Genomic DNA, 120,418 nt, shown 5'->3' on the forward strand with positions numbered 1-120,418 from the left:
GAAGGGCTTTCACAGCTGCTATTCAGCATGGTCAGCCAAGAGAAGGCATGGAGTCTTACTGAGTGTCTATTATGGACAGCACGCTTCACAGATAATGTCTTCTTAAAGCCTATCAGCTAAAGCCTACTAGCAATATACACGCAGCCAAAGTTGAGGTTATTAGCTTGTTGCAGCAAGAGAGCACATATGCAAGAGGAATCATGGAACGCGAAAAGGTAAAAGTTAGGAAAGCATACTCACTAAGACTGGGGAGCTGGAGTTAAAGGTTCTTGGCAGGGATTGGTCAGAATCTGGAAACTAGGGAGTTGCTGGGACAGTCAGTAATTTTATCTACAGAACGCAAAAGTTATGAGATGTACACCCATGTTCATAGCCACATTATTCATAATAGCCAAAAGGTAGAACCCATCCAAGTGTCCATTGACAGTTGAATGGATAAATAAAATGTGATATATGCATACTATGGAATATTATTCAGCCTTAAAAAGGAAATTCTGACACATGCTACACATGGATGAACCTTGAAGACATTATGCTAAGTGAAATAAACCAGACACAAAAAAGACAAATTTTGTATTATTCCTCTTATGTGAGGTACCTAGAATAGTCAAACTCATAAAGACAGAAAGTAGAATGGTGATTGCCAGGAGTTTGGAAGAGGGGAGAATGGGGAGTTATGTTTAATGGGTACAGAGTTTCATTTTTGGAAGATGAAAAGTTTTCTGTGGATGGATGGTGGTGGCAGTTGCATAACAATGTGAATGGACTCAGTGCCACTGAACTGTATACTTAAAAATGGTTAAAATGGTAAATTTTATATTATGAATATTTTACCACAATTTTTTTAAAAAGTCATGTGGAATGACTGTTAGATCAGTTTGTGTGATGTCCTCTCTAAAAAATACGGGTCTGCATGTGCTGATTAGAAGAGTTTGAGTTTAGACACTTTCTCCGTATGTTGTGGCTTGGCTCGGTTTAACTGTTTTGCAAGTCACAGAGCAGATTTGCAAGATGTGATTTCTGTTTTAATTCTCAGTTCCCCCATCTCAGACTAGCTGTCAGAAGAGCTGTTTTTTACTTTCTCAATCTCATTTAGTTGTTTGCTTGTTTGTTTATTCGTCTTAACAACTGAAAGCAGTACTAGATTCGAGATTCCAACCCAAAGCTGCCAGAATTCTCACCGCGGACTTTTCTATCATAGGGGTCCCCTAAAGGTTAAAGTGGGTCTTTGAAATGGGCACAATCTGTTTGTTCCTAATACGTAACAGATGTAATTCCACATCAACTATTCCAGGAACCCTAAAGTACTCAGATAAATATGGCATCACCTGATTTCCAGGACCTCACAGACTGAAAGGCAAAACATAAATACATAGTTATGTGTAGGAAATATAATAAATCTAGAAGGTAAATGATCATATGCCCATGTTAAATAGCTACATAATTGTGATACTACTCACTTACATTTGGTTAGAATCCTTTCACAAGGACGAGAATCTTTTTCTAGAGATGAGATGAGATTCAAAATTAAAATGGAACACTACTAGAAAATTTAATACATTCACTTAGATTTCTCTGAAGCATAAACGATGGTGTTAAAAGAGTAGATTTAGATAAAGCAGAGAAAGAAAGCAAAATATTCCTAACAGATGCGTCATAATTTTTTCTGCAAAGGGCCAGAGAGTAAATATTTAAGGCCTTACAGGCCATATGCGGCCAAAGACAATATGTCAACAAATAAGTATGGCTGAATCCCAATAAAACTTTATTTATGAAGCTGAAATTTGAATTTAATGTAATTTTCACAGGTCATAAAATATTCTTCTTCTTTTTTCCAACCATTTAAAAATGTAAAAACCATTATCTCTCAAGCTGTAGAAACACGAGCAGCAGGCTGAATTTGGCCTGCGGCTATAATTTGCCAACCCCTGCTTTCAAGGCTGGCTTCTCCAAGTGTAACCCATAGTCTGGCAGCATCAGCAACACCCAGGAGCTTGTCAGAAATACAGAACCTCATGCCCAGTCCCAGATCCACTGAAGGAGAACCTGCATTTTTAACAACCATCATGTGTTTGTTTATGCAGTTTAAGGTCCACTCAGACTGATACGTGACTGTGGTCAATCCCTGTGCTTCCCAAGGGAGTGACCTTGGGAATGTTCTGAACTGCTCTGTGCCTCAGTTTCCCCATGTACAAGATAAAGATGATAGCATTTTCTCCCTTAAGCCTGGCTGTGAGAGTTCACACATGCATGCGCACGCACACACACACACGCACACACGGCTTAAAACAGTATTTGTCATTACTATAACAAAACCTTCTGTTATTTTCACAGCCACCCTCTGAAATAGGCAATGTTCACCTAATTTGACAGAAGAAACTGTAGTCCAAAGAATACAGAAATTCATCTAGGATTGCAATTTAGTCCTGAGAATGATCAAAGGGACAAAAAGGGGACAAAGGCCCCGGGCTCCCAGGTCTTCAAGCCCATGTTCCCCTCCTGGGGAACACTCTCCATAACCTCTCAGCTCATGCCCCTTAGATGGTCCCTAAAAATACTTCTGCCACACAGGGATCTCCCCATATCTGTACTCCAAGTTATCCATTCCTTGAAATTTATTTTCCATTAAGTTGCATAGTGGTTTTTTTTACAACTTCTCTTTCTAGTTATAGATTGTAAATTTTTCCTTTGCTGAGTCTTGGAGCTGACCGTTTTTTTATTATATTTGTAGGGCTCAGGGAAAAAAAGGCAATTCCTTTATTTGAGAATCCTGACATTTATTAGCATAATAAAACTCTCAAGATGAAATTGCAGTTTTCCAGACAGTAATTTCATTTGCAGGACAACTTACAAGGGATTTATTTTAAAGCCAGGTAAAAAGGTAAAACCTAAAATATATGAGACATGCAGAAATTGCAGGCCCCAAATAAAATGAAATAAATGTGTTAGGGATGGAAAACCCAGCTGTTGTCTCTTACATATTAATTAGGGGTGACAGGAACAACAGCCCAGGGATTCAGGGTCTCAACCCATCTTGGTCTGCTTTCAAAGCTGCTGGTAGTTCTTGGAACAGAAGTTTCTTCCAACACCTTGAAAATCATCACATCATATCCCCTGACACATCATGGGCTAAGCACTAAGTTGTTGTTGTTATTGTGGTTGTTGTTAGAAATACCTTTTTCATTTGGTCAGAGCTTTCATGTTTATCATTTAACTAACCCGCAAAAAAACCTAGTGATGGCCATACAGAAAATTCCCTTTTCAGTCATACCGAGGTTTACTGAAATTAAATGACTTGGACAAAGTCACGTAGTTGGTAAATCAGAGAGCCAAAACTAAAACATCGTTCCTCTGAGTCCATAGAAATAAGGAAATTTTAATGATAATTTTAATGATAATCAATGAAGGCACATTAAGAGTTCAGAAAGCAGGTTCCTTCCATCATTTCACTTTATGCATGTAGTGAGACAGGCAGACCGGCGGAAGCCATGGAGCTGAGTTGCAAAATTGATACCATTGAACACTTCTGTATGATGGGTTCTTATCCTGGATTCCCCAAAAGGCAGAGCCTGTGGCAAAAGCTTATGAGCTGCTACTTCATTCAGAAATGCAATCCCAGAGCAACAGGAGAGAGCACGGCAAGGCAGAGAAGAAAAAAACAGGGGCAGCGGGGTGTCATACTGATCCGGCCACCACTTGGTTTCATCATGACTGGTTGCTCGATCTTGCAGGACTGTCTTCTAAAAGACCATACAAACAGATGCCTCTCAGAATAGTTCCTCCAGGAGGAAGAAGGGGGAAAAAGCGATCTACCAGCCTGTGACTCCCATTCATCCCAGATTCACCACATGGGGCATTCACTTCCTATCTCTTCTGTCTTATGCCTCTGCAGCAACAGGAGATGGGGCATGTGGCAAGCTACCATTGGCTTATGCTCACATGACACTGATCAACACGGGGAGGAAAAGCAGAACCCATGCAAAACTGGTTATAGTGCTGGTGGCTTGTGGTAGAGAAGTGACCAAGAATCTAAGGAATAGGTGAGGCAAGAGAAGAAGTGGGGCACAGATGTTGGATACAGCCATCAAGTAAAGTAAATCGTTCCCTAACATCCCTAGAATCCATTCATTCTTTTCCTCTCACCAAACACAATGCTGCAAGCATTATAATGCTAGTAAGTTCCAGGGTGAGGATATGAACTCAAGTCTTCTTGACTGTAAAGACTGTAATCTTCTCTTCATCATATACACCTCTGTGTATATGACCATAACTGTGGAACACAAGTATGCACCAATAGATACCATCACTGAGAGTTATTGAGGAGTTATTGGGTGAGTCTTCTTGTTAATATAAGGAACATACTGAGATTAAGTTGACAAGGGAATTAAAAGGACAATGAGGACAGAGCTAATCATTGGAGTAACCTGCATAGAGAGGGCCACATCCCAGACAGCAGAGGCCTCATCAGATTTCTAAAAACCATTCTTGCATTTATAAGTCACCCCAGGTCTTGAAGACATCTGTAGGATTACATAAAACCATTGCAAAACGAGGGCCAAAATATGATTCAAAGATAGAGGCGAGTGGCAAAAGAAGAGGTTAAATAAGGAAGGCAGGACAGTGTCAATCAGCTGCCCTGGAAACTGGGGCTCGCCTTAGATAATTCCAATGATAATATCAATGAGGATAATAATGGAGATTATGAAAGATGCAGCATTTATGTCCTCCATAGAAATCCTTCATAATCTTCTATTATTGCCATGATTTTATAGAGTGGTGAGTAGGAAATAATTTACAAGAAACCACTGCTAATTTGTGTTGGAAAACTTTTAGAAGACATGTATTCATTCAATAAGCATTTACTGAATGTCTACCATATGTTAAATTCAGGGGTCGGCACTGAAATTATTTTGGATTATTAAAACATGGTCCACGCACTGTAAGAGCTCAGTTTACGGAAGCCATGACACACAGGCTTTGTCTTCTAAGGTCATAGCTAAGCTCTTCATGAAAGAGTTGCATGAGCTATTAGCAATTTCTGTCCTGATCACTGGGATGAGACCAGTAGCCCTATGCCATAGATGTCATATCCCTTGAGACATATTAATCTACTTTTTCCTCTGGATAGTGGTGGATCTCCCAGAAGGCCATAGGATTTGAGTTGAGAAGTTCTTAAGCTGAGTTCAAAAACAGGATGCCAAAAAGAATCCAATTGATACGAAAAAAAATTATTCAAACAACAAATGGTAGTCTGGTGGGCTGTCCCTCTGTCCACAGGGTTCCTGAAGTAACTCTCCTCCTGAAACAGTGATAATTTCCTCCTAAAAGAGAAAAAAAGGAAAATCCACTTATAATCAAGATAGGGAAATACACATCTATGAGAGAGAGAGCGGTTCAAGACAGAGAAACTAAGAATATGCATTTGTCTCCTCTCATTCAGATTTCTAGAAATGACAGAAAAAAAATCTACCTTTAAAAAGAAATAAATTCATAAAAACTACTGGAAAATAAAAAGGAATGCCATCGACAAAGTGAAACATATTGAAGAATCTTTGAAAAACAAAAGACATGCAGGAGGGGCTTGTCAGAGGAGTCAATGTGGGACACCAGTTACAGCAAATCGAGGAAGAGTTGAGGGACTCCAGTAGGTGTTTGCCTCAAGCAGGTCAGGGAATGAGGAGATGCACACAGTTCCTTGGAAGCCCCAGGAGACCCAAAAAGTTCAGACGGTCCCATGCCCAAAAGATGAGCCACTCACGGTCAACTCCAACCCCTACAGCATGAAGACACTGGATTTGGGAAACAAAACTGTATCCACTCATGATAGACAGAAAATTTAAAGTTGGAAGATCGCTTCATAGTCTAAAATTTATAGGCATTTAAGCAAAATTATAACCATAAAAGAAAGAGGCTGAACTCAACAACAGAAATGATTTCCAGGAAAATATCAAGTCTATAAAGCAAACAGAAGAGGCTTTAAGAGATGTGCATTAATCTCTCCTCAGCAGAATAAGAAATAAGTCATCCATGAAACAAGAATGGGCATTATTAAAAAAAAAAAAAGGAACCACTTAAAGAACCTGGAAACCAAAAGCATGACCATTTAAATTAAAAGGAAAAAATTTCAATAGAAGAACTGAAAAGCAGAATGCTCATAACTAAAGAGCAATTCAGCAGCTGAAAGAAATGTCACATCAAAAAGAAAGAGACATCCTAATAGAAAAATGGACAAAGAATATGAAAGGATGATTCACAGAAGAAATCCAAGTGGCCGTGAAACATGTGAAAAGATCCTCAGCATCAGTGGTACTCAGACAAATGCAAACTAAACCACAGCAGATTCAGTGTCTGCCCATCTGATGGAGAAAAATGAAATGATTGATAGGCCCCAGTGTTGGCAGCAGTGCGGGGAAACAGCCTCATATAGTTTTGGCAGGAGACTGAACTGGCGCCACATTTTTGGAGGGCGATCTGGCAGATCTTTTCTAATTAAAATGTGCATACTCTTCTCTCCAGCAATTCCAGTTCCAGGACCCATCCTAGAGAAATACTGTACATGTATCCATAGTGACACACAGGGAAGTCTCTACAGCACTGTTCAAGATCATGAAAAATCGGAAGCCAGATAAGTGGCCATCAAAAGGAGAATGGGTAATTAAACTGTAATATGCATCCATACCATGGAATTCTACATGGCATTTACAAGGTTTGGTATACAGATTAACATAGGAAGAGCTCATAGATATATCTCAATGACAGCCAGCATGTCCTGAAATTACAAGTGTCAGGTATATTGTTTCAGCACTTCACATGGTGATGTTTCATTAAAACCTTACAGTGACCTGAAGAGTTGAGTGCTACTATTAAGCCCACTTTACTAAGGTGGAAACTAAGGTGCAAAAGCTAAATAGTCGTCCAAAGTCAAACACATAAGTTAGAATTTAAAACTCAGCAGCCTCATTCGAGGGACCATGCTTTTTAAAACTGCATTCAATTATTTAGTAAGCATGTTAAAAAATCAAGTCACTCATTTACATGTAAGGAAATATGCAACTTGGGCTGGGTGTGGTGGTGCGTGCCTGTAGTCCCAGCTACTAGGGACGCTGAGGTGGGAGGATCACTTGAGCCCAGGATCTTGAGGTTACAGTGAGCTATGATCGCACCACTGCACTCCAGCCTAAGCAACAGAGTAAGACCTTGTCTCAAAAAAGACTACCCAACTTATGTGAAAAATAACAAAACTATATATTTCCTTACATACATAAGTTTTTATGTTACTGCTCAGGAGATACTTAGATAAGATACATGGCAAATTGATAATCAAAGTAGAGGACAGAAATAGAGACGTGAAATGAATGAGGCTTTCACTTTGTATTGTATTTGATTTTTCTTAGAATGTAATCATGAACTAATTGTGTAATTAAAATTTTAATTGATAGAAGTTGGCCACCAGATCTCCACATTGGCATAAATGATATGTCTCCTTAGTGTTAGAAATGAAACTGTGAGTCTCAAAGGTTTTGATTTGGAAGAGAATAAAGATCTTCAGAGATCTCTGGTCTAGCCTTTCTCTGGAATCTGTCCTGAGTGAGGGGCATTTATCCTTTGCTTGAAACACTTCCAGGGACAAGGAGCTCATCATTGCTAAAGCAGCTTCTATTATACAGGAAAAGCAAACAATATGGTTTAGTGGAAAAAGTAGATTCTTTAGAGGCAAACAGTCTGAGGCTTAACTCCTGGTCCTAACCATGAAAACTTAGCCCTGGTTTCCTAATCTGTGGAATGGGGTTAAGATGCCTCACTCAGGTGTCTGCCATTGCTGAGGCTTGAGTAGGTAAACAAAGTGGATGGGGAAACCTGAATTGGGTGGAGCCCACCACAGCTCAGCAAGGCCTGCTGCCTCTGTAGACTCCACCTCTGTGGGCAGGGCATAGCTGAACGGCAGCAGAAACTTCTGCACTTAAACATCCCTGTCTGACAGCTCTGAAGAGAGCAGTGGTTCTCCCAGCATGGTGTTTGAGCTCTGAGAACAGACAGACTGCCTCCTCAAGTGGATCCCTGACCCCTGTGTAGCCTAACTGGAAGACACCTCCCAGTAGGGGCCAACTGACACCTCATACAGGCAGGTGCCCCTCTGGGATGAAACTTCGAGAGGAAGGATCAGGCAGCAATATTTGCTGTTCTGCAATATTTGCTGCTCTGCAGCCTCTGCTGGTGATACCCAGGCAAAGAGGGTCTGGAGTGGACCTCCAGCAAACTCCAACAGACCTGCAGCTGAGGGACCTGACTGTTAGAAGGAAAACTAACAAACAGAAAGGAATAGCATCAACATCAACGAAAAGGACATCCACACCAAAACCCCAACTGTAGGTCACCAATATCAAAGACCAAAGGTAGATAAAACCACAAAGATGGGGAGAAACCAGAGCAGAAAAGCTGAAAATTCTAAAAACCGGAGCGCCTCTTCTCATCTAAAGGATCGCAGCTCCTCACCAGCAACAGAACAAAGCTGGAGGAAGAATGACGTTGACAAGCTGACAGAAGTAGGCTTCAGAAGGTCGGTAATAACAAATTTCTCCGAGCTAAAGGAGGATGTTCAAACCCATCGCAAGGAAGCTAAAAACCTTGAAAAAAGATTAGACGAATGGCTAACTAGAATAAACAGTGTAGAGAAAACCTTAAATGACCTGATGGAGCTGAAACCCATGGCATGAGAACTGTGTGATGCATGCACAAGCTTCAATAGCCAATTCGATCAAGTGGAAGAAAGGGTATCAGTGATTAACTATCAAATTAATGAAATAAAGCAAGAAGAGAAATTTAGAGAAAAAAGAGTAAAAAGAAACAAACAAAGCCTCCAAGAAATATGGGACTATGTGAAAAGACCAAATCTACGTCTGATTGGGGTACCTGAAAGTGACAAGGAGAATGGAACCAAGTTGGAAAACACTCTTCAGGATATTATCCAGGAGAACTTCCCCAACCTAGCAAGGCAGGCCAACATTCAAATTCAGGAAATACAGAGAACACCACAAAGATACTCCTCGTGAAGAGCAACCCCAAGACACATAATTGTCAGATTCACCAAGGTTGAAATGAAGGAAAAAAGCTAAAGGAAGCCAGAAAGAAAGGTCAGGTTAACCTCAAAGGGAAGCCCATCAGACTAACAGCTGATCTCTCAGCAGAAACTCTACAAGCCAGAAGAGAGTGGGGGCCAATATTCAACATTCTTAAAGAAAAGAATTTTTAACCCAGAATTGCATATCCAGCCAAACTAAGCTTCATAAGCGAAGGAGAAATAAAATATTTTACACACAAACAAATGCTGAGAGATTTTGTCACCACCAGGCCTGCCCTAAAAGAGCTCCTGAAGGAAGCACTAAACATGGAAAGGAACAATCAGTACCTACCACTGCAAAAACATCGCTAATTGTAAAGATCATCGATGCTAGGAAGAAACTGCATCAACTAACAGGCAAAATAACCAAATAACCAGCAAACATCATAATGACCGGACCAAATTCACACGTAACAATATTAACCTTAAATGTAAATGGGATAAATTCTCCAATTAAAAGACACAGACTGCCAAATTGGATACAGTCAAGACCCATCAGTGTGCTGTATTCAGAAGATCCACCTCACGTGCAGAGACACACATAGGCTCAAAACAAAGGGATGGAGGAAGATCTACCAAGCAAATGGAAAGCAAAAAAAAAAAAAAAAACGCAGGGGTTGCAATCCTAGTCTCTGATAAAACAGACCAACAAAGATCAAAAGAGACAAAGAAGGTCATTACATAATGGTAAAGGGATCAATTCAACAAGAAAAGCTAACTATCCTAAATTTATATGCACCCAATACAGGAGCACCCAGATAAAGCAAGTCCTTAGAGACCTACAAAGAGACTTAGACTCCCACACAATAATAATGGGAGACTTTAACACCCCACTGTCAATATTAGACAGATCAATGAGACAGAAGGTTAACAAGGATATCCAGGACTTGAACTCAGCTCTGCACCAAGCAGACGTAATAGACATCTACAGAACTCTCCACCCCAAATCAACAGAACACACATTCTTCTCAGCACCACATCGCACTTATTCCAAAATTGACCACATAGTTGGAAGTAAAGCACTCCTCAGCAAATGTAAAAGAACAGAAATCACAAGAAACTGTCTCTCAGACCACAGTGCAATCAAATTAGAACTCAAAACTAAGAAACTCACTCAAAACTGCACCACTACATGGAAACTGAACAACCTGCTCCTGAATGACTACTGGGTACATAACGAAATGAAGGCAGAAATAAAGTTGTTCTTTGAAAGCAATGAGAACAAAGACACAACGTACCAGAATCTCTGGGACACATTTAAAGCAGTGTGTAGAGGGAAATTTATAGCACTAAATGCCCACAAGAGAAAGCAGGAAAGATCTCAAACCAACACCCTAACATCACAACTAAAAGAACTAGAGAAGCAAGAGCAAACAAATTCAAAAGCTAGCAGAAGGCAAGAAATAACTAAGATCAGAGCAGAACTGAAGGAGATAGAGACACAAAAAATCAATGAATCCAGGAGCTGGTTTTCTGAAAAGATCAACAAAATTGATAGACCGCTAGCAGGACTAATAAAGAAGAAAAGAGAGAAGAATCAAATAGATGCAATAAAAAATGATAAAGGGGATATCACCATCGATCCAACAGAAATACAAACTACCATCAGAGAATACTATAAACACCTTTACGCAAATGAACTAGAAAATCTAGAAGAAATTGATAAATTCCTAGACACATACACCCTCCCAAGACTAAACCAGGAAGAAGTTGAATCTCTGAATAGACCAATAACAGGCTCTGAAATTGAGGCAATAATTAATAGCCTATCAACCAAAACAAGTCCAGGACCACACTGATTCACAGCTAAATTCTACCAGAGGTACAAAGAGGAGCTGGTTCCATTCCTTCTGAAACTATTCCAATCAACAGAAAAAGAAGGAATCCTCTCTAACTCATTTTATGAGGCCAACGTCATCCTGATACCAAAGCCTTGCAGAGACACAACAAAAAAAGAGAATTTTAGACCAATATCTCTGATGAACATCGAGGGGAAAATCCTCAATAAAATACTGGCAAACCGAATCCAGCAGCACATCAAAAAGCTTATCCACCACGATCAAGTCAGCTTCATCCCTGAAATGTAAGGCTGGTTCAACATATGCAAATCAATAAATGTAATCCATCACATAAACAGAACCAATGACAAAAACCACATGATTATCACAATAGATGCAGAAAAGGCCTTTGACAAAATTCAGAAATTCAGCAGCCCTTCATGCTAAAAACTCTCAATAAACTAGGTACTGATGGAACATATCTCAAAATAATAAGAGCTATTTATGACAAACCTACAGCCAATATCATACTGAATGGGCAAAAACTGGAAGCATTCCCTTCGAAAACTGGCACAAAATAGGGATGCCCTCTCTCACCACTACTATTCAACATAGTGTTGGAAGTTCTGGCCAGGGCAATCAGGCAGGAGAAAGAAATAAAGGGTATTCAATTAGGAAAAGAGGAAGTCAAATTGTTCCTGTTTGCAGATGACATGATTGTATATCTACAAAACCCCATATCTCAGCTCAAAATCTCCTTAAGCTGATAAGCAACTTCAGCAAAGTCTCAGGATACAAAATCAATGTGCATTCCTACACACCAATAACAGACAAAACAGACAGCCAAATCATGAGTGAACTCCCATTCACAATTGCTACAAAGAGAATAAAATACCTAGGAATCCAATTTACAAGGGATGTGAAGGATCTCTTCAAGGAGAACTAAAAACCACTGCTCAACGAAATAAAAGAGGACACAAATGGAAGAATGTTCCATGCTCATGGATAGAAAGAATCAATATCATGAAAATGGCCACACTGCCCAAGGTAATTTATAGATTCAATGCCATCCCCATCAAACTACCAATGACGTTCTTCACAGAATTGGAAAAAACGACTTTAAAGTTCATATGAAACCAAAAAAGAGCCTGCATTGCCAAGTCAATCCTAAGGCAAAAGAACAAAGCTGGAGGCATCACGCTACCTGACTTCAAACTGTACTACAAGGCTACAGTAACCACAACAGCATGGTACTGGTACCAAAACAGAGATATAGACCAATGGAACAGAACAGAGGCCTCAGAAATAACACCACATTATCTACAACCATCTGATCTTTGACAAACCTGACAAAAACAAGAAATGGGGAAAGGATTCCCTATTTAATAAATGGTGCTGGGAAAACTGGTTAGCCATAAGTAGAAAGCTGAAACTGGATCCCTTCCTTATACCTTATACAAAAATTAATTCAAGATGGATTAAAGACTTAAATGTTAGACCTAAAACCATAAAAACTCTGGAAGAAAACCTAGGCAATACCATTCAGGACATAGGCATGGGCAAGGACTTCATGACTAAAACACCAAAAGCAATGGCAACAAAAGCCAAAATAGACAAATGGGATCTAATTGAACTAAAGAGCTTCTGCATAGCAAAAGAAACTACCATCAGAGTGAACAGGCAAGGGAGAAAATTTTTGCAATCTACCCATCTGACAAAGGGCTAATATCCAGAATCTACAGAGAACTTAAACAAATTTACAAGGAAAAAAACAAACAATCCCATCAAAAATTGGGCAAAGGATATGAACAGACATTTCGCAAAAGAAGACATCTATGCAGCCAACAGACACATGAAAAAATGCTCATCATCACTGGTCATCAGAGAAATGCAAATCAAAACCACAATGAGATACCATCTCATGCCAGTTAGAATGGTGATCATTAAAAAGTCATGAAACAACAGATGCTGGAGAGGATGTGGAGAAATAGGAACACTTTTACACTGTTGGTGGGACTGTAAACTAGTTCAACCTTTGTTGAAAACAGTGTGGTGATTCCTCAGGGATCTAGAACTAGAAATACCATTTGACCCAGTGATCCCATTACTGAGTATACACCCAAAGGTTTATAAATCACGCTACTATAAAGACACATGCACACATGTTTATTGCAGCACTATTCACAATAGCAAAGACTTGGAACCAACCAGAATGTCCATCAATGATAGACTAGATTAAGAAAATGTGGCACATATACACCATGGAATACTATGCAGCCATAAAAAAGGATGAGTTCCTGTCCTTTGTAGGGACATGGATGAAGCTGGAAACCATCATTCTCAGCAAACTATCACAAGGACAGAAAACCAAACACCACATGTTCTCACTCATAGGTGGGAAGTGAACAATGAGAACACTTGGACACAGGGCGGGGAACATCACACACCGGGGCCTGTTGTGGGGTGGGAGGCAGGGGGAGGGATAGCATTAGGAGAAATACCTAATGTAAATGATGAGTTAATGGGTGCAGCAAACCAACATGGCACATGTATACCTATGTAACAAATCTGCATGTTGTCCACATGTACCCTAGAACCTAAAGTATAATAAAATAAATAAATAAAAGGATGCCTCCCTCACAGATCTATTGGTAAGATTAGATAAGAGCATGGATGTAGAGCAATAGGTTCAGTGCTTGACACAGAGAACGTGCCAACGTCCTCACATCCTCTCCCTTTCACTTTCCTCTGTTAGAAGGCTCTTCCCAACACATAGAAATCGACCTTGATCCTGGTTAGTCCAGTTTCCAGGCAGTACTCCACATTCAGTGCCCGAGTATCTGTGAATGGGTGATTCTCCATGTGTATTATTCATAAGGTCAAGGGCTGTCCCTGAATTTCTAGGGACCTCCATGAAGAGACAAAGAGAAAGCAATACAAACCTAAGAGTCCCTTTGATAGCAAAACCCAAGTGAGACCGTCAAGTCATTCTGTGAAACCATCTACACCCGCAAAACTTGGTTAGATGTCGGACGCCTGAGCTACCACCACTCTGTCCCTTGGAATCCTTCGTCCTGCCCTTCCAGGTCACTGAGTTCCACCTCTGGCTTTCTCCCAGTTACTAATGATGCCAACCGCTACATGAACATAAACGTTGCTTCTTACTACATACACTGCTTGGAAGACAACATCTTTCCCAATATAGGGTCCATGGCAGGAGGACAAATAACAAAAAGAATGCTGAGAAACAAGACTTTCCAGAAGCACTTCACAGTCACAAAGCACTGCTCCATACTTGACTTCATTTAATGCTCACAGGGTCCGAGCTAAGTATTATTAACATCCATTTGCCTGGCTAGGACGCCGACGCTTGGTGAGACTAAGGTGCTGGCTCAAGGTCGCACATGTACTAAGTGGTTAAGCTGGAGTTCAAATAAGAGACATGGTAACTCCACCACTAGAAAAGCTTCTCTAATCACAGGGTTGCCTACTGCACTTCAGCTAACTCTCAGAAGCTGCTAGAGGCCTGGCTTGGAGGTCCTCATGAGAGACGTTCTTGGGAATGAGTTGGAGATGAGGCCCAGGCTTGGAGAAAGGGATGATCATCCAGTCCTTGTGTTAACAGGAGGGAGCACTCAGGTACCCAAGGTGAGAAGAGGCCTGAGGACCAGGGTGAGAGGTGCCCGCATGCCCCAGAGAGTGAAGCAGAGAGCAGAACAGTGGGCCCTAGGGCCCGGTGTTGACAACCTCTGGTCTCTTCTGCCCTGATGCTCTACATCTCTGAGACCCTCCAGCCCCACTGCCCAGAGCCAGCAGCCTTGCTTCTCTTGCTCTAGCTCTCTCTTCAGCTCGAATTTCCACCAGTTCCCCCTCCCCCCCATTAGTATCCCTGTGAGGGATACCTTATGGAAATCAACGAGATCCGTGAGCGTTGCATGGCGATTGGGGTCCACTCCCAGGAAGCTGTAAAAATCCCCAGAGGCATCCACAAGAAAGTGTTTGAACCCTTTCTGCAGGCGGTAGGAGAGGGTGTAACCCCAGATTTTCTCACTGACCCGGACCAGGAATGCTCCTTCAGTCATGTTCTCCAGGAGATCTTCTGCATCTTCTCGGCTAATAATTCCTGATTTAAAATAGAAAAAAACAAAAACAAAAACACAGCAGGTTCTGCAACTGCCTCCCCCACGATTCTCCACTCCTCCCCGCCCCTCACCCTGTGGCTCAGTGCACATGCCATCCACACAAGTCCAGGGTGCCTGGAAGGAAAGAGCCCCAAGGGCTGGCCAAGCACATGCCTCCTTCCACAGAGAGGGCATCTTGGCCCAGCGCCACCCGCCATGAGCCTGGGGGCAAAGTTTCTACTAGGACCTGAGTTGAGCATGCTTTCCTCCACATTGAGCCATGGTGATTTTGATTAATTGGGTAAGCAAGGAATTAGTAGTGAGCTGTGATTATAGCATTATTGATTATAAATATAAGTCAACAGGCTTGTGAAAAGCCTTAAGAGGCCTGCTTTAAAGACTAGTCCAGAATGGCTGCTGATGACTAACTCACTTATTTCTCTAGTACCATAAACAAGCACCTAAAAATAGGGGTTTCCCTTAAAAAGTAAAAAGACTTCTTCTAAATATCTGTGGACACCAGGAAAAAAGTTTCTTAATAGGGGCATAGAATCAAGCTTCACTTCAGCTCAAAGATCAAAACTTTCTAAGGACTTGCTGTCCTACACAATGCGGTTTCATCACAATTTGGAATTCTGGTTGGCCTTGGAGTCGTTGATATGCTGGTAGCAATCCTCTGAAATGCTCTCAGGGAGCTGCTGTCATCTGGGTGATATAGGAGGGGTGATGTAGAACAGGTTCCAGAGGCAAGTAGGTGGGAAGAGGAGGGAAAGCCAGAAGACCTGGATTACCCCCACCCCCGACCTCTGCCAACCTGGCTATGGAATTTTCAGCTAAGCCCTCAAGGTCTCCAGTGTCCTTTGACATTTAGATGATCATAACCCAAATACTTAAAAGATATGTTATGACTTTCAAGTTGAATAAAGTACTCAAACTCATTTCATACATGGAGAATAGCTGTGGAGATGCTGGATCCTGTTAGCATCTGTTATTCTGGAGGAGAGGTGAATTGCAACACATTGTCCCTTTGCTCACCCATGGACTTACCCTTTCCACACTGTCAGTGATAGGCATGGGGATAGAGTGGCTGGGCTGCCCATCTCCATGACCCTGAGAGGCTCAGCACACCTGTGACTTCTCCCCAATCCCCGAAGCCACTCCCGAGTGAGCCGCAGTCAGGCTCCCCTCCCATCACTCTCCTGCCTCACAGGGCACACTCGAGACTTCCCTTGTGCCCAAGGCAGAGGACACAGAGGCAACCATACTGCCAAATGCTGCACCCCTTAAAGACAACTGGCACAACCAGGGGCCACCTATTTCCTCCTTGCCCAGGATTTACAGCAAAAGGCATCCAAGCCAGCCACCCCTCCCCAGCCAAGCTCTAGAAGCAGAAAAGGAGGAAGAGTAAGATAAGGAAGGAAGTGAGGAGCCCTTTCGCCACAGGGCACCTGAAAAATAAACACTGGCCCATGCAAGACGGAGGATGCACCCCGCTGCTTCCCCCCAGAAGGCCTTGGGGGCTTCATGCAAAAAAGTAGGGACAGACAAAAGAGGACTGGAAGGGAAAGTCCAGGATCCCTCAAAACTTGGTACTGTCTTTCACCTACGTCCCTGACCCAACACCAGAACACCTGGGCCCTAAAAGAGGCTGCAGCAGGGAGATAAGTAAGAGGGGCCAGAGGCAGGGCCAGGGCCTAGGAGGAAGAAGGACCAGAAGATGTCACCCTCATCCCCACTCCAAGCACCTCAAGCTGATATGGTAGCGGGGCTAGGGTTGGAGAGGAGGGGAGTGTTACTAGGGTGGGAGACTACAGTCAAATTAAATACAATTCAACTTTTTTTTTCTTTTAAACAAGTATCTTTATTGTAACATTTATTACTTTTTCATTGATGAATAAAAATTATATATATTTATGGTGTACATGACATTTTGATATATGTATGCACTGTGGGATGGCTAAATCAATCTACTTAAGATTAACATATGCTTTACCTCACATATTTTTTGTGGTGAGAACACTTAAAAATCTACCCTCTTGGCTGGGTACAATAGTTCACACCTGTTATCTCAGCACTTTGGGAGACTGAGGTGGGAGGATCACCTGACCCAGTAGTTCAAGACCAGCCTGGGCAACACAGCCCATGTTGTTGTCTCCACACTTTTTGTGGAGACAACTATCTCCACAAAAAATTTAAAAATAACTTGGCCATGACGATGCTACACCTACTTGGGAGGCCGAGGCAAGAGGATCCTTTGCGCCCAGGAGTTCAAGGCTGCAGTGATCTGTGATCATGCTACCGTACTCTAGCCTGGGTGACAGAGCAAGACCCCGTCTCAAACAAACAAACAAAAACTCTCTTGGCAATTTTCAAGTATATAATATATCATTAATTGTAGTCACCATGCTGTACAATAGATCTCTTAAACTTATTCCTCCTGTCTAAATGAAATTTTATGTCCTTTGACCAACATCTCCCCAGTGCCTGCCTCTCCCAGCCCCTGGTAACCACCATTCCACTTTTCTGCTTCTGGAAGTTCGATGTTTTTAGATTCCACATATAAGTGAGATCATGAGGTATTTGTCTTTCTGTGCCTGACTTATTTCACTTAGCATAATGTCCTCTAGGTTCATCCATGTTGTCAGAAATCACAAGATTTCATTCTTTTTAAAGGCCAAATACTATTCCATTGTGCACATACACCACATCTCTTTATCCATTCAACTGTTAATAGACACTTAGGTTAGGCCTGGTGTGGTGGCTCATGCCTATAATACCAGTACTTTAGGAGGCCAAGGTGGGAGGATCGCTTGAGCCCAGGAGTTCAAAACCAGCCTGGGCAACATAGCAAGGCCCTGAATCTACAAAAATATAAACAATTAGTTGGGCATGGTGGCACATGCCTGTGGTCCCAGCTACTCAGGAGGCTGAGGTGAGAGAATCACATGAGCCCAGGAATTCAAGGCTGCAGTGAGCTATGATCATGCCACTACACTCTAGCCTGGACAACAGAGCAAGGCCCTATTTCAAAAATAAATTAACAAATAAACAAATACTTCCGTTGATTCCCTATCTTGGCTATTGTGAATAATGCTACAATCAACATGGCAGTATAGATATCTCTTCGACATACTGATTTCATATCCTTTGAATAAATACCCAGTAATGGGGTTGCTGAGATTATGGGGTACTTCTATTTTAATTTGTATTTTCATGCTTTAAGAGAATGTGCAAGGGGTCTCTTTCCTCCAACACTTGCCAACACGTTATTTTGTGGACTTGACTTTTAACATGCCAAAACGACCAGTAATACCAAAGTGATGATGTCATGTGTCTCACCCACCTAAAACCCTTGAGCAGCTTCCCCTGACTTCCAGCAGAGCCCAGGCTCACTCAGGCACAGAAGACAGCAGGCTGTATGCCCCGCCTCAACCTACCCCTCTGGGCTCATCTCACTGTTCGGTACTGGCTGCTCCCCACAAGCCGACCTTGGACTGAGGCCACATCCCAGCCCCCTTCACTCCAGCTGACCCTGACTCCTCATTGAAAGCCCCATCCTCTTCTCTCCCCAGAATCATGGGCTATGAGCAGCCTACACTCTACCTTTGTGCAAGTTAGGAAAAGATGACCTGAGTAACTGAATTAGAAAAATGTGCCTCTCTGGGCCAAAACCACAAAGCCTACAGCTTGATTGGGAAAGGCAGTGCCTGCATATCAATCCTCTGTTCACCCCAACTATCCCCACCCCTCAAGTCCCCCAGTTCAGTGTGCAACCTGCTCAGCTGATCAGGAAATCCTTTATCTCCCAGGAGACTGTCTTGGATATCCCACATTTGGGTTTTCACAACATCCTGCCAAAACTCCACAGTAGATTAGTAAATAGGCTGTGAGCCACTCAAGGCTGGGGCCTGTGGCTGCCATGGAAGCAAGCTGCCCAGGCCTCCCTCCAAGACAGAGACCTGCTGCTGGGAGCAGCATCATGCCCTTCAGGATCCTCCATGGGGTCATGTTCTCCCCAGGGTGCTTCCAGTCAAGGGCAGAGCACAGGGGTACTAGAGCCACCATTCCTACCCAAAGCAGGATTCCTCTAACAGGCAGTCTTTGCTCTGGGGCTCTCAATCAGCCTGGCCAAGATTTTTCTCTGAGCTGTACTCCAGGAGCAGGCTCACTTACCAATCATCCTTCTTCCCTCTCTCCCTCCACAGGTGTCAGATATGTACCATGTTCCGAAGACTCTCCTCACCTTCTCCAGCACCCTCCCCCTTTGTCCTTCACAGGCATTTCCTCCAATCAATCTTTCCTCTTCTGCTTCACGGAAGACCTGACAGACACAGACACCTCATTTTTACATCCTCCATGCCTAGGACATTGGCAGGGATTCTGCAGCAGTGATCAAGAGCACGGACACAAATCATAGCCCAGGGACTTGTTCCATGGGTGGCCTTGAGAGCAGGTGACTTCAACCACTCTGAAACCGAGTTTGATGTCCTCATCTATTAAGTGGTAGTGATATTAATAGCTATGTCTTAAGGCTGTTTGAGAATTAATAAGTTAATGCATGAATACGTTTAGCACAGTGCTTAAAAATCACAATAAATATCTAATACAATATAGCTAGCTGCATTGGATGCACTAAGTATTCTACACATGTGTTAGTGCTGCAGACTGCCTGGTGCTGGTAGCTGCAATGGTCACAGGACTGTCAGGCTGTGTCCCTTCCCCACAACCCCTGACACACACACACACTCAATTCTCTCAAACATAGGCTGCTGAAGGTGACTTCCTCCTAAGGGGCCCCAGCCTGCACCATAAACTTAGCTGGGCCATTTCTGGGAGACTGTCCAGGTCTCTGTGAATTCTGCCTCCGTTTTGATATTGCTGATGTAGTTTGGATGTGTGTCCCCTCTAAATCTCATGTTGAATTGTAATCTGCAGTGTTGGAGGTGGGGCTAGTGGGAGGTGATTTCTCATGAATGGTTTAGCACCATCCCCTTGATGCTATCCTCAGGATAGTGAGTGAGTTCTTGTGAGATCTGGTTGTTTAAAAGTCTGTAGGATCTTCCCCCTCACTCTCTCTCTCTTGCACCCCCTCTTGCCATGTGATATGCTGACTTCCCTTTGCCTTCCACCATGGATGGGAAGCTTCCTGAGGCCTCATTGGAAGCCAAGCAGATGCTAGGGCCATATTTCCTGTACAGCCTATAGAAGTGGTAGTCTATTAAACCTCTTTTCTATACATTAGTAAGTTACCCAGTCTTGGGTATTTCTTTTTCTTTTTTTTTTTTTTTGAGATAGAGTCTCGCTCTGTCACCCAGGCTGGGGTGCAGTGGCACGATCTCGGCTCACTGCAACCTCCCAGATTCAAGCAATTCTCCTGCCTCAGGCTCCTGAGTAGCTGGGATTACAGGCATGTGACACCATGCCTGGCTAATTTTTGTATTTTTAGTAGAGACGGGCTTTCACCATGTTGGTCAAGCTGGTCTCAAACTCCTGATCTCATGATCCACCCACCTCAGCCTCCCAAAGTGCTGGGATTACAGGCATAAGCCACCGCGCCCGGCCAGGTATTTCTTTATAGCAATGCAAGAATGGCCTAATACATTTGCCTAGAAATCAAAATTGCAATTTGGCACAAAACCAAGGTAATATAACCTCATAGTTCAGGATAGCAAACAGCATTCCATAGAAAACCCAACCCCTCAAGAGAATTAGTGTAGGAAGCTCACAAGGAGAAGCTATGTTTTCCTTCCCCATTCACTTTGCCCTCTCTGTAAGTCCGTTTTCACGCTCCTGATAAAGATATACTTGAGACTAGGCAATTTAAAAAAGTTTATCAAACTTACAGTTCCACATGGCTGGGGAGGCCTCACAATCACGGCAGAAGGCAAGGAGGAGCAACTCACATCTTACATGGACGGCAGCAGGCAAAGAGAGGAGCTTCTGTGGGGAACCTCCCCCTTATAGTACCATCAGATCTCATGAGACTTATTTGCTATCACGAGAATAGCACAGGAAATAACTGCTTCCATTACTCAGTTACCTCCCACTGGGTCCCTCCCGCATGCATGGGAATTCAAGATGAAATCTGGGTAGGGACACATCAAAACCATATCACCCTCTCATCTGTCTCTTCCCCTGGATTGCCTCTCAGCCAATTGCAGAGTGTCTGGGAATTAAGCATGAATCATCACCCACCTCTGCTTCTTCTGAGCACTCTACAACCTCCTGGCTGAGGTAACAGGGGAAGGCCCTACCTCACCCCTTCCAGCTGGGGAGCTAGCATACTGTTTGAGTCCTTGAAAATTCCTCACTCTGCTAATGACTGGGCCTGGCTAAGGGATGCAGCCTAACTAGCCAATGCTCCAGGGTGACAATTTTAGAATGAATATTGGAGAATGCAACTGAAGATTGATTCTGAGCTAGTTCTCATTCCCAGACAATGGTAAACATTGTTTTTCCTACAGTTTCCAGGAACATTTTCTCTCCCCGCTTCCTTCCTTTTCTTCCTTTTCTCCTTCCTCCCTTTAATAAATATGTATGAAGCACCATCTAGAAGCCGGGCCCCAAACTGGGCACCTGGGAGTCAGCAGTGAATGAGACACAGTTCTTGCCTTCTGGAAGCTCTGACTCTGGACAGAAATGAAGATTGATGGGAATTTTTTAATATAAAAATAAAAGGCTAACTGTGAGCAATGGTGATAAAGGCCACATAAGCTATTGGCTCAGGCACTGTGGCTGCACCTAGGGAAGGCACCCCACCCAGTTCTGGAGCCCAGCAGCAGAAGCGATGGTTAGACTGAGTCCAGAAAGGCACAAGAGGGGGCAAGGCAAGGAGGGAAGATTGCAAAAGTCATTAGCACGTGGCTCTTTGTGGCTGGAGGGAGGGTTAAGGTGGGAGCTGGGCAATGGCCAGAGGTGTACAATAGGCAGCAGTCAAGCTCCAAAGGGCTCTCCATACCATTGAAAGGATTAATTCTGAGGGCAGTGGACAGCCACTGATGTTTCCTATACAGAAGAAAGATACAAGAATGTTCAAGTGTGGAAAATGGATTGAAGGATTACGGTTCAGAGCCAAGGATTTCAGCTCAGTGAGGGCTTCCTCACTTAAGAATTGCTTCATGGCTACATTTCATAGTGTACCATTGATATCTGACTCTCTGACCCCTACCCTCCCAGAAACGGCTTCCATTTTGACGCATAGAGGTTAAACGACACACTGAGGCTCCTGTGAGATGCTTATGTCACAGCCAGCATTAGGCACCATCTGGGGCCTCTGTGACCCTTCTCCTTTGGTCTTCCTACCAACCCTGTTATCACCAGTTTACAACTGAGGACACTGAATGTCAGGAAAAGAAGGGATTCACCCAAAGTCACAGAGCTTAATAGTCACAGAGAATCTATTAAGTAGTGGAGGCAGATCTGAACTCAGGTCTTTGGACTCCAAGTCCGGTGCTCTCTCTGTTCTATACCATGTTGTCTCATGCAAAGGATGGTAAATGCTGTGAAATAAACAAGAAGGAAGAGGTTGAGAAATCAGGGAAGGCTCTGTGGAGGCACTGAATGGGAATGTGAGGTGGGCTTTGAAGGCCGGATAGATTCCATGTAAGCCGTGAGGGGTAGTAATGAGGTGTGAGGGAGAGAACGGAGAAGATGAGTGAAAAGTCAAAGTGAAGACCAGGAATGACACGTCCATGGGGCATTTATATAAATCTAACATGAGAGAAGCTTAATCTAAATCTCAGGAGGTTAAGACACATGGCAGATGGAATGGGAAGTCTAACATATATAGAATCTGAGTCCCACAGGAGAGGAGAGGAGGCAATATTTTAAGAGTGAATAGTTAACAATTATCACAGACACATACTATAAAACTATGCAAAGATATTCAATTCTTCTTTTGTCAACCAGACAGAAAATGCAAATCATTACAAAGAATAAATAATTAGCCTTACAGCGGACTTCTCAGTTGCAACCATAAAAGCCAGAGAACAATGGAATAAAAGTTTCAGTATGCTGAGAGAAAAATAACTGTGTTTAATGAAACTACCTTTCAAGGAAAAGGACAAAATAAAAAATCTTCAGAAAATAATTTGAGCTGGTTGATTTCTAAAGGAAATTCTAAAGGAGGTACTTCAGGAAGAAAAAAAAATTATCCTGGATAGAAAATCTGAGATACCAGAACAAATGATGAGCACAGATACTGTAGGTCAACCTAAAAAAGTTGACTTACAAGACAATAATAATAATGGATAATTCGAGGTTTTGAAAAAGATGGAACTATAATACTAGACAATATCTTAGCAGTAGGGAGTAGGAGTTTCAAAATTCTGTTTAGGGAGAGGGTAAAGATATATAGAGTCAGCCTTCCATGTCTATGGGCTCTGCATCTGCAGATTCAACCAAGTACAGATCAAAAATATTCAAAAACAGGCTGAGCATGGTGGCTCACACCTGTAATCCCAGCACTTTGGGAGGCTGAGGTGGGCAGATCACTTGAGGTCAGGAGATTGAGACCAGCCTGGTCAACATGGTGAAACCCTGTCTTTACAAAAAAAATACAAAAATTAGCCAGGCATAGTGGTGCAGGCCTGTTGTCCCAGCTACTCAGGAGGCTGAGGCAGGAGAATCGCTTGAACCCGGGAGGTAGAGATTGCAGTGAGCTGAGACCACACCACTGCACCCCGGCCTGGGTGACAGAGTGAGACTCTGTCTCAAAAAAAAAAAAAAAAAAAAAAAAATTCAAAACCAAAAATGAATAAAAAACAAGAAAACAATTTTAAAAATACAAATAAAAATAATACATTACTACTATTTACATAGCATTTACATCATATTAGGTATTATAAGTCATCTAGAAATAATTTAAAGTGTAGGAGGATGTGCATATGTTATATGCAAATGTTATGCCGTTTTACATAAAGAACTTAAGCATCTGTGTATCTTGGTATCCACAGGGGTTCCTGGAACCAATCCCCCAAAGAAACCAAGGGACAGCTGCATTAACTTTAGAATCTGCTAAGTGTACATATTAAATCATCTAAAGTAACCACTGGAAGACAGACATTGAGAGTGGTAAAATCTCCAAATAATAGAGGTGGAAAAATGGAATGAGGAAAAAAAATGTTTTCAATGAAGCATGAGAAAAGCAAATAACTGAAAAATAAATACACTGTGACTCCATTTATATTAGGTTGAAAAGCTCACAATGCTAAACATTTGGAATTAATATACAGCAATAAATGAAGCAAAGAAATAATGGACAAAATATTCAGCATAGGGATCACATCTGTTAAAGAGTGGTTACAATGGAGAGAAGCACACAGGTGAGGGCTTTAGGATTTGGTGCTGTTCCCACTTAAGCTTTCTTTATGCCCTTCACATATGTATATACATATTTGGTAAATATTCAATATTTAATATTAAAAATATTTTAATATTGTTGTTCTGCAGCTTCTCACACATTGCTGCTATGGCATTCATTCAAAATTGGTCAATGTCCTTTGGAGGCAGTGCAGATTGCCACCTAGAACAACAGAGTCACTAATCAGTTTTCGATTTCCATGCTGGTTGTCTTGTGTCCCTGAAGTATGGTTCTCAGCCTTGGCTGATGCCCAGGTCCCACTTAGAGCGAGTTTGGTTAATTCATTTGGGTTACATCAAGCAGTGGTATGGTTGAAAATATTCTCAGTTGATTCGAATATGTAGCCAGGTTTGAGACTCTGGGCTAGAAAGTCAGTAGTCTTGCAAGCCAGGAATGGCAGAGATATAAAAAGTGACTCTCACATTCTAGAAACTCCCTCTATATTCAGAGCAATACTTACAGATCTGAACATAGAGTTTTATAGACCTACTCTAGAGGGGATATAGGATAGGTCCTATGAAAGTCCCTGCCAGACAGGAAAGAGAAGGAAAGAGCTTTTTCTAGGCTACAACTGGGAAGAGGCAGAGAAGAACTGGAGGAGCTGTCCTTAATCCCTCTTCTGCAACCCACACCCCAGAAGGTCTGAGAAGGTAGCTGAAAGCAGGATGTCCTATACCCCAGTTTCTGTTGGAGAGTCTAGCAATTACCCTGTGCCTGCATAATGTAGCCACAGCTAAACAGAAATGGTATGTGTAGAGACAGAAGTCTAAAGACGGTGATTCCCAGCCTCACCAAGTTCCAGTGAGGAATGGAGGGGATCCAGGAGTTCTGCCACATTCTAGAGTGGGATTTGGAGTGCACAGGTAGAGCAACCCTCATATATGGCTGGGGGAGTGGAAACTAGATCAGCCTTCCGGAGAGCCATCAGCCCCGCTAGTTAAATAAAGTACACGTGCACCCTCCAGCCCAACAACTCCACTGCTGAAAGACACTGCACAGGTCCATAAGGATCCAGTGCAAGGAACTCAATGATTAATTGTAGACAATCTGGGTTTCCATGACTTGGGGAGTAGATCAGTGAAATTAGGCGGATACACCCAGTGGAGTACTGTGCGGCAGTTGGAAATAATACAACAGAGCCACACACAGCATGCATCTAACGGCATGGTGCTCAGTGAGATAAGAAAACACAAATGATATTTAAAGTACCTCACAATTCATGTAAATATAGGTAAGCACGGGGTAAGGGGAGTAGATTCTGGGAAGATGGCTACAGGGGCAGCAACATCATTTTAAAATCTCTCCAAATCTCCAAATAAGAACAGGCAGTGCAACTAAAGAACAAAACCAGAAGTCCATAGACTAGGTTTACAACAAAATTAGGTCACGAGATATCCCCACAAGCCTTGCTATGGTCCGTGCCCATAAAAATTCATATGTTGACATTTAATCACCAACATAATAGTATTAACAGAAGGGGTCTTTAGGAGATAATTAAGTAGTGAGGATGGAGGGCTCATGGATGGAATTAGGCTCCTTATGAGGCAGCAGGTTCATTCTCTTCTATCTTTATGCTGTGAGGGAACACAGCATTCAAGGTGCCATCTTCAAAGCGAGGACTGAGCCCTCACAGACACCAAACCTGCCTATGCCTTGATCTTGGACTTCCCAGCCTCCAGAACTGTAAGGCAATAAATTTCTGTTCTTTATCAATTATCCAGTTTCGGCCAGGCACGGTGGCTCACGCCTGTAATCCTAGCACTCTGGGAGGCCGAGGCAGGCAGATTGCCTGAGGTCAGGAGTTCGAGACAATCCTGGCCAACATGGCAAAACTCTGTCTCTACTAAAAATACAAAAATGAGCTGGGTGTGGTGGCACATGCCTGTAATCCCAGCTACTCGGGAGGCTGAAGCAGGAGAATTGCTTGAGCCCGGGAGAGGAGGTTGCAGTGAGCTGAGATCATGCCACTGCACTCCAACCTGGGCGACAGAGTGAGACTCCATCTCAATAAATAAATAAATAAGTGAATAAATAAATAAATAAATAAAATTATCCAGTCTCAGGTATTTTGCTATAACAGCTCAAATGGGCTGAGAAAACCCCAAATACAAATGGTGGTAGGAATAAACTACTAACACAAGACCTTCATGATACCAATGTCCATACAGGAGAAAAAAGAAATAAACAACAAGGTTGGCTAATGGATCCAAGAGCAGTCAACAGAATTCACTGGAAAGCAGGAGACCAACTGTGAGTAGCAGCTGAAACTAGGGAGAGTTCTGCCCTCCCCAACCCTGGGTGAGTCCAAGGGGCCCACCATGAGACCCTCCAGGCCACCTGCCACCACTGTGAATGAAATCAAAATTGAGCAAAATACAGGCAAATAGAGGAAAGAAAGAGAAAGTATAGACCCATGGGGAAGGGACAGAGCCTGGAGACTTCAGAAAGCAAGCTGCCCTGTTTGGGAACACTACACAAAAACTACACAAGCAGCAGCTCCGTGGAGTTAGAAATACTTTCCTGGCCCTCGTTTAACTGGAAAAATTCAGGAAAACTAATTTCATGTAAAACTTAGCCACAGAAAATCATCAAGGTCAAATCACATATGACATCATCATGTGAACAAGTAAGTAAGGAGCAGAACAACTTCCCTATAGGTGATATATACACAATGTATATGTAAGAACCCTTTCAACAGACACATGTGAAGCCTATCAGAATGGCTGCTTATTGGAGAGGAAAGGGAATGAAAATGAAGGAGAATAAGTAAATTAATAAGAAATAGCCTGTGTCTTCTGATGATAATAAGCCATGGGGATGGGCAGGGGAGGGATGGCTGATGAACTCAACTCTCAGCACTTAGGACTTCTTAAAAGGTAGAAATAATTAAAAATGGTCCAGCTCCCCAAGTGGCCACAAGAAAAGAGGCAAGATTCAGCTGGGCGCGGTGACTCACACCTGTAATCCCAGCACTTTGGGAGGCTGAGGTGGGAGGATCATGAGGTCAGGAGATTGAGACCAGCCTGACCAACATGGTGAAACTCCATCTCTACTAAAAATACAAAAATCAGCCAGGCTTGGTGGTGCGCACCTGTATTCCCAGCTATATAGCAAAGAGACTCCAGAAAGAGTCAAGGTAGGGCCAGGTCATGTTTAAGGGATGATCAGTGCAGGGAAGGGGACCCTCAGACCCCCGCTGTGCTGGAGATCAGACCATCCTTCCACCAGCTGTGGACCATCAGCAGTAGATGTGCTAAAACAGGACAAGGCCCACAGATGAGCCACTGACCAGGGCCTTTCTTTGGCATCCTCCCAAGGCTGTGAGCTCTCCCTATACCCAGACGACATTTGACTAAGGGAAATGACATTGGAGAGACCCATCAAGCAAGGAGAAGCAGAACTCTGAGCTTAAAATGATTGAATATTTGCTAGAAAATCACAGTTAAACTGAGACTCTTACACAAGAGATAGGATTATCTTTAATGGGAAATTTTAAGTTATTTATTTTTAGTCATCAACAGGAAATGTAGGCCCAAAGTAAGATGAGATCACTTATAAAAACAAGTAAATAAGAAGCTCCATCTGTTGCACTTCCTCCTAGAAAAAATTTAAGTCTGAAGGAGATGTAGATAAAAATATAGACATAGTTTCTCAACACTGCTGACATTTTGCCTGTCCCGGGGGAGGGGGGGGCTGCCTTGTGCGCTGCAGGATGTTTAGCAGCATCTCTGGCCCCTACCCGCTAGATGCCAAAAGCATCTTCTAGTTATGATAATCAAATGTGTCTTCAGATATTGTCAAATGTCCCCTGGTGGCACAGTCACCCTGTTGAGAACCACTTGCATGGACATAGACCATTAATCTCTTAAAAACATTGATAACTGAATAAAAAGTTACAGAACAAGAAAACTGTAGTGTATGGTATAATTTATGCAAGAAACATGGCTTCCATAAGAGTTTATTTAAAAATTATCAAAATTTTGCAAACGTAAGATCTATGAGAACGAGAATTTTGTGGGTTTTCCCCCTACTATATTTTCATGTCTAGAACAGTGTCTGGAACTTAGGCCCTCAATAAAGAGTGTTGAATAAATCACTAAGTAATTAGAATTACAATCCCATAACTAGCATTTATGGAATCCTGGCATTATGTTAACCACTGTGCTGAGAGCTTGATAAGCCCTAGCTCATTCAATCCTTGTAACAGTTCTTTGAGGTAGATACTTTTATTATCCCCATTTTCGTAGAGTGGAAAATCAGGCTAAGAGAGACTGAGTTACTTGCCAAGGTCTCGTAGCTAATAAATGGCAGAGCCGGGATGGGGTGCAGCATTCTTTTAAGTCAGTCGTATTCACAAGGCTTGTACTCTTATTAGACAGTAAGCAACCTGTCTTCCCCAGGTACAGCCCACATCCAGATTCTACATCCAGAGCCTTTGTATTGCTCTGTTCTCGCACTACTATAAAGACTACTTGAGAATGGGTAATTTGTGAAGAAAAGAGGTTTAATTGACTCACAATTCCACAGGTTGTACAGGAAGCATGGCCATTTTCCATGACCTTCATGGCTGGGAGGCCTCAGGAAACTTATAATCATGGCCGAAGGGTGAAGGGGAAGCAAGCACATCTTCACGTGGGGGCAGGAGAGAGTGAAAAGGAAGGTATCACACACTTTTAAACAACCAGATCTCATGAGAATTCACTCATTATCATGAGAACAGCAAGGGGGGAACCGTCCCCATGATCCAATCACCTTCCACCAGGTCCCTCTCCCAACATTGGGAATTACAATTCAACATGAGATTTGGGTGGGAACACAGAGCCCAACCATATCAGCCTTCCATGCATGATGACCTGGAAAATGTGTGGGCAAGGTGTGGATTTGTATAACCTGTTCCTGCCACAAAGCCTACTGAAGTCTCTCAGCAGACTGCTGTATTGGATGAGCCAAGATATCATTTCCAAGCCCTAACCAATTTTAAGGCTGACCACAGTTCAAGAAGCAATGCCCAAAGAACCCTGATGTGGAGGGTAAGGAGTGGCTGCAAACATCTGCAAAACGGAAGTGTGCCCAGACTCCAGGACAGAGTCTTTTCAGTTTGGGTAGATCCATCCCCAAGGACTAAGAGATTAAGTATACTATCCTGTTGAAAGCTGGTGCTAAAGCCAAACAAAGCAATTTCCAATCATCTCTCTGCCACTGTGGCCTGATCTTGAACAAATAAATCTCTCTTAAGTAGTCAGATGGAATTGCATTAGTATCACTCACAGTTATTGGCCATATTAAGTGAAACAATCCAAGGAAGATAATGGATGATAGGACCACAGTGGCTGCTGCAGCCAGGCCTTGGCCTAAGCCAGAGTCCAAGGGTCAGTGGCAGAAGTGAACAGAGTTATAATTAAGGGAACTGAGGCAGAAGCCCAGGATTTAGATTGGGGGCCTTGATGGAGACTTCAGGAGAGACACATTTGGGCCCATCTGCAGGTGTCCAGAGCTCCTCTGGGCCCAAGCACCTGAGGCTGCCATACTGACCATAGCACTCCCGGTTGGGCCTCTGTAGAACAGGACAGGGCTGTGACACAGGGACAGAGATCCTTCAGGGTAGCTACCCTGGTTACAGGCTGCAGTGAGTGAGTGAGTAAAGATGAGAAGGCAGGGAATGCAGAAGAGCAGAGGAACACTGGCCTGACAAACAAGTCCAGGCTTGCTTTCACCCTTCCTGTGCCAGCACTGACTATCACAGACAGGCCACTGCAGCCCCGCTGGCCCCACCTCAGTGGGGCCATCAGTGCCTAACTCCTCTGTTACTACACCCTGAGCACAAATCCCGGTGCATCCTTCCTGACACCTCCCCTATTCGTCTCCCTGAATTCCATACAGATGTTCTCAGATAGCACCAACAACTTCATGTTCACTATTACAATATTTACTCCATGGGCACTAATCAGCTGCACCCCGGGAAAGGAAAGGCATTGTAAGTATACTTTCAGAAGACACTCTGCAATAATAGAGCCATAAATCTGTATGTTAGCAAATCCTCAAACCCAACCCGGAATTCTGTTCCCAGCCCCTCCACCTCCATTCCATTCCCTGAAATTATTAGCTCAGAACTGAACCTGAGTAACCAAATGAGCTCTTTTTATTTCTCGGTTAGGACTTCACCCTCAAAAGAAAGAAACGCAGGCAGGCCAGCCACGACGTTTCACTTTTTATGGATCTCAATTTATCTGACGTGCATATTTCTTAAAGCTTTCACCGCAGCTACGCCTCAATGGCTGACAACACTTCCATTACCACTTAGCTATTTCTCATTCATTTTTGTCACTTTCCTTTCTTACCGCCATACTTTCCAGACAGTATCATTAAGGAGGCTGGAATTATTAAGCTCTTCATTCTCAACAGTATCTCAAAGCATCCTAAAGCCACAGAGATTGTAATGAATGAGCTCAAATGCCTTCATTTTTTTATAACGCCAAATGAAATTTAACCATGGCTAACTGCTCAGACAAGGGTTTCACTGGACGAGTTTCTTGGTCCCAGATATATTTATGCACAAGAGGCAATATCCATGCCTATGAATGTCTGCTCCAAGCTGACCTGCCAGGTTCTAATCACCAATGCTGCTGTTCATTAGAGAGTGGTATCACCCAGTAAAATGACTTCTGAAACTGGCTATGGCAAGATCCTGTATAATACTGACCTCCATTGGATGTATACATTTATGGCATGATTGTTTAATGTCAGTCTCACTGACTAGACTGACAGCTTCGCTAGAGCAGAAGCCAGGTTATTTTTCCCTCAGTGGTGGACACAGATGGGTCTTGCCAGCCCGGTATCATTCAGTGGCTGTCTTCTGGCAAGGGAACTGTGACCTTTTTCGGGAAGCCACGTACTCTCAGTCTATGCAGTTCCAGTAGGGTGTTCTCCACCCACCTACTCTAGGCATGATCATATGACCCAGGGCTAGCTAATCAAGGCAGATCACCCGCCTGACCACAGTGACTGGTCCAGAAGCGAACATGTGACCAACCCAGACCCAACAAAGCAGACTATTGGGACTAATACTGGGGCTGTTGAGAGACAAGCAGTCCCTTTCTTCTGCTGGATTTGAGCCTGGGAGAATGCAGGCATGCAACCTCAGGCTGATGCATTGCTTGGTAATGAAAACAACATAGAAAACAACAGAGCTGAGAGATGGAGAGAGTCTGGTTGCTGAAAAGCCAAAGCTCCCTGGATCAAGCAAAGCCTGAAGCTAGACCTATCTGTGGGTCCTTTAGGTTACATCAGTTTGAATTTTTTGTTGTTGTTTCTCACAAGTGAATGTAAGTTCCATGAGGGTAGGGAAGGCACCAGTTTTGTTCATCACCACACACCCTGTACTTAGCACTCAACACAAACTTGACAGTCATAATCAACAAATGAATTATTTACATGCCCTTACTCAGGGAGTCTGTCTTCTCTTGCCCCTGTCTAGGTAACTCAACAATCTGAAACACACAATTCCCTGTTTTACCCTAATTGCATTAAGGACTTTGCAGACGATATGGGAACCCAGATGGCATTCTTCAGGAATTCTATAGGAGGGTGGCACCGGCCTCAGGAGGAGCAGACACTTTCCTGGTTAGCAGTAAGGCAAGGCAGTGTTGGCTCCACAGCCCAGAGATGGCTGGGCACCTCCTAAAGAAAATGGCCACCTCTCCACCCTCAAGGAGACCACCTGGACTAGAAAGGAACTGATTCCCCAGAGCACCGTATGCCCTGGAGCAGCTACTGAACCTTCCCCTCAGCTGTGAGATGGCAGCAAGGCTGCACTGCATCACAGGTAAGAGCATGGATTCTGAACCCAGATCACCTGGGTTTGAATCCCACCTCCCCCACTTACTAAAAACATAACCATGGGCAACTGACTTCACCTCTCTGTGCCTCAGCTTCTTCATTTGTGAAGTGGGGCTAATGCTAGCAGCAAGTGCATGGTGATGTCACACAGGACTAAATAAATGAACATATGAGAAATGCTTAGAAGAGGGTCCAGCATACTGTAAGCACTATGTACGTAATGGCTACCATTATTACCCAGTCCAGAGAGTTGTTTGGGAAGTAAGTGAAATACTGGATGTTCAAGGTTTACTGGACACAATGCCAGCACAAAGTAAGTGTTCCCAAATTACTAGTTAAAACACAAAAAGCCAGTGTAATCCCACAGGTGAGGCCAACCACCACATCCCATAGATACCAGCCGATGTACATCTGACAAGAAGTAAAAAGTCAGATGTCCTCTGCCCAGGCATGCCACTGATCTAAAAGGTACCTTCGTGCACCAGACAGACACAGCCCCATACAGGATGCGAGGCTTGGAAGCAAAGTGGACATCAGAACTACAGAGAGCTGATAGGAAAGGGTTAAAATTTCGGGAACACCATTACAATCTACGCTTTCCTAAAGCAAAAATAGTCTCTTTCTTCTTTGTAGTCTCTTTTTGAGACTAGATAGCCAGTGCACACTTGAAAAAAACAAGAAGGAAAATATCCCTTTATTTTTCAGTTGGAACCGCTAAAGCAAGAACTTAAGAGGAAAGTGGGTCAACTGACCTACTTCTTTTTCTCCTTTAGAAAGTTTTGCATTTGAGGTCAGAGTTGGTAGAAAATTTCCATTCCAAATTCCACCCAAGAGAAGAAAATTAGCAATCTCGCTTGCCATGATGGATTGTGACATGCTAACCAACCTTCCAAATGGCCCCTGCGTTACACCTAATGACTTTTAAAAAATATTTCAAGATGGGTATCATACTCATAATAGAAGAAAATTCAGACTTGCACTTTTTTTTGGAAGGCTAAATCAGTGTCATCTTTCTTTTGTGCACAGGTCTTTTTCTTTATTTCTGAGTGATAGCAGTGACATAACTCAGTATGCCATAAAGAGATGAACCACCTTGCACGTGCCTCGGTTCCTGATGTGCCACCATGTTTGTCTATTCCATATAACAAACCAAAGCATTTATTGCATGACACCATATTCTAAACACTTTAAAAATGTTGATACATTTAATCCTCACAACACTACTATGTAGTGGGTGTTATTATTTTCTCCACTCCTGGTTTCTTCAGCAATTCCTTGCTAAACATGAATTTTAGTGCCTGGGTCCACACTGCCAAGATCCCAAGAACCCCATCCTAACTGCCCCCTCTCAACAGATCCCAAATCTTCACCAGCATTTCCTGTCTTCCCACTAATCCTGGAAGCCAAGAACAGGGGTTTGGACTGGCACACTCTCTCCCTCTTAGCTCCAGAAATTCTAGTTCCTGGGAGTAATCCCAAAGACCAAACAGGGCATCCCCAGATTTTCCCTCAAGCTGGGTCAGGAAACCAGTGTCAGCTCTGATTGCTGAGGTCAGGAATGAGGAGGGGTGAGATTTAAAATAAAGAACCCAGGCCGAGCCTAAAAGAAGTTCACTGAATATACAGTAAGGGATTGTAAATGAAGAGAGGGCACTTTTCTGTCCCAGTTTCCATCCCTGGATGGCAGTATGTGCAAAGAGACAGCCACAATGGAACAGGTAAAACTAAGAGCCAGAAACCTGGTTTTTCATCCCAGCTCCCCTGACTGCTGGACAAACGTGGGATAGTTTCTCAAGCTCTCTGGTCCTCAGTGGGGTCACCTGTAAAGGGCTAACCATGACCAGCTCTTGCAATAATTGGCAGTGCCATGGGATGCAGGACTGTGTGGCAGCATCAAGCCCGAGGATGGCAAAGGTCAGCAGTAGCCAGCCTGTCCAACCCCTTCCTGCTCCATACAGCTCAGAGAGGTGACTTCCCCCCAGTGCATGCAGTCAGAGGGGCTAAGCCCCAACTCCATTCCCACTCAGCTGCTGCCTCCCAGGGCACAGTTCTTTCCACCTCTCTGGGGGTTTCCTCCCTGCAGGACAGCCAGTGGGTTTGCCCCTCATCCACAGGGCTCCCGGGAGGGTTACCCAGCAGTGGATCACCATTGCTTACACCTCAGTTTCTATACCATCAACACAACATCAACAGAGAAATGAGCAAGGTGAAGTCCGACAGTCAGAGGGTGGAGAACATCCTCAGTCCTCAGCCCACAGACTCCCAGGCACCTACCCTGTGGCCAGCCCCAGGCCCCGGCCAACCTTTCCAACGTTCATGACAACCTGAGCAAACTTCAGCGGCTTGGCAGCGGCAGGGCCCTGGAGCAATATCAGCATTGTTTGCCCTCAGAACCACACTGCATGGCAGAGGTCAGGAGCAGAGGGTGTAAAGGCCCTCCACTCCCCATTCTGGGGGGTTCACTAGCCATCAAGACTGCCCAATAGCAAGCTGCAGCCATCAAAAATGTTCTTTCTTCTACTAAAGTGAAATGTGTTTCTTCAGAATCCCCATCCATCCCCAGGGATATGGTTTGGATATTTGTCCCACCCAAATCTCATGTTGAAATGTGATCCCCAGTGTTGGAGGTACCTGGTGAGAGGTGTTTGGGTCATGGGGGCAGATTCCTCACGGCTTGGTGCTGTCCTCACCACAGTGAGTGAGTTCTCATGAGATCTGGTTGTTTAAGTGTGTGGCACCTGCCACTACCCACCTTCCTCCCACTCTCGCCACGTGACATGCCTGCTCCAGCTTCGCCTTCTGCCATGAGTAAAAGCTCCCTGAGGCCTCCCCGGAAGCCAAGCAGATGCTGGTGCTACTTCCTGTGCAGCCTGCAGAACTGTGAGTCAATTAAACCACTTTTCTTTATAAATTACCCAGCCTCGGGTATTTGTTTACAGCAACACAAAAACAGCCTCACACACCTGGAGCCCAGTTTTGACCTTTTTAGCAATCCCCCTTTCTCAAGACAGAACTCCAGAGACTGAGGGGGTGGTTCTGTTCCTCTACCCATTCCTCCCCACAGCTTCTCCTTTCCAAGATAAACATTCCCGAAGTAATCATTAAAATGACTTCTGTGATTAATATTTCCTCCCCTTCCCTCAAACACAGCAATGTTTTGTTTGTGTGCTGTCATCCAAACAGCAATCCGGAGGAGCCTGAAGATGTGGGGTCCATTCTAGACCCTAGCAGCTCTGTGACCTTCAGTGCTCTTCTCTGAATGTATTCTGAGGTTACAGTGGAAGCAGGTGGGAAGAAGTGTCCATTCTACTTTGGAGGTCTCGCGTCTCACAGGAAAGCTGCCCCTCACTGCTGGGATCCCTGCACTGTCTACATGGCTGGGGAGTGCCTCCTCCCAGGTGGGGTCCCCCCTTTGTGCTTGCTCACGAAGAAGCATGCCAATAACACCCCACAGAGGACAGCCAAAGGCCCACCCAAGCCCAGGTGAGGCCACGCTTGAGATCTACTCCCAGCACCTGAGCAGGGTCGCATGGAGATAATTTACCAATGCCAACGATGTCACCCACCGGGTAGTCCCATTCTGTGCCAAGCCCTAAGGGCAAGCAGCAAGGCAGCCAATGGGTTGTCGCCCAGACAATAAATCATAGACCACATTGTGACTGTTTTTGTAGAAGTAAAGCTCAGGAAAAGGAATGGGTTCTGACTGAGCCAATGTTCAGACAGAGAACATTCTTAATAATTTTAGATACATGTCGAATTTCGAAAATACATTTTTTTCCCCAAAGCCAAGCTTATATATACTAGCATTTCTCACACAAGTAGTTTGATATAACTACAAATCTCTTTCACAATTCCTGGAACATGACAATAAACAAAGGAGAAACAAGGAATTACTATCACTCTTTGTAACCCAGGAGACTCTACCTAGAACCCTATGGTCCCAGAGAAAAGCCTGTTCCCAGTCCCCTCTCACTCTGCACTCTGAGCCCATTTCCCTAAACCTGATTGCCCAAAGGAGCCTCTGGTGGTTGACCCCAGATCCCAGGCAACATCAGGAAACACACTGGCATGGCTTTTTATGGTGGACAAAGCGCTCCTGTTGGCTCAATCTTCATAAGTGTCCTGTGAAGTAGATGTTACAATGCCAGTTTCACAGATGGGGAATTTAAAGGACACATCCAAGGTCTCAGAGCTGCTAAGTTCTAGAATGGACCCCACATCTTCAGATTCTTTGTCTACTTGCTGTTTGGATAACACTGGCACAAATCCACATGTGTTTGAGGAAAGAGAAAGAAATCATTCGAGTAGTCATGTTTAACCTGCATATGAAATCTAACTAAATTAACTAAGACTCTTTTATCTGGGAAAGAAAAGATTTGTATTGGGATTCTGACAGATTACATTATTGGCTCAAATTCTTCTTCCCTCTCTGTTGCCACACCCTTTGACATAGGACTCTGCAGTTCCTCATAAGAAAAAGACGGAATATATTTTCCCATTCCTCAGCTCTGTGAGGTACAAGGCAAAGTGACAAGGTGCTGGCTCTAAGACTAGGGCTCAAGAGCCTGGCATGCTTCCAGTTGCTCTCTGATGTCTGTCCTGTCACCATGAGAAGAGCACACCTGAGCTGGCCCACTGGTCCCAGAAGAGCATAAGAGATCCGTGGTGCAGAGATGCCCCAGCTGAGACACCCAACCAAGCCCAGCGAGAGCCGAGTCCCCTGCCGACCTGCAGCAAAAACTCCTTAACAATTAAATTAGACTGGTGCAGGCCACCTGCCTCAGTAGGAATTGGTACAGAGGAAGTCCTAGCCCCTCCATCAGGGAATTCCTATATTGAAAGAGAAGTGGGAACACACTCACCGTTTCAGACTTTGGGATTTTATGAGTGAGTAAAGTTGGAAAAAAAAAAAAAAAAAGCAGGAGCGGGTGAGGTCCCAGGCTGCTAACTTTTTACTTTTTCAAGCAAAGGCAATATATAAAAATAACCGTGACTTACTATCCCATCAATTCATAAAAGATAGGACATTTTAACACTAAAACTGAGGAAAGGATATAATCTTAGAATATGACACAGTCCTTTCTAAGCAAAGTTACTTGGCCACCCTCCATACGTGAGCCTTTTTCTTTCCTTCTGTCACAGATCAATGAAAATTCTGTCACAAAATAGCTCCAGCCTGTGTGACAGCAACTTTTCTGAATGCTTTATGGTAGAACTGTCAGAAGAACATGAAATTAGCTACATAAATTGTGAGACTTAAATCTTGGTTCTGTTTGTTCTGTGACAATATAAAAGTTACCTTTAAAAAAAAAAAAAGTCAAAAAAGAAAACAAAGCTAAAAATAAATTTGAGCACCTCGGTCGCACCTTCTCCACTGGCTACCAAAGGCAGTCGGAGCACCCGGCGCAGCTGCCCACCCTCACCCATGTGCCACTCCTGAGTTACACTCCGCAGCTCCCTAAGATGCCAGTGCTGCGCTTCCATGACCATAGTAACATCTGAAGAAAAAGCACAGTGGTGATTTAAATGGAAGTTCTACCGGGGATACAGGGACACATAACTGGGACAGAAGAGAGAGGCAGAGAATCCCCAGCACCAGCTCCAGGGACACATGGCTCAGTCAGCCATGAGTGCTGTCTTCTCTCTGAGCCCTAAAGAGCCAGTCCAACCTTCTGCCGGATGTGTGGTGACCTGGGAGAAGAAAGAGGTCTGAAAGTGGATGGTGGTCATAACAGACTAGATTATCCTTCGAAACTATCCACTGTACCATGGACGCCACATTGGCTCTGGCTAACAGAATGTGAGCAACAACTTCACTTGTCAGTTTCCTGCAAAAGCTTTAGGAGCCAATGTGTGGTTCTCCAAGTCTCTCATTTCCCTCTGTCATGAGATCATCAATGTTTTCTTTTTTTTTTTTTGAGACTGAGTCTCGCTCTGGTTGCCCAGGCTAGAGTGCAATGTCGCAATCTCGGCTCTCTGCAACCTCTGCCTCCCAGATTCAAGCAATTCTCCTGCCTCAGCCTCCTGAGTACCTGGGATTACAGGGGCCTGCCACCACACCTGGCTAATTTTTTTTTAACATTTTTAGTAGAGACAAGGTTTCATCGTGTTGGCTAGGCTGGTTTCAAACTCCTGACCTCAAGTGATCCTCCCGCCTCAGCCTCCCAAAGTGCTAGGATTACAGGCGTGAGCCACTGCACCTGACTGACCATCAGCGTTTTCAACAGAGGCAGCTCCTTCAGGCTGAGGCACAGACTAAAGTCTGTACCAGCTCCCAAAGGTCACGTAACATGTGTAAGAAATAAACCTTGACTGGTGGGGCTCACTGAGACTTCAGAAGCATTTGTCACCAAGGCATATCCAATCTGACCGACATGACACGGATGCTACTCATTGGGTTGGAGAGCTCAACAGCAGTGGCAACAGAGGAAGATGGCAAGCTCATCTTGGAGTTATTTCTGTACTTGGTCCCTGAGTGAGAGGCAGAGGTGAGGGTTGAATACAGAGATGCCTAAGACATAGGCTCCTGACCTCACCAAGCATAAGACCACCTGCAAAGGCTAATCTGACCCTCACATGTGTGGCTCTGGATTTTCAATGCAGAGAAGCAAGGGCTGTTCTTTGTAACTGGAAAGCCTGGGATCTAATCCCAATCCGGACATTTTCTTCCCACCTTCATCCATTCTTCCCATGAATACTTACTGAGCCAGGCACAGGGAAAACAAACAAGGTCCTTAACCTCACAGGCTCACATTCAGGTGGGAGGACAGACAATAAGTAAATCTGATAAATACCAACTGGGCACACTCTGTCCAGGAAACGAGCAGGGTGAGCTGAGGGACACTGGGGAAGGCTGCTGTAGGTAAGGAGTTCAGGAAAGGCCTTTCTGAGGAGGGGATGTTTGAGATGGAAAATGAGAATGTGTCAACCATGCAAAGAGCTGCTGAAAGACAGAAAACGTGAGCTGAGCCATGGCAAACACAAAGGGTCTGAGATGGGAAAGAGGATGGCTTGTTTGAGGAACAGGAAAAAGGCCAGAGCTTTGGAAACAAGGTGAGCAAGGAAGGACTTTCAAGGAGCCACCCTGCCCTAACAGTCTATGTTTGGGTGACATTGACCTCTTCATTCAGCCATCTATCATCTAATGAACAAGTATGTACCCAGAGCCTACAGTGTGACAGGCTGTGGCCAGGATCCAGGGATGGGGGTCCTGGCCACCAGGGGCTCATGCAACTCTCAGGGCTCACTGTCTTATGAACACAAAGAAGATGCCTCTGAGGAGCCCTTGGTGGCTACAGAGGCTGCGAGGTGACAGCAGTGGGCGAGAGCCATGTTCATCCCTTCCCAGAAGAGTTGGGAGGCCTGTTCAGCATCCCTGGGGCCTGCAGCCTCCTGGACTCCCACTGGGAGAGGGGCAGAATGGAGATTGCTTAAAGTCCTCTGCCTGCTGATTATAACCGTCCTTCAGCACCCCTCCCCAACCCCGGAGAGAGGCAAAGATGTGGAAATCATCTGGCACAGGGCCCAGAAAAATGGTCCTACCGTGGAACCAGGGGGCGATGAACTTGGTGTTCCTCTCGAAGCCAGCTCGGCGAGGCAGCTGCTCCTCCTTAAACCAGCGGACGATGACATCTCTAGAGACTGGGCGCAGCGGGCGCTCCCAGGTCCTGCTGAAGAGAAAGAAAGGGGGGAGGGCAGAAGAGTCAGGGAGGGAGAAAGAGCAGAGGGAGAGGAAGGCAGAGGGGAAGGAAAGAGGAAGGGAGAGGAAGGTAAAAGAAGGAGGAGAAAGGGGCGTGGAAGAAGTGGCAGGGGAGGGCCATGAGACAATGAATAAGCATGGTGCCCACATCCATGCCTACAAAGAGGATTACAACAGCCCAGGTACTCGAAGGCATTTTGCAGATTATAATGTACCACCTGTTATTATTTATTTAAAAGAAAACTGTTACCGATTGCTTCAAAAAACAGCCACACAGGTGGGAATGAAAACAGGCTAGGAGGGGGTGTCCGAGGAAAAGAAAAGGCACATTTTCCCTTGAGCATGGCCAGGGCATAAATACCAGCATGGATGAAGGAGGCTCCTGACAGAAAGTAAATGAGTGTGTCCCATCCCCTTCTCTCTCTCAGAAAGAATTCTGGGTCTTGTCCCCTCCTTACCTCTCCCTCCCCGCCCTCTGAGGGGACGCCTGCCTTTGCCACAACTCCTGCGCTTTTGTAAGGCAGAACCAGGACAGTGAACAGAGAGAGAAGCCGGAGAACCTCAATTTGCCCTGGAAATGGCTGAGATTCCCTGCCCAGAAAATAAAAAGTATGATGGAGGAAACGGAGGCGGAAGGAAACAAAACCACACGTTGGTAACTATGGATGGAATGGGTGAGGGACTGAAGGCACGGAGGGCGGGAGGAGGAGGGGCACCGGAAGAGTTTAGACGAGGGAGTAGATAGGTTTTAAAGTTTTCTCACAGGTGAGCCAAGATCGTCACTGCTTTCGTGTCTGAACTGCGGTTCCCAGATGCATACATAGACTGGGACACATGAGACCCCACTGCACTCAGGCTACACTGAAAGCATAGTAAGAGCTGGCAGCACACGACACATGACAGGCACCCACAACTGTGTGGTGAAGTACAATGCAGTAACACCACGGTGCATGAAATCATGGCACAAAAATACAGCATCTGGGCCGAGAGCGGTGGCTCACGCCTGTAACCCCAGCACTTTGGGAGGCCGAGACCAGTCTGGCCTGGTCTACTCCCTCGTCTAAGCTCTTCCCGTGCCCCTCCTTCTCCCGCCCTCCGTGCCTTCAGTCCCTCACCCATTCCATCCATAGTTACCAATGTGCGGTTTTGTTTCCTTCCGCCTCCGTTTCCTCTGTCATACTTTCTATTTTCTGGGCAGGAAATCTCAGCCATTTCCAGAGCAAATTGAGGTTCTCCGGTTTCTCTCTCTGTTCACTGTCCTGGTTCTGCCTTACAAAAGTGCAGGAGTTGTGGTGAAACCCCATCTCTACTAAAAATACAAAAAGTAGCCGGGCATGGTGGCAGGCACTTGTATTTCCAGCTACTCAAGAAGCTGAGGCAGGAGAATAGCTTGAACCCAGGAGGCGGAGGTTGCAGTGAGCTGAGATCGTGCCACTGCACTCCAGCCTGCGCAACAGAGCAAGACTCTGTCTCAAAATAATAATAACAATACAGCATCTGAGGAACAAGGCAACAGCCCACCTTGAGCAACCAAAGCCTCTTCGCCATTTCCAACTGAGTGACAGGAGCCTGGTAAATTCTTATTTTGTTGTCATCCACCTAATAGTACTGGCATTTAGAATTCACAGTTATCCTTGTTTTTTATAAAATCAATGTCAGCTGTCCTCTCATGTGGTCTCCGTATTTGCCCTGTACCCTCACTTTGACACTGTGCTCAGCGTACCTCCTTACAAGCCCAGAATAAATCCATGGGGCATTTCTTTACTCGCTCTAAACTGAATACATTCACACATGCACACGCATGCACACACACAATAGTGAACACTGTAGATTTGAGAAAAGATGTTGGAAGGACAGAGGGTGAGGTTACATTGCATGGCTTACAGCCGTCATCTGTGGAGTTGGCCTCCAGCCCCTGTTTTCCCATTCGCTGCCACTCTGGGCTTTCCTTTATCCCCTGCAGCCCTATAGGGAGCCAGCCTGTGTTCCCAGTCCTCACACTCTTCCTTCTCAGTAACCTCAGACGTCTTTTTTCTTCATTAAGCAGTGCAGGGCAGCCTGCTTCACCCAGCCTCTTCCTCCACATTTGCATCCCCCAAAAAATAGCTGTGCTCGGTGAGGAAAAACTCCTCTAGTTTCTAGGACTTGCTTTCCTTAGAAGGCAATAGGAAGTTATATATAACAGCAAAAAATAAATCCACTCACTCTTGTCCCTCTGTTTCTAAGCAGTCGATTTGAATTCGTTTCTAAGCAGAGAGTTTCTAAGCAGGGAATGTGACTCCCCCAGAATATAAATGCTACATTTATATACCTTAAAATTTTGATCATTCTATATAAATTAGATAGTTTTCACTTCTTTTTTCTTTTTCAGCTAATCTATGGCATTTTCCCTTGTTATAAACCCTTCAAAGGAGTCACTTTTATTTTCAGAAAACATTCCAGTGAATTGACTTAACCAAAATTCACTGTAAACAATTACATTGCTTCTGACTTTTTGCCATTATTAATAATGCTATGATAATCATCTTTGCGCTTTTTCCAATTTGCAGATAATTTCCTTAGTATAGATACTGGCACTGAAATTACTAGCCAAAGTCATACCAGCAGTAAAGAGTAAGGCCTGGGTAAAAAGATATGTGAGCAGCTTGTATACTGGTCCACAAGAGCTGACTGTTAAATTTTCAGGAATTTTCTAAGCCAGTTGTTAAACACAGGCATCATTAAAAGTTAAATGTAATAGACCAGGCACAGTGACTCATGGCTGTAATCCCAGCACTCTGGGAGGCCAAGGTGGGCGGATCATCTGAGGTCAGGAGTTCAAGACCAGCCTGGCCAACATGGTGAAAACCTATCTCTACTAAAAATACAAAAAATTAGCCAGGTGTAGTGGCGTGCGCCTGTAATCCCAGCTACTTGGGAGGTTGAGGCAGGAGAATCACTTGAACCTGGGAGGCAGGGGTTGCAGTAAGCCAGGATCGGACCACCACTGCACTCCAGCCTGGGCGACAGAGCAAGACTCAGTCTCAAATTTTTAAAAAAAAAAGTTAAATCTAATAAATGTACAATTAAATAAGTTTTATTAAAATAAGGATAATAAATACTCAAAACTAAAAAAAAAAAAAGAGTATAAATACTAGATGTGTATTCCAGGAGGCCACTTGGCCCAAAGCCTCACTCCTGAATCTGAACCTCTCCTCCCATCAGCAGCATGCATCTGCCCTTAGCACAAACAGATGAGATGTGCTGACAGGCGCCACAGAGGTGACAGCAGTGAGGCCATGGGCACCCGTCCCATGGGGCAGCTTCAGGAGAGAAGCTGGTAGGAGGGCCCTCTCACTGCCTGGGCCTGCTGCCCTGTGTGCACAGCTGCTTGGCCCCTTTGAGGCTCCCTCTGGAGTGAGGCCACTGCTCCCCTATTGGCTGCACACAGCCAGCCCAGAGCCAGGTTGCACCACGGTCCATGTAACTCCGTGAAATGGACCTGAGGGACAAATTCTAGGTTTCTTTTAAAAAGCATAGATGACGAGATGGCTTTTCTAACTATGCCCCCAAATTTAGAAAATATAAAAGAGGTCGGGTGTGGTGGCTCACGCCTGTAATCCCAGGACTTTGGGAGGCCGAGGCAGGTGGATCACCTGAGGTCAGCAGTTCAAGACCAGCCTGACCAATATGGTGAAACCCTGTCTCTACTAAAAATACAAAAATTAGCCAGGTGTGGTGGCATGCACCCATAATCCCAGCTACTCGGGAGGCTGAGGCAGGAGAATCACTTGAACCTGGGAGGCGGAGGTTGCAGTGAGTGACCCAAGACGGTGCCATTGCACTTCAGCCTGGGAGACAGAGTGAGACTCCGTCTCAAAAAAAAAAAAAGATATAAAAGAAAATTTGACCTTTTAACAATCAAGAATTCCTGCATGACAAAAAATTTCATCACAAAAATCAAAAAATAAGTGCCAAACTGAGAAAAAACATTTATCACAGACAAAAGAATCCTCTTCCCTAATATGTAAGGAGTTCTTAGAAATCAATAAGGAAAAGACAACACAATAAAAAGATCATTTACAGCACATTGTATAGAATACTATGCACTTGTAAAAAACCTAAATAGATAATATAAGAATTGATATGAAAAGCCTTCTAAAAACTAGTTAAATGAGGGGAAAGCAATCAAAGTGCAGAATCCCATGTATAAAATGCAAACTTTTCTACAAAAAAAAAAAGGGGGGGGGGAGGAATAAGGCCTTTCATGATGGTAATTGCAAAAACGAAGTGAGTGGATACATAAAAAACTAAGAACAGAGCCGGACGCAGTGGCTCACGCCTGTAATCCCAGCACTTTGGGAGGCCGAGGTGGGCGGATCACAAGGTCAGGAGATCGAGACCATCCTGGCTAACATAGTGAAACCCCATCTCTACTAAAAATACAAAAAATTAGCCGGGTGTGGTGGCGGGCACCTATAGTCCCAGCTACTTGGGAGGCTGAGGCAGGAGAATGGAGTGAACCTGGGAGGCGGAGCTTGCAGTGGGCTGAGATCACGCCACCACACTCCAGCCTAGAGGATAGAGCAAGACTCTGTCTCAAAAAAGAAAAAAAAAAACTAAGAACAGTAGTGACCTCTGGAAGAAGGGGGAATGGAGTAGATGGAGGGAGAGAGGGAGTCAGCCATTTCTCAGTATACCTTTTTAAACCTTCTGATTTGGGAATCTTATACTTGACAAGAAAGGAAAGGGTGGGAAGGGGGAGGGGAAGAAATGAAGACATCATCAACTGTCCCTAGACTGCAGGCAGAGGCAAAGCAAAACTCAGACACCCCTTCATTATCTGGGGGTGACTGGACTCTTCTGCAGATTACCTGACGTTAAAGGAGCCGGCAGGTGCTCACCACCCAGCCTCTGGCCCTCCTGGGGACAGTGGTCGTTCAACAATGATGAGGGAAGGGGGGCACCCAAGAGGAGAGAGGCCAAACCTTGGGGTGGCCTAAGGTGGGGGCAGGTAGAAAGAAGAGAGGCTCCCTCCAACCTCCTAACCTTTGGTCCTGGCAATTTCGGACAGTCACCTAAGTGCCCTTGCCAAACAAACCCTCAGGGGACACAAATGTGTGTGAGGACCCGCCTGCAACCAACCATGCTAAACTGGAAACCTACTATTCCAGTTGGAGAAAAACTGGCTTGCCTGGGGCTCCGAGAGGCAGCAAGCCCTGGTGTCCAGGCTGCCCGGCCATGCTTTACCCATCTGACAAGAACTTGACTCATTACAAGTTCTTAGCTTGGTGCCCTTAGAGTCTCAAATTATATGCAAACATTCTAGATCTTTATATATGCATATTTGAGGGGGAAGAAGGTACACAGCTTTCTTCCGATTCTCAAAGGAACCCTTGACCTTAAAAAGGTCAAAGCTCCCAGAACTCCAAAGTTATTACAAATCTCCAACTCCCACATTTCTCCTCCCTCTCCTACCCTAGACTAGGGCTGAGGTCCAGAGGGGAAATGCTAGCCCCAAACTACACAGCAAATCTGGGGCAGAACCGGAACTGGGACCCCGGTGTCCCATGCCCTAATCCAAGGCCCTTACCCCAGCCACACCAACGCGGAGCCTCGACCCACCTGACAGGCAGGGCGAGGGGCTGCGGCGGACCCGGGCCAGGGAGGTGGTGATAGAGTCTTGCCTCCTGCTCATGGCTCTGGCCAAGCTCCTGGAACATGGAGCTGAGGCCGGCGACCGTGCCCTTCTGGATAGCACGGAGCGAGTGGCGTCGGTACTCGTCCCGGGCGCGCTGGGCTCCGCGGCTCCTCTCCTCATCAGCCGCCTTGGACCGGCGCACTGGAAAGAGGAAGACAGCGCGTTAGCCCAGATCCGCAGCCCAGGCGGTGCACTGCGCCAGCTGGGACAGGAAATATTCGGTTGGTGCAAAAGTAATTGCAATGTAGTGGCAAAAAATCGCGATGACTTTTGCACCAACCTAATAGTCCAGGAACCTCAGGATTCACCTGGCTGCAAGGAAGCTCAGAACCCAGAATGACAGAGCAGGCCCCACCCAGCCCTAGCAGCAGCCCTAGGGCAAGCCTGTCCCTACAGAGGTAAAGATACCCAGACAGTTTAGGGTTGTCTGGTTGTTCCTGTGACGCCATTCCAGAATGGCCAAGCCACCTTGGGGTGGAAATTTCCATCTCCCTATGTATTTCTTCCTGGAAGTGGCCTGCTCAGAGCAGCTCCTCAAATCCTCTGCCCACTCAGCTCACCTGTCAAGGTGGCCAGCACTTCCAGACACCACCACCGTCACCCACATTGACAGTGCCAAGCCCTGGGCTTGGTGCCTTCCCTGCATTATCTCACTAAAGGACTTCCCCCAACCACCCAAGCAGGGAACATCACTATTTCTGCCTTAGGGGTGAGGAAACCAGCCTCTGAGAGGTTAAGTAACTTGCCCAAAGTAAATCAGCTAATAAGGAGCAGAGCCTGGACAGAAACCCAGGTGTGCCTGGCTGTAAAACCCACACAGTTCTTTCCACCCCATGGCCCCACCACTCAAGCAGCTACTTTTGATTTAAAACCCTGTGTATCTGACACCAGAGCTCTTTCCTACTAAAAAACAAAGGAGCATTAAAAGACCATCTGGCCCAACCTCCTCATGTTATTCATGTGGAAACTGAGGCTCAAGGAAGGACAGCAATTTGCCCAACTGGGTTAATGGACCAGGCCAGGAACCATCCTTCCTGCTACCACAAGATGAGTTGTTGGAAACACTAGTGTCTCAGTTCTGGAGCCCTTTCTTGGTTTCCCATGACCTTGAGAGCTGGTAGGTGAGTGTATGGACAGGGAGGGGGAAGAGGATCTTTTGCTAATTCTAACAGCTTACAAGACTCCAAGACACCCCGCTCTCTAGCCCTCTGTCTTCACATACACATATATTAATAGATGTGTACATATTCATTTTTTTGAGATAAGGTCTCACTCTGTCACCCAGGCTGGAGTGCAGTGGTGTGATCACAGCTCACTGCAACCTCGACCTCCTAGGCTCAAGCAATCCTCCCACCTCAGCCTCCTGAGTAGCTGAGACTACAGGTGTGTGCCACCATGCCCATCTAAGTTTTTAAATTTTTTGTAAAGACAGGGCTTCACTATGTTGCCCAGCCTGGTCTTGAACTCTTGTGCTAAAGCAATCCTCCCACCTCAGCCTCTCCAAAGTACTGGGGTGATAAGAGTGAACCACCATGCACGACCTCTTCCATCTTTTTGTACTCCTCAAGGAAGGGCCCTGTCTCAGCCAAGTGGCCTTGAAAAGATATCTGTGCTTTTAAATCTCAAAAGGGAGGTCTGGGACCTGGAAAATGCCGGAAAGGGAACAAAACCCATTAGAGGCAAATTCTGGAATTAAAACCAATTATTTTGTAGTCTCATTGCATCTTGGCAGGCCCCTATCTGCCTCTAAAATCCAACTATTTTGCAAAAAAAAACCTCTTGCTGGCCTTGTTCTTCTAATTGCACCAGGCTAATGCCCCAGCCCCAGTGAGTCACCTTCTCTTCTCAGAGTAAAATCTTAGTCTGTTTCTACTCCAGTGCCACTCAAGACATGCATAGCAGGCACCTACCAAGAACTGCACTGTTAGTATTTGCAGGATAAAGGTCAGTAGCCCTGTTCCTCAAAGAAAGCATTTCTACTTCACAAGTTGTCAAAGAACCCTTTCTGGGAACAGAACATCTCCCAGATCTGACGAAGGCAGCATGAAGTCTATCCCTCAGAAGGTATTTATGGAAGTGCCCCCATGGGTGTCCCATACAGAATATCCACTAGGCTATGAACTCCACGAGGGCAGGTGGAGAGTTTGCTTTGGTCTATTCATTGCTTTATTCTAGTGCCAAGAACACGGTTGGCAGGCGATACATATTTTTGTATGACTGATTGAACTCAATTAAGTATTTAGCACTGCACTAGGCCCTGAGTTGGATACAGAGATAATAGTGAAGCAAATCCTTCTTTCAAGGCACTCACGGGCAAGCTGAGAAAATAAGACCAACAAATATCTCTAGCATAATGAAGAAAGTAGTGAGCATCATTTAAAAAAGAGACCAATAAAGTATTGTCAGAGCTTAGGGGCAGCAGCCTCGCATTCTGCTAGGGAGCCAGCAGCCATCACAGGAAATAATTTGACTGGGTGTGGGAAGATCAATAAGAGTTTTCCAGAGAAAGAAAAGGGAAGAGGCCATTCCAGAGAGAAAACCAAGGTTTCAGTGGTTTGTCACTCCTTATGTTACAAGACTCCAAGACACCCCTCTCTCTGGCCTTCCATCTTTTTGTGTTCCTCAAGGAAGGGCCTTGTGTCTGCCAAGTGGCCCTGAGAAGACATCTGTATGTTGCGGCCTCTAAAACTCAAAAGCGAGGTCTGTAAGTTCCAGACCCTAAGAACACCATGACACCAGCCTTGTATTGTAACGAAAGGCTCCAACAAGGTCAGGATGCCCCGGGATGGGCTTTGCAGACATTTGACTGCAAACTAAAAACTAGAAGCTCGTGCCATACAAGCACCATGACTTTTGGAAGATTACAGCCCCTGAGAGACAGTGACATTCAGTGACAGACAGGCAGGCAGGTTGCAGAAGGAAACTGTATGCAGACTAGGGAGCCGGGTTTTTGGAATTCAGACAGGTAGGGCCTTGAGCCATTTGTCACACAAAGACTAAACCCATTCTCCTAAAGCCCAGCTCTAATCTTACCATTCTCTTCCTCAAAAGCCTTCAGTGGCTCCCACTGCACACAGAATAAAATACAAACACCTTGGCCTGCCAGGTAAGGCCCTGAGAAGTGCCCTGCCTACTTTCCTTACTTTCTCAGCTCAGTGGGCTCCTTCCCCAGCACACACACACACACACACACACACACACACACACACACCCCACTTTGCACTGTAGCTCCACCACGCTCCCACCAAGCTACAAACCTGCCTCTGTGCAGCTGTGTTTACCAACTCAGACCAACTGGGTCAGCTCAGAAATCTCAGGCCCACCCTACTCCCCTGCCCAGACAGAAAAAGCTCAGTGTCCTGTAGAATTCAGATGATCCGGTTACATCCTGCAGAGAAACTCCATGCTTCAAAGCAACATTAATTTGTACTAATCCCTTGGGTGAACAGAACAATGTCCCTGAAAATTAATGAATAATCCTATAATATGGGGAAAGGCATCAGTAAAGATTTTAATTGTATGTGAAAGTGGATGTGTTTAAATTCTGCTCCGTGTGATCTTGGGCAACCTGAATTACCTTAGCTACACCTTCTTTCCTTGTCCATAAAGTGGGGGTCTGACTGGGTTGCTTTGAGATGTAAACGGGACAGTACATGGCGGGCTTGGAAAGCCCTGGCATGGGCTAGGTTTATTAAATATTATATGTTATTGTCGTGTTTGCTGTGAGATAAAGAAGCTGAAATGGCACCTTTAGAAAGGGTCCACCCCTGAATGGAGGTGGGGAAGTGATGTGGGAGCAGAGGAGATGTGTGGAGTCAGGGGCTCTTGTCAGAGAATGGAAAAACCAAGTGTGAGCAGGAAAAGCCTCTGACCCCTGGGGAGGGAAAACAGGCAGCCGAGATGCTGAAGGGTATCACACAGGCCTTTTGTGACTCGGCCTGCTGGAGCCATGGTCCCTTGGTGGAAGAATGGGTTTGGCACTCAAGATGAGGTAAGCAAAGTTCGACAACAGCTAAACTTGGGCCAAGGGAAAGGGCTCTCTCAACCCTTATCCAAGGCTTCTGAGGTCGGCAGCCAACCACCCTCGTGGTCCTGAACCCTGCGGGCAACGCCTGATGGCTGCCAACAGTGACCCCCTGTGGCCTCCAGGAGCCACTGCAGGAGTTCCTTAAGTCCAGAGCACTTCACACCCATGTGAATGTTGTAATGACTCAGCTTCGGGAACCATAAAGCCCCCAGGGATTCCTGAGCTAATTCAAGAGAGGACCCTAAGTAGGACGCTAATCGGCCACATGGGAGCTCAGGCTAGCATTATTCTGAGTTATAATACCAAAAATATGTGGCACCTAGAGTTTAAGGAGAGCTTCAAGCCAGTTTGTCCAAGGAGAAACTGCACGATGTCCCATCCCATCAAGGGATAGAGAAAGCCCTTCTTCTGTCTTCTCCTTCAGCTGTGCTCCCAGCCCAAAATTCTGCTATGCTCACTCCACTCCCAGCCCAGACTCTACCCCCACAAGCCCCTTCCGGCTCCACCTGTCTCAAGCCTACAGCATTTTAGTATCACTGACCCCGACTCTGGTGCACACTCCTTTTTAAGAGGAAAGGGAATGGAACCCACATCACTGGACCCCGACCTGGGCCTGAGGCCACGTTTCCCACTCCGCTCTGTCAACAACCTGGCAAGAAGTGAGACAACCAGTGTGCAGATTGTTGGTTAAAGGCCACAACCAGAATGACACAGGTCAAGGAGCCACAGGTAAACACAAGTCCCTCTGACGACTCCAAAGTCCTGCTTACATTTCTAACCTAGTAACAGCAGCAATGATAAATGTCCAGTTTTTACAAATAATATCATTTCTCAAGTCAGGCTAGCTCATCTCTGAATCTCTGGGCAACTAGATGTTATCTAACTCCACACTCCTACAAGTTCACAGTTGAAAAACTATGAAATGAATTTCTGTGCCTGATGTATTCAGAGAGTCTCAGAAGCCAGAGCTCTGCTGAATAACTGACTGAATTCTCTGTTGAACTGAATAACTAACAGTATTCAAGTGATACTAAATGGGATAATTTCCCTTTTTTCTAACTTGGAGAATTTAATTTGGGTGTTTTATCAAAAACTGCTGCTCCCCCATAGATTAATGGCCCACTATATCTTTCATATTAAATCAATTGAGTGCAGAATGGTTTTGTTGGATGTGAATGACAGGCTCTGGAGTTTAACTCATCATTCTTTAAGAAAGGCTAAGATGAGGAACTAAAACCACAGGGCTTGAATGATCACTTCTTTTCTGTTTTTCAGAGGCTTTCCCATTTTCAGTTGCCACACAGTACATTAATGAGCAATCAAGCAGCTCCTGGGCCAGTCGATTTCCATTCTCCGTCCCTAATGAGAAACCAGCCCTGCTCTTAACTTTCCATCCCATTGTGTAGCTAAAAAAGAAGAGCACTTCATGAACACAGACCTTTACAACTTAGAAAGCACTGTTACTTCCTCTCTCTCATTTCACCCTCCCAACAGGCCTCAGCTCAACATGATTAACCCCATTATACAAACGTGGAAACTGAGCAACTGAGCAAGAGCTTGCTCAAGGTCACACTAGTAAGTGGGCAGAGCTAGGACAGGACTCCCAGTCCAGTGCTCCTTCCCACACACTGCAGTAGCCTCGGGAGACAACTTTGTAATGGTTCACAATTTTTTGTCAGATCTTTGCTCTGCCTCCCCTTTCCACCTGCCTCCTCTTTCATCCTGAATTTAAATGAATGTTTTTTTAACTCTTTCTCATCTTATCTTTCAAGCCTCATTTTTCATCACCAGAACCCCAGGATGCCACCACACTGCAACGTGTGCCATGACCTACGCACACAATAATCTTGCTTTGCTCAGCAGAGTTCCCTCTGCTATGACACCCTGTCCCACCTTCTTCGCCCACCCATTTTCCCTGAACCAAATGCCATTTCCTCTGCAGGGCCTTTCCAAATGCTCTCCCTTCTGAAAGGGATTCACTCTCTCCTGGTGTATTTTATTTTATTTTATTTATTTTTGAGATGGAGTCTTGCTCTGTTGCTCAGGCTGGAGTGCAATGGTGCGATCTCAGCTCACTGCAACCTCCACCTCCCGGGTTCAAGAGATTCTCCTGCCTCAGCCTCCTGAGTAGCTGGGATTACAGGTGCACATTGCCATGCCTGGCTAATTTTTGTATTTTTAGTAGAGATGGAGTTTCACCATGTTGGCCAGGCTGGTCTCGAACTCCTGACCTCAAGGGATCCGCCTGCCTCAGCCTCCCAAAGCCCTGGCATTACAGGCATGAGTCATTGTGCCCAGCCTCCCCATGTATTTTATACAAACCTATGTTGGCACACTTACCTATTGAACTGTAACTCGGGCATGTAAGCCACTTTTTCCAGGCTGAGATTTTTGAGGGGAGGAAATATGTCTAATACAATGGTTGGCATACAGTAGGAGCTCAATTGATGTACAGTTGTCCCTCGGCATCCTCAGGGGATTGGTTCAAGGAAACCCCTCCTCCACTCCCCATCTCTCATGAATACCAAAATCTGCGAATGCTCAAGCTCCTTTTATAAAATGGTGTAGGGATTGCGTATAGCCTATGCACACCCTCCCATATACTTTAAATCAGCTCTAGATTACTTCTCATACTTAATACAATATGAATGCTATGTAAATAGTTGCTATACTGTATTTTTATTTTTATTGTTATGTTGTTATTTTTACTGTTTTTTTCCAAATATTTTCTGTCAGAAGTTGAGTGAATCTGCACATGCAGAACCCAAGGACACCGAAGGCCAAGCCTATACTGTTGCTCCTCAGTCTTACTGGGTGCAGATGACAAGCATCTCCCCCAAGCGGCAGGAGGAAGCATTGTGGGGAAAAGTTCTGCGAGTAAGATCAATGTTGAGCTACCACCAGCACTGAACTTCAGTAAAGATAGAGCCTCCATCTGCCTTTATTCTGTTATTTCAAACAAACTTGTTATAGAGTGTAATGTCTGCTTAGTGTTCCCGCAACCTCAGGCATCCCTCGGCAGTCCTTGGAATGCCCAGCAGTAACTCCACAGGACGGAACCCATGAGGAACTACCTGTGCATGGACCGCTGGAGGCCTGTGAGGCCAGTGACCAAAGACATCCCTCCTACAGGCTGCTTTTGGAGGTACCTAACCTGCAGGCCAGAACACTAGGCCAAGAGTAAGGAAAAAGAAAAGCCTTCATTTGCGCCTGATGCTTCGACCTCCCTATTAAGTCTGAGCCTGAGATTCCTTATCAGTACAATAGAAATGCCAATGCTCTGCTATGAGGCTGTTCTCGGCTCATGAGCAATGAATGTCCTAAGGCTTTGTGAACTTTCAGGGTTCGGGGCATTCAGATGAATTTAGTGAGGGCACAGTGTTTAGCAGTATTTGGCAATTCTTAAAACAACTCCAACCCATATGTGAATGGGCATGAAATAGTTCAACAGCAGCTGCCCAAATGTTATCAATGAGCAAGGGGAACATTCTCTCCTGAGCATATGCCCCTGAGGCATCGCCTAGGAGCGTGCCCCAGATAAAAAAAAAGAGCTTTGACCACAATGTTGCATTTGTATAATTTTAACTCTGAAAGGAAGAAGTAAATGGTAACAGTGAAACCCAGGTCCCAAGGCTGGAAGTGGTCAACAGAGAAAAGGAGGCATGGTCCTGAATACAAACAGACCCCACCCACATTTCCCTCCCCAGTCCAAGGACACACCAATACCCAAGTAACAAGGAATGGAGACTTAAACGCAAAATTCCACTGTAATTTCAACTGCATACACATGCATTCCATAATGTGATTCCATTCTCGTTCCAAATAGAGGGAACCAATCATTTTCCATCTCCCACAAACCAATGATAGGACTACTCCCTGAACACGCTATTAAGGAGGGATTGAAGAATTCGGTGGACTAGCCACTCTGGTGCTCCAGGAGGAGAGGACAGAGGAGTCTGTTCCCTGCTTACACTGCTGGAGTGAGCCTGAGATTCGACCCTATCTGAATAGCACAATCTCTTAAGCTTTCATTGATTCAAAGAGCTTCTGAGTGCAGCGGTCACTCAGGTAGGAAGGGAACTTTCCTTAATAGAAAAAAAAATCTCAAGCTAAAGGCAGCCACTAGGCCAGGGCAACAGTGTTGAAAATATATTACACACAGCCCAAAGGGTTTCACAGAGGAGTCCCTGAAGCCACAGGATGCGGGGACGATTCAGGGGGCCAGGGACCATGGGCCCCCTCACTCTCCTCACCCGGGCCAGCTGCTCACACCTTCTTGTACCCAGTGGGCTTCAGCATAAACATATGTGAAAACAGCAGCCATAAGGGAGCTTGGAGAACAAAGACAGCCCAGTTTTCAAGCTCTTTTGTAAATACAACAGTAAGTCCCTAAGAGAGAGAAACAGAAGACCTGGTTGAGAGATGAGGCTTGCACTGCACTGTGCTGGCATTGCTACTCTGAGGCACTGCATACAGGATAATCTCTGCTCTGGGCCTGGGCACACAGCTCTCAGTCTGCCAGGGCCCAAGAGACCTAGGAAAATCTGATTGAGACATCAATGCTGAGAAGCAGAAGGAACACTGGTGTCTTAAAAATTGCAACTGCCTCATTTTTTTACACATTTTGTGCAAAAATTGTACAAAATAAAAATTAAATTTTAAATTTTTTAAATTTTTTTTTAAGATTCTGTTTGGTTTATTCCTTTTCCAGCATTTGATTACATGCTAGGTCACTTGGAATAAAAAAAGATTCAACACAAAATTAAATAATTTCCACCCATCCACCTTCCCAACTGCCCAGTTATGGCCCCAAATTTGCCCCAGAAGTTCTGGGTGTTTTAGGACTGGCACCAAATTAATTATATGTCGGCTTAAAAAGGTATCAGTGGAAAAGGTGAATTAAGGACCTCTGAAAATCCTCTCTTCCATAAAACAATGAAAACACTGGAAAATCCTCAGAACCAACTTTCTCAGATTGTTAGAAATTAACCAAAGGCTTATAGGAATTCAGGGAGCATTTATTCAAGAGAAAAAGGTTCATAGCAAGTGAAGAGACTAAATTCGTAATAAAAAAAAATTCCCATAAAGAAACCCGAGGACTAGATGTCTTCACTAGTGAGTTATACTAAATATTTCAAGAAAAATTAATTCCTCTTTACAAATTCATCCTGAGAAATAGAAGAGGAATGAACACTTTCCAACTTGTGCTTTGAGGCTAGTATTACCCTGACACCACAACCAGACAAAAACATCAAAGAAAATAAAACTGCAGATCAATATTTCCTATGAATACAGATGCAAAATCCTCAACAAAATAGTAGCAAATGGAATTTAGCAACATATAAACAGGATTATGTGCTATAAAGAAGTGGGATTTATCCCAGGAATGTGAGACTAGCTCAGTATATGAAACTCAGCCATGGAATCCACCATGTTAATAAAGAACAAAAAACATATGATCATCTCAACAGATGCAAAACAAGCATTTGATAAAATCCAACACCCTTTCATCATAAAAACACCCAACAATCTAAGAAAGCACGAAACTTCCTGAACCCAAGGTTATGTATGAAAACCCACAGCTAACATCATATTAAATGGTGGCTAACATCTGTAATCCCAGAACTTTGGGAGATCGAGGTGGACAGACTTCTTGAGCTCAGGAGTCTTAAGACCAGCCTGGGCAACATGGCAAAACCCCGTCGCTAAAAAAAATATATAAAAATTAGCCAGATGTGGTGGTGTGCATCTGTAGTCCCAGCTACTCACGAGACTGAGGTAGGAAGGTCACTTGAACCTAGGCAGTTGAGGCTGCAGTGAGCTGAGATAATGCCACTGCACTCCAGCCTGAGTGACAAAGTGAGACCTTGTCTCAAAAAACAAAACAAAACAAAATAGTGAAAGACTAAAAATTTACCTCTAAGATGAGAAACAAGAGAGGGATGCCTTTTGCCACTTCCATTCAACATAGTATTGGAAGTTCTAGCCAGAGCAATTAGGTAAGAAAACAAAATAGAAGGAATCCAAACTGGAAAGGAAGAAGTAAAACTATCTCTATCTGCACATGAAATTATCTTGTATGTAGAAAATCATAAGGAATACACAAAAAGATACATTCCAGCTAATAAACAAGGTTAGTAAGGTTACAGGATACAAGATCAATATACAAAAGTCAATTGCATTTCTATGCACTAGCAATAAACAATCCAAAAATGAAACTAAGAAAACTATTCTATTTACAATAGCATCAGAAATAATACGCCATTAGGAATAAACTTAGCAAAACAAGGGCAAGGCTTCTACACTGAAAACTATAAAATATTATTGAAAGAGATTTTTAAAGACTTAGATAAATGGAAAGACATTCTGTGATCATGAATTGGAAGACTAAATATTGTTAAGACAGCAATATTCTCCAAATTGATCTACAAATTTCATGTAATCACTATCAAAATTCCAGCTACCTTTATTGCAACAATTGACAAGCTGATTCTAAAATGGAAATGGAAATACAAAGGACTCAGAATAACCAAAATAATCCTGAAAAAGAAGAACAAACATGGAGGTCTCATACTGCCCAATTTCAAAATGTACAACAAAGCTACAGTAATCAAGACTATGTTGTACTGGCATAAGAAACAGACATATAAATCAATGGAACAGGATTGAGAGTACAGAAACAGGCCAGGCATGGTGGCTGACGCCTGTAATCCCAGCGCTTAAGGAGGCCAAAGCAGGCAGATCACTTGAGCTCAGGAGTTCGAGACCAGATTGGGCAACATGGCAAGACCTTGTCTCTAACAGAAATACAAAAAACAAAAACAAAAACAAAAAACAGGTGTGGTGGTACACGCCTGTGGTCCAGCTACTCAGGAGGCTGAAGTGGGAGGATAGACATTTGAGCCCGTGGCGCAGAGCTTGCAGTAAGCTGAGATCACACCACTATATTCCAGCCTGGGTGACAGAGTGAGACTCCGTCTCAAAAAAAAAAAAAAAGAGAGAGAGAGACAGTTACAGAAACAGACATATTTTTGGTGAATTGATTTTCAACAAGAGTTCCAATACCATCCAATGGAGAAAGAATAGTCTTTTCAACAAGTGGTGCTTGGACAACTTGGATGGCCATATGAAAAAGAATTAAGTAGGAACCCTACCTCACATAAAAATTAAATCAAAATGGATCAAAGACCTAAATGTAAGGGCTAAACCTATAAATCTCTTAGAACAAAGATAGGTGTAAGCCAGTGTGACCTTCCTTGGATTAGGCAATGGTTTCTTAGATAAGACACAAATCATAAACAACCAAAAAAATGGATAAATTGAACTTCATCAAAATTAAAATTTTTTGTGCTTCAAAGGACTATCAAGAAAGTGAAAAGACAACCCCAAAGAACAGCAGAAAATATCTGCAAACCATATCTCTGATAAGAAATTAATATCCAAAATATATAGTGAACTCTGGCAACTCAACAACAAAAATTCAAAAATGGGTAAAGAATTGGAATAGACATTTCTCCAAAGATGATATATAAACAGCCATAAAGCACATTTATAAAATGTTCAACATCATTAGTCACTAGGAAAATGCAAATCAAAACCACGATGAGATGTCACTTCACACACACTAGAAAGGCTTTTATAATAAAAAACACAAAAAATTACAAGGGTTGGCAAGGATGTCAAGGAATTAGATCCCTCATACATTGCTGGTAAGGATATAAAATGGTGCGATCACTTTGGAAAACAGTGTGGCAGTTAAGAGGTGAGACCTTTAAGAGATGATTGGATCATGAGGACTGTGCCTTCAAGAATGGATTAATCCTTTCATGGATTAATGTATTAATGGGTTAATGGGTTATCATGGGAGTTGGTTAGCTATCAAGAGAGCAGGCCTGTATAAAAGCCAGTTTGGGCCGGGCATGGTGGCTCACACCTGTAATCCCAGCACTTTGGAAGGCCAAGGCAGGTGGATCCCCTGAGGTCAGGAGTTCCAGACCAGCCTGACAAACATGATGAAACCCTGTCTCTACTAAAATTACATAAATTAACTGGGTGTGGTGGCACGCACCTATAATCCCAGCTACTAGGGAGGCAGGAGAATCACTTGAGCCTGGGAGGGAGAGGTTGCAGTGAGCTGAGATCAAGCCACTGCACTCCAGCCTGGGCGACACAGCAAGACTCCAACTCAAAAAAAAAAAAGCCAGTTTGGCTCTTAGTGTACCTTCCATCTCCATGTGATGCCTTCCACTGCCTCAGGACTCTGAAGAGTTGCCACTAGCAAGAAGGCCCTTACCAGACGCAGCCCCTCAACCTCAGACTTCTCAGCCTCCAGAACTATAGGAAATAGATTTATTTTCTTTGTAAGTCACTCAGTCTCAGATATTCAGTTATAGAAATAGAAGACTAAGATACCATATGACCCAGAAACTCCACTCCTAGGCATATAGGTAATATTCAAGAGAATTGAAAATATATGTTCACACAAAAACTTGTACATAAATGTTCATAGCAACATTATTCAAAATAGCCAAAAAGTGAAAACAACCCAAATGTTCATCAACTGTTAAGTGGACAAACAACAATGTTGTATATGCATACATTAGAATATTATTCAATCATAAAATGGAAGGAAGGAATGATACCTGCTACAACATGAATGGACCTTGAAAACATTGTGCTAAGCGAAGTCAGACACCAAAACATTATGTGGCTTTTGGTGTCTGACTTCGCTTAGCACAATGTTTTCAAGGTCCATTCACGTTGTATCATGTCCATCATAGGCAAATCTAGAGACAGAAATTGATGAGTAACTTCCAGGGATATGGTGGGGGAAGGAGTAACTGCTAATCGGTACAGAGTTTCTTTTTGAAGTGACAGAAATATTCTGGAATTAGTGGCAATGATTGCACAACTTTTTGAGTACACTAAAAAGCACTAAATTGTACACTTTAAAAGGCTAAATTTTATGGTATGTAAGTTGTATCTCCATTTTCAAGTCTATTTAATGAATCTGGCATAAGATTAAGACATGCTGAGGACCAGAAGGCTGGCCAGTAGAAGACACCTCACATCTCTGCTCTCCCCATTTGGCCCCAGTTGCAATCATCAGTCAAGGGTACCATCACAACAGCCTCCTCCTTGCTCTCTTCCCAAAACCCTACCAGATCTTGTCACTCGCCTTTGAAAGTTTCCCACTGTCCACGTGTATTAATCATGCCTTTTCATTTTCTGTATTTTCTGATTTTTTGACATCTGAGGCCTTTCTGATTCTGGAGAGGTTGCCCCTCCCAGGAATAGCCAATTTGTAGGGACAGTAAAGGGCTTGCCTGCAAGTGCACCTTCATATGCAAACCATTCAATCGGAAGCCCATCCCACAACTACCTCCCTTGTTGGGCTTTCACACTCTGAGCCACTGTCTCCCTGCCTTAATCACCCCACTGCCAGATGATGCAAAACTAGAGACAGCCCCTACACCCAAGAGCTCACTTTAGTTATTTACACTGGCCAATCCTAAGCCTGCCTAGCCTGCCTCTCCTTACCTTTCCCCAGGAAATCACAATAAACACTCTTGCCCATGTTTTCCCCCACTCCCTCTGCCTCCTGACCCACCCTGGGGCTTCCCCATGTGGCCCTGCATGGCCTGCCGTGCCTCCTGTCTCTAGGGACCTGTGAGTAAAAACGTCTTCCTTTACAAGTGTCATTTCTGAGCCTGCATGTCTTACCATACCCAAATAAAACAAATCCCAGGCACATAGGGAGGCACCGCCCTCCAAACTTAGTTCCACCTTCCCTTCCCCACCTAGCTTCTCGCCAACCTGACACTCCCCAAACTCTCACCACCCCACACTTCCCAGGCATGCCGTGTTCCTTTGTCACCAAGCCTTTGCCCATGCCGGAGCCTCCACCTACAGTGCCCTTCCCAGCCTTTTTGACTTGCTTATTCCTGTGTCACCAGCAAGCCTCACTTCATGACACCTCTTCTGGAGACCCACCAGGACAACCATGTTGTATGTGCTACATCCTCCCTCCAAGCCGTTAGTCTATGTATCTGTCTGCTGCTCTTGTTGATGAGTTTCTACAGGATGAGGACCGTGATTCCTCATCCCTGGATCCCTAGGGCTTAGCACAGAGCCAGAAAATTATTGGCAACTTAGTGAAGGTAAAATATGAGACAAGGTCTCACTGTCTTACCCAGGCTGCAGTGCTGTGGCACAATCATGGCTCACTGCAGCCTCAACCTCCTGGGCTCAAGCGATCCTCCCACCTCAGCCTCCTGAGTAGCTGGGACTACAGGCACATGCAAACCACCAATCCCAGCTAATACTTCTTATTTTTTTGTAGAGACAGGGTCTCACTATATTGCCCAGGCTAGGCTTTTATTTTTTTTAATACAAGAAATATCCCCGGCAGGGAGTGTGGCTCACACCTGTAATCCCAGCACTTTGGGAGGCCGAGTCGGGTGGGTCACCTGAGGTCAGGAGTTTGAGACAAGCCTCGCCAACCTGGTGAAACCCCGTCTCTACTAAAAATACGAAAATCAGCTGGGCGTGGTGGCGGGCGCCTGTAATCCCAGCTACTCAGGAGGCTGAGGCAGGAGAATCACTTGAACCTGGGAGACGAAGTTGCAGTGAGCCGAGATCGCACCATTGCACTCCAGCCTAGGCGACAGAGCAAGACTCTGTCTCAAAAAGAACAAAAAAGAAAGAAAAGGAAAAAGAAATATCCCCAACAGGAAGGTAAGCTCTTCAAGGATGAAGCCTAACTTACCCTCTAAATTCTTAGCAGGACTGAGCACGTGGCCGTGTCCGAGTAAAGGCTGATGGAGTGAGTGAGTGAATGGAAATGACAAATGAGCAAATCAGCAGTGGGAGAAGGTGGGTGGGGAGGCAGGATCGGTCTCCCTGCCTGAGGCACAAGCTCTACTCACACTGTTCTTCCCACTCTCGCTCCTCTTTCTCACTGGCTTGGCAATGCAGCTGAGCCTGCTTCAGGGTCCAGTAGAGCTCCTTCGCCCTCTGCTCTTCCTGAAGGCGAATCTGCTCTTCTCCTTGCTTCCTCTCCTCTTCCTCTTTCCTCTGAAATGTCATGGGGACAGAACAACACGAGATGACCACAACACTTCAGAGAAACGAGAAAGAAATACCTCTGGGATTCTGCAGTGGATGGGGCTGAGAGTGCAGCAGTGGCCTCTCCAGCCTCAGTCCCTACATGTATGAAATTGAAATTACCCAGTAGTCCCATAGACAGTTGTTTTTGGATAAACACATAAATTATCCCTTCTGGTCTTAAAGCTTAAAACTTATATTTGTTTTATTTGAATTGCTTCCTCAGGAAAGGATCCCTCAGGCCTCTCAAAAAGTATCAAATTACTGAAACTCACCAGATCACCACAACCAGACTATGAGATGCCTGACCCCTCAATGAGATGATTGCTTCCTAACTCCTCCCTAGTTTCTGTTTTCTTACACATTGTTACATTTCTTACCTGCTACACAAACCCCTAGTTTTAGTCAGTTAGGGAGATGGAGATGGATTTGAGGCTGAGCTCCCATCTCCTCCGCTGCAGCACCTGATTAAAGCCTTCTTCCTTGGCAATACTCATCATCTAGGTGATTGACTTTCTGTGCTGCAAGCAGCAGGACCTGGATGGAACCCCGGTGTTTTAGTAATAAAGTGGTGGTGATCGTGCCACCTAACTTAACTGACAAGGTGGTGGTGAGGAGAAAATGGGTCGAAACAGGTGGAATGCCACAGAAAACTACACAGCCGTAAAACAGAATGAAGTCATGTCCTCTGCAGTAACATAGATGCATCTGGAGGCCAGTACAGTAAGTGAACTAACACAGAAACAGAAAACCAAACACTGCATGTTCTCACTTATAAGTGGAAGCTAAACACTGGGTACTCATGGACATAAAGACGGCAATGACAGACACTGGGGATTACTGCAAGTGGGAGAAAGGGAGAGAAGGAATGACTGAAAAAGTGCCTATTGGGTACTATGCTCACTACCTGGTCACGGGTTCAATCTTAACCCATACTTCAGCATCACACAATATAACCTTGTAACAAGCGCCTCTGGAATCTAAAAGAAAAGTTAAGGAAAAAAAAGGCTGGGCACGGTGGCTCACGCCTGTAATCCCAGCACTTTGGGAGGCCGAGGCAGGCGGATCACCTGAGGTCAGAAGTTCGAGACCAGCTTGACCAACATGGAGAAACCCCGTCTCTACTAAAAATACAAAATTAGCCCAGCATGGTGGCGCATGCTTGTAATCCCAGCTACTAGGGAGGCTGAGGCAAGAGAATCGCTTGAACCGGGAGGAGGAAGTTGCAGTGAGCTGAGATGGCGCCATTGCACTCCAGCCTGGGCAACAAGAGCAAAACTCTGTCTCAAAGAAAGAAAGAAAAAAAAAAAAAAAAACAAGTGTTACTCAGGAGGCACGAGAATGGCTTGAACCCAGGAGGCAGAGGTTGCAGTGAGCCGAGATTGCACCACTACACTCCAGACTGGGTGTCTAAAAAAAAAAAAAGAAAGAAAGAAAAAGGAAATATGTGGAACAATGTGTAAACTCCACATCTCACTGCAGAGGTAAGAGGACTCTGTGCCATCCTGGTCGGGCGCAGTGGCTCACACCTGTAATCCCAGCACTTTGGGAGGCCAAGGCGGGTGGATCACCTGAGGTCAGGAGTTTGAGACCAGCTGGCCAACATAGTGAAACCCCGTCTCTACTAAAAAATACAAAAATTAGTCAGGCATGGTGGCATGCACCTGTAATCTGAGCTACTCAGGAGGCTGAAGTACGAGAATCGCTTGAACCGGGAGGTGGAGGTTGCAGTGAGCTGAGTCACACCATTGTGTGTCCGGAATTGGTGGGTTCTTGGTCTCACTGACTTCCAGAATGAAGCTGCGGACCCGCGCAGTGAGTGTTACAGTTCTTAAAGGCAGCGTGTCCGGAGTTTGTTCCTTCTAATGTTCGGATGTGTTTGGAGTTTGTTCTTTCTGGTAGGGTTCGTGGTCTCGCTGACTCAAGAGTGAAGCTGCGGACCTTCCCGGTGAGTGTTACAGCTCTTAAGGCAGCGCGTCTGGAGTTGTTCGTTCCTCCCGGTGGGCTCATGGTGTCACTGGCTTCAGGAGTGAAGCTGCAGACCTTCACGGTGAGTGTTACAGCTCATAAAGGCAGTATGGACCCAAAGGGTGAGCATCAGCAGGATTTATTGCAAAGAGCAAAAGAACAAAGCCTCCACAGTATGGAAGGGGACCCCAGCAGGTTGCCACTGGTGGCTGGGGTCAGCCTGCTTTTATTCTCTTATCTGGCCCCACCCACATCCTGCTGATTGGTAGAGCTGAGTGGTCTGTTTTGACAGGGGTGCCTTTACAATCCCTGAGCTAGACACAAAGGTTCTCCACATCCCCACCAGATTAGCTAGATACAGAGTGTGGACACAAAGGTTCTGTAAGGCCCCACCAGAGTAGCTAAATACAGGGTGTCGATTGGTGCATTCACAAACCCTGAGCTAGACACAGGGTGCTGATTGGTATGTTTACAAACCTTGAGCTAGATTCAGAGTGCCGATTGGTGTATTTACAATCCCCCAGCTAGACATAAAGGTTCTCCACGTCCCCACCAGCCTCAGGAGCCCAGCTGGCTTCACCCAGTGGATCGCGCATCGGTGCTGCAGGTGGAGCTGCCTGCCAGTCCAGCGCCCTGCGCCCGCCCTCCTAAGCCCTTGGGTGGTCGATGAGACTGGGCGCGTGGAGCAGGGGGCGGCGCTCGTCAGGGAGGCTGGGCCGCACATGAGCCCACGGAGGGTGGGGAGGCTCAGGCATGGCGGGCTGCAGGTCCCAAGCCCTGCCCCACAGGAAGGCAGGTAAGGCCCAGCGAGAAATTGAGCACAGCAGCTGCTGGCCCAGGTGCTAAGCCCGTCACTGCCCGGGCCGGTGGGGGGCCCGCCAAGCCCACGCCCACCTGGAACTCCAGCTGGCCCGCAAGCGCCCCGCGCAGCCCCGGTTCCCGCTCGCGCCTCTCCCTCCACACCTCCCTGCAGGGTGAGGGAGCCAGCTCCGGCCTTGGTCAGCCCAGAAAGGGGCTCCCACAGTGCAGCGGTGGCCTGAAGGGCTCCTCAAGTGCCGCCAAAGTGGGAGCCCAGGCAGAGGAGGTGCCCAGAGCGAGCGAGGGCTGTGAGGACTGCCAGCACGCTGTCACCTGTCAATTGCACTCTAGCCTGGGCGACTCTCCGTCTCAAAAAAAAAAAAAAAAGAAAAAGAGGCGTCTGTGCCATCCTTAGGTGTACTTTCATTTTGGAGGAAGAGGGAAGGAAGACACAGGGAGAGGTGTCTGTTGTCTTCCTGAAAGCCAGTGAAGCAGGGTATGATTATGTCTTAACCTTAAGTCTGGATAAAGTCTCTTAAAGAGAGAGATTTGGGGTCCCTAAATTTCCCATTTCTGTCCCACTCCTGAGCTCTAAAAAAAGTTATGTCTGTGTGTATTTTCTTCTACCTTTGTTTACATCAAAGTAACATGTATGTGTTAAACATGCATTATGAACCACAGGCTCCTAATGAAAATCAGCTGTCTCTAAATAACTTCACCAGAACCCAATCCAACCAACCTTAAACCAATGCTTGGAGGCCACCATTTTCAACTATGTTAGCTGTTCCTTTGTTTGGCTACGTCCATATGTCTGATTAACGCTGCTAATCCTTGATTTATCAAGTTATCAATCTAGATGTTAAATCTTGCCTTTCTTTTTTGGCACATGCATATTTAGCACTTATATTTCCCACAGGTGAACATCCATTCTCCATACTTTTTCTCTCCTCAGCCTCGCAATAAATTTGCCTCATAATCTGTAGTTAAGTCAATAATCAGCATCAAAATAGTTTTCTGCAAAGCCAAATAGGGTGCTATTTTCATCAGTTCCAAAAAGTACATTTTTTTAACCTTGTAACATCTCTGAAATTTGGATGTTTTACAACTTACAGCTTGCTTTTTAATAAGCAACACATTTTTCCTCTTAAATAATGATATGTTTTGCTATTAAAGGTAACTTAAATTCAGTAAAATATGATAGGTATGGAAGCCTTTTCTTTCCAGTCATTTTTTTCTGGTTTTTCCTGGGTTAATACATCTCGAAGCTGAATATTGAATTTTCCCAAAGTTTTCCCAGATGTAGTAAATCATTCTCTGTGTTTAACCAAGTGCTTTCTCTTATAACAAACAATACAAAAGTTATCTTTTTCCAAAGGACACACTACCCTGGGTGCCATCTTTTCTTCCCCCGTCTGCACTGGTTACCACCTAAGCCTCCTCTCTATCCACCCACTAATGACACACCTCTCAGCCTTCCTTGAGTTGGAGCCCCTGTTTCTTTCTTGACCACTCCGCCATTTTGCAGCAGCATTTAACACTTCTCAGCTAAGAATGCATAGAGACAGTTTGAGTCTTGTCTGAAAATGTCTATATGCCACATTTACATGTAACTGCCAATTTAGCTAAGCACAGAATTTGATTAAAAATCATTTTCCTGCAGAATGTTAAAGACTTCCTTGTCTTCTGTCATCCAGAACTACCACTCTGATTCTCATTCTTCTGCACAAGGCATTTATTTTTCTCTCTGGAAGCCGCTGGAGTCTCTTTAACACCAATGTTCTGAACTTGTTAATATGATGTGCCTTGGTGTGGATTTTCTTGCATTGATTGTGTTGGGCACTTGGGGGTACTTTCAGTCTGTAGTTTCTTATCTTTCCAGTCTAATACATCTTTGCTTAGCATTTCTTTGATAATTTCTTCTCTTCTAATTTCTTGTTTTTCCTTATAGAGCTCCTATTTGTCAAATAATGGTCTTCTTGAGTTGATCTTCTAACTGCCTTATCATTTTCCTCTCTTGCTTTCCATCTGTCTTTTTTATTTTTTTGAGACAGAGTCTCACTGTCGCCCAGGCTGGAGTGCAGTGGCATGATTTTGGCTCACTGTAACCTCTACCTCCCAGGTTCAAGCAATTCTCATGCCTTAGCCTCCCAAGTAGCTGGAATTATAGGCGCGCATGCCACCACACCTGGCTAATTTTTGTATTTTTAGTGGAGATGGGGTTTCACCATGTTGGCCAGGCTGGTCTTGAACTCCGGACCTCAGGTGATCCGCCCGCCTCAGCCTCCTAAAGTGCTGGGATTACAGGCGTGAGCCACCGCGCCCGGCTCCATCTGTTGTCTTTTTTCTTCTACTTCCTGGTTGATTTCATCGACTTTATCTTCCAAACCTTCTACTGAGTTTTTTATTTCTGCTATCACATGTGTATTTTCCAAGCTCTCATTCTTATTCTTTGGTTGTTCTTTTCTCTTCATTGCATCTTGCACTTGTTTTATGAATGCAATAACTCATTTCTCTGAGGATTTTAGGGCTTTTTCTTCCCACGTACTCTGATTTAGGTCTGTTTCCTCTGTGTGCGAGTGTGGTTTTTTTAAGTTTGTTTGATTTGGTGCCTGTCATACGTGTGAAAGATTTTCCTCGGCTGTCTGATGTTCCCTGACTATTCATATTCAAGAGAGCAGGAAATATCTGAATAGGAAACTCAGAGAGCATGCTCCAGGCTTCATTGAGAGGAGGACTTTGCTCTAGGGCAATCGTAGGAGGAACCAGCCATGTTGCAGGACCCTCAGATGTAAGTATCTAGAGGCCCTTCCTCTGAGATTATTCAGTGTCTTCTCCTCTGTCCTTCCTGGGTGGTATCATCCCCAGCATTCCAGGAATTGGAGGGGAGCAGGCTGCAGGCAAGACTGCCTGCAGCAAGCAGGGCCCCTGGCCTGAGCCCCATGCTTCACAGAAACCCATGCTTTAAAGCACCCTCTTGTAAATTTCCTCCTCAAGTCTCCCCTCAGGAGTGGCCAGAAATAGCCCCCCAGAAATGGTTAAGGGCAGGTGGCGTTGTCCAGGTAAGGTGCCTCAGGCCCAGAATAGGTTCTACGTGAGCCCGACTCCCTGTTTCTTTCCTTCAGTGTGCTCTCTGACCATATCCCTCATCAAGGGATTGAGCAGATGTCCCAAGGAACTCCAGGATTCCTATTTATGAAGTCATCCTGGGCCCCAGTGCGGGGGTCCTGGTTCCAGAAGGGTAGCCTAGCAACCAGATGAACCCCTTTTGCCAGCACAGTATTTTTAGCACAGGATCACATGAGATTGGATCACCAGAATAGTGCTAAAAGGCTGATTTTATGTGACTCGGATTTTTAATATAAACAAAGACTGCACAAAGAAATATTTGCCAACTCTGTACACCCTAGGGGCAACCCTGGCTGCAGGTCCCACCATTCAGAGTTCAGACCTTAATCTCCCCGTTTCCCTTCTGCTCCCTTCACTCTGCCTGATACCCCAACACCCCAATGTTTCCCTTTCAGCTTTTCCTCTTATTCTGGCCAGAGGGAGGGAGGTGGTAGCCTGGAAAAAAACAGATGAAAAAGTATTTGGTGAACAATTAGAAGAAGTCACTTACCTTCTTTAGCCCTTAATTCCCAACTCTTAAGAGAGTGGGTCATAAGGAAGTCGGAATTTTGTCTACTTTTAGCATTAAAAAATTAATCATTGAATTGGAGAACAGTCCCCAGTCTATGTCAGGTCAGAAGGAAAAAAAATCTTGTCATTTTTAAAACGAAGGAGTAAAAATGCAGTTATCTCCTTTTATCTGCTTGTTGATCTATTGAAGTATACCAAAGGACCCACCCTTGACCCACTGGGGTCTTCTAGGCAGGAGCAGGTGTCAGGGAGAATACAGTCAAGGCCTGTCAGAGCCAGAGGGACATCAACTGCCTGCTGCCACTTCCTTGTGCAGATAAGGAGTGTATCAATTTGCTCAGGCCGCCATAACGAAGTACCACAGATTGAGGAGGCTTAAATGACAGAACTTTGTTTCCTCAATCATGGAGGCTGCAATCCAAAGTCAAGGTGTGGGAGGGTTGGCTTCGTGCTGAGGCCCTTCTCCTTGACTGGCTGCCTTCTTGCTGTGTCACTCACAGCCTTCCCTCTGAGTGTGTGCCCGTCTGTGTCCAAATCTCCGTTTTTATAAGGACAGCAGTCATACTGGAGTAGGGTCTAACCCACTCGATCTCATTTTAACTTCATTACCTGTGTAAAGACCTTATCTCCAAATATAGTTACATTCTGAGGTCCCGGGGATTAGGACTTCAACATATGGATTTTAGCGGGGACATATTTCAGCCCACAACAAGGAGATTGGAGCCCAGGAAATGACTGGCACACAGTGGATAAGTGTCTTGACTGGCCTATGGTGGATAAGTGGCCCTTAACCACCTCAGATTACAATGCAGTGTTCCTACTTCAACTGGCTGTGACTAAAAGGAAGCAGCAAGTTAAATTGTAGGGCCATGTTCAATCAGTTCTTCTTCACCTGGAGAGTAGGACACCACCCAGGGAGCCAGAGGCCTACAGCAACCGCCCATCTCAGAGGAAAATGACTGGCCATTTACTATGATAAAGGCAAGCTCTTCACAAGGATGGGGACGACAAAGGAAAACATTTTGCAACTACTGTTGCATTACATGTGGTCTTGCTAAAATAACGCTCAAAGCTGAAATTGCCTAAAAATTCTCATTGCTGTCGCAACTATCAGAATTCTGTGACCCATCTGATACCACTGAAAGAAAAGCCCATTTTTCTGAGGTTTAGCAGCCAAAAGGCCAGATACGCAAACACTCCCCTTCTGCCTAGGAATTAATCGCCTTGCTCTGGCTCCCCAAAGCCCTCTGAGCTGTCCAGCTTATTCAATCTCCCTTCTCCTCATAACCCATCAGTAACAGCACACCACAGGAACCCACAGAGGCCAGGGTCTGCCACAGTCCTGTGGAAAATGTCATCAAGACAAATGCCTTTTCTGGAAGATGAAAATTTGTTTAAAATCCTAGGCCCCCTAAGCAACTGAACAGACCTTTTTTTGGCCAAGGGGACCCGTGAGAAACTTTAAAAACTGAGTTCCCAGCCATGATGGGAGAGGAGATCAGACTTGCCTCGGTAACCACCATTAGGCTTTCTTCCCTAAGGATTAAACAGAAACCAGCCCTTTTGAAAGACTGATATCAACCAACAGCCTGATGGGGCCGCTCCCTTTTCATGGTTTTGACACAACAACTGACCAGCCTTCCTTCCTGATAAGAGACCACCGACCACAGAGTAGTTCTGGAGAGTCTACAGAGGATGTACCCTAAGGGCCTTCACGCCCTCTGCTTTGCCTTTTGATGTATAGGGTCTAATTGTAGTATGTAGACTCAGCTAACCTGGTCAGCATAAACTCCTGTCTCATTCTTCCCTGCCTCAAAGTGCCTGCTACCAGCTTCTGACCAGAAGCTGGGCTTCCCAGCCTGTCAAAATAGCCACCTGCAGGCTGCAACCCTTTATGAGATATAAAGCTCCCCTTTCCAAATTTATGAACCTCATCATTTTTCAGGTGACGAAGGCATCCTCATTTTTGTTGTTAGTCTGGCCCCAATAACACCACAGTGAGCTGATGCACTCCAAAAAGGCAGAACCAAACCTATGCTGTTCATTCTTCCATTGCCAGCTCACAGCACAGGACATAGCAGATATCAGGTGCTCCATAAATGCTGACCAGAGAAGTGCATGAGTTATCAAACAGGTAAAGAGAAGACAGGGTTTCTGATGATCCCCTGGAGGGACAGGGTACACCACATCATGTTGTTTTGTCGGCGTCAGCCTTGCCTAGAGAAGTTCTGGTAAAGTCTAAAATTTTCAAGAGAAAATTGAGAAGTAGAAAATTTTCCCACCACTTCTAATCTTATTGGAAATACAGCAGTAATCGTTTCTAAAGTTGTATAGGAGTTCATTAAGTGGCCAAAATGAACTCCAAACTTAAAGGAGAAAAAAAAAAGGGAGTGGCCTTGAATAGAAAATGGAAAAAAATTAATAAACAGCTGAACAGAATCAACCATGTGTGTTCCTTAAGAGTAAAACCGGGAAGAGGTGGGAGTGGGAGGAGGGAGGAAGATGCAAGCAGAGAAGGAAGGTCACAGGACCTCGGGTGGAAGAACAGCACAGGATGTTTATTGAGCCGTGTTCTGTGGTCTTGAACAGAAGGAGAAATGTCCAGAAGCAATTTTAGGAGTTAAGAAAGCATGGGGGAAATAAATGCAAATTTTATCTGGCCTCAGGATCTCCTTTTTTCTAAAGGAACACTTTTATATGCATGTAAATTATGTTCGAATGGCACCAGTCACAGCAGAATGGTTTTTAAAAACCGGTTTCCCTTTGAAGCAATTGTGAATGGGAGTTCACTCATGATTTGGCTCTCTTGTTTATCTGTTATTGGTGTAAAAGAATGCTTGTGATTTTTGTACATTGATTTTGTATCCTGAGACTTTGCTGAAGTTGCTTATCAGCTTAAGGAGATTTTGGGCTGAGACAATGGGGTTTTCTAGATATACAATCATGTCATCTGCAAACAGGGACAATTTGACTTCCTCTTTTCCTAATTGAATACCCTTTATTTCCTTCTCCTGCCTAATTGCCCTGGCCAGAACTTCCAACACTATGTTGAATAGGAGTGGTGAGTGAGGGCATCCCTGTCTTGTGCCAGTTTCCAAAGGGAATGCTTCCAGTTTTTGCCCATTCAGTACGATATTGGCTGTGGGTTTGTCATAGATAGCTCTTATTATTATCCAATTTACAAGGGACGTGAAGGACCTCTTCAAGGAGAACTACAAACCACTGCTCAATGAAATAAAAGAGGATACAAACAAATGGAAGAACATTCCATGCTCATGGGTAGGAAGAATTAATATCGTGAAAATGGCCATACTGCCCAAGGTAATTTATAGATTCAATGCCATCCCCATCAAACTACCAATGACTTTCTTCACAGAATTGGAAAAAACTACTTTAAAGTTCATATGGAACCAAAAAAGAGCCTGCATCACCAAGTCAATCCTAAGCCAAAAGAACAAAGCTGGAGGCATCACGCTACCTGACTTCAAACTATAAGGCTACAGTAACCAAAACAGCATGGTACTGGTACCAAAACAGAGATGTAGATCAATGGAACAGAACAGAGCCCTCAGAAATAACGCCGCATATCTACAATTATCTGATCTTTGACAAATCTGAGAAAAACAAGCAATGGGGAAAGGATTCCCTATTTAATAAATGGTGCTGGGAAAACTGACTAGCCATACGTAGAAAGCTGAAACTGGATCCCTTCCTTACACCTTAAACAAAAATTAATTCAAGACGGATTAAAGACTTAAATGTTAGACCTAAAACCATAAAAACCCTAGAAGAAAACCTAGGCATTACCATTCAGGACATAGGCATGGGCAAGGATTTCATGTCTAAAACACCAAAAGCAATGGCAACAAAAGCCAAAATAGACAAATGGGATCTAATTAAACTAAAGAGCTTCTGCACAGCAAAGGAAACTACCATCAGAGTGAACAGGCAACCTACAAAATGGGAGAAAATTTTCACAACCTACTCATCTGACAAAGGGCTAATATCCAGAATCTACAATGAACTCCAACAAATTTACAAGAAAAAAACAACCCCATCAAAAAGTGGGCGAAGGACATGAACAGACACTTCTCAAAAGAAGACATTTATGCAGCCAAAAAACACATGAAAAAATGCTCACCATCACTGGCCATCAGAGAAATGCAAATCAAAACCACAATGAGATACCATCTCACACCAGTTAGAATGGCAATCATTAAAAAGTCAGGAAACAACAGGTGCTGGAGAGGATGTGGAGAAATAGGAACACTTTTACACTGTTGGTGGGACTGTAAACTAGTTCAACCATTGTGGAAGTCAGTGTGGCGATTCCTCAGGGATCTAGAACTAGAAATACCATTTGACCCAGCCATCCCATTACTGGGTATATACCCAAAGGACTATAAATCATGCTGTTATAAAGACACATGCACACGTATGTTTATGGCGGCACTATTCACAACAGCAAAGACTTGGAACCAACCCAAATGTCCAACAATGATAGACTGGATTAAGAAAATGTGGCATATATACACAATGGAATACTATGCAGCCATAAAAAATGATGAGTTCATGTCCTTTGTAGGGACATGGATGAAATTGGAAATCATCATTCTCAGTAAACTATCGCAAGGACAAAAAAACCAAACACCGCGTGTTCTCACTCATAGATGGCAATTGAACAATGAGAACACATGGACACAGGAAGGGGAACATCACACTCTGGGGACTGTTGTGGGGTGGGGGGAGGGGGGAGGGATAGCATTAGGAGATATACCTAATGCTAAATGACGAGTTAATGGGTGCAGCACACCAGCATGGCACATGTATACATATGTAACTAAACTGCACATTGTGCACATGTACCCTAAAACTTAAAGTATAATAATAAATAAATAAATAAATAAATAAAAATAAAAATAAATTTTAAAAAAAAACAGTTTCCAGCTGTCTCTATCTTCAGAGTTCCCTCTGTAACCCAATATAAAGATTCTGGGATTTTTTTTTTCCATTTTCAGAATGCAGTTGTCATTATTACCTTTTCCTTGACCTGGAGAATTAGTAGAACCTGCCTACATCCTCAACATGAGCTGCCGAAAGTGAGCCCAGCCCATCTCTCTCCATCACCAGGCTTTTCACCCAAGCTCTCACCTCTCCTCCAGCCTCCACCTATCTCCCTTCTCTGTGGGGTAAAAATCCCTCAATGCAGTCAATCTAAGCACTTTCTCTTTCCTGCAAACCTGCACACCCTCCCCAGCTCCCCATGGTGGGAGGGTGCTGCCATCTCCCCATCTTCCAGCCTGGGACTTGGATGCCTTTGCTCTTTGCTTTCCCTCATCCCAACATCTAATTGATGCCAAGCCCTATTGATTTCACCACCACCATTTTGCTATATCCATCCCCTTCTCTCCTTCCTCGTTGTCATAGACTCTGTCCAGACCCTCACTCATCGGCCTTGACCATTGCAAAAATCTCCTAACTAGTCTCCTTGCCTGAAAACTCATCACTTGAATCACATCATTGCCATCAGTTGTGCTCCTAAAACTTGATCTGACCACATCCTTCTTTGTGTCAAGATCCTGCTTTGCCCACAGAGGAAAGTCCACCCCCTTAATGTAGCATTTAAGAGCTCCACACCCTGCCTCTTATCCAGGCTTATGTCTGGCTCCATCCATCATGAACTTTTTATCTCTCCTTCCAGCAGACCATTCATCATTCCACAGCTCTCCTTTCCATCTCTTGTGCTTGCTCAGGCCCAGACCTCTAAAGTTACTCCTCTGCCCTCCATTATACTCCCCGGGGTGTGGTTGGGACTAAGGGTTGCTCGTGGAGTTGTCTCTCTCTCCCCTGGCATCCTGTAAGCTTTTGAGAGCTGGTAGTTTATTTCTCCCCTCCTCCCCCACAACAAACAGCCTCCCCTTAGGTTCTCAGGAAAAAAGAAAGTATTAAATGAAGGTTGTTGGTACGTTCCTACAAAAAAGACTCAGAATGTTAGAACCCTACTGTTGAAAGACACAATAAAAATTATCTCACTTTGGAAAGTTGAGATGGGTGGATTGCTTGAGCTCAGAAATTCCAGATGAGCCTGGGCAACAAGGCGAAACCCCATCGCTACAAAAAATAAAAAATTAGCCAGGCATGGTGGTGCATCCCTGTAGTCCCAGCTACTTGGGAGGCTGAAGTGGGATGATGGCTAGAGTCCAAGAGACGGCAGTTGCAGTGAGCTGAGATTGTGCCACTGCACTGTGGCCTGGGTGACAGAGCCGGACCCTGTCTCAAAAAAAAAAAAAAAAAAAGAAAGAAAAAAATTATCTAAGCCCATCTCTAACCCAATGCATAAATCCCTTGGTGAAGCTGTTTTTGGTTGTCTACTGCTGAGTAACAAATTACCAGAAAATTCCATGGTCTAAGGCCGGGCATGGTGGCTCACATCTGTAATCTCAGCACTTTGGGAGGCCGAGGCAGGCAGATCACGAGGTCAGGAGATTGAGACCGTCCTGGCTAACATGGTGAAACCCGTCTCTACTAAAAATACAAAAAAAAGGGCCGGGAACTGTGGCTTACACCTGTAATCCCAGCACTTTGGGTGGCTGAGACGGGTGGATCGCAAGATCAGGAGATCAAGACCATCCTGGCTAACACGGTGAAACCCCGTCTCCACTAAAAATACAAAAAATTAGCCAGATGTGGTGGTGGGCACCTGTAGTCCCAGCTACTCGGGAGGCTGAGGCAGGAGAATGGCATGAACCTGGGAGGTGGAGCTTGCAGTGAGCTGAGATTGCGCCACTGCACTCCAGCCTGGGCGACAGAGCGAGACTCCATCTCAAAAAAAAAAAAAAGAAAAAGAAAATTCAGTGGTCTAAAAAACTACCATTTTATTTGTGTATGATTCTGCAGGTTAATAATTCAGGAAGGGCTTGGCTGGGTGGCTCTTCTGTACCACGTGGTATCAATTGAGGTCAATCACTTGGTTGGGGTCATTCACTGGGACGGGCTGGCAGAACCAAGGCTTCACTCATGTGTCTGGTGCATCAGTGCCCCTCCATGTAGCCTCTTCCTCTCCGCATAGCTAACTTGGGTTTCCTTACAGTGTGTAGTGTAGGGTAGTAGGGATTCTTATAGGACAGCTTCCAAAAATGAGCATTGCAAGAGCGGGAAAAGTAGAAACTTCAGCTCTCTTATAGTCTTTCCTCAAAAGTTATATCAGTCCGGGCTCAGTGGCTCATGCCTGTAATCCCAACTCTGGGAGGCTGAGGCAGGCAGATCACTTGAGGTCAGGAGTTTGAGACCAACTTGGCTAACATGGTGAAACCTGTCTCTACTGAAAATACAAAAAATAACTGGGTGTGGTGGTGTGCACCTGTAATCCCAGCTACCTGGGAGGCTGAAGCAGGAGAATCACTTGAACCCAGGAGGCAGAAGTTTCAGTGAGCCAAGATCATGTCACTGCACTCCAGCCTGGGCAACAGAGTGAGACTCCATCTCGGATTAAAAAATTAGAAAGTTATATCAGTCATTACTACTGCATTCTACACATCACAGCTAGTCATAAGGCTGGCGCAGCCAAAAGGGGAGGGGGAATAGATCCTACCTCTCAAAGGGAGGAGGGGCAAACAATTTGCCGCAAATCCCATTTAACCTACCACAGAAACCTTTCAGATCATGTTTTAGCCTAGGCTTAACTATTTCCTGTGATGAAGAGTTCCACACAGCAAAAGGGCAGTGCACTTACAGGCAGAGCGAACAGAAGATATCTCAGCTCATGAAACTGGACCATTCAACTGCACAGTACTTGTTCTAATATTGCTAACAGATACTGCCCTAATGAGCCTCTCCAAGGCATTTCTGAGACTCTTCAAAATGAAGACATACCAAATCAGGATTACTATTTCTAATGAAGTTTAAACATTCACATTTATCAAATTAATATTTGAACCAAAACAAACACATAATAATCATAACCTTCCTTGGCAATAACATCCACAGCCTGTGGTTGAGCCCCTCAGTGAATCTGAGAGTCTGGCCAAATGGCCCTAGTGATCCTTCAGGAGCCCTAGCATAGAACATCCCACAATTTCTCACCCACTCTATCACTGAGGTTCTCAAGGAGACCATTGACCGGAAAACCTCTACTCATACCTTAATCCCTTCATGATCTCCTTGTGAGCTGAGCCCCAGGACTCCAGCTCCACAGAGCCACTCTTCCAGTATCTGGAGCTCAGCCCCCATGTGGGAAAGAGGAAGGCCAGAAATTAGAGCAGGTGCTTTCACGGTTAGGAGAGACATAAAAAGAATTGGTTTTCTTCCCGAGCAGACTTAAATAATCATATGCAAAACCCAGCAACATAAACTAAGTATCTCTCCACTGTGGGTTGGATTTGAAATACTATTATGGAGTTATTGTTCATTTCAATAGGTGTGATAATGACTTTTGTGGCTGTGGAGGGAAATGCCCTTCTTCATAGGAGATGCATTTTGAACTTCTTAGGTTTTGATCAGGAATCTGCAAACTAAGGATCCTAGGCTGGAGTGCAGTGGCTCAGTCTCCACTCGCTGCAACCTCTGCCTCCTGGGTTCAAGCGATTCTCCTGCCTCAGCCTCCTGAGTAGCGGGATTACAGGCCTGGCTAATTTTTGTATTTTTTAGTATTTTGTATTGTTAGTAGTTTCACCATGTTGGCCAAGCTGGTCTCGAACTCCTGACCTCAAGTGATCCACCCGCCTCAGCCGCCCATAGTGCTGGGATTACAGGTGTGAGCCACCATGCCCAGCCCACATCCTTTTGTTTCTAAATCGTCGGTAGCTGCTATTGTGCTACAACAGCAGCTGAGTAGTTGTGTGACAGAGACAGTTGGCTCCCAAAGCCTACAATATTTACTATCTGGCCCTTTACAGAAAATAGTTTGCCAACCCCTGGGTTAGAATATCGTCATCCATGACTTCCTTTAAAATTGTTTAGTAAAACAATAGCAACAACAAAGTGTATATGAGTGTGAGTGAGCATATAAATATTTTCCATTTAAATTCACCAACTATTAATATTTTACCACATTTGCCAGAGAGAGAAAGCAAATGTGGTAAAATGTTAATAATTGGTGAATTTAAATGGAGAATATATGAGTATTCATTTTATTTTTTCTTTCGACTTTTCTTCATGTTTGAAATTTTAAAAAAATAAAATGTGTGGACGGTACATACTGTTTCCAAATACTGTTTTCCACATTATACTCCATTTAAAAACTCACAAGAGGCCAGGCATGGTGGCTCATGCCTGTAATCCCAGCACTTTGGGAGGCCAAGGTGGGTGGATCACTTGAGGTCAGGAGTTCGAGACCAGCCTGACCAACATGGTGAAACCCCATCTCTACTAAAGATACAAAAATTAGCTGGGGGTGGTGGCGGGTGCCTGCAATCCCAGCTACTTGAGAGGCTGAGGCAGGAGAATCACTTGAACCTGGGAGGTGGAGGTCTCAGTGAGCCGAGACTGCGCCATTGCACTCCAGCCTGGACGACAAGAGCGAAACTCCGTCTCAAACAAATTAATTAATTAATTAATAATAAAACCTCAGGAAAATCTGCTAAAAAATTTACAACTCATGGGAAGATTAAATAAGGAGATTAATAACACTCATGGAGGATCACTAGGGCCATCTGGCCAGACCCTCAGGTTCACTGAGTGTCTCAACCACAGCCTGTGGATCCAAATATATAACTAGCAAGTGCAATAGGTTTAAAAATAATGGGTACAATCTTATTCACAATAGCAACAATGAATATTAAACCTAAAGTTTAACTAAAAAAGAAATGTATGGCCAGGTGTAGTGGCTCACGCCTGTAATCCCAGCACTTTGGGAGGCCAAGGTAGGTGGTTAGCTTGAGCTCAGGAGTTCAAGACCAGCTGGGCAACATGGTGAAATCCTGTCTCTACAAAAAATACAAAAATTAGTTGGGTGTGGTGGCACATGCCTGCAGTTCCAGCTACTTGGGAGGCTGAGGAGGGAGGATCACTTAAAACCAGGAGACAGGGGTTACAGTGAGCTGAGATTGTGCCACTGCACTCCAGCTTGGGCAACAGAGTGAGACCCTATCTCAAATAAAAAGTAAAAACAAATGCGGAGCATTTAAAGAAAATAAATTTTACCAAGTTCCAAAAAATAGAAGCATATAGGTATATAGATAAAAGTTATTGAGAAAATTTGGGATTAGGTGGTCAGCATTTTTAAAGGTATTTTAAAAAATTAACAAAGACAAAAAGAACCTTTGAATAACATATATTCTGAACAAGAAGATTCAATGATTCAATATTGTAAAAATGTTCATTCTTCACAAAGACAGCTATAAATTGATGCAATTCTAATGAAAATCACTGAGGTCTTTGTTGCTAAGAGGGTGGGAGATAATGACAAAATAATTCAAGTTTCCCTGGCAGAAAAAAAAATGGGTGAGATTAGCCAAGGACATTTTGGAAATGAAGAGTAATGGTAGGGCTCTTACCTTAACAGATGTTAAAATTTATTTTAAAGCTACAATAATTAAACAATTAAGTCTGGCTCAGGAATAATAAATCAGAGAAGAAAAATCCACAAAAAGGCCCACAAGTAAGTAACAAGTAAGAATCCAATCAAGGCAGCAAGTCAAATGAGAAGGGAAAAGACAGATTACATAATAAATAATATGGGGACTACTGGCTCCCATTTGGAAGAAAATAAAGTAAGAGCCCTCTATTACACCACCCTCCAAAGTGAAGGAAAACTAGTTGGAGAGAAATAAAATCAGGAAAGACATATAAACAATGTAGATTTTTATAAGCTTGTGATGTCACAGATCCTTCTAAGCATGAAGCAAATAATGAAAAAAAATAGACTGATAGATTTAGCCAATTAAAAGTTTAATCCTATGTACATCTGAAAATACTGAAACCAAATTTAAGAAAAAAAAACACTGATAAAAATATTTGCAACATACATGATCTGAAAAGGCCAACGTTGGTTGGGCGCGGTGGTTCACGCCTATAATCCCAGCACTTTGGCAGGCTGAGGCGGGCAGATCACAAAGTCAGGAGTTCGAGACCAGCCTGGCCAACCTGGTGAAACCCTGTCTCTACTAAAAATACAAAAATTAGTCGGGCATGGTGGCGCACGCCTGTACTCCCAGTTACTTGGGAGGCTGAGGCAGAAGAATTGCTTGAACCCGGGAGGCAGAGGTTGCAGTGAACCGAGATTGCGCCATTGAACTCCAGCCTGGGCAACAAAGCGAGACTCCGTCTCAAAAAAGAAAAGAAGAGAAAAGGCCAATGTCCTCACTATCTAATTAGTATAGGGGAAAACAAAGTTTTAAAATTTTTTAAATGGGAAAATGCCATGAGTATATTGACAACTTCAAGACTCTGCACACACATAACAACTCCATCACACTCTGGCCATAGCTTCTAGCAGCATAAGGTCATGTCCCTAGGTGACTCTAGACCTCCATTAAAAAGCTCAATGTTACCAGAAAAACCTACTATTTGTTCTAACCAGCACCTGTCAATAGACCAATAACTCTATCCTAGACCACAAAATGTGACTATATCATCTCCTTGAATCCTCATAAATATTTCCAGAAGAGTGTTATTATTACCTGAATATTATGAAAAAGGAATGTTCTAGGCCTCATTTCTGGACCGGTGGTTTGGGATGCAAAAGGCCCCGGTTCTGATTCTGACTCTATCCCTAACCACTACTACATGTGAACTTGGCCAAGTCTCTTCTGTCTGACCCTCAGTGTCCTCATCTGTAAAATAAGAAGTGGATTGGCCTGGCCGGGCGCGGTGGCTCACGCCTGTAATCCCAGCACTTGGGGAGGCTGAGGCGGGCAGATCACGAGGTCAGGAGATCGAGACCATCCTGACTAACACGGTGAAACCCCGTCTCTACTAAAAATACAAAAAATTAGCTGGGCGTGGTGGCGGGCACCTGTAGTCCCAGCTACTCGGGAGGCTGAGGCAGAAGAATGGCGTGAACCCGGGAGGCGGAGCTTGCAGTGAGCCCAGACTGCGCCACTGCACTCCAGCCTGGGCGACGAGCGAGACTCTGTCTCAAAAAAAAAAAAAAAAAAAGAAGTGGATTGGCCCAAATGGTGTGTCAAGGTCCTTCCTGCTCAGACATGACAGATTTCTCATAAAGCACCCAGTACCAACCAATGGCCAAGGGTTGATCCAAACCAGAGGCCAGCTCCAGTGGTCTCAGGGGCTAATCAGGTGGCCACACACAGGGGCCCCATGCGCTGGCTCACCTTGAATTCCTCGTGGATGCGTTCCTCCAGGACTTTGGCAGCCTTGCGATCTTCCATCTCCATTTTCCACTTCTCCGCCAAGATCCGGGCTTTCTCATTGGCCAGAGCATCCCGGAACTTCTTGGTGATCTCTGCCTCCTTCTGTCTCCTACCAAGAGAGCACCACAGGTATAAGCTTGTGTGAAAAACTGAAGGACCACATAATAATAGAACTTGAAATAAAACAATGAAATAAAAACAATGAGCAATTTTTCCTTGGTCTATCAGAATTCAGCGTTGGCAAAGACAGGGAGAAATAGGCATTCTCACGCATGGGAGTGTAAATCGGCACAATTGTTCTGGAAGCCAGGAGAACTATGCTAGAAACCCCATTTCCTAGATTTTCTACACTCACTCAAGCATACAAGGATACATGTAGGTCAGGCATGGTGGTGCGTGCCTGTAATCCCAGCATTTTGGGAGGCAGTGGCAGGAGGATCGCTTGGGGCCAGGAGTTCAAGACCAGCCTGGGCAACATAGTGTAACACCGTCTCTACTAAAAATTTGAAAAATTAGCCATGTCTGGTGGCATGCACCTGTGTCCCAGATACTCAGGAGGCTGAGGTGGGAGGATCAGTTGAGCCCAGGAGATCAAGGCTGCAGTGAGCCTTGATCATGACACTGCACTCCAGCCTGGGAAACAGAGTGAGACCCTGCCTCAAAAAAAAAAAAACACAAAATGATAAATAAATAAATTCATAAGTAAATAAAACAAAGATGCATGTAAAAGATGCTTGTCAGATTATTTTTGTAATATTAAAAATGGTGAACAACCCAAATGTCCATCAATAAGACCAATAAGTTGGGTTTCTCATATCATATAATAAATACCTGTACCATATAGTAATCTGAAGTAGCATTTTGGATCTATAAATCAATTTGTCAAGGTGTGAATAAAACAATTTACAAAGCATGTATTAACTAAACATTCACTGTGGTTACATTAGGTGGTGAGTGTGAGTTGTTCTTTATTTTGTATAGTTTTCAGTGTTGTTTACATGATTTTAGAATTTTTCAATTAAAATACCATCATTAAGGCTGGGCGTGGTGGCTCACACCTATAATCCCAACACTTTGGGAGGCCGAGGTGGGTGGATCACCTGAGGTCAGGAGTTTGAGACCAGCCTGGCCAACATGATGGAACTCCATCTCTACTAAAAATACAAAAATTAGCCGTGCATGGGGCTAAGCATAGCTTCCATGCCTAGGCCCCACCCAACACCCCATAGCACCCCTCACCAGAGCTCCTCAGCTTCCCTCTGTGCCTGCAGCCGCGCCCTCTCTGCAATCAGCTCCTCAGAGATCTCTTCGTAGGGCTTGTCACCAGGGCCTTCTCCCATGATCCAGACCCAGACCTCGCCATCTGCCCCTAGGAGCCATTGGATGTGCTTGTCACTCGCTGCTTCACAATAGAAGAAGGAAGAAGAAACGAGTTTGATTTCCAGTCAGTAAGGAATGACCTAAGCTGCCCAGTGGTACACAACCATCACATCACTCTACAGAACATTGTCATCCACAAAAAGAATGCCAGAGAGACACTGGCCTGGGGGCAGGTCCACAACCATCTCCCACTCTCTATTCCTCTAGGGAGAAATGCAACAGCCACACCAGTCTGCAGGGGTGGGCGTCCAAGACTGAGCTCTCCTTCCATCTCCAGCAGAGAGAATGTACAGTGAAAAGGAGGCCGAGCATGACTAGCTCCAACTTACTCCAAACCTCCCGGCCCCTGCAGTGATATCTTTTAGGTTAACTGCTTTTGCTTACCTCCGCACATAGGCCGAGCTAACAATGGGAGGAATTTAGTGTATAGTTTAACTGTAAAGCAAGGATGATAATAGCCCCTCCCCAAAACGAACCCCCCAGGAGACAAAGGGGGTATACACACAAGTAACAATGTCATGTTAAAAATTTATAAGAGCATTGTGACCTGACCAAAGACAAAGAAGTTTACCCTCGCTGCCACCCAGATGTCCATAGTCATTGCTCACCCTTCGATCTCAACCCCCCCGCCTCTTCCCCCTTCCCTTAACATAAAAGAAACCCAAAATTCATATTAGGTTAGGAGGTTCTTTAGGACACTAGTTGCCATCTTCTCGGTTTGCTGGGTCTCCGAAATAAAGTTGCTTTCCTTGCCCCAACACCTTGTCTCTCGACTTATTGGCTGTTGTGTTGTGAGCAGTACAAGCTTTGGACTTTGCTACAAGAACATCAAGGGACATTGCAGCACTCTCTGAAGGAAGAAACTTGTGTCACTCCCGGGCCAAGGCAGTTAGGAGATGGTGGGCCCGCTCTGCACTCTCTCCCTCATGTCCACTGGCTAGAAACAAGGAATTGGGTGGTGGTGTGAGATGAAGCAGCCTGGGGCCCTGAGTCTCCCTGTCCCACAACAGACCGTAACACTAGCAAGAAATAAACCTGTGTTAAATTCAGCCACTGAGATTTTTCAGTTTGCCTATTGCAGCAGATTCCACTGATTACAGGATTAAAATAAAAATGTATCCCAGAAGCAGGGTGCTGCTGAAACAGAAATATAAACTGTGTTACTGCCTTAGCAGTTGGGTGGTGAGCGATGTTTAACAGGCTAGAGATTCATGTTATGCAGCAGCAAAACATTCAGTTAAAAAGCTAGACACTGTAAGTTCAAAGGCAGACCCCATGCTTTCTGAACTTTTCATTCTAAGGGAGGAGGTTGAAAAATAGAACATTATGAATACGTGTTGGTTGCTAGTGACTGTGTTTGGCAAGGTGTTAAGAGAAAGAAATGAATTCAAAAAAGAACTGAGTGCTTTGCAAGCTGAAATGAAAGGGAATAGAACAAATATAGAAATTTGAGATGTTGTAGGATTGAAAAAGCATCTCATCATATACCAGGACCGACATTGCAAGAGATGGGATTTTTAAAGGTTTTGCATGACAGAGCACAGGAAAACTTCTAAGGTGAATAAAGTGATGAAGGGCACACAGCACCTGCAGGTCAGGCTCTGTGAAGTTCTTCTGGTGACCATGAGGATGTGCTCCGTCCACCTTCAACCACAGGGAGCATCACTGACCAAGCCCCGCAGCTCCTGTGCCCTTGTGTTTGCCCAAGGCCCTGCTTCCCAGAGGCTGCTGTTAGCCTTTTATTGAGAATATTAGGCTCATTCCCAGGAGACACCCATCTCCTTGCCAGAAGATTGCTTTCCCTGGACTGCACAGCTGCCTGCGACACCTCCGCCCACTGTCCCTTGCCCTCTCCTTCACTCAAGGTCAAGCTTGCAATGACTCCCTCAGCCTCCTCCAGCTCCCTGCCCTTTTTCTCTCCCAGACATTTCCCTTAATAAAACCCTTGCATGATTAATCCCATCCTGTCTCTACTCCTCGGAGAAACCAGACTAACATAGCCACATTAAGAATGTGATCTCTCATTGCGCCACTGCACTCCAGGCTGGGTGACAGAGCAAGACTCTGTCTCAAAAAAAAAAGTGTGATCTCTCACACTTATTTTTAGAAAAAGCTTCAAGGAAGATGTCCTTCAGGTGAAACAGAGAGGCACAGAGGTGAAGGGGCAAAGGAAGAATGTCGAGTTGAGAAATATGTCTAGAAAGGAATTTTAGATGTCGTTACTGGGACATGGAAGCAAACAGAAGCCACCTAAGTTTTTGAGCCTGGATTAAAAAATCTTTGGTTGTTCATGACTTAAATGGCCCTTGGGCATCCAAGTTTGATGACCAGCAGGCAGGTTTCAAAGGCTTCACTGGTCTAGAGGGTGTGATCCTCAACACTCACTTCAGAGGAGGCCAAGGGGAATCATAGACAAAAAGCCTCATCCAGGCTGAAGTCAGTGTGGACTTAAGGAATTCTCTTCACTGCAAGGCAGGGAAATTTCACGGTCCTGACCTGTAGGACTTCAGAAATGCTATAGACTGGAGACTGTGGCTCTTACGTTCTTCACTTTTCCAGGTGACATTTCCTTAGTGGGTATTCTGACCCTGCTCCAGCACTGTATATAGTGCCTTAGGGGTGACAGGTGTTTAAATGATATGTCTTCTCAGCACATTCAGACCTGACAGAGACCAGTGCAGAACCCTAGAGACAGTGGACTTTCAGCTGGATGCAGTGACTGGCTGGGACCTGAAGGTGTCCCCTGTAAGAGGTGGTGAGTGTATTTTAGATGGAGGAGAAGAATGAAATGTGTGGATGGCCAGAATGACAATTTAGGACAGGGACAATGCAATGTCCACCACCCTATGTCTCTTCCTCAGCCCACAGATGACTGACTACATTCCTCAACTTCCCTTCAGTTCTGTGGCGCCATGTGATCGAATTCACATGGAATTCAGGGAAGGGTTTTGTGCCATTTTCAGGCTAAGGTGGTTAGCAGCTGGTGTGCCTTTTCCACATTTTCACTCTTGTCCACCCAGATGGAAATAAATGGTGGAATTTCACGGAAAAAAAGCAGCCTGATCCATGATCCAATATTTGAAAGCAAGCCACACAGAAGAAATACCCAACCCACATCAAACAGTGAAATAGTTAAGTAATAAACCTTCATCATATTAATCTACTGAAATTTCAGGTTTTTCTATATGCGCAAAGCAGCAGTAATTCTCCAGATATGTATAGGAGTGCATTGCTATTTTTAAGTATGTTACAAGCAATATATAGTAAAGAAACACCGATTTAATTGTGACTGATAGAAACAGAGAGGCAACCACTGCTTAGAATTATAACACTTTCAAATTAATAGTGGGTAAAAATAAATGATAAGAGGATTACCAATCCTGCTAAGCAAGGTGAAAAGATGAAGCAACAAAAAATGGGTAGCTATTACAGCAGACACTGCCAATTAACTACCCACCCTCCACGCTTGCCTCACCACAGAACCCCAAGTTGTTCAGGGAGCAGCAGAGATCCCCCCTCTTTTAGGAAAGGTGAGTTTTGACCCCAGCCTCAAAGGACAAATAACAATTGATCTGGCAGGGCGCAGTGGCTCACGCATGTAATCCCAGCACTTTGGAAGGCTAAGGTGGGCAGATTGCCTGAGGTCAGGAGTTCGAGACCAGCTTGGCCAATATGATGAAATCCCATCTCTACTAAAACTACAAAAATTAGCTGGGCATGGTGGTGCATGCCTGTAATCCCAGCTACTCAGGAGGCTGAGGTGGGAGAATCGCTTCAACCTAGGAGGCAGAGGTTGCAGTGAGCCAAGATCACGCCACTGCACTCCAGCCTGGGAGATAAAGTGAGACTCGGTCTCCAAAAAAAAAGAAATTGATCTAATCCCATCAGGTAATATTATTCTCACTGGCAAGTGATTCATCTATGAGTGACAAGATGTCCCCATTTCTGACAAAGAAGATGTAGGCACACGTTCCAGTGAAGGGCTCTTCTTCTCCAAACAAATTGGATAAGTCTTCTTAGGAGAATCCCCTTCCCTCGTCACTCTTTTTTTTTTTTTTTTTTTTTTTTTGAGATGGAGTCTCGCTCTGTCGCCCAGGCGGAGTGCAGTGGCGCGATCTCAGCTCACTGCAAGCTCTGCCTCCCGGGTTCACGCCATCCTCTTGCTTCAGCCTCCCAAGTAGCTGGGATTATAGGCGCCCAACACCATGCCTGGCTACTTTTTTTGTATTTTTAGTAGAGACAGGGTTTCACTGTGTTAGCCAGGATGGTCTTGATCTCCTGACCTCGTGATCCACCCGCCTCGGCCTCCCAAAGTGCTGGGATTACAGGCGTGAGCCACCATGCCCAGCCACTCTTCACTCTTTTACCCGACCTTCTTCTTCCTGCCGGGAATGAAGCAGTGATTCCTGGAGCCACTGGAAAACTTTTGCAACCATGAGGATAAAAGCCACATGCTAAGGATGGGGAGGCAAAGGATAGAAGGGAAGGGATCCTTGGTGATCTCATCGAGCAGCTAAACTAGTATTACCCATTGCAGCACATCTCCAGATTTCTTGTCATCTGAGAAAAATAAGGAACTTTAAGAAATAAAGTTCTTCAGTTGGGTGTGGTGGTGCATGCCTCTAGTCCCAGCTAGTAGGGAGGCTGAGGCACGAAGATCCCTTGAGCCCAGGAGCTGGAGACTGCAGTGAGCTATGATTACACCACTGCACTCACTCCAGCCTGGGTAAGCGGGCAAGAACATGTCTCTTTAAAAGAAAAAAAAAAGGAAAAGAAATAAAGTTCTTCATGGAGACAGAGGGTAGAATGATGGTTACCAGAGGCTGGGAAGGGTAGTGGGGCTGGGGGTAGGGGTACAGGGGATGGTTAATGGGTACAAAAATAAAGTTAGATAGTGTGAAAGCAAACTAAATATGGCCTGAGAAGGACTCTGTTATTCTCTATTTGAGTCCTTGTGGACGAACCATAACCTAACTTAATAGGTATACAAGACTGAAACCCTAACTTAGGAGTATGAGCCTGTAACAACAGGGGAGTCTTGGCCAATCCCAGAGGCCATACTTCAGCCACTCATAGACTGCTGAGTGTTCAAACTGTGCTCAAATAAGGCAAATGCCAACCTGTAACCAATCCACCTGTTTCTGTACCTCACTTCCAATGTCCCTTTTTTTGTCTATAAATTTGTTCTGATCATGAGGCATCCCTGGAGTCTCTCTACACCTGCTGTGATTCTGAGTGCTGCCCGATTGGCAAATCATTCATTCCTCAATTAAATTCCTATAATTTACTTCAGCTGAAGTTTTCCTTTTAACAATAGAATGAATGTTTTGGCTTAAGCCACAAAATTAATGGTTATGTTACTAAAATGGAGAACATGGAAGAAAGAGGCTGGAGATATCAATATTCTGTTTTGGCCAAATTAAGTTTGACATGCTTATTAGACACTCAACAGGCAGTTGAATAAAATAGGATTCAGGGGAAAGGATGGGACTAAGAAATAAACTTTTTGAGTCATCAGTGTACAGATGATATTTAGAGCCAAGGAAATGGATGGGATCAGCTAGAGAGTGAGAATTGGTAGAAAATGGAAGATGCCCAAGGACATTGTCCCAGGAGAGACACTCCAATACTTCAAGAGGAGGAGGACCCAAAGGAGACCTGGAGAGAGAGGCCTGGAGGCCTGTGAGGCAGGAGAATAAACTGTGAGTGCAGTATCCCAAGCCAAGTGGAGAAAGAATTTCAGGAAGCAAGGAGAAAGGAATCTTGCAAGTGCGGCTAATGGGTAGATGAGGTGAGGGCTGAGAATTGGACGCTGGATTCAGCAACATGGAGGTCACTGGTGATCTTGACATGAGTGGTTTCCTGAGCCTGTGAAAAGGAAGACTTGGAAACTTGAAAACATTTAAAGGAAGATATAAAAGCATATCATTATAACTTTGGGAAAGGGAAGAATTTGTTCTACAAGACATAAAAAGAATAAGCTGCAAGATGCAATGTTGATAAATTTGAATACAGATTAAAGTTTAAAATTTCTACACACAAAAAATACAACATAAAGACAATTAAAAATCAAAACACCAAATGACAGAAAACATTTAAATGCCTGTAACCATTAAATGATCACAACTATTAATAAAAGTAATAATAACAGCTAACATCTATAGAGGACTTAGCTACTAATTGCAGTTCAACATATTTTATATGTACCAACGTATGGAAATCCAGGACAATTTTTCTTGACTGGGGTTCTGTAAGAGAAATAAGCCCTATGAAACATAATTTGAATGATGCCTTTTCTCAATTTTCCTAAGGATGATATATAGATAGTACCAACCTATATGCCTTGTGGGAGAGTTAACTCAGCACATATAATGCATCCTTTAGGACAAGAGTTATCAAATAATTAGCTCTTAGAGCCTCTGTACATTCTTTAAAAATACTGAGTATCACAAAGAGCTTCTGTTGTTGTGGGTTATATCTATCAATATTTCCCCTAGTTAAAACTGAGAAAATTTTAAATATTTATTTCAAATAATGGTAAATCATCATATATTAACATATACTGCATAATATTTAATGAAAAAAATGATGTATTCTAAAACAAATATGTAATTGAAAAACAGGGTAAAATGGCATTGATCTGGGCAATTATTTTTTGGCTATAAACTCAAAAGCACATGCAACAACAGCAAAAATAGACAAATGGGGTAATGTCAAACTACAAAGCTTCTGCACAGCCAAGGAAGCAATTAACAGAGTAAAGAGATAATCTACAGGATGGAAGAAAATATTTGCAAATCATACATCTGATAAAGGGTTAATATCCAAAATATATAAGGACTCAAACAACTCAACAGAAGAAAACAAATAACCCAATTTTAAAAATTGGCAAAAGACTAGAATAGATATTTCTCAAAGGAAGGCATACAAATAGCCAACAAGTATATGAAAAAATGTTCTGCATCACAGGTCATCAGAGAAATGCAAATTAAAACCACATTGAGATATCACCTCACACCTGTAAGAATGGCTATTATCAAAAAGATGAAAGGTAACAAATGTGGAAGAGGATGTTGAGAAAAGGGAGGCTTTTACGCTGTTGGTGGGAGCATAAATTAGTACAGCTATTGTGGAAAATAGTATGAAGGTTCCTGAAAAAAATTACAAATTGAAGTATCCTATGATCCAGTTATCCCACTACTGGATAAATATCCAGAGGAAATGAAATCTGTATGCTGAAGAGTTATCTGAACTCCCAGGTTCACTGCAGCATTATGCACAATAGCCAAGATATGGAATCAACCTAAGTGATTATAAACAGATAAATGGATAGAGAAAATGTGGAACGTATTAAGTAAGTCCTCACGTAATATCATTGATAGGTTCTTGGAAACAGCAACTGTAAGCAAAACAACATACAGCCAGTCTTTTAAATAATGTCATTTCATTCAATGTCATTTTGTGAAAACGTTCATGAGAAAAAACTGATTTTGATATTCGTCATTTCACTTAAAGTCACAGTTTCCAAGAACCTATCAGTGATGTTAAGTGAGGACTTACTTGTACACAGTGGAGTATTAGTCAGCCTTAGAAGGTAATTCTGTCATTTGCGACAACATGGATGAACCTGGAGGATATTATGTTAAGTGAAAAGAGCCAGGCAGAGAAAGACAAATACCACACTATCTCACTTGCATGTGGAATTTTTTAAAGTTGTTACTAGGGGATGGGGGCTGTGGGCAGGGAGGGGGATTAGGAGATTTTGGAATTATTATATGTGTGTGTGTGTGTGTGTGTGTGTGTGTGTGTGTGTGTAATTGGAAGAGTGGCCTTGCTTTACATTTTTGCAAATCTATTCAATGCCCAGCTTAATAGAAAGCAGGTGGATTACTCATATCTGCTCCTGCATTCAGTCTGTTGCAAAATGTAATTTTGGTTGAAGTATATTTTGAAAAATTGGACTTCATCCAGTTATGTAGTTGGGAAAAAAGAAAAAGGAATTAATCATTTTTTTCAGATAATCTCTGATACTACATCAAAACTCAAGCAAGTCGTAGTTTCTTAAATGTTAGTTGCAATGTGGTATCTGAAACCATATCAATAAATTTATTGTACTTTGTTGTATTAATATTTATTAGCCATGTTAATTTCTTAGTTTTGATCAGGGTACTTTAGTGACATAACATGTTACCATAAAAGGAAGCTGGGTATACGGGAATTCTCTGAACTACTTTGCAACTCTTCTGTAAGTCTAAAGTTAATTCAAAATAAAAAGTTTAATATTTAAAAAGCAAAATAAGTTGAAAATCCATTGGTTTATTTTTCATTTTGAATGAATCTTTTACCCATGCGTAATTTTGCAACATTACTCATTGGTTCTTTGGAGAATACTGGTTCATTGAGTCAAGCAGATCTTCCAAACACTGACTTATTTTATTTTGCAACATCTCAAAAGTCACATTTGTAAATATCACCATAAATCTTACAAGAAAAGTCATTATGTATTTGGAAACTAATAAGCCCATTGTGGCAGACACAAGTTTTCCAAAAATTTTAATTTTTGCTTTAAAGCTGAATTTTTATCATTGGCATGAATTCTATCAGTTGTTTTCCTTGAAGTGACAGATTCACTTTATTTTCAAATACCCAAGTCTGAAAAAAACATATATAGCTTGTCTGTCAGTGTTCCTTCAAGTAAAAATGGTGTTCCACAAATAAAGAGGCTAGTTCAGCAAGTAATTTGAACAATCACACATGCTTTTCTCCAAACACTCATCATACATCAGTTTGCAACAGAAATGCTTCATGCATACTTCCCATTTTGTCACACAATATGAAGTTTACTGTTTCACCAAGGAATGAAACCATCATTGATTTTATTGTGAGTGTGTGATGGTGAAAAATACAATGACTACCACCAAAGATTCACTCACTATTGATTTTGCATTATTAGTACAAATGTAAAGATAAAAGAAAGTAAATAACCTCTTAGTGTTATTGTGAAAATAGTGTTGACCTTGAAGACCTCCAGGAAAAGCCTCACAGACCCCAGGAATTCATGAACAGCACTTTGAGAATCACCACCAGTGTATCAGAGCTTAATTGTCTTACAAAATCCTAAAAACCAACTTGGCCAGGAACGGTGGTTCAGGCCTATAATTCCAGCATTTTAAGAGGCTAAGGCAGGAGAATTGCTCAAAGCCAGGAGATCAAGACCAGCCTGGGTCACAAAGCAAGACCCCCTGTCTCTACTAAAAGTAAAAAAAATTAGCCAGGTGTGGCGGTATGCACCTATAGTCCCAGCTACTTGGAAGCCTGAGGCTGGAGGATGGCTTGAGCCCCAGGAGTTCAAGGCTGCAGTGAGCGATAATCATGCCATTATACCAAAGCCTGGGTGACAAAACAATACTCTGTCTCAAAAAAAAAAAAAATCTAAGAATATATAAATAATTCCTATACATGAATTGAAAAATGATGAATAGCCTTACTTTAAAAAATAAAAATAAAAATAAGGTGCAGCCGGGCGCGGTGGCTCACGCCTGTAATCCCAGCACTTTGGGAGGCCGAGGTGGGCGGATCACGAGGTCAGGAGATCGAGACCATCCTGGCTAACATGGTGAAACCCCATCTCTACTAAAATACAAAAAGTTAGCCGGGCGAGGTGGCGGGCGCCTGTAGTCCCAGCTGCTCAGAAGGCTGAGGCAGAATAGCGTGAACCCAGGAGGTAGAGCTTGAAGTGAGCTGAGATCATGCCATTGCACTCCAGCCTGGTTGACAGAGCCAGACCCCGTCTCAAAAAAAAAAAAAAAAAGGTGCATTTTAAAAATACAGTACTATATAACAAGAAAATAGATTTCAACAACATAGTTACAGCTCTTTTAAAAATGCAGAACCACTCTTGGGGGGCAAAGGTGGGAGGAGCACTTGAGCCCAGGAGTTTGAGACCAGCCTAGGAACACAGTGAGACCCCATTCCTGCAAAATGTAAAAAAATTAGCCAGACGTGGTGGTGCATGCGTGTAGTTCCAGCTACTCGGGAGGCTTAGGCAGGAGGATCATTTGAGCCCAGGAGGTCAAGGCTACAGTGAGCCATGATCATACCACTACACTATAGGCTGGGTGATAGAGTGAGACCCTGTCTCAAAAAAAAAAAAAAAAATGCAGGACCACAAAATTAAATTCAAGTTATCATAGTATAATCATATAATGCCATTTATATAATGATTAAGCAACATATTGCTTATGGACAAAGTCTATATTACAGTAAGAAACAGATATAAGCACGATAAACATTGAACTTGCAATAAGGGTTGCATAAGAGATGGGGAGCAAGATTGTAGAAAGGCACCAAAGTAGGTCTCAACTGAATCTGAATTGTTTAAATAAAAACAAATAAGACACTAACGTTAACATTTGATAAATATACTATGGGCCCGTGGGTATTTATAATATTATTTTCTATTGTGCCTGTTCATTCAAATGTTTTATAATGAGAAATTTTAAAAGCATTGTAAAAAAGATATAGTGTGAATAAACTAATTTTCAATTTAAGATATTAGAAAAAGAACAATAAAATAAGATAAAAGAGAGTAGGAAGAAGGAACAAATGAAGACAAAAGTTAAGATTAGTAAAATACAAAGCGTATATAGTATAAATACAACTAAACATTTGTTCTTTGGAAAATGTAATAAAATAAGAAACTGCCTGGCATACCTAAGTAAAAATTAAATAAAACAAAAATATATACCATTAGAAATGAAAAGGCAATTTAAACAAGAAGTGATTATAAAAGAATATTATGTGCTACTCTATCTTAATAACTGAAAATATATAGATATAAGCATAAATCTTCATGCTCAGGTTAGACCTTCATGACCTCAGAAACAAGGGTTTCTTAAATATGACAGCAAAAGTACAAGCAACAAATGGTTGCACACATCTATGAACATACTAAAAACTATTAAATTGTATGCTTTCAGTGCATGACTTAAGGCTGGGTGCAGCAGCTCACACCTGTAATCCTAGCAGTTTGGAAAGCCAAGTTGGACAGATTGCTTGAGCCCAGGAGTTCAAGACCAGCCTTAACCACATAAGACCAGCCTTGACCACATGGCAAATCCCTGTCTCTACCAAAAAAAAAAAAAATTAGCTGGGTATGTGGTGGTACGCACCTGTAGTCCCAGCAATTGAGAGGCTGAGGTGGGAGAATCACTTGAGCCCAGAAGATGGAGGTTGCAGTAACCCAAGACTGAACCACTGCACTCCACTGGGTGACAAAGTGAGACTCTGTCTCAATAAATAAATAAATAAATAAATGCATGATTATTATATGGCATATTAATAACATCTCAATAAAGCTGCTTTTAAAAAATTTCCTCTGGTGATTAATAGGATAAGTAGGAAAAATTAAGCTATAGAAGATCTAAACAGCTTTATCAACCAACTTAACTGACATTTATGGAACACTTCACATGACAGCTGAATACTTTCTCTTTCAAGTACATACAGAACATTCACCAAGATAGATAGGATTCTCAGCTATTGAAAAAAAAAATCAACAAGCATAAAATATTTGAAATCTTGTGTGTTATGTTCTCTGACCACAGTGGAATCAATCTAGAAATCAATGACAAAAAGATACTTGAAAAAATTTCTTTCAAATATTCAGAAACTAAACAACACAATTCTAAGTAGCCCATGGATTAAAAAAAATCACAAGGTGAATTATAAAATATTTTAATTGAAGAAATATTTTAAATCACATGTAAAAATTCATGTGATATAGTTAAAGCAGGGCACTGAAAGACATTTATAGCATCAAATGCTTATATTCAGAAAAGAATGTTTCAAATCAATGGTCTAAGCTCCCACACTAAGAAACTTGAAAATAAGAACAAATTAAATCCAAAAGTAAAAGTAAGAAAGAAATAATAAAGATAATGGTAGAAACTGATAAAATGGAAAACAGAGAAACAAAAAGAAACCACAATAAAACAAATAAAAATTAGTTTTTGAAGCCATTAGCAAAATTGATAAATTTCTCAGCAGACTGATCAAGATAGTAAGAGAGAAGACACAACTTTCAGGCATGAAAGAGAGGTCATCACTAAAGGTCCTACAGACAAGGGAATTTTATGAGCAACTTTATATCAATAAGTTGATAACTTAGATAAAATAAGCAAATTATTTGAAAGATGCAAAATATACAACAGTTCACTAAAGAAGAAACATACACCCTGAATGGCTCTATCTCCACTATAGAACTTAAATTTGTATGTTCAAATCTGCCCACAATGAAAGACATTACTGGTAAATTCCATCAAACATTTAAGGAAGAAATAATACCAAATGCATACAAACACTTCCAGAAAATGGAAGAGGAGAGAATATATTCTAACACATTTCTTCAGGTTGACATTACTCTGATATTAAACTAAACACATTTCAAGAAAAGTACAGAACAATATCTATCACACAGATTTTTTAAAATCTTAATAAAGTATTAGCAAATTAAATTCAGAAATATATAAAAAGGATAAATTATCATGACCATATATGATTTTATCAGGAATTTAAGGTTGTTTCAACATTCAAAAATCGATCAAAATAATCCTATCAGCAGACTAAAAAAGAACAAATTATGATCATCTCAATAGTTACAGAAAAACATTTGACAAATTCAATATCCATTCCTAGTAAAGATTCTCAGCAAACTAGAAATAGAAGGTAGTTCCTCACTCTGATAAATGCATCTATGAAAACCTACAGTTAACATCATACTTAATGACCAAAGATTGAATACTTGCCTCTAAGATTGGGAACAGGCAAGGTTGTTAGCTCTCTCCATATCTATTTAACATTAGACTGAAGACCCTAATCAGTACAATAAGGCAAGAAAATGAAATTAAATTGTGAATATTGAAGAGAAAACTTAATTTGTCTCCATTTGCATATGACATAATCATTTGCCTATAAAATCTCAAAGAATCTACCAAAAAAAAGATTTTCAAATTAATCAGTGATTTTTAGCAAGGTCACAAGCTATAAGGTTAATACACAAAAATCCATTGTATTTCTGTATTTTAGCAACAAATAATTAAAAGTTAAATTTTAAGGTGCCATTTACAATAGCATCAGAAAACATGAAATACTAAGAGATATTAACAAAACGTGTGATCTAATCTACAAAACATTGCTGAAAGAAATTGACGACCTAAATAAATGGAGGAATACACCTTTTTCGTGGATTGAAAAACTCAATAGTGTTAATGTGCCAACTCACCCCAAGTTGATCTACAGATTCCCAGAAAGCTTTTTATAGAAATTGACAAGCTAATTCTAAAACTTACGTGTAAAAGCAAAGGACCTAGAATAGTCAAAACAATGTTGAAAAGAACAAAGCTGAATGACTCATGCAATTTGTTTTAAGATTTACTATAAAGGTACTGTTTGAAGATTTATCATAAAGCAACAGCCAATGTGGTATTTGTGTAAGAGTAGACATACACAATCAATGAAATAGTATGGAGAGTCCAGAAATAGTCCCACATGTACATGGTCAATTGCTTTTCAACAGTGCCAAGGTAATGCAATGGAGAAAGGATTTTTTTCAACAAATAGTACTAGAAAAATTAGACATTCATGTGCAAAAAAAAAAAAGAATTGACTCTTAATTCATACCATATATATGTCCACATTGTAGCTGTCAAGGAGTGAGAAAGGACATATATGTATATATACTCAGATTAACCTGCAAATAGAAAGGCACTTTCCACTTAACAATGCTGGAAAGCCCAAGCCATAAATGTTCATCACATTGTCTTACCTGGTTTTCCTTCACAACCCAGTTGCAAGGTCACTGCATCCAGAAATAACCTAGGGAGATTTTCCTTCTCTTACCTTCCTCCTCTGCACTAATATGGCACGAACACGCCTGTTCTTAAACCTACCTGTTCTTAAACCCACATTTTCTCCTGAAGCTTTCACGTGGGTGTGTTTAACATAGCAGAGGTAGGGCGACCAATAGTACCAATTTGCTTGGAACTGAGGGCCTTCCTCAGATGCAGGACTTTCAGTTTTAAAACTAGGAAAGCTTCAGGCCAACTAGGACAAAATGGTTCACCCTCAGCAGAGATATTAGCAATTTACCCACGACATTCAACTGAAAAGCAGCAGCAACCCCTCCTTCTCCATGACCTCAGCTTCTTTACTCACAGGTATGCACCAGAGCTAGGCCAATCAGACTCCCACTGAATGGAATTCAAACTGAGAAGCATGAAGCCTCTCAGTTTAAAGACAATAATGGATCTTGGAGATGGAAGGCCACATGGATTCAGACCTGGGACAGCATTAGGGGGCTGTGTTTGCAGATGGACAGCATTGGAACCTGGTCTGCAGAAGCAAGTGCACAGAGAGAAATGTGAACAGTAGGCGGGGAGAGAAATGTGAACAGTAGGCGGAGAGAGAAACAACTCTGGCTGCAGACAGCTTCCTGGTTCTAGACCGTACTTGCTGTTCTTGTTTTCTTGGAGATGATTTGGAAGAATCCTCCTAAAGGATGTCCTTATTGAAAAGCCTGGCCACCCAGCTAGATTGTAGGAGTCTGATGAGCAAAACCCTGGCATCTCTCATAGCGGAAGCACACTGCACACAGTAGGTCCTTGCTACATGTGAGTGGAATTAATTACATGCTGTCATGGTGAATTCTATGTCAACTTAAGTAGGCTATAGTGCCTAGTTGCTTAGGTTTTACTGTACAGTTATTTTATGGATTTTTTTTTTTTTTTTTTTTTTTGAGACTCACCTTGTCGCCAGGCTGGAGTGCAGTGGCGCAATCTCGGCTCACTGCAACCTCCGCCTCCTGGGTTCACACCATTCTCCTGCCTCAGCCTCCCAAGTAGCTGGGACTACAGGTGCCCACCACTACGCCCAGCTAATTTTTTGTATTTTTAGTAGAGACGGGGTTTCACCGTGTTAGCCAGGATGGTCTTGATCTCCTGACCTTGTGATCCGCCCGCCTCGGCCTCCCAAAGTGCTGTGATTACAGGCGTGAGCCACCTCGCCTGGCCATTTTATGGATGTTATTAGCATTTACAATCAATTGACGTTAGATAAAGCAGATTACCTTCCACATGTGGGTGAGCCTCACCCAATCAGTTAAAAGCCTTAAGAGCAAAAAAATGGAGATTTCCCCAAGAAGATGAAATTCTGCCTCAAGACTGTAACATAGAAATCCTGCTTGAGTTTCCAGCTTGCTGGGCTGTCCTACAGATTTCAGACTTGACAAGCTCCCACAATCACATGAACCAGTTCCTTAAAACAAACTAAAATAATTATGTAAGCACACACACACACACGTACATCCAGTTGGTTCTGTTTCTCTGGAGAACCTGAACTGACACATTTGGTAATGCTAGCTGGTTAGAAAGAGATTGAATCAGAACTTCAGAACAGTAAGCCACCAGGAGACACTATGGACCACCAGATACAGTGCAGATGTCCCCCTCTGTGCCTACAGCACCAGCTCCTAAAGGCAGGACCCATGCTGAGGATACGGCCCCTCTCAGAGAATCCTGTGAGGAAGTGGCTGCCCCAACAGCCATGTGTTCTCTTAACACAGATGCCTTTTGTTTTAAGCTGTAAACTTCAATCTTCTGGAACTTCAGTCTTCTGGAAAAGTTCTTCTAGAACTCCACTAAGCACAGGAGGAATGTGCTCTGCTAATGTTTATCAAGTACTTACAACATACTTTGCTTCACTGGGACCATCATTTCATCTTCCTTACAAATCTGGGATGCAGAACTTATTATCATCATCTCCAGTTTAGGTAAGAGGAAATTTAGGCTCAGAGAGTCATGAGTATCTTACCAAAGTCAAATTAATAAGTGGGAAACAGCCACACTTAGAAAGTGGGTAGCCAAAACTGGAACCCAGACACTCTTACTGTCATACATGCCTCTGGCATAAAGAAGGCAAAAGTCCAGCACTCTATGGGCACAAGCGCTGCTGCCAATAGTGCCAGGCTATTTGATGTTGTATTCAGCACTGCCTTTGCTGTGTATGAGCAACACAGACATGGGGCTGGTCACACTAAGCCACCACCATCACTCCCTCCAACCTTGTAACTGTGAAATAGCACCCCCTCTACCCCAGCTCAAGGACACACCTCCTATGATGCCCGGACCCTCTCTTGCTAGAACAAGAACAAACCCAAGAACAGCTCCCACCGGGGCCATAATGCCCCACGTGTAGTAGGACTTGGTGTAACTATCATTGGGAAATCCACAACGCCCCACCTCCAACCCCCACTCCCTGTCTGCGATTCGTTCAATACAGAGACACAGCAGAATCAATGTGCCAACGAGGAGGCCAGACCCTGCTGTCAGTCCTGTTCCTTAAAATCTCTGGGATCCAAATCACTTAATCTGTAAAATTAGGGAGCTGCACATGTCCTGGGGACAAGGGACAGGACATCCTAAATCTTTAGCATCTCACAGTTTTGAGGGTGAGAACCCCACCATGGTGCCCAGAAAAAAAGCACACCAGTGAAATACTAGGATAGAAATAAATGATGCCAGCTGGGCGTGGTGGCTCAAACCTGTAATCCCAACACTTTGGGAGGCCATGGTGGGTGGATCACCTGAGGTCAGGAGTTCAAGACCAGCCTGGCCAACATGGTGAAACCCCGTCTCTACTAAAAAATGCAAAAAATTAGCCAGGTGTGGTGGTGGGCACCTGTAATCCCAGCTACTCGGGAGGCTGAAGCAGGAGAATCACTTGAATCTGGGAGGTGGAGGTTGCAGTGAGCCAAGATCGTGCCATTATACTCCAGCCTGGGCAGCAAGAGCAAAACTCCGTCTCAAAGAAAGAGAGAGAGAGAAAGCCTAAAGCCTAGGATTATGTAATTCTAACACGACATGGGGTAAATACACATGAAAATGAACCCAAAGAATTTAGACCCCAACATCTAAGGCAAAATCTGTTTCCAAATGGGAAAACCATAGAAAGCTTTGCTGATTCTTAGGTGAGAAAAACCTGGAAAGCAGTAATGCTAGCCACTCGGAGAGATAGCAGAGGGACAGGTAGATGCCTACAACCTGCTACTTCCACCCAGCTCCTCTGAGCTGGAGTGAGATCTGGGGTTGGGTTACAGGGAGTGCTGAGATAAGCAGCTGGTGGCCTTTCTCAGGAGCTGCCCCTGCTGTCCTCCAGGCTGGAAGTGGAAGCAGGGAGGTGCAGAGATGGGGAAGCAGGGAGGGGACAGCATTAGCATCCTGAAATGAGGGGACAGAAAAGAATCCCAGGGGAGGGAGAGGAAGCTAGGGCAGCTCAGGTCAGCATCCCCCAGCTGGAGCCCTGAAACAGCGCAGGAGAGGCACCTCCCTCCATGCAAAGTGGAGCAAAAGTCAGTCCTGTTCAAACAGTCCCTGGGCTTTTGGCAGCAGCTGGGAGAAGGGAAGGAAAGGGAAACTGCACCGAAACTCAGGCTCCTTGCTGGTCCACTGATCACTGACCAGCTGTGTGACCCTGGTCATGAGCCTCTGTTCTCCAACAATGGTCTGAAATTCTGAATGTTTGTGTACCCCTGCAATTCATACATTGAAACCCTAGTCCCAGTGTAATGGTATTAAGAGGTATGGCCTTTGGAAGGTAATTACGGCAAGAGGTAATTAGGTCAACAGAATGGAACTTTCATGAATGGGATTAGTACCTTTATAAGAAGAGGCCAGAGAGCTAGCATACTTTCTTTCCACTATGTAAGGATACAGGAGAAGTCAGCCGTCAGCATCCAGGAAGAGGGCTCTCATCAGACCCCTGACCATGCTGGCTCCCTGACCTCAGACATCCAGAGTCCAGGGCTGTGAGAAATGTTTGTTGTTTAAACTACTCAGTGTGTGATAATTTCTTACAGCAGCCTGGACTAAGACACCGCCATCCCATCCCCATCTGCCCAAGCTCTTCGGGAACCTACAGAAGCATTGGAAAAGGACAGGCACTCGGTCCCGCTGTGTGTCTCACCCCTTGTAGTGTGGGAGAGAATCTCTTTCCCTGGGTCCTCATTAACATGGCTACTCTTAAACTCTTCTAACTCTTGCTAACCTGATTGCTTTAATTTGAGTGGAGGTGGTTTATTAGTGAACTCGAATGTATTTTCGCATCTTCATTGTGATTTGAAATTTCCCTCCTGCAATTGCTTGTTCATTTTTTTCTTCATTTTTCTATTGGTTGTTTGTCTTTTGCTAGTTGATTTGGAGCACTTCATTATGTTTTCTGGATACTAATCCTTTGTCTGTTATATATGTTGCAAATATTTTTCTATTTAAATCCAGTTTCATTCTTTTTTTAAGTTTGGCATCTTTTATTAAGATTTTTAAAAATCAAGTCATATTGGCCAGGCGCCATAGCTCAAACCTGTAATCCCAGCACTTTGGGAGGCTGAAGCGGGCGGATCACGAGGTCAGGAGATCGAGACCATCCTGGCTAACATGGTGAAACCCCCTCTCTACTAAAAATACAAAAAATATTAGCCAGGCACGGTGGTGGGCGCCTGTAGTCCCAGCTACTCAGGAGGCTGAGGCAGGAGAATGGCGTGAGCCCAGGAGGCTGAGCTTGCAGTGAGCCAAAATCATGCCACTGCACTCCAGCCTGGGTGACAGAGTGAGACTCCATCTCAAAAAAAATAAAATAACATAAAATAAAAATCAAGTCATTTTTCTTTTTCTTTTTCTTTTCCTTGTTGTGCTTTATTCTAAGAAAAGCTTCACTCTCCCCCAATAGATTCTCTTATTTTCTTTTATTACTTTGATAATTTTGTTTCTCCTTTTTTTGTGTTGATCTTTAACCACCTGCAATATATCTTTTTCGTCATGGCAGAAGTAGTGTGGAGGAAGCTTCCTATGTTGTGGCCGGAAGAACAGGCCTAGGATCAGATTCTAATTCCAACTCCTACTTGTTTTTTAGAGCAGGTTGCTAAACCTCTCTGAGATTCCACTTGCTCAACTAAAATGGAGATAAAACCTTATTTCATTGATTCAAAGACACCTATTTTTACATTTCTTAAATCAGGATGTACTTACAACCATGGGTGTATCATAGTTTAATTTACAGCTTTCTTAACAGGACATAAAATAATGATGTGTCTTTTTTTTTTTTTTTTTTGAGACAGACTCTGGCTCTGTTGCCCAGGCTGGAGTGCAGCGGCGCGATCTGGGCTCACTGCAAGCTCCGCCTCCCGGGTTCACGCCATTCTCCTGCCTCAGCCTCCCGAGTAGCTGGGACTATAGGCGCCTGCCACCATGCTCGGCTAATTTTTTGTACTTTTAGTAGAGACGGGGTTTCACCATGTTAGCCAGGATGGTCTCGATCTCCTGACCTCGTGATCAGCCCGCCTCAGCCTCCCAAAGTTCTGGGATTACAGGTGTGAGCCACTGTGCCCAGCCAATGGTGTGTCTTTCAATCAAGCACTCTTAGATTTTATGAAATGCATAGGGGTGCGTCTTCCAGGTCACTGAGGGGTCAGATAAGCTGAGGCCCTTAAAGGGCCTAGCACAGGCCTGACAGGCCCTCCATCTGCAGGAGTTCTCCTTCATATTATAGAATGCAGCTGCCTTTACTTCTTGCTCTGCCACCCGACCCATCCTCCTTAGCTTCCAGGGACCTCTTCCCCCCACCCCCACCCACCCCGCTCCCCACCAAAAGCCCTTAGCTGACTAAGGCTGCACGTTCTTTCCTTGTGGACACAGATTACTCAAAGCTGACAATTAAGGGCTCCATATATTAATCTTTCTCCACAGCCACAAAAACCACCCTCACCCCTGGGGATGCCCATGCCTGCCAGGTACCAAGCACCATCGCCACTGGTGACTATGGGTGACCCCATGCCTGCTCACAGCAGCCTCTGCTCTGGCTCCTCTCACTGCCCACCTGGTAAGTCGAGGTTTTGCAGCTTCAGAAAGCACTGGTGCTAAAGACGGGGAGCAGTGGGCCCTGGTGGCCTTTGCAGGTGGAGCTGCCTCACTAAGAACCTCACTGCTGGGCCTGAGGAAGGCAGGAAGGAAACAAGAGCGAGGTGGCAGACTGCAAAGGAACCAGAAGCCCTCGGCAGGTGCTGTGCACACCAGGTGGACTTCAGGCACTTTGCACGTGGCTCACTTAATCCCCACAACCTCCCCTGGAGGGAGGTGGTTTCAGTAAAGACCGTGCCCATTACAGATGAAGGGTCTGAGCTCCAGGGGGGATGCTGAGACTACACCCCTGAGGAGCTCACTCATCTGCGCAGCTGTCTCACCTTTCTGGCTGCTGTATGGAGGCAGAACAGGAGGCTGGGAGTCAGAAAGTGAGGCTTCATCAATGTCAAGGCCACAAACCCGGGTGGAGCACCCACTGCACGGCAGGGCCATACCAGATCTCACAGTCCAGGCAGATGGAACAGAGAGGTCTGGCCCCAGCTCTCTCTCCATGCCCCAAATGCCAGCAGAACACATGCCAAACTCACACACATACACACACACACACACACACATACACATCAAGTCCCATCACAGCTCTCGGAGATCCCTAGCCTTTGTTCCACTGCCTGGCTCAGGAGGGAGCCCTACGTTTAGCCACACAATCACAATCAGGGAGTCCCAGGCCACAGGCTGTGCGGACAGTTACAAGCAAATCACAGCAATTCTCTGTGTGCTCTTCCTGCACCCACCATGATGCTTCATCTTTACATCATTCATCTGAAAAGCTTATCAGCATCCCAAGAATCAAGAGTGACCCTTCATTGGAAAAACTAAATTTCCTCCAATATATCCTAAAAAGTAAAAGTAAAGGTGTAAACTACACAAGGGTTGATGATCTGAGACACACAGGAAAGCCCTCACTCCCTAAGTCACCCCCCATTGCTGAGACTCCAAAAAAACTGAGGTTGGCTAGGCAGTGATGTGGCTGGTCCCATAGACTAGGGCTAGTGATGGAGCACTCAGGAAGAGGCCCAGACTAATTCCAAGGGGATCTGCCAGCAGAACCAAGAAAGGAAGGAGACAAGCATGACCTGGCTCTTAGGTACCTGCATGGTGGCAGAAGCTGTCCCCCTTGTTGAAGAAGCATTTTTAATTCTCCCAAAAACTGTTGGGAAAGAGCTGTTATTCTCATTGCATGGGTGACTTTCCAAAGCCACCCCAGTGGAATCAGGATGAAATTGAGTTGGCCTGGATCCATCCACCATGCTATAGGCATTTTGAAAATAGCATCAAGCCCACCCAAGGGTGGAAAAATGAGGCTGGAATCAGTGGCTCACACCTGTAATCCCAGCACTTTGGAAGGCCGAGGTGGGTGGATTATGTGAGGTCAGGAGTTTGAGACCAGCCTGGGCAACATAGTGAAACCCCGTCTCTGCTAAAAATACAAATATTAGCTGGGCATGGTGGCGTGCACCTTAATCCCAGCTACTCAGGAGGCTGAGGCAGGAAGGAGAATTGCTTGAAACTGGGAGGCGGAGGTTGCAGTGAGCTGAGATCACATCAGTGCACTCCAGCCTGGGCGACAGAGCGAGAGTCTGTCTAAGAAAAAAGAAAAATGATCTATGACACTATTTCCCACTTTAGAATCCCTCAGAAAATGAGCTAAGGGAGCATCCCTTGGGTGGGAAGTCTGGAAGATTGTCAGGGTCTGCTTGCCTTCCAAATACCCGCCAGAGCTTCAAGGGGTAACTACCTACGGGTGACGTGATAGGACATCTCTCTGGGGTCAGGTGGACAGCCCTGTATCACCATAAATCCACTTCTAATGATTTTCTTCTTGTTTGATTTTGGGTCTCCCCTTCAGAAGCTGGCAATATCTCATTCATCATCAGCTGCCTTAACTGGTCCCTCAGACCCACACTCAGCCCCCAACTTCCCAACTCTCATGGCACAAGAAGCTTCTTACTTCTTGTCTTCCTGGAAATAACTAGTGTCCTCCATAGGGCTCTGGACACTGTCCCTCACCCCTAGACACCTCATTTTCTCTCCTTATACACGTGATCAAGTATTTCCTCCAGATAATTGTTCCTTGAATATTTACATGGTGACAGGAAGTGTTTTCTTAACAAAATGAATGGGGCACTAATGGTAAATAAACATCACTAAAAGACACCAGGGAGGAGATTCTGTCAGTCACCTCCCTAACCCCTCCCTCCCCCTCCCAGCACTGTCCTAGAATCACTGTCCCCAGTGTCCAGGAAAGGGGTTGTGAACAACAGCTACAAAGAGCTATGGTCCAGATATCTGGGGCATCTGCTCCCCTGACTTCCCAGTGTTCCTGTGCAGCATGGCTCCCTAGATAGTCCAAGGGAATCAACCAAAAAGCTGTTGGAACTAACAAAAAACACTGAAGAAGGAGGTTGAGGAAAATCAGCATGCCAAAATCAATGGTGTCCCAAGAACATATTATGACAGCAAGAATAGGGATGGGGCGCAAGGCAGCTTTAAGCAAGAATTTCCCATGGTGTTAGTGACTTCAGTGTAATGTGCTAAGAATCCCAGCAGTGAGGGGTGTGCTGCTTGATTGGACAAATCACTTGTACAGTGGGGGAAAGGGGAAATAAAGCATTTATCACTCCTCCTCAGAGGGAAAACATGCAGGGAGCAATGAAACCAGACAAAGTGGAGTTAACATCCAAGTAACTATTGTTATTGGGATTTCATTATAAAACCTCTACCATGAGCATAAAAAATAAATCTTGAGAGATGAAATACATAATGTAAAAAAAATCAACTAAAATCTGATGTTACCATCCTTGATTACACCAACAAAATCATGAGGAAAAATATAAAAATAGGCTTATGTTTCTCATCTTCAGTCGATCATGTTTCTTTCCTGATAAAGATAATCGGCTTGAATACATTTATGAAAGTAAGTTTTAAAATACCGTATGCTGGCCGAGCACAGTGGTTCACGCCTGTAATCCCAGCACTTTGGGAGGCTGAGGCGGACGGATCACGAGGTCAGGAGATCGAGACCATCCTGGCTAACACGGTGAAACCCCGTCTCTACTAAAAATACAAAAAAAATTAGCTGGGCGCGGTGGCGGGCGCCTGTAGGTCCAGCTACTCGGGAGGCTGAGGCAGGAGAATGGTGTGAACCCAGGAGGCGGAGCTTGCAGTAAGCCAAGATAGAGCCACTGCAGTCCGGCCTGGGCGAAAGAGCGAGACTCCATATCAAAAAAAAAAAAAAAAGAAAAAAAAAAAGTATGCTATTTAATATACATTTTCCAAGAGAGTCTCCTAAAACAAAATGGCATCAAAAGGCTGTGGTGGGAGATGTAGGCAAATATACACCAAGTAAATGCAAAGAAAAAAAGTAGCATTGGTCAGGCTAAAACCCAAGTTCAAATCCTAAAACAAGAAATGTAAATTGAATGAGTGGCCAGCGCGGTGGCTCACACCTATAATCCCAGCACTTTAGGAGGCCAAGGCTGGTGGATTGCTTGAGCCCAGAAGTTTGAGAGCAGTCTAGGCAACATGCTGAGACCCCAGCCCTACAAAAAACACAAAAATTAGCTGTGCATGGTGGCACACGCCTGTAGTACCAGCTACTCGGGAGGCTGAGGTGCAAGGATCACTTGAACCTGGGAGGCAGAGGCAGAGGTTGCAGTGAGCTGAGATTGCACCACTGCACTGCAGCCTGGACGACAGAGCAAGACCTTGTCTAAAAAAAAAAAAAGAAAGAAAGAAAAAAGAAAAAGAGAGAAAATAAAAAGAAAATGGAATGAGTTACAAGTGAAAAGGTGACAGATTTGTCATTACTTATACATATATTATTGTATATCAGCCTCTACAACAAATCCCAAAGCACACATATATTCTGATTTCTATACTTTTAGTGAGGATTTTTGATGTGTGGTGGGGTGGAGAGGTCACATTGTGCAGCACACAGCCTTTCACTCAAAAAAGCAATCCTTTAGCATCTGTGTCCCCAGTCAAACCCCTCTGTCACAGCACACATGTAAGCACCTTAGCCACTACTCACCCATGCACACCCCAGCTCTGCCCCAGACCTTGTTCTCGATGCTGGGATAGAAACTGTAACAATGCAAGCAACATCCATGGACTCATGGCACTTTTAGGATAATGGAGGAGATGGACCGTAAACAAGCAAACAGATACATGGAGCAAGAGGAGAGGAAGAAGAAGAAAGGGGAGAAAAGGAGGAGAAAAGAAAGGAGGAGAGGAAGAAGAAGAAGAAAAGGGAGAAGAGAGGGAGGAGAAAAAGGAGAAGAAGAAAAGGGAGAGGAGGAGAGAAAGGAGAAGAAAGAGGACAGAAAGTAAGAGAAACAGGAGAGGAGTAGGAGAAGCAAAAGAAGAAGGAGGAGAAAAGGAAGAAGAGGAAGAGAGAGAAAGAGAAGAAAGAGGAGGAAGAGGCAAATTCTCGGAGACAGAAAGCAGATCAGTGGTGGCCAGGTCTTGAGCAGAGGAGCGGATAGGGAGTGACCATTCATGGCTACCAGGTTTGTTTTTGAAGTGAGAGAAATGTTCTGGAACTAGACAGTGGTGATAGTTGGACAACATTTTGAATGTACTAAATGTCACTGAATTACACACTTTAAATGGCTAAAATGGTAAAATTTCATGTTATGTGTATTTTACCGTAACTTTTAAAAATACACTTGCAGACATGCTAAGTGCTAGGAAGAAAAGTAGGCAGGTGTTGAAAGAGAGAGATTGGGATGGGGCTCATTGCGAGTGGGTGGCCAGTGAAGAACTCTGCATTCAACCGAGAGATGAATAATGACCCAGAAGAGCCTCATGAGGATCTGGGGAAAGGGCATTCCACGCAGAGGGATGCACATGGTGGAAATTAGCTTGAAGAGGTGGGCAGGTGCCAGCAAAGGCCTGTGCCTTTCATGAGTGCCATGAAAGCCATCGAGGCAGGGGGATATGTGAGCTAACTCATGTGTCTAAAGGTCTGCAGCTGCTGTGGGAAGGAATTGTAGAGATGAGCTTGAGGCAGGGCGGGCAGGGACTGCACTGAGATCAGGACCACCATGGAAATGTCTGCGGGCAGGTGCAGGGCTCAGTGCAGGGGTCCAGGCAGCGCTGGCATGCAAGGTCCAGACTTCCATGCCTGCAAAGAGGACACACGGAGACCAAGAGGGCCCAAGCCCAGCAGGCAAGGTTGCTGTGGTTACTAGATGGGCCCAGGAAACAGGGAAGCCAGATACCTAGTGAAAAGGATGGTGTCATACAGCTCCCATGAGGGCAGTGGGAGTGACTTTTGTGTCCGGAATTGGTGGGTTCTTGGTCTCACTGACTTCAAGAATGAAGCCGCAGACCCTCGCAGTGAGTGTTACAGTTCTTAAAGGCGGCATGTCCGGAGTTTGTTCCTTCTGATGTTTGGATGTGTTCGGAGTTTGTTCCTTCTGGTGGGTTCGTGGTCTCGCTGGCTCAGGAGTGAAGCTGAGGACCTTCCTGGTGAGTGTTATAGCTCTTAAGGCGGTGCGTCTGGAGTTGTTCGTTCCTCCCCGTGGGCTCGTGGTCTCACTGGCTTCAGGAGTGAAGCTGCAGACCTTCGCGGTCAGTGTTACAGCTCATAAAGGCAGTGTGGACCCAAAAAGTGAGCAGTAGCAAGATTTATTGCAAAGAGCAAAAGAACAAAGCTTCCACAGTGTGGAAGGGGACCCGAGCGGGTTGCCACTGCTGGTTGGGGCAGCCTGCTTTTATTCTCTTATCTGGCCCAACCCACATCCTGCTGATTGGTAGAGCCGAGTGGTCTGTTTTGACAGGGTGCTGACTGGTGCCTTTACAAGCCCTGAGCTCGACACAAAGGTTCTCCACATCCCCACCAGATTAGCTAGATACAGAGTGTCCACACAAAGGTTCTCCAAGTCCCCATTAGAGTAGCTAGATACAGAGTGTCAATTGGTGCATTCACAAACCCTGAGCTAGACACAGGGTGCTGATTGGTGTGTTTACAAACCTTGAGCTAGATACAGAGTGCCGATTGGTTATTTACAATCCCTTAGCTAGACATAAAGGTTCTCCACGTCCCCACCAGACTCAGGAGCCTAGCTGGCTTCACCCAGTGGATCCCGCACTGGGGCTGCAGGTGGAGCTGCCTGCCAGTCCCATGCCGTGCGCCCACACTCCTCAGCCCTTGGGTGGTCGATGGGACTGGGCGCCCTGGAGCAGGGGGCGGTTCTCCTCAGGGAGGCTCCCGCCGCACAGGAGCCCACAGAGGCGCGGGGAGGCTCAGGCATGGCGGGCTGCAGGTCCCCAGCCCTGCCCCGCGGGAAGGCAGCTAAGGCCCCACGAGAAATTGAGCACAGCAGCTGCTGGCCCAGGTGCTAAGCCCCTCACTGCCCCGGCCAGTGGGGCCGACCGGCCGCTCGGAGTGCGGCGTCCGCCGAGCCCACGCCCAACCGGAACTTGCGTTGGCCTGCAAGCGCCGCCCGCAACCCCGGTTCCCGCTGGCACCTCTCCCTCCACACCTCCCCACAAGCTGAGGGAGCCGGCTCCGGCCTTGGCCAGCCCAGAAAGGGGCTCCCACAGTGCAGCGGCGGGCTGAAGGGCTCCTCAAGTGCCGCCAAAGTGGGAGCCCAGGCAGAGGAGGCGCAGAGAGCGAGCGAGGGCTGTGAGGACTGCTAGCACGCTGTCACCTCTCAACTTGATGCTGAGAAATAAAGAAGATGCTAAAGAGGGTGAGTCCCTTAGGCCCCAGGTCAGGGCTGCATCTGGGAGCACATTCTGAGCCCAGCTGTGGAGAATGGAGGCAGTGGAGGCTGGAACCCCACTGGGCTCAGAGCACTCTGCTGGCTGAAATGAGGGCAGGACAGTGAGCAGGCATAGGAAGGCTGGCTGCCTGGTAGGAAACCTAAAGGAAAGAAGCAGCTTCCTGAGTTTGCAGGCTTGATTCACGAACAGGAGAGTGGGAAGAGCGGGAGGGAAAGACGTCTGGCTCCCAGGCAAAAGCATCCAGAAGGATGAGAGGCGGCCACAGAGGAACCAATTTAACAGTAGCAGAAACTGTCAATCAAGATAAAACTGACAGGGCCAGGCACAGTGACTCGTGCCTGTAATCCCGGCATTTTGGGAGGCCGAGGCGGGCAGATCACCTGAGATCAAGAGTTCAAGACCAGCCTGGCCAACATGATGAAACCATGTCTCTATTAAATACAAAAATTAGCTGGTTGTGGTGGTGCTCGCCTGTAATCCCAGCTACTTGGGAGGCTGAGACAGGAGAATCGCTTGAACCCAGGAGGCAGAAGTAGCAGTGAGCCGAGATCACACCACTGCACTTGAGCCTGAGCAATAGAGTGAGATTCCGTCTGAAAAAAAAAAGAACTGACAGGTCCAAACAGGAGAGCTTCCTGGGTCAGTAGTGTGGACATGTGTCCTCAGTCCTGTGTCCACAGGTCACACCCAGCTCTGGCCCCGAGAACCTGGGATGACTGAGTAAGCAGAGAGGAGTCCACAGGGTTGTGAAGTTCATAATTCCTAACACAGGGTGTGCATTCCTGTGGTGGCCAAGGAAAATGAGGAGAGAACGAGCTTGCACAGGTTGTGGCCATGCTAGAGGGGTCTGACTTAAGTCTTGCTGGGACATAATGTGATAACATGCCTTCTCTGAGTCTCAATATACTCAATATACTGGACAATGAACTTTGTCAGAAACGTGATAGAACAATAAACATGATGTTAGATAAAAAATAAAAAACCTACCAAGCTGAGGGGTCCACACCATCCACAACAGCATAGAACATCAGAGAGTTCTTGCCAAAGCATAAAGTGAAAACAGAAAAGAAATGCCATGTGCTCAGAGGAGTGATGTGTCCAGCCGTGCCCTCATCTCCTCTCCTTCCTACCTTTCACAGTCCACTTCTAAGCTTTCACCCCTGCTTACTTCTGTGGGTTCCAAATGTGGATCTCAGAATCAAGAAAACCTCCTAGGTTCTGTAAACAAGAATGATTCACATCACCAGTGTTTGCTCGCGCCCTCACCAGGCACAACTCTGGGGCTGTGAGGTTCTCAGGCACAAGGCACACCTTGTCCTTCCTGCCTGTCTGTAGGGCCATGGGGAGTGTTACTTGAGCCCAAGGGATGGCAAAGCCAGGCTTGCCAGGAGTGAGGAATGTTCCCAGAAAAGAGGGGAGAGGGGAGGCTTTAGAGCACTGGGGACGATGGCCCAGAGGAGGCCCAGTGTCACTCTAGCTGACCAGGACTGAGCCACATCGTGCTCAGGGATCCCAAGGGGCCAGCAAACAGTTCAGCAAGGCTACAGCAGGTGCTTCCTTCAGAACAAATGTGTGGCGAGGGGACCAGGAAAAAGGATGCCTGTCAATGAGATAAGAATAGCACTGGGTGGTCACAGGAGCATGGAAAAACCCAAACAGCAGCTAAAACAAGAACAAGACAAACAACAAGATAACAGAAAACCCAAAGGAAGAGAGCAAAAACAGCTGAAATCCCACTCAGGGTGACTTGTCCATGGCTCTTCTGGGCAAACCCAAAGAAGGGAGAAAGGAGACAGTAACCCAGGGGGTTCCCTGAAATCTCCTCCTCTTCCAGAATACCTAATAATTGTTCCATCCCCTAATTAAAGAAACACCCATAAAATTAGAAACCCAGACTCTGCTGGGTGTGACACGTTCTCATGAGCACGCCCGCACTTCTCTCTCAAGTGTGTACTTTCGCTTCTCACTAACAGTTTCTTGCCTTTCCTATCATTCTGACTCATTCCCGAGTTCTTTCTCAAGACAGTGTCAAGAGCCTGGACATCAGCTGGGGCTAGGGTCTCACCAGCATCTGGAGAGCCTCCTGAGTCCTCTGGCAACATCAAGGGAAGGAAGAGAAGATTCCTCCATGGAGCCCGTCCCCGCACACTTCCCGCCCTGTGACACAGCACGGCTGCTTTGCACCAAGCCTCACCCTTGGCACTCGAGTCGGCTGTGTTCCCTATGATCCATCTACCCACCGTCTCCAGGACAAGCACTGTCCCATTCACCGAAATCAGCACATAGTAATGCTGGATAAATGAATGAATTGGTGAATGAGTGAACAAGTGAATGTGTGCACAGCTCACTTGTTTAATTGGAGTCCTGAGTTTGGAAGTGAATGAATGGAAAAAAAATCAGTCACCAGACCCCAGGTCCAAGTCATGAGATGTAGCAGCTGGGTGACCTTGGATGTAGCGCATCACTTCTCTGAGCCTCGCCTTCCTTATCAGAAATGAAATCAGGGAGCTTGCCCTGCCACCCCACAGGGATATGGGAGCAGCAAGGGCTGGGTAGGCACCCAGTCAACGTAAAGCTCACAGGTTGTTGCCACCCTTCATCACGACCCCAGGACATGAAGCAGATCCTGTATATCCTGGACCCTCCAGCCAAAAGCTCTTTGGGCTCCTAGGTAGGGCCAGCCCCCAGGCTCCCCAGTGGCATGCCCAGATAGTTCCAAAAGGCAGGACCGAAGCAAAGAGCCAGGATCCAAGCTGGATCCTGACCTGGGATACACACATTCCTCGGCGTGCTTTCCTGCTTTTCCATTCTTTAGAAATCAGAAAATTAATTACCAGAAAAAAGGATCTTCTGCACCAGAAACTCAAATGAGTTTAATGTATAATTTATACATGAAAATGTAGATGTCAGTGTGTGACAAATCTCTGTATAAATATTTTTGCAGTTAAATTTTTAGGCATCTGTCTCCCTCCCAGAAGAGTCATCACGCAGGCATCGCGAGTCCCCAGGGCTCAGGCCAGGTGGGGCTGGCAAGGTGGCTTGTCATTTCACCAGTTAGTGATGCAGCTGCCAGCGCAGCCCAGCCCAGAAGGCCCCAGCTTTGGCACCAGACACCTGCAGCCAAGTCACAGCTCTGCCCCAACCTCCCCGGCAGGGTCCTGCTGTGTCTTGTTCAAAACAAGGATTTAACACCATGTGCCAGCTCTGTGCTGGGCCCAGGGGAGGAAGATAGAGTGGAGTTAAGCCCTCACGTGCCAGTGCCTTTGAGCCCATCAGAGAGCCAGGCAAGCAGATGAGGAATGACAATGACAGGGTGGCAAGTGCCAGGGCAGAGGTGGGTCCTACATGCCAGGCAGCCACAGAGGAGCAAGTACTGCCCTATGCAAGAGCATCCCTGAACATTCCAGGGCAGGGGGCCACTCCTGATGGAGTCGGTCAGGTGGATGAAGGCAGAAGGACATTCCCAACAGTGAGAGCCACTCGTGAAGACCAGAGACAAAAGCAAGCATGTCCAGATGATGCGACTGTGGCCTGTGGTACCTGGTGGGGACTGGCCAGCAGTGAGCCTGGCATGGAGAAGAGCCAGATCACCAAGGGAGCTGTGTGCTCAGCCCTGAAACAGGACTTTGCCTGGATTGAAAACTTCAAAGGGCGAAGGCACATGAGCCTTGCAAACTAAAGTGCACGCAGCATCCACAGAAACTACCATCCCCGGCAGGATTGAGTCCTGTGCCAAGCCACGCCTCAGCAGCCTGCCAGTTTCTGGCCCAGGGGTCCCGAATGATTTCCTTCACCCACAGGTGTACCAGTCCATAGGATTGACTGGCACATGACTTTGCATACAAAACACCTGAAATGTAGGCTAGGCCCTTGCTTCTCATCTGCAGTTGCTACGACCATTTGGGGATGGTCATTCATTGTGTGGGACGTTCCCTGATGCCCTCTCTCTGGATGCCCAGTGGGGCTACAGGGACAACCCACAGCATCCTCCTGCCGGAGGATCTGGAGGGAGAGGCACAGTCCACAGAAGAGGCCCTAGCCAAGAACTGGTGTGCCACGCATGCCAAGGAGAGAGGAACTGCATATCTACACCACACCCTGGCCCAGAACCAATGGCAAGGGTCACAAATATGCCCTCGTTCACCCTACCATTGCCAACCACGTCAGAGCACAATCTGAAGTCTCAATGGTGTCTTCCCAGAACTCGGGCCTTCCACAACAAGACAAAGCAAGTCCCAACTCCCCCACCCCAATAAGGGCCCCTGGACAGCCTCTGCAGCAGCCTTGAAGCCCTAAGGTCCTGGCCAAAAGACAAAAGCCCAGGCTCATGGGACCTGATGCCCACAAGACAAGGGTTTCAAGCCCCCAGCCCTCATCACCCCAGTGCCCATCTTGAAGAAGGGCACAGCCTGGCCCTGCTAATTTTTCTACCTCCTGGGGGACTGGTGGCCCACCCCTCCATGACTCCCAGCCACGTACCTCGCTTGTTCTTTGGATGCCTGAGACCCTTGTCCTGGGCCAGGGCCTCCGAAGTCTCCCGCTCCTTCCAGCGCCTCAGCTGCTCCTCCCGCATCTTGTAGAAGAGGATGTGCTTCTGCACATCACTGAGCTCGGCAAGGAGCTCGGGGTCGATGTACATGTCATGCAGGATCTGCTGCAGCATGATGCCACCTGGGATGCACACACCAGAAGGGCAGCCAGCCGGGGAAGCAGGGCCAGGCAGAACGCCCGAGGGGCTGCTCTGCACTACAGGCTCCTCAATCCGGGGCCACTCTCGGTGCCCCTTCTCTGTGCAGCATTGTCAGTTGGCCTCAGCTTCCAGCCAGTGACAAACTCATCTCCTCTACCCAGGACAGCAAAAGAGGCCAGGCAACAGGACCCAAAGGGGCAGCTGGGACTCTGCAAAGGGGAGCAACCACCAGGAGCAATCTAGTCCTTCTCCTGGGTCACCAAGCATGGCATCCCAGCAGAGCCCATGTCTTGGCTTCACCTGGGGTTCTGAGACAATCGGAAGGGCCCAAGCCTCCAGCTCAGCCAGGAAATGCCCAGTCCCAGCCCTGCCTGGGCCAGTAGGTGTCGAGTGATCTGTTAGTGGAAGGTAACAATGACACCAGCTGTATCGATGACACTGCCCCGGCCAGCTGGGAACCGATCTCTCCTCTGCAGATAAGAGGAGGAGAAGGAGGCAGACTTGCCTACTAAATTCCATGTCTTTTCAGCCAATTTCAAACACAGACCAGAGGAGCCTGCCAGGAGCTGCTGGGCCCCTCAGCCCTCTCAGCCCCTCTCTGCGGGTTCCTTCGCTGCCAACTTTCTTCCTTTCCAGAACATTTGGCATTCTGAGGTGATGCGTTTAAAACTCTGCCATGGGGGAGGAAAGATTTTTCCTCCTATCTGTGTTAAAGCCAAGAAAGAAAACAAAATGGAATCAGTAGAGACAACTGGAGGGGATTTTATCATGGAATTCCAGGACAGAAAGGAAGCAGACATCCTTTCCCTTTGGCCTATATATAATGAGATCCTGCAGCCATGCGTGGCTGACAGATAAACCCTCCAGGGGCCAATTTTAATGGTTGTTGTTAATCTTGTTTGTTGCGGATGCCTGGAGTTGACCAAAAAGAAAGAAGATGAAACTGGCTCTTCTCTCTGCCCTGATCAGAAGCACACTGGAATGGCGGGATGTTGCCTTCTGCTGGGAGGGAACCCACCCTCTCTTTGGTGTGTGAAGGTGGGTAGAAGCTGCTGTTGCTGAGATCTTTAGGGTGAAAGCTCACCCTAAATATGTGCTCAGAGCTAATCACAGATGCCTTCTTATTGGGACAAGGATATTGAAGCTCAGAGAAAGTAAGTGGCTTGCCTATGGCTTCCTAATGGACAAGTCACCGTATTGGGACTCCCCCGTTTTGAAATTTGACATCCACTAGCAACTATGAATCTGTTGATGGTTTGAAAACATAACCCAACCAGGGGAAAACAAATGAACCAACAGGATTTGGCACTGTGGCTTGGTTGCATTGGTGACCTTCCTGTCCCCTTCCTTGCCCATGAGGGTGGAAGGTGGATCAGGTACCCAAGAGTGATGGAAGGGGAGTGGAGAGTTGGCACTCTTCCCCCTCTGCAAGGTTAACACAACAGGAAGATGGACTAAGCAGGTTCAGATGAGCTGTAAGCCCATAGGGTCAAATCTCCTGCTCAGCTAGGCAATGTCCAGGTCACAGGAGTGGAGTCAGGCGCCCCACCCCTCCCCACCCAGGTCCAGCTGGCTGGTCCCAGTGTGACCCAGACCTTCCTAGAGCCGCCACAGGACTCGCCTGTCCCCTGCAGAGCTGTGGCCCTGGACTCCCATCCACCCTCCTCTCCCACCTCAGGGCTTGCACCGACTCCCCCACCAGGAGTCCTGGCTCCCCTCAGTTTCTGAGACCGGGGGTCTTCCCTAGCTTCTGCCCAGCTATTCTCTTTCTCCCCCTCGCCGTGGCTGGTGGGGGACCCCCGAGTCCAAAGAGGAGACAAGGGGAGGAAGGCCCCCAGGGTCTGGGCTCCTGCGGGCAGCTTCTTTTTGTCTTTCTCGGGCCGCCAGATACCTACGACCACAAGAGGGCACGGGGCAGGGACAACACTGTGGGGAGCAGCAAGAATGGGCCGGCTGGAGGCGGGCGAGAACGGTGATGGTGCCACCCTGGAGGACCGTGGGGAGGGTGAGGCGGCCGGACTAGAATGACCCCCGCTAGCGCCCATTTTGTGCGATAGAGGGGATCTCGCTGGGGGCGAGGTGATCCCTGGCACTCCCAGGTCAGTGGGGCAGGAGGCCAAGAGACACCGAATCGCGGGGACATGAGCGTCACCCAGCCGCGGATGGCAGCCCGGGAGCCGGTGAGGTCCGGTTTCCGGGAAGACGTGCTTCGGGCCCCGCCTGTCAATTCTCCTGGGCCTGGCGGGGTGGGGGGTTGGGGCCGGAGAGCTCGGCCCGGCCTGGGGCGCTCCCTGGCGGCCGCAGGGGGAGGCACTCGGCTTCGCAACCTGGGTGTGCGTGGCCTGGGTGCGGGAGGACCCCAGGAGCAGGGGTCGCGCCGAAGAGCAGAGTCCGCGGCTGGAAACCAGGCAGGGGAGCCACGGAGTGGTCACACAGGTTTTCTGCCGCCTTTCAACTGATCTTATTTTGCTTTCATTTTTCACCAGCCCATGTGGGGTGTTTAATGTTGCACGCGAACGCAGTTTCTTCCGGGCCCAGGAGGCCCACGCACGCAACAATGTTGTGCAAGTGACTGGAAACTACCTGAGTGTCCCTCTATCGGGGTGAGTTGCCCAGCATGGAGCTCTACTCCTGTCACAATGAAGTCGACTGTCTTGTTTTGGTGAGGGAAGTGGCCACCGTTGATAAAATGAAAAGACGCCATGCAGAATACTGTGCACAGGGTAATCCATTTTTAAAATTCTGTGTGTCCGATTACTTTTGTGGAGACAAAGGGAAAAATACAGAAGATCACACGCCTAATGGTTTAGCATTGCTTCTTAGCTTTTTCTTGGAATGGGGAGAAAAATGACACTTTAGACAATTCTGTGTTGTTTTATACAATGAGTAGGATATACTTACATAATTCATATGACTGAACTATAATGCATTTCAAAGGTTTTCAAATGTGATATAAAAGAATGGACTTCTGGAGGCTCAGCATCTATGGAGCAGGGACCCACCCCAGAGAGGGACCTGCAGGCAAACCAGACCTGCCTATGCCAGGAAGGCTAGGAAGTGGCAATGGAGAAACCATCCATGTTCCCTGGGGTTCCTAAGCTGGAAGCGGGCTTTGAGGCATCTCTTAGAAGCAGCTCTGGCACTGGTGTGGAGAGGGCACTGGGAGAGCAGGAGGCAGGGGAAACAGCCAGTGGACTCTGGCGAAAGTCCAATAGAAGGTGATAGGAACTAAACCAGCCTTGCCAGTGGGAGCCAAGCAGGGCAGAAATGGGGGTCCCGGAGAGTCCTATCAGGCATTCTGCTTCTACATAAAATCCTTTCAAATCTGAAGTCTATATGACCAATGATGGCCAGACAGTCCTGTCATCTCAGCGCGGCTGAGCCTGGCACAGCCACCACGTAAGGATCAGCAACAGCAGGTGAGAGTCTGGAGTAGTTTCTGCCTTGTCTCTACTGAAAAATTATGGGTGTCAAAATCAATAGCATCTCCTATATGAATGCAACAACTACTTAGAAAATGCCATGTGAAAAAAAAGAAAAGATCCTTTCATAATGGGAACAGCATGTATAAAATACTTGGAATGAATTTAACAGTGTGGAAACCTGTAATGAAAAAAGTAAAAATCTTCGCTGAGAGCATACCTAGAATTTAATAGCATTAAGTTCATATAGGAACACACCACATTGACACTCAGAAAGATGCCATATTGTCAGATGTGCCATTTATCTGTGTATTAGCCAGTCTCCAAGATGGTTCCAATGATGCTCTCCTCCTGGAACTCACACCCTTGTATAGTCACTCTCGCATGTATTAGGGTTGGTCTGAGTGACCAATCGAATATGCCAGAAGTGACATGTTCTAACAGACAGATTACTGGTTGCACACTCTCTCTGATAACTCACTCTGGGGGAAATTATATTGTGAGAGCCAGGTGGAGAACTGAAGCCTCCCACCAACAGTCATGGAGTGAGGTTGGAAGGGATCCTCCAGCCCTGGCCAACAGTTTCACTGCAGCCTCGTGAGAGACCCGGAGCCACAGTCACCCAGCTAAGCTGCTTCTAGATTCCTGACCCTCAGAAGGGTATGAGATATATATGTGCTGCTTTAAGGTGTTGAACTTGGGGATAATGTATTATGCAGCAAAATGTAACTTAATATGTATTATGAGTAACATGTAATACTCAAAATGTAATTCAAGTATTATGCAGCAAAATGTAACTCAAGTTAATATATACATTGAATATCATTTCGAGCCAAAGCTGAAAGGAAATTGGGAAGTAGAGAGAGACTTGATAAAATGATTCCCAAGTTAACCAAAAGAATGAACAGATAAGAAACAGCCTTGAAAATACTGAGGAAGAGTGAACTCTATATTGTGCCACTATTCAAATTTATAAAATTAAACATTTCAGTTCTGATACAAGAACAGGTAGATTGAACCAAAAAAGAGCTCTACTAAATCATTATTATATGATCAAAATGGCAGCTCAAAGTAGTGCAACAAGGATGAAAGCTCAGTCAATGAAGCTGGGACAATTTGCTAGATCCTCACCTGTGATCCTGCCAGCACACCCTTCAGTAGTCATGTCCTCTGGGGGTTCTGTGCATATATAAGAATAATTACTGCAACATCCATCATAACACTGAAAATTTCAGAATAACTGATGTGTTCAATAAAAGGGGTTTAGATTATAAATGAGAGCACATCTGTAGGATAAAATGTAATACAGCCACTGAAATTGATGTTGAGAAATGTATTGGCATAGATGGTGCCAGTGATGTGTTCGTTGGTAAGAGGGAAGACAGGTTTAAAATATTATGTGTAGCAATGTCCCAGTTTTACATATCTGCATCAGGAAAAAGAATCGTTCCACCCCCACTGCTTTCTAAGGAGTGTCAATAAGTTCTATTAAAAGGAGGAGCTCCTGATCTGGGCAGGATCCTTGCTAGGTTTGGAGATGAAGCTGTCGGGGGTGAGCTCAGCTCCTCCACATAACACAGGCCAGGAAATTGGGGTTTCTGAGCTGCAGAGACAACAGGGCAAGAAGAGGGGGAGGTGGCCATACAACCCAAGGTTGTGGCCCACCTTACCCCAAATCTCATCAAAATTCGTGCTGTGAGATTTTTTTATTATTTTTTTAACTGAATTTAAACTTTATTGTTTTTTTAATGAATTTTCTCTAATTCTGCCAGAATAGAGTCAGGGCTCAACAAAGGTCCCTAAAGGACACAGGAGTTGGGGACACATGGGCTGCCAGGAGCATGAGTCCCCAGAAACTGGCAAAAATCATGGGAGGGCTTGGGTTTTCCTCATGATGGGATCAGTGGCATGTATCTCTAACAAACAAGGACACCCACGCTGACATTGTAAACAATTGTACACACACACACATTTATGATTACAACAGCAGAGCCCAAGCTTGCAGCCAACTGGACCTGTGTCACCCAACTTGCCAGCCCAGAGACCTCCCAGGGAAGTCCTTCTCCCTCCCGTGACTCCCTTTCCTCCTCTGTGCCGGGGTAACCACTGGGGGTAACCAGCAGGGTGTGCCACAGGGCTTTGGTCCGCATTAGATAGACAAGGTATGCATGAGCCAGCCAGGTGCACAGCAGATGACAGTGTGAGTTCTGCTTCTTAATCTGGGGCCTGGTTCCTCACTAACTTAGAGTAATACTGGCTGAGGGAGTGCTCTGTGGTGGCTGATTCTGTCTGCCTAGTGAGCATCTCCGTACTCTAGGTTTAAAAGAAAAAATCTTGGCCAGGCATGGTGGTTCACGCCTGTAATCCCAGCACTTTGGGAGGCTGAGGCAGGCGAGAGGTCAGGAGTTCGAGACCAGCCTGGCCAACATAGTGAAACTCCGTCTCTACTAAAAATACAAAAATTAGCTGGATGTGGTGGCACGCACCTGTAGTCCCAGCTACTTGGGAGGTGGAGGCAGGAGAATCGCTTGCACCCAAAATCGGGCCACTGCACTCCAGCCTGGGGGACAGAGCGAGAACCCGTCTCAAAAAATAGAGAAAAGAAAAAGTCTCGAGTGCTGGACAAGCCTGTGACTCAGGTGTTGGAATGATAAACAAGAGAGAAATACACTGAGTTTCTATGATAGTCACTAACTCGGAGCTGCTGGCACTCGTGTTCCCCTGCAGAGGAAAGGTCTGCGTGCCCTAAGAGAGAGCTGCTAGCGTGCAGAGAGAAGCAGAGATGCCGACGACGGGGAGGAAACATTGGCGGTGGTGAGGCTCCTTCCAGCAGCCACAGCCCTGGTTCCTCTCAGTCTGTGACCCTCCCACATCCTTCCCATCTATGAGAGCCTGTAAACTCCTTTTGCTTAACCTTGTTTTAGTTAAGGTTTTAAACAATTGCCACCAGTGTGTCCTAACCACCCCAGTGGCTTGAGTGTTTCTCTGCTTCTTTTGCCTAGGATGCTGCGGAGATGGACAGGACAGGAGACCAAGGAGGTGAGAACCCTGGGCCACACCATCACTAAGGGCCCTTCCTGAGGTCTGCTTCCCACATGAAGTCCTCCCAGGGCCCTGAATCCAGCCATCCACCTCCTTGTTGGACATAGGCTCCATTAGAGAGATGCGGGGCTCCAGCCCCCCTTGCTCTGCCTCCCTGTGAGAAGCTGCTGACAGTGAAGAAAAAGGTCAGTGAGTCCTGCTAATTAGAAAACACTTTGCCCCATCCGATTTCCCCTGACACAAGGTCACTCAGCACTAGTGCAATTAAGTCTCAGCCCAGGACTGACTCTTTTTAACTCAAAGGGCAGGAGGGAACTCCAGGACCCCAGATGGCAAACTGGCTCACGCCGTGGACAACCTCCCACAAGGCCCTCCCAGGTCCCCTGGTACCCACTAAAGACCACACAGCCTGCCAGCTCTGCCTGCTGCCTCACTCACTGCAGACGAGTCCATCCACACCACAGGCCCTGCCCACTGGGCTTGAGACCACTCGGACCCAGAGCAAGGAGAAGCAGGGTCCTTGCCTTGCAAATGGCTGAGAACTTGAGTGAGCCAGACTCCCCCAGGCCAGGGGAGCCCTGTGCCCCCAATCTCTGTTCCCTCCCCAGTGGAACAACCAGGGCCGAATTGTAAACCTTTCCTCATTCAATTCTTAGAACAGTATTATGAGGAAGGTAATTTCATTATCTCAAGTTCATATTTGAGGAAAGTGAGGCACAAGTTCACATAGCTGCTAATGATGGATCCAGGACTTAAACCCAGGTCTCATGGAACCCTGAGTAACCCCTCCCCTCCCCATGCCCTAGGCTGTTTTCAGCTGGACAGTCCTTCCAGGGTCACACTGCTACAGACCCAAGAGCTACTGCTCAGCCTACCCCCGCCCAGTGACCAAATCTGGAGGGCACTGAAGGAATTCATGTGCCGTCTGTCCCTTAATCTGAACACAGAGCACACACATCTCTGGCCCCATGGAGCCCACATCCCCACCCAGTGTGACGAGGAGCCCACCATCTCCAGGCCGCCCTGTGGAGCAGAAAGAAGGTTGACCAGAGGCTGTGAACCAGGCAAATGCACCCACCACAGACTGGGCCCTAAGTTCCCTATAAAGGGAGATTTAGAAAGCCAGGAAATCCAGTGCCAAGGTTCACTTCCCTAAACCATGGGACCTGGGGCACAGACCACTGCCGTCTTCCAATATCTGGCCTCTTCTTTCTCCTACACACACAGCTAGACCTGTGCATCATTTCAGGTGGCTTGTGAGTTCTGGCCAGCAGAATGTGAGCACAAGCAGGGTACTCTCCACCTTCCCTCCCTGATCCTCACCTCTTCCCCAACCACCAGCTGACTAGAGATCCCTCCAACAGCTACAGAAGGCTGGACCCACAACAGGAAAGGAGCCTGGGTCCATGAAAGACCGTGTGGAGCAGAGAATTCCCCACCCTAGTTCCCAGCAACTACCAGAGACTGTGGCATGAGCAAAAATACAAACATTTTTCTTTTCTTTTTTTTTTTTTTTGAGATGGAGTCTCACTCTGTCACCCAGGCTGGAGTGCAGTGGCGTGATCTCGGCTAACTGCAAGCTCCGCCTCCTGGGTTCAAGAAATTCTACTGCCTCAGCCTCCAGAGTAGCTGGGACTACAGGCACCTGCCACCACGCCCAGCTAATTTCTTGTATTTTTAGTAGAGACGGGGTTTCACTGTGTTAGCCAGGCTGGTCTCAATCTCCTGACCTCGTGATCTGCCCAC

The 120,418-nt window shown here is 45.0% G+C and overlaps 1 protein-coding gene across 2 annotated transcripts; it reads right to left on the minus strand.

Annotated features, from left to right (window-relative positions):
- Window positions 1–2,775: 2,775 nt before the first annotated feature.
- On the minus strand, window positions 2,776–113,718 carry SH2D4B (SH2 domain containing 4B). 2 transcript variants are annotated; one of them, XM_054522359.2, is made up of 8 exons: window positions 111,998–113,718; window positions 80,679–80,838; window positions 79,401–79,548; window positions 60,549–60,696; window positions 45,518–45,734; window positions 39,757–39,881; window positions 14,799–15,019; window positions 2,776–5,321 (listed from the first exon to the last, which is right to left on the minus strand). In XM_054522359.2, exons 1-8 carry the CDS (start codon window positions 112,179–112,181, stop codon window positions 5,229–5,231), a joined length of 1,296 nt encoding a protein of 431 aa, XP_054378334.2. In that variant the 5' UTR covers window positions 112,182–113,718; the 3' UTR covers window positions 2,776–5,228. The 2 variants fall into 2 exon arrangements, with proteins under 2 accessions (XP_054378334.2, XP_002820797.4); XM_002820751.4 differs by lacking the exon at window positions 14,799–15,019 and having other exon boundaries at window positions 80,679–80,841.
- Between the last annotated feature and the right edge of the window lie 6,700 nt (window positions 113,719–120,418).

This window comes from Pongo abelii, chromosome 8 (genome assembly GCF_028885655.2).
Source record: "Pongo abelii isolate AG06213 chromosome 8, NHGRI_mPonAbe1-v2.0_pri, whole genome shotgun sequence".
NCBI classification, from domain to species: Eukaryota; Metazoa; Chordata; class Mammalia; order Primates; family Hominidae; genus Pongo; species Pongo abelii.

Coding starts and splice junctions, on each gene's coding strand:
- SH2D4B (XM_054522359.2), bottom strand. CDS start 112,181: ATGCTGCAGCAGATCCTGCATGACATGTACATCGACCCCGAGCTCCTT. Junction 15,020..39,756: donor CATCGCCCCCTGGTTCCACG/GTAGGACCATTT, acceptor ATTTTAAATCAG/GAATTATTAGCCGAGAAGAT. Junction 5,322..14,798: donor ATCTCGTTGATTTCCATAAG/GTATCCCTCACA, acceptor TTTCTCTTTTAG/GAGGAAATTATCACTGTTTC.